This window comes from Ciconia boyciana, chromosome 1, assembly GCF_034638445.1.
Source record: "Ciconia boyciana chromosome 1, ASM3463844v1, whole genome shotgun sequence".
NCBI classification, from domain to species: domain Eukaryota; kingdom Metazoa; phylum Chordata; class Aves; order Ciconiiformes; family Ciconiidae; genus Ciconia; species Ciconia boyciana.
In genome coordinates this window covers 47,211,814-47,355,992 of record NC_132934.1, presented here as the reverse complement: position 1 = coordinate 47,355,992, position 144,179 = coordinate 47,211,814, and the positions used below count along the sequence as shown (strand labels likewise).

The following is a 144,179-nucleotide window of genomic DNA, read 5'->3' as shown; positions in this document are numbered from 1 at the left end:
CTTGTGGGACTACCCTGAGTTGTTATATCGCAAATTATATCTCATCAAAATATATTGTGTAGCATTTTGTGATACCCACTTGGAGATTTTTAACCTTCTGTACACCTTCTGAAATTCTTCTAGATATCTACTGGAATTAAGATGAAATTAATGGTTTTGTGTTTCTGGGATATGCCAGGAGCATGCCATTCTGTCAAGCTGCAGAAGTATGGCATGTACATAGTGGGCTAATGCAAATTTAATATCTGGATATATTGACTTGAAGCCTATGAGCACTATTTCTCAGCTTTGTTCTTTGTTTTATCATTATTTCAATTCGTGGGGATAAAAGGACTCTGAAAAATAAATAAAACTTACCTTTTCCTCTTAAAGATTTATACCTTCTACTTCATTCTTTATTTTCATTACTGAATACATGATAATTCCTCTGTTAATATCTTGGCCATTCTTTTTCCTTACATTATGATATAGTAGACATAAATAAAAAAACCCAAGACTGTTTTTAATTCTAAGATAAATGCATCTGCTTCATTTTTTTTGGTATAAATAATTATTGGAAATATATCTTAGAAAATTAATTGGCACTTCTGCCCACAGGTTTTTTTTGATACCTGTCCCCTTTCCCACCAGAATTATCAATCCGCATTATCACTGCAATGACTGGGAAACTCCAGCTGTCCGAATCAATATTTCCACCCTTCTCGTTTAAATCCGAGCTCTCGCTGTTGCTGGGTGGCTGAAACACATCAGAGCCATCACATGCCTCCCTGTTGCTACAGGCAACGGTGCGGAGGGCAGAGCTGGTCCCTCTACATCACATGGTGAGCTCCAACATACCATGGTTTTAGACGGCCTCTCCTTGAATTGCTTAAGCTGATGTTAAGACCACATGATCTTCCAAGAACTGTACTAGTGCCAGTCAAAAAAAAAATTATATTTTCTTTGTTGCTGTAATAGACGTGCGTAGCAACAGCATCAAAGCACATGCCTGACTTTTTATGCTAAAAGGAAGGGGCAACCAGCTAATCAAAATGTATTGTCCTACTTTGACTCTATTTATTTGTGCTGTGAAGGTATCTCAGATTTGCTTTCATCAGCAAATCATATTTTTGCAGTATTTACTTCAAAATTACAGCCAGCTGAACACCAGTTATTAGGCAATGGTGTTATAGGTTAGGGAACACTGGGTTACCTCTCTAAGCTATTTTATCTGGAGAATTACTACAGGTCACAAGTGGAAATTAATATCTCAGTGTTACTTTCCTGTTAACTGGCTACAGATCCACATTGCCATAGTTTGCATGACTGGCAGAGTTTGCTCAGGGGAGGCTTAGGACTGGAATAGCAAGGGCATTACAGGTCAAGCATGCTGTGCATTGGCAGAAATACAAGATACAGTTCTAAAATGAAGTTCTGTCACTACCATGAAAATTACAGTGAGTATCATTGGAAAAAATCTATTTTTCAGATTTGCATTCTTACTTTCCACACCAAGGCACAAGTATGTAACTGGATATATCAATAAATATATTTTTACTGTTTGAGCTGGTTAAAGGTTTTCTAAAAAAACATCTTTCATTTGTTAATAGTGGCTCACGGAAATGTTTTATTCAAAAATATCTTCAGGTTCACCAACTTTCAGCAAATCTAGTGCCACTCAAAGAGTTCCCAGCAGGTGACTTCTGGTATGGGGGTCCCAGGAGATGTGGCTCTCCTTACCTAGGGCAAAAAGAACTGGGTCTACCCCAGACTGGGGATGGTAGGGACTGCAGGTAGCTGGGTTTGTGGGGTTTCAATTAGGAGACTAAATGTAGGTTCCAGAATGCTGGAAACCTGCAGAAAAATGCAGGAACCAGAAGTATTTAATCTTTTTTGGGCAGCTGAATACTGAATGATTTTAAGTTCTACTCTAATTTCAAGAAATGTTAGCATCTTCTGAATGTGAAATCCTACTTTTCAAGAAATGTTGCTTATCAAATCAGCTGAACTACTCATCACAATTTATCACACCCAGTAATCATCATAAAATAGCCCCTTATACTCTAGATTATTAACCCCCATCTTTTCAAAATGCCTGGGTTGAAATGTCAGTATGGAGTGGAGTTTGTATGTAGCTACAGGTAAGAATGGGTATGCCCATGGCAGGAAGACTAGAGGACTTCTTATCCACACTGAAATGTTACAGTCATCTCGTTTCACACATTTTAAAAACGTCTCATCTATTCTTTCTCTAGTTGAACTGTACAGGATATGTATAGTTATCCAGGGGGAAGAAATGTAGAAAGAGGACTTTTCTTTCTTTCACTTCAAGACAAATGTGGGAAAATGTTAAATAGTTGCAGAGTCTCTGAATTAAGCCATAACCCCAGATTTGGAAAACAAACAAACAAACAAAAAGCACCATTTAAAATCATTGCTCTCTCCAAAACACAGAAACTTTGTGGGTTAAATTTGCGTCTTTTTAATCATTCCTGCTGCATGCTAGGGCACATGAAAGCCATGTCTCTCTATTATATTTACAATTCATTCAGCAAGCTTCCAATAAAAAAGAACAAAATGCATAAAGAAAATCCACTGTCCATAATTAACCACCCACAATGAACTTCACATTATCAGAAGTCCAGCTTTTTTTTTAGAGTTCTTTCATGTTTGATTTTATAGAAGTTATTCCATTTCCTTATCAAGATGCTCTGTTGATAAAGAAGTGAGTTTAATATCTTCCAAAGCCCTTGGAATGCAACTTTTATAACCCAGTTAAAGAAATTACTTAGGCTCCAGGTGAGGCAGGAGAGATGGCAGGTTCTAAATTGTATTTATTTAACTAGGATATTCACTTCTCATTCTACATCATTTTACTTATATTGCCAATATCAATTGTGGGGAAATGAGCAGTAAAATTCAGAGTAAGATGCATGGTGAAAGGCCTAAAATACTACAGGAGCTGAGACTTATCCTCTGACACTGTTGAATGTCTTGACAGAATCAAATCTCTAGGATTTTTGCTTAGGAAACTTACTTACCTTTTCCTTGTAGGGTTTTCTGTAGATCCTGTCACTATGGCATATAAGTAGTCATAGATAAATCCAATTAGCACAGCAAATATTAGGAGCTGGACTTCCTGAAGGAACCTGGATTTTGGCTCCCCAAGATTGCAAAAAGCTTGAATATGCAGTTAGCATTTTAAGGTAGAAATCTTTCAAGCATAGTCAAGAACCATAGTAGAAAAGACTTATTAAGGAATGAAGTTATTGGAATATGCTGTGGAAGTTCCACATCTTATGAGCAGTTATAGATGAAGAATTTGTCCAAGTTACAAGTATTCTGTGTTTACTGTAGTTAAGTGTACTTCCCTCTTGCCTTGATGGATCATAGGTACAGCCATTGATGTACCTAGGTCCTGTCTAGACCTGACTGAGAAATACTGATTACTCATAACCTACAGCTCATAGCCTTGTAGTAAAGGCATTTAACTATGAAATAGGAGTCCCAAGTTTTATGGTTTAATGATTTCAAACAAGGACAGGAACCTGTATTTCTTAGATCTCAGGGTCCTATGATCAGTATCCCTCTCAAAACAAATTAAGTATGTAGCCTGACAAACTGGGGAACTTTATAATCTGAATCAGAAATAACAGAATTTTAAGCCCTGTCCCCCATAGGCAAGACAAGTGTGATAATTGTAAAACTATTGCTTATTGTATGGAAAGGAAGGAAAGCACTCTCTTATTCATTATAATAGACACCTCCTCCCTACCCCCCCAAAAAAAAATCCCCCAAAACAGTAGCTCTCATTCCATTCTGGAATCCTGAAATGTGCTGCAGATCTGGAAATACTATTGCTGGAGCCAAAGTGTTGATACGTTCTTGAATTTGTTAGGAAGCTGAGCAATGCAACTTCTTGAACAGGGAATGGGAAGTGATTAGGAGCTGATGGATGAATTAGAGCTACAAGGAAAAGGTAGTGACTCACCTAATTGAGGAACTGGCTGTCCCATGCCACCCAGCTTGAAGGTCTGCCCTGCTCCCTGCTACAGCCAGAGATATAATAGCTTATAGTAATGTAGCCTGGAGATGACAAGCATGTGGAAGTGATGAAGATTTTCAAATTAATGTGTTATGTCTTTAATAAAAGTCCATCGGAAAAGCCAATCAAGAATTTTCTGCTCAGATTATAATCCTAATTTCGAGATCTCTGTTGGACATTTGGTCTGTTCCAGAGTAATAAGAGTTCACTGTTGCTATAAGAGTTTTTATGTTCAAAGTTGAAGCAATAAACATATATACCATCTTACAGTATAAGGATAAAGTAAAAGTATGAAAGTACTTTTTTTTGCAAAACCAGGTTCAAGAAAATAAACTACTAACAGTGGCAGACTGATAGCACTCGGGGAGACTGAACACGGACAAAACCTTAGTTAAATTAAAACTAATACTCTACCCTATCAGTACTACAAATACTTCTTGTTTCTTCCCAAACAACTTTCTGTTCTTGTAAGCTTGTAGAAAATTGTGTACAAGGAAAAAAAAAAAGAAAAGAAAAGAGAAAAAAGGCTGAGAAAACTATGGTCTTTGGTAAAGATGAAAATGAGTATGTATGACATACCCTACTTGAGATGGTGACTTCATGGAGCAGAAGTTATAGAAGAAAATAGCAATTGATTGCTCAGGTTATAGTCACCTATTGGAATTAATTGAATCTTTTCTTTTGTTCAGCTGTTCATTCCAAGAAAAATTATCTGCAATAAAATAAAAATATAACTTACAAAGGTACCAATTTATAAAATGTATTTTCACTCATGCTATTTTAATTAAAATTAATTAAATTTTAATTAATTTTAAAATTTAAAATTTAAAATTAATTTTAATTAAAATTTTCACTCAACTGTGAAATATCTAGATGTTTTGCTTTTGACGCTAGCAGAACTAAGATTTGACCCTAATTTTCTGTATATTCCTTTTATTTGTTGCTGTTGTATTCATTTTGATTTGTATCTGCTATGTTCTGTTTCATTTTATGGTGAATCTAAGATTCTGTATAAGCAAGGGAAAGGTAAAGCCTTGAGGCTTCTAATTTAAAACTGTGGTCATTATATAAACGGACCTGAAGCCAGAAATGTTTCATCCTGCCCCATAGCCTAAGAAAATCTCTTACAATTGTTGATAGAGACAGATTTAACCATGGCAGAGTTTCACAGAAGCCTGAGCATATGAACATAGAGTGGACGTGAAGTGTTGTCAAGGTCCATTTGGCAATGTTTCAACTGCCAAGGGCAAGACTGGAGATCAAAGGAAAGAGTCAAAACTCCTAATCGCTGTATGAAAGGCTCATGCAGTCCAGGCTTGCTGGTAGACCCTGATCAGATTATTATTCATTATTACTTTTGCTATTTCTACTTATAGAAGAAAAATGAAGCTTGCCTATGAATTTTTTAACAGGAAAGACAGAGCAATTCTCAAGAAAATCCTATAGCCAGGGGATGAAAGAACATTTTTTTTCCCCAAATTCTAACTCATTTGAACACTGAGAGTTTAAATTTTAGAGTAAAACTTAAGTCCCTTGTGAACATAAGATTCCATCAGATTTTGCTTGTTTGATCCAAGTTCTGATGGCCCCAGTGAAAAAAATTCCTTGTTGACTCAAGTGGATTCACTCGATAGTTGAGTTTTGGGGTAGAAAAATAGGTGTTTCCTTCAATTGTTGCTTTCAGCATAAACTAGCAACAACCTATAGGTATCAGTCTGCTGAGATATTTTTGTGTAAGCCTCTGCACTTTATTAGAAGGCATGCATTTCTTTAGGGACAGGGAAGACAAAAGAACTGCTTGCCTCAAGAGAAAGGGGAGAAAAAGAGCTGTCTCCTCGCCGCGCCTCGCCTCACCTCGCCTCACCTCTCCATAAGAAAAGGAAGAGGAAGAGGAATGTACTTACCCCCTACATTCCTCTCTCTTGAGGGTCAAAAAAGCCTTCAGAATAAGAAGATGAATACATGTATGTAATCTATTCTTCCTTTCCTCTGAATCAGAGAATCTTCGTCTTTGCTCGGCTGACATAAACACAGGTTTTTGGGCCCCTCAGTCTGCTTTTAAAAAGAATTGAATTTCCGAAAATTCAAAATAAGTTCTGAAAACTAAACCACACTCATGTTTTGGAATGTAATTACTCAGACACAGGTTTTGGTAGGGAAGTGCAAGATAAAATAAGCTTCAGCATTGCTGTTCTCATTTTTTGTACATACCTTTGATATTCAAAGGCCAAGGTCAGTAGCTTGGCTAAGGCTAGGCAAAGGCAGCTGTTTTGTCAGAAAATTGTTTCATAGAGAGCCTGCATATGTGAAGGTGATCTTTTCACCAGGTTCTGGGGAAAAAAAAAAAAATCAGTGAGACTCTAGTCTCTCCATATTGTATAAAGTCCAAATTACCTTTCGCTATTGCTAGAAAGTTCTCTGAAGGCATTCTTTGTTTCAGATATTAACTAATCATGTTACTGAGAGAAGAAAGATTAACATTTTATTGTACACTGGCTATACTAACAAGATGTATGTGATACTTCTTGTGTCTTTTAATAATTACAACACTGATGCATTTGTTTTCTCCTGAGCATATGAGTAAAATTACATGGTCATTATCTTGCTTTCCATATCCAAATCTTTTCAATAATGCCTTATTATCAACTTTCTGAATGTTTATATAACCTTAAAATCTGAAATAGCAGAACTAATTTTTGAACTCTATTTGAAAATAAATAATGAAATTTCAATACAACACACTATCTCAGAAAATAGGCTCTTGTTCTGTTTCCCATGAAGCCAGTGGGAATTTTGTCATTTGAGTTCAGTGGGAGTGAGACAGGACCAGAAGATATTCTGTTTCCCTGGGAATACTTCAAAATGTAGATTTCCTAACTTATTTTCTTATATAACCTTTGGGATTTGACTTTTTTTTCACGTGACCAACATTTACTGTAATTGGCATAAAACCATCTTTACTTTTACTTTACTGGTTCTCTCAGCTGTGAAAGGAGGAGGTGGGATGGGAAATTGCTGAGGAAACCTGCTGGAGCTGAGAAGGCGGATTCCCTGTAGTCATCCAGTCCAACTTTCCCATGCTTCCAAGGGCAGTATATCCATGCCTGGTCCTATTCTTCCCTTCCATGTTTCCTTTACTTCTCCTTACCATGGCATAAGCATCCTCATCCTGGTCCCTCATTCCTGAAGTGGTGAGATTCTATTTTGCCTACACTATTGAGAAGCCTTGAGACAACTGTTTCATAAATGGCTATGTGATTGTTCAGTTAGAGGATCTGTTGCTGCTGCCAAAGTAGTAATCACCTGATTTTTGATCACCTTCCTTTTAAATGTTAAAACAATATTTATGCCTTCCTTGGGTTTTTTTACTTCATAATTTACAAAGTTTCTAGCAAAATAATGTTGACATATAAATATATCTGTAGCTCAGACAGAACTGAAAACCTGACTCTTAGTCTGTAGTTGAAACCTGGTAATCAGGTGACAAATATCCTTTGACAGATGCATATGCACACACCAGACCAGATTATAAATTAGTCTCCAAAAGGGATTTTTTGTGGTTCTGTCTGAGCTGCTCAGGCTGTAAAAGGAGACCTGACAGAAATAGTTTATATTAGCTAAGTATTAAGAATAAATCTTGTGATACGATTGGATTTCATTTTCGCTAACTGAAAATCTCTTCTTAAAAGAGGCAGTTTAAAATATCCTAGAAGGTGTGAATTTTGATTACAAAAAAAAGACTGTCTGCAAATGTTTATCATGAGTTCTATTTTACTGTTTAGGGTATGTCTTTGTTATATTTTTTCATACGGCAACTAATCACTAGTTGCAGAAGCAGGCTATCTCCCATGTATAGTATGAAGCCTTCCCTTTGTCCAGGATACAACCCCAATGACTTTTCCTAAGCTGAGCAATTGTGTCCTGCGGTTGGGTCCCCCTCCCTGGGCCGTGTCACTGGATGATGAGTGCATCAGCAGAACTTAGATAGAAGAATGGTGTTCAACTATGAAGATTAGCAAGAATATAAAAACATTTCCACATTCACTTTACATACAAATAGTTACATTGCCATAGATTAAACAGTAAGATACTGATTGAAAAGTTTTAGTTCCGTATCTTCCAAATGCAGTTCTGCAGAGTATGAATTTTATGTTATTCATTCTCCTGAGATTACTAAAATATCACATATGTTCAACCTTCCTGTATGACTGTACAAGATAAATACTTCAAAAGGGCACGGAGGAACAAATGAGAGAGCTTAAATTGTGGTCTCTCAGAGGAATGTTGAACATCATGTGAATGTCCACACTGCAGATGAAGAATTATTAAGATGACCTTAGGAGAATACTTTAAAAAATCAGCTAAAGAATTATATTTTTCTGTGGACATACTGTCTGAGAATGATTAACTCATTGTGTTGCAGGGGAAATGAAGGAAAAAATATGAGGAGAGACCAGTATGACAGAAATACTCAGCTCAAAATACTCAGAAGGGAACAAACATTTTATGTTCATCTTATGACCCCAAATGATGGAAAGAGGTAATAGGCACCTTTGAATTGGAGATGTCCCATAAAAAGAGAGAGTTACTGTAAACATATTTGGTAGCATAATTCACAGCACATGCTGTAAATACATGCTCAGTTCATCATGTTATTTAAAGATGCACACACTTTTGGCATTAAATTACACTATTAAAACTTAAAAATGGAGTCTTTTAAATGACATTGTGTGCTTACTGAATCAAAACCATAGACAGAACCACCAAATTTGGGGAAGCCATCTCTAAAACAAAAGCTCTATAATTTCTACTGCAAATTGCTAGATGGGCCTGGTTTTACATGACTGCAACATCAGCTGAGGTATTTCAATCTAACCTTGAATAAAACAGCAGAGGACCGCTCGAAGTGTGGCTTGTCTCGAGTTGAAACTATCTGGCTGAGGGACTGCTGGCAGTGCACCCATGCTGCAGCTGAGCACAGTGTGGGTGGGATATTCATTCTGCTTCTCGGGAGATTTTCATCATGTGCTAGGTTTTTATTTCCCCAGTTAGTTAGCTAGCCATTCAGTACTGACTGAACAGCTTGGAATGACAAGACAGACTAATTAGAGGTATCTTGCCATTTCTTTTTATTGTGCAGATGATGACTGAAAGATCTGGGAATTAGGATTCCCAATTCCCCCAATCTGGGAATTGGGAATCTTAGTACAGAATTAGAAACTTGCTCTTGTTCTTGCTCAGTTGGGGAGCATCACCCTCGACTCCCCAGCTACGCAGTACATCAAGTTCAGGATGAGTGCCCCGGGACATCCATACCAAAGATACCTCATGGGGTACTGATTAGAAGAATTATCTGCCAGGTGGAAGATGTAGCTTGACTCACTTTTAGGTTGTGTGGGGTCTACAAGCCAGGTCTCACTTCCCAAGAAAGTGGTCTGACTTCTTGACTGCTGAGCTACAAGGTAGTTATAGTTACCATATACCTTCCATCATGCTTCTCTCCTGGCAAATGAGATCCCAAGTGGCTAAGGGTTCCTACCACCAACAGTGGTTTCCTCAGGGTAAAAAGGGAGCGTCCAGGTTAGCAAGACTTCTGCCTCCAGTGAACTTCACAGGGTTTATATTTCCTCATCTAGTATATATGACTTGTTCAGGCTACTAGTTCAATAGTAGGCCAGCCACCGAAACTGTGAGGGAAATAGTGCTTCACTGAAGCAACCTAACTGGGAGAGCACTCTAGGTGTATTTATCATTCTATACCTGCATAATTCATTAGAATACAGTGATGTGTGGAGCGGACATGAGAGCTATACTGTAACAGCAAAGATCTGCATACACTACAGAAAAAACCCCATGCTTTGTCTGCTATTGTTATAACAGTTCCCCAAATGAAATAAGCTGTGCAATTGAAAACCTGTTTAACCCATGACTGCCCATGGATCTATTCTAAGATTTTTGTAAAAGACATCCCTTCCCTGAAAAAAAAGTTGTAACAACTAACTTTTTTTCCTGCCACAGCTTGTGTCATAAACACAGCTTGAGACAATACAAGCCATTTGTATCATGTTTCTGAGCAAAGGAAGAAAGAAAGAGTATGATAGAATGGGCATTGCTGATGGATTGTCAGTGTAATAGAGAACTTTTCTATCCTTGAAAGTTGAGTATTCCTCCTAGAAAGCTCAACAAAATGAAGATTATTTTTTAAGTTTGCAATGAGAGGATTAGGTTATCTCCTGCATTTACTCGTTTTAGCGTTTGGGTAGATTTAATTTTTTTTAAGAGGAAGCGTGATGAAAGAGATTTATCTGTAAGATTTTTTTTTAAGCTAGTCAGAGTAGTTAGGGATGCAAAAAGCTCAACTTCTTACCATCTTGACTTCAAGGAATCAAACAATGGAATACAATTTCTGCCATAATGCTGAGCTAGTTTTAAAGTAGTATATTTTTCTATGTTATAAGTACAAATACAGCTGCAACTTGTCAAGAGCTGTAGACACGTGAAGATGCTGAAAATTATATTCAATTAGAAATGCATAACAGTAGAAGTATTTAATTATTTTGGCAGGCAAATTTTCCTGAACGTGTAGCTTCATGCACCAATAATGTATTGTAATTAATCCTAATTATCTTTTGTACCTTTAATCCACATGTTAGGCCGCAGATCTGTGTAAATGTTTTGGAGAAGTCACTTAGTAGACATTTGCTATGGAAAGTGAGTGACACATGGATATTGTAATTGTATTTAGGGCATTTCCTGAAAGGAAAGGATAACAAAGTCAGAGAAAATGCAGCTACAGTGACAAATGCTGGCACTGAACAACTGTTCTTACTGTAGAGTCAGTAATTAAACAATTCAACAAGTCCAGGATTATGAGGAAGAATTCAGACAGGTTAAGTTAGACCAAATTCTGAAATCACCGAACTGCCTGTTGCAACCTGCCTCTAGCATGCCATACTGTGTGTTGCTGTTCCCCACTATTCGGGAAAGTGGACTTTGTGGAGTACTGCTCCATGCCAGGACAACATTGCCCTGGCCTGGGCTTTTTAGTTTCAATACCTGAGTGGGCTAGAAAAACCTAATTCCTGTTATCTTGGTTCATACTCTTGCACCAAAAGACAAAAGAGAAAGAACCGAAACCCCTTGAAAAACTGGTGCTGAAGAAAAAAATGGCAAAGTGAAATACAATAGATATTTATCTTGAAGCAAAACAGATCCCTCTGCTGTACAACTTAGCCAACTGTGCCTGCATATGCAATTTTCTTGTAGATATGAAAATAGTTTGCTCTCAGAACTGTTTCACAATATAAATACTGCCCCCCAGCAGTATTGAAAAGGACTACAAACCAGCAATGGAAAATTAAAACAAAACCCAAAACACTAAACCAACAGCCATCAGCATACCTTTTCCAAACTTTAACTAAAACTGAATAAAATGCCTGTAGCAATTCAGTGGTGTTCTCTGTAATGACAGGTTTACTGAATAGGCTCATGCGTGTCAAGCATTCATTACAAATCTTAGTCCACCTACAAGAAAAGTTTCCTGATGGTTCTAAGAACTTCTGCAAGAAATATCTGGATGAGGTCTCATGAATCTCTGTTCAAAGGATCTCTTGAAACACTAATTAGATTTTCTGGATTCTTCAACACAAACCAAACTGACATGCATGTGAATTAATTCCAATTTGCTGAGTAGAGAAAAATCCAGGTGATCCTTAAACATTAAGAGGGAAAACAGAACAGCCTGGCGGTTTTTAAAATTATATGTACCTACTTGCATACATACATGCATGAACGAAGTCCTGGAAACACTAGAAGACCTATTAATAGAGCTAATTAAGAGCTAATTCTGGCCTATTCCTTGCAAGGCCACTCCACTTCATAGCTTGTAAACGACATCCATTTTGGTACAAACTTTAAGAAAATCAGAACTGCAGATATTTCAAAACATTTTATGTATCTTTAAATTGCTTCTTTCTACAAGTTGCCAAAGGGCTGCAATAGAACTCATTGAGGGGTAATATACAATTCAGCATGAGTCATGGAGACATAACAAAGGAATAAACATTTCACAGATGAATGATGACAATGTTTATTCTGTTCTCATTCAAAATACTCATACGCACTTTTATTTTATGTAAGATGAAATTAAAATGGCATCTACATATGAATATTGACAATAGTTAGCATATATATAAGAGTGTAAGGTAATTAAAATCTTATGGGTAAAACTGTTTGGGATTATGAGTTCACGTGTCCTAGTCAGGCTAAGGCACTCTTAAATTAGAAACAAATGTTGCCTTGGTACATAAGCACCTCTGTCTCAGAAGAACTGCAGCAAATGTGTGATGCAGGCACCACAAGCAAACCATTTGTATGAACTTATATACCGGTAACGTCTGCAAGAAATGGAGTAGGGTGAGGAATAAAGAAGTCATTTTTGTAACAGACAAAGGAGAAGTTAAAAGTCTAAAGGATCGTGCTGAGACAGCTAAAACAATCAGGAAAAGATCCTACTCATTTCCCTGTGTAGGCTCTGTACAGTGATCATTAAGTTTATTTCATTCCTTGAAAATGAACATTCTCATACAGGTTTTTAAAGATGAAATTACAGCATTTTTTTCCCTGAAGATACCAATTTCATATCTTCAGCTGCTTTTTTGTTGTTTTTTTTCCTCAATATTTTCAATATAATTGTTTTAAGTATTTTGCATTTTATATTTATATGGGATTCAGTGAATATCATTCTTGGCCTCTTTTTGGCATGGCAGCCATACAAAAAAGCTTGTGCAAATCCCAACATTTCTTAATTCTTTTTTGGTGACAGAAGGTGCCCTAAAGCCATCTTGTACAGGAAGTTGAAGTCTGGATGTTGGAAGCAAAATTAAGGAAACTGGAGTTGAAAAATAACGGATATATGGAATTTTTCCTCACTTGTATGTCAGTGTAGCATAGAGTGATGGCGCCTGGGGCAAATGTCTGAAGAAGTCTCCAATTAATACACTGATCCTTGTGGGCTATTACCAGTGCTGTAGTAGAGCTGTAGCACAGCAATCCTAAGGTGACCCTGTGATCTTTGAGGAATCAGGATGAGTTAAAGACACCTGCTAATGTACACCACTTGTGTTGGCAGTTAAGTGACCCATGCAGTGACCATTACTCATTGAGCAGTGACTGAAAAATAGTGTATTGTAATAGCTCTAATCAATGAACAGCTAAATGAATAGACACCAAGGGCGGGAATCACCTCACCAGATGTACGCAATACATCTCCTCTAGTCTTCCATACCCCCCTTATAATCAATGGAGAGAAACTGGGGCGTCTCAGGAACAGTTCACCTTGTCCTGAGGTCAAGGAACTTCTACTGCAAAATTGACTGTTTCTCTCATTTGGTTACAAATGAGCTATCATTTGTTCATCATTGATGAACAAATCAGCTATCAGTGTCTCTGCTGCAGTCAGCTAAATTCAGCTGTGAAGGATCCCATCAATGGTGTTTGCCTTTTGGGTAGCTGTCACCAAGCTCCATCATCATCCATTTTCAGGCATAAAAGCTCTATTTCAAGCTCATATATTATTTTAGCAGAAGGATGCACAAAAGGAGCTGCTTAGTTTTACAGTGGAGGAACATGCTCCTCAAAGCTCTGTTAGGGTCAGGTTTTTTACAATAGGGAGGTGGTGGAAACAAGTCACATCTTGAAATGTGCTTGTGTGGAAACTAAGAAAAAATTTCAAATTAAATACAACACAGTATTTATGTTAATGTTAAGTTAAATATGTTAAAAACATATGCAAGCATAATATACATTGTATATATACATAACTTTTCTGCATATCAATTCAAACAGGTACTGGGACTGTTTATACTCCCATATATAGAATTATTTTCACTACAAAAACAATAAAAACAACAAACATTTGAAAATCATGAACAAATACCCAGCCAAAAAAATGCAATTAATTTTAAAATATGTCTTCCGTTTTGTACTTTAATATCTGTGTTTCAGCATTTTTCATCCTTCCAGCACACAAAGGTCATCTTTTCAAGCTTTTCTGTAGCAGCGAAAGCTGGAAAAATTATACAGGACTTTAGGTAAGACTTACATTTTCTATAAACCCTAGTCTTTTATACACAAAACTGGGATAAAAATTGTTATTTGTTTATCATTTATGTAGTTATAATATATGCTACTTATGCCTGGGACTGTCTTCCTATGACATACATATTGATAGAGCCTAATTAAAGAGAGCTTGGATTTCAGCTGCGATTGTTAGGAATATTTATAATGCAAATACAAAATTAGAGTATTTTGAAAATTTGAAATATAATCTAAGTTCTTGAAAAATATGCACAGAAAATATTTAGTGGATTACTCAGTTAATTACATCACAGCTCTTGAACAAAAATAATATTTAAATACTTTTTCTGACATTTCATTTCTTTAAAAAAAAATCTGTATTATACCAAAGTAGTTCATAACTGAAATGCTTTATATGATTTACCTTCATTTAATAACTACAAGAAGAGAATGAAAAGGAGATCAAAGACCATATTCACTACTACATGCCATCTCCTTTGCATCATTTCCTGCAGTTGGAGCATTGTGATGAATCTGGGCCTCAAATCCTTTTCTGTGTATAATTTCAAATGATGTCTCCTATGTAATACAGAAAACTTAATGTCCACTTCAATATTTTGATATCATGAATGACCATAATTAGAAAACATTGTAAAACCATATTTAATATGCATGTGATTATTCTGGATTTTACAGAGAAGGGACTTGCTTTTTAAAGGACTGACAGATCATGAATTGATAGAAAAGATAAATAAAATGCTTAGAACATTTCTTCAGGAAATGGCAGCATGTCAATATAAATATAGTAAATCGAGATTTGATTTGCACATTGCTAACTTTTCCACAGGTGGGAACCACTTTTGATTCAATAAAAGGGTTTTGCTTTGTTTTATTTTATAAAAAAAGAGGATGGCTTTAAAATACCTTAGCTTCACTTTTCATTAGAAAGTGAGTGATGTAGTCCAAAATGAAATTATATGTGTACTAGCCATTCAGTATGGCTGAAATGCTGGCTTTCTGTGGAGGAGAGATATATCAGTACCAACTGATATAACTCTATAGGCATGGACAATTTTCTTTTTAGTTAGTTCAAGTTAAGAGCAAAGTCACATGCACATGGCATCATATGTAGGTTGTCAAGGGACATATTCTCTTCTGAATACTTAATGATTAATCCGAGAAATGAACTAGAAAAGAAAAGTAGCTGTGCCAGAATTAGTGCTTTTACAATAACCAAATATCGGGTACATCTCTACAAAAAACCCTATAGGTTCAGACTGTTTATTATAAAATAAGCAAGTATAGCCTTTAGAAGCATCTATCCAGCTATCTGCAACATAGTGATCGCTATAGTTATTGTGGGACTAAATGTGGAAGAAAGGCACATATAACAGATAGGAAATAGATAAATTATGCATGCCTAAGCTTCTGTTTGCCAAAAGGATGGTTACTTCACACAGCGCTTGCCAGGGACGCTTATTTTTCCCATGACTTCTCAAGATGTGAAGCTATTAAAAGAAAATAATACAGATGGATTTAAATTTTCAAAGGGACCTGATTTTCACAGGATAATTTCTCATCACTTTTTAATAATCAGAATCCTTTTAAATAAACTACTAAAAATACTAGGATTGGAGAAGCCTGGTCACTTTTAGAAAATGAGGCTGTCACAAGAATCATTCAAAAAACCCAGCAAGATACTACCTTAATCTGAAAGATATTTCATGATTGAGGAGGAGGTTAAAGATTCTTCAAAGATTCAGTTGTACTTGAATATATTTTCAGAGACCACCATGTGCACCATCTGCGTGGTTCACCGAACACAGCAGCCTTTCTTTGCTTTGGGCAGGTTGCAGGCTTGAGTAAAGTGAAAGATAACAGGATAAAATGATGTCTCCATTCAATAACTAATTTACTTAATCAGTGTATGAAAATCACTGGCACCACATAATTTAGCATGCAGAAATGACAGCATGCAGAGAAGCAGAATGGAGTTAGCAGAGACTGAGTATCAAATCTTAAAGAAACAGTGAATGATCAGGGAAGCATGTGACCCATGTTATGGTCAGAAGGAGAGCAATAATTAGACGGACTGTAATTAAAACATCAAGGTCTTCAGGTCACAGAAATACTCACTTCCTACATTTTTCAGTTCGTAAGAATCAAGCTTAATGTTAACCCTATGCCTGCAGTACTTAGTGGGAATACATGTATTGTTGCAGTGCCCAAGCTTTGCAGCTTCATTTGAATTCAGTCCCAGAGAAAGATAATCCCAAAATCTCAAATGCAAAGACACTCCTAAAATAAAATTAAAAAACCAAACAAGTAAAGAAAAAGAAGCAGAGTAAACACACACAAACTATCATTAGGTAGAAAAGTGTTCTGCAAAAAAAAGGTATTTCTATACCACACAATAAGTGAGGGTGCAAAGCAGCCCAGCATAGCTGAGACACCTTCTGAGAATCTGCAGGTTGTTTCGTTGTGTCAGCCTGACACTGCTAACAAACTTGGACTTTCAGTATGGGTAATTACACTGTGCTCCTCATCTTTTCAAAGCACTTTGGACATTCCTGAACTGTGATCGCTAGCATATTTGAAAGAGTAGGTAACAGAAACTTAAGAAGAGCCATATGGACCAAAGGGCCATCTATTTCAGTACCCTCCCTCCAATAGTAGCCAAAAGTGGGTATCTAGTGAAGGGTGAAAGGACCCAGGAAACGTGTACTTCCCCAGAAGAGTGTGGCAGTCCCAGCCATCCTCCCAGCTTCTGGTCTTCATCTCCTGTGTCAAAGGCTTTGGGCTTGACCTGCCTCTCCCTGCTTCTGTTGGTTCCCAGCCAGCTGCTGGGGCTGCTCAGTTGCTTCTGAAATAATGAACCACAGCAGTTTACAGCCTCTCATATTAAGGTCATCAATTTCAGTTTTCTGTAATGTGTTAGATTGTCTTTTATGTCAATTCAAAAGCAGCTGCCTGAGCAGCTTAATGGACTCTGCCCCACTGACCCCTGCAATGCACCCGTATCCATGGTTTAGGGTTAACTGGCAACGTGCTGTGGGTTGCCCGTGTCCTAGTGTGGAACTTGTCGGCTTCTTTAGGAAAAGCAAGTATGCTGCTAGCCAAGGGCAGTATTGACATGTAGGTATGTGATGACTAAAAAAATCCCACAACAACACATAATAGCACTGATTTGCTACATCATTTTTGATGAAATATTTAGTAGCTGATAATGCCTGGTAAGTGTGGTAGCTCAGCAATTGCAATTCTCTGTGACAGACGTAAGAATTAATATTTTATCAGCTATAAGCTGGCAAGAGGCTGAAATATTACTGCCAGTTACAGCCATTAACTTTGCTTCACAATAAGGTATTGTTGTTATTGGCTTTAGTATACATTGCAGTGAAAGGGACATTATTTACGGTATGCAATGGTGCCATATAATATAAAAAGGATTATGATTACTAGCAGGAATAAAGAGTCCATCAAGGTTTTATAAAACAATTTAATGTCAAATAAAATTCCACATTCCTTTGCCTTGAAAGAAAATGTAAAATATTTAAAACAACCCATCAGACTTCCCTTTACTTACAGTTTGGATAAACTGTATAACTTCCTTTTCTCCTTTTGTTGTCTTTAAAGTATGATGTGTTTTATAGACATAAATGACTTCTGAACTATCATGATAAACAAGTTCCATATAAGCATATAGCATAAAAAAGATACAGCAGAAGTATAAATGCAAATGTTGACAATTTCTCAATGAATTGTCCATTCAAATGTAGTTTTCTTTATTCCTCATTAAAATGTACATATGGAAAACTAATATATGGGTACTTACATATTTTACCAACGAAATAAAAGATATTTAGTAACACAATGAAATCTACTAAAAAATAAGAACAGAGTAGTAGCATACATAAAACAAAACAGGAACTGGAATTTAATTGTATGCTTAAATGTGAACCTCTACTTAAGATCTTTTAAGATTAGTGAACCGCTCAAAACTTTAAGGTCTATACTGAATTGGAAATGAGTATTTGATGTGTGAAACGGTATATGATAATGTTATTTTCTGTTGAGACCATTATATGAGATGTATAAATGATTATATTTTGAACAGTATATAAAATCAGTCTCTGTCTGCCTCAAAAATGTAAGCCAAGAGTGAGAAGAAATTACAGGCAAGTTTATTCTTGTATCATTATTTTCTTCTCTTAGTGTTTTAGCTCACTTTTATAGTTCCTATTTTATTTTCCTTCTATTCCTTTTACATCTATTTTTATGTCTTTTCTCATAAAATACTAACAAACATTTTTTGTTTTAGCTGTACTTTAGTAGAAAAGCAGAGGTTTTGTCTTTTAATTTCTATAGATTTTGAGTCTAAGAATGGTCTTGTGACACTTGAGTAAAACTGAAAAAGGAAGGAAGTACTAGTTTAAAATATCAAGTATAGTATAAATATTGAATGAATATATTTATGAGGTATAATGTTATACTGTGATAATATAGGCATCAGATTTATATTTTTGCTCCTACTACCAGTTTTTCTGGTAGTAGGAGCAAAATCTTGAAAAAAATTAGTCCCAAAGATTGTGATTATTTATGAACTGCATGTAATATCACAAATCTTTGTGTCTTCTCTATGCCTATATTCAAAAGCAAAAATAAACTAGATGAAGCGAAGAGCATAATTTCTTTATATCTCTTCTGTCGGTGTAGATTATGCTATTCAGTATGTTATTGGGTAAGCTAAGTCTCTAGGTTAAAGAATACTAAGGAAATATAAGACCTCAGAGTAATCTTTCAAAATGACTTTGTCTCAACAGCTTGAGTCTTAATCAGTTTCAGGGCTTCCAGAAAAAAAAAAAGAAAAAAGAAAAAAACCCAAATCAACCAACAAAAAGAAAGAAAGAAGGCCAGTCAAAATACTGCAGCCCACTTCCATCCTTTGAAAACAATTTTGAAAATAGCTACAAATTTTATTTTTTCTTGTGCTTAGAAAGAAACTATCTATCATGTTACCTGAGAAGTCACGCTTGGAATGGGTTAAATAGAAAACTGAAGGTGAAAAATTCTATTTCAGGAAGTTTCTAAATTAACAGCCAAGTAGGAGATGGCCTGACTGGCAAATAGAAGACTATTGATCATATCAGAGGAAAGAAAGAAAAGAAAAAGTGAAGACACTTCAAAATGCAGCCAGAAAGCTTATGTTAGCTTTTAAATTAATTACTAGAGGGGATTACATTTTTCCTGTTACTATGAAAGGACAACAAAAGCAACCTAGTCCTCTGAGATGTAGATAAATTCGTGTATCTAAATATAGTGCAATACACAATAACTATTATGTTATGGATTGCAGGGTAAGATAGAGGAGCTAAAACTACCTTTACGTGACCTCATTGAGGGAAGGGAAGAAGTTCAGCTGCAGCAACCTGGGGCACAGTGCAACTGGCCATGGACGCAGGCTCACCTAGCAAACAGCAGTTGCCCCAGATATGTGTGACTCTGCCTCTGCCAGAAGTTCTCACATCCATAACCCAGGATGAAGTGCTTGCTCCCTAATTATGTTTTTGAAAAGTCAGTTGGTCAAATTGAACAGCTGACAGACAATTTTCAGTAGAACAAATAAATCAATAATCTACATGGCAGAAGCAAAAATCAATGAAGAATCAGTTTGATAAATACAGCTGACCCTTTACATAGTGCTTATAAAGCTAAACAAGACACAAATAAAGTCCCCACATCCCACCCTTTATACTGTGATATAAACCTAAAATTTAAGATTTATCTTAGATAGAAAATTGTCTAGACTACCAAATTTTATCCTTACTTAAAATGCATTAACGAAAATGATGCCAGATGGTTAGGTTTTAAGGCAAAATGAACCTTGACAAATAATAGATGTAATATGCTTTAACCTTGAATCAAAGTGAACTATGTCTAGAAAAAAAAATATTTCAGAACACTACTTTTCTGTACATTAGATATTAAAGGCTGTTTTAATGTATGTTAATAATGATTTATAGTGACCATATTAAAATTCAACTTTTTTCTAGGGTGAATAAACACAGAAATTATTCCTTTAATTTTTCTGTTAGCTTGGTATCCCTTGAAAATTTTTACAAAATTCTTTAAGACAACACAATTATCATGAATCATAATTACAATGGACATAAGTCGCTGGCTTCCACCAATGAAAATATTATGGGAGTACAATAAAAGATTGATAAAAGTGTTGTGAATATAATATGCATTTAGTTATTTTAAGCAAAATTGCTTAGATTTACTTTTGCTGGGTAGTACCTTTTAATAGGAGATTTTTTTCCTCTCTCTTAAAAGTTAAATGAAAGAGAAACCTCTGTCTTCTCTATACTTTGGTTTGGTTTATTTACATTCCTTTCCTGAAATGAAACTTTAATTTGCAACATCTTATGGCTGAATCCAATCCTGTACAACTCTTGACTTTGGTGGGATTACACACAGAAAGGTTGAAGGACCGAGATGTACCTGGTTTCTTTGACTTGCCTGTTATTAGAACTACCAGTTTTATTGACAGTATAGGACAGCGAACAATCACTTTGATGCTTACTGCATTTATCTTGCTTTGAAGTAATTGGAAGGCCAAAACCTCTAAAGAGTTTTATTCACTCGTACTCATTCCACTCATGTCCCACAGAGAGGCAACATTTTTTTTTTAACGTAACATTTTACTAAATAAAGCAGTAACAGGGAAAGTGGTACCTCTCAGGCTGTTATCAGTCAGAAACAGATGGAAAAATTGTGACTGTGATGCAGAACATATTAAACTGTGGATTTATTTTTTTGAGCATGTTTTTCCCCAAGTTCATCCAGCTGATTTGATTGTTTCATCTAGTATTTATGTCTTATCCTTCAGACTAAAAGCTTTTAGGGACACAGACTTTCTCATCAATTATGTTCATGCCGTGTCTAGCACAATGAGACCCAGACTTGTTTTTGAGTGGTAACAAAATAAAAATTAATGGTAAATACAGATAATAATAATTTAGCAGTAGTGACTACAGGCTGTCCTAGCATGCATGCATGGATACAAGTGAAATGTGAGTGAGCTCTAAATTAGCCCTGTGTTCATTTTTTGATATGTCTGCTGGCATGCCCAGTGTTTATTTTCGAGTGCATCTCCATGATCTTTTGCAAACCGACATGAATGAGCATTGCCTGACTCTGAGCGAGTCAGGTGCAAGCCTGCACTGACATGGAAGCCACGTAGCTGGGGATCTGGCTCACAACCTGCCTGTTTGGACAGAGATCACTGTCATCTGCCTCCAAAAGAAGTGAGGGAAACTCTTGACCTGCTTTGAGGCAAAGTATTCACTGCTCTTTCTTGGTTTTGAGAGGGCTTACTTATTCTTGACAAGATGAGAACAGATGGGCTGTCTGGAGGGAAGTTGCATCTTTCCTATGGGAACTACAGAGGGGAAAAGGCAACAGCGAGAGCTGCTGAGTCTCACATAGAGACTAAAGGGACTGCAGTGGGCAGCAAGGAGCAGACAGACCTCAGCCTTGCCAGACAGTGCATCCAAGGACCACAGCAGAGGTTGTGTCCTCAGAAAGTCACTGAGGAACCGAGAGCAAGGACCGCCCTTCAAGAACACAGCTGGCAGAAGGAGAGGGGTGTAGAAACCTTGTAGCTTTTGTTTTCTTTCCTAATTTCAATTTTCTCTATTTTAAAGCTGCATGTCTAGTTTCAGAATGAAATTTCCATTCTCACTTTAGCCAAATAAAATCTTGATTTTAAAAGTTTTTAGGTCCTTGTGGAGAAATCTCAGCGCCTCTAAATCAAGCTTTATTAGCCTACTGGAAAATATATAAAAGAATATGAATCTGTTACTAGGACTATGTGAAAAGTATAAATAACAAGAGGTCAAATGTTGTAGGACAAATTTCTTACAGAGAAAGTTAGAACCTTCAAAAACACATAGAACTGGTCAAATCTGCACTCTGCCTTGTACCTTGAACATTGTCAAGACTGTGGCTTGCACTTGCTTGGCTGAAGAAATACAAGCTTGCTCATGTGCACTCTGGCAATGTGAAATGATCTAAGAATGATCAGAGAAACCATTGCTTTCCCCTTGACTTAGAACATAAGTAATTAGTAACAATACAAATATTTGAAAAGGACAAAAACCTGCATGAGACTGTTAGTAAAATAACCCATCTTCTCTTTGCTTGCCATGCACATTTTAAAAGACAGTGCCTTTTCTTCATCTCTGTGTAGAAAGTCCTATTAATTTGTAGTTTGATGTCACATTCTGATGATTAATATCAATTTTATACGGCTAGGGGAAAAAACTTTATGTCTCTGTAGTCAAGATAAACATCTGCTGCCATTTTATAAAACATCCTACAGTTTGTTCTCATGCTGTTTTGTGGAAGAGCACACTGCTTTACTACAGTCCTTTCATCACCACACATCTCTGAATTCCCATTCTCAATTTACGCACAGGCCACCTTTGCAGCACGTTTGCGAGGAAGCTGTGAACTGAAAAGCACTTTACTAAAAGGATAGCAAGTTTACTGAGCAAATGTATGGATTGTGTTGCTTGCCCCTTGGAGCGATGGCTATGAACAAAGACAGGGAAATAGGGCTTGGCCTTCCTCAGATGCTGATATGGATATTGGTCTGGAATTTGCAAGATTCAGTGCTTTTGACCCAGGAGCTCATCAGGTGAAAACAGAGCCAGAGAGAGGGAGGAGCTGGAAAAACACACTGAGCTAAGTGGTAAGGATGGGTAAATAGATTATGCACATGAAATAAATATAGCCATTCTCTCCTCTTTTCTTACAACACAGCTTTAGCAATACAAGTTTCAGTCTATGCCTTTTCTTTCTCTGATATAAAAGGTGAGAAATCAAGGTGTTCTCTGAATTTCAGAATGAACTTGACATAGTTATCTGATACAGGCACCAGGCATGGTTTTCCTGTAGATGGAAATGCGAAGAACTAAGTGGACTGAAAAAGTACTTCTCCAGGCTGTCTGTGTGATGCTGTGAATAGTATTTGCAAATTACTGTTAAAAACAGAGGGGCATTCTATAAATCAGGAAACTCTGAATGAGAATTGAAGATTATGTAGCTAGCGAACTCCTGCTGGATTTCTGTGAACTAAAATCTAATTTTGGAGGGTCAGGAGGTGATATTCTTGCATAAGAAGTGCAGCACAAATCTATTTCTTTTTGCTCTTAATGAGAAGCCAAGACCACCTATGTCTGTGCAACCTGGAAAACCTCTGTGGCAGTGTAGCACCGAAACACACCTAGCCCCTGCAGTTCTGGTTTGTCTGCTAAATAGAAAACATGAAAAAAAAAAGATCAATACAGAAGCTTCCAGAGCCACTATACCTCTCACATGTGTCTTTTTGTTCTAGCTTCCTCTACATAAAGGTTTGTTTCTCAAGCAGTCATAGCTCAGTTCCTCTGTACACATGCATTATGCTCCATGCTTCAGTCACAAGATCAACAGGAATTTAAATATTATTATTGTTAACTGCATTATTTTAGCTACTATAAATTTGGTTTGGAATATAGTGAATGTAACAATAAGAAACCATCTGTTTTGTTTTGTTTTGTTTTTTCCTTGAGGTCTTTCAATTTAAATAATCAGAACTTGCAAATAATGGGAAGGGAGTCAGTGAAAAATGGGTATTTTGCTGAAGCCCATGCAGTAGGACAGCGTGTGAGCCAAGAGCAGAACCAGATCTCTTTAAACCTTGTGCCCTCTTACAGGGAATCAGACTTCCTCTCAATATATTGTGAACTACTTAAAAGAAAGTTTCTTTTTATCCAAGTCTAGGGTCTTACACCCTGCTATTTATCAAGTATATGAGCACCATGAACTCTGTTGTTTTCCTTCCCACTCTTCCTCATCTTTTTTTTTTTCCCCCACCATTGCTAATCAACACCTAGTGCTGGAAAATTGATTTGCGATAATAGGCAAAGTGGCAATTTTTCTGGGGCCTTTTAAAAATTAGGTATCTGTAAGATTACTTACAGATTACTTACATAAACTGCTTTGAGTAGTAGAGAAATGAAGCTCTGTTCTTAGGTACATGTATTTTCTTCTAGCATTTGCACTTACAAAGCAGCCAAAAAGAAAAGGAATCTGTTGTATATCAGGCAATTTTCAAATATATGGCTGTGTTGCTACTTTCTCCATAGACTCCATCAGTTTTAAAACTTCCATTATTTCTATTCAAAAGATTCTCACAGCATTTTCTACAAGATGGCGTGTAATAAAAATTACATGATAATTACATTATTTATGGTTTCTTTTACATTCCTCTGACTCAGAAATGGCTTAGTGTTTCTTTACTTCACATCCTTTCTCCTGCTCCAAACACAATGAGTTTTGCACTCCTGTGATCCACTAGCTAGATGGACCTGATCCGTAGCATCCTGAAGGAGGGCAAGGAGGTGTTTGGTGCTATGTTGGTGGCTTCCCAGCTGCACATGGTCCCTTCACTAAGCGAAACAGCATATAGCAGAGTGTATAGTGCCTCATGATTTAGTAAAGAGGTGTCCTGGTTTTGGCTGGGATAGAGTTAATATTTTCTTCCTAGTAGATGGCATAATGCTGTGTTTTGGATTTAGTATGAGAATTATGTTGATAACACACTGATGTTTTAGTTGTTGCTAAGTAATGTTTACACTGGTCAAGGACTTCTCAGCTTCCCATGTTGTGCCGGGTGCACACGAAGCTGGGAGGGGGCACAGCCAGGATAGTTGATCCAAACTGGCCAAAGGGCTATTCCATACCATATGGCATCATGCTCAGTATATAAACTGGGGGGAGTTGGCTGGGGGGTAGCGATAGCTGCTCAGGGACCAGCTGGGCATCTGTTGGCAGGTGGTGAGCGGTTGTATCACTTGTTTTTTTCCTGGGTTTTGTTCCTCTCTCACTCTCTTGTTGTTTTCCTTCTCATTACATTTTCCCCCCCTCCCCAATTATTGAACTGTTCTTATCTCAGCCCACGAGTTTTCTTACTTTTGCTCTTCCAATTCTCTCCCCCATCCCACTGGTGGGGGGAAGGGTGAGCGAGTGGCTGTGTGGTGCTTAGTTGTCGACTGAGGCTAAACCACGACAAGAGGAAAGTCAAGGGGTATGGGCTATCATGAAGAAATCTGCATGAAAAAGCGCTGATTCATCACATCCTGATGTTTGCTTGGGATTTACATGTTGACATAATGTGGCGAGAGATGTTTCTGGTTTTTGTTATTTGGAATGGAAATTAACATGTAAAAAGAGATGTGCTAACCAGGGTTTTAGTCATATCAATGGAGAATGGATTATTTTTTCCTCAGTCTAATGTGTCTGCAGATTGTAATTAGAAGGCAAATATCTTCAAATAAAGTCTGAAAACTGTGGATTCTAAATTTTCTTTAAAAAGGAAAATACTCAAATAACAAAATACAAACTGAGGAAAAGTAAGTAAGTGTGATTGTCTTGTACTGATCAAAACAATACTCTTCCCTGACTCTAGGCTTATTCTAATGTTCAGGTCAGAGCAACTTTTGATGGTCACATAAGGAAGCTGAATGAGATGGGAGGAGTGAATGAAGAAGAGGATTACTTTAACTGTTGAACAGAGATAGCACCAGCATAATTATTGAACTTCACAGGGGAAAAAAATATTAAATAGTGATAGCTGAATTCAAATATAAAATAGTTTTAATAGTTCAAAAAATAGCCTGTAGTCATATATGCATGTTAAAATAGGCCTCTCTAACCTGTCAGCAAAATTCTGAAATCTCTGTCTAGCTGATCAGATAAAACACCGCTCTGTTGAGGGATTCCTCATTTCCTGTGAACTTGCCATTTTTTTCCCAACCACTTATGTTGTTCCACAAGCTCTGGTCCAAATTAAAAAGTTAATTTAAGATAGTGTGGCAATACCTGCCTCTTAAACAGGAAGCTGTAGCAAGCCGCTGCACTGAAAGAGAAATTTGCATGGTAGGGGATGAAGGTAAGTTCATGAGCAACAGACCGCAAAGGCATGAAGTTAAGTTAGTGTCATTGTTTCTGACAAAATCCCTGTCTCAGACCTAGGTTTTTCAACATGAAAACAAAATTATATTGAAGTGGTAATACAGTCTATAAACATAAGTTTGGGTTGTGTTCATTCCTTTCTCTTATGTATTCTTACCTTCCAGAGCACAGTTCCAAAAATGAGTTGATCTCAAATTAGTATTTCCCTCTGCTTTTCTTACCGTAGTTATTAGGGCATTCTGTCTCAGCTGCGGAAATGAAAAATAGATTCTCTGGAATGTGTCAGGCTATTCTCTGAAATCAGTGTAGACTTAAGCATTTCTGCACCCCTTCAAGTAACTATTTAGTAGTTTGGCTTTGTATTTTTTGGCATGCTCAATATCTGTTCAAGTTTCTTTGTTTTAGTAATGGGATGCTACTGGGACATTAAATGTTCTAGAAATTACATGGCAAAGCCATCTGTAATACCTGGAATACAGAAACTAAAATAAATTTGAGTTTCTAACCATGTACAGTGAAATATTCCCTTGTTTACATTTTCAGCAGAGGTATGTAGAATAGATTATGCTTTGGACAGTGAAACCTTTGGCTTTGATTCTCATACCTAGACTGAATTGCTCTGTGATTGTTGGCAACTCACACTTGCTTTGTGGGAACAATGAAATAAGACGTTCTGAATATTGTTGTGACTCAAAACCATAAAACCCTGTAGAAATGCTAAACAATACATTTCATGATTGTCAAAATTTTCTTTAAAATGCTTGACAGGCATATTTATAGCATAAATGAGAATGATTGACCTATTTAATATACAAGAAAGTGTGTCCCTTATTACTTATTTTACCTGCTCTTTGATCTTTCAGAGCCGTAACTGCTACTACATTTGACTGATTGCTTCACTTGTTTCTACTGTCTCTTGCACAGAAGTGTATGATGAGCAATAGTATAGGCTTTGTAATCCTACATTGAAAGGAAAGATTGGAAATGATAGTGCTCATATCAGAGATATATAAATGAATTTGAAGACAATATATTTCAGTGCAAAAGGGTGTTTTATTTGTTGTGGAATTTTATTCATCTTATTCAGGTATATGTTAAACCCCCCCAACCTACGGCTTATATTAATTTAAACTATTAAAGCTGGTGAAGCTTTCTGGGCCTAGTCCTTAATCACTTTGCAACATCTTACTAGTTTGAAGAGCTCTTAAATTGAGCATGAGTTACATTTGCTCACTTAAGACTTCTCTAACACCAAATATGAATGGAATAAGGCCCTATTAATTTGGTATTTCATGTGTATGTGAAACTCATAAAAAGATAATGAATTCAAAGACTTTTTTAGCCAGTATAAAACTCATAATCCTTTCATTCTACGATCTGCTGATTATAGCTCTGTGACTTCTTTTCTTTTTTTTTTTTATCTCCAAGGTAAAGTTTGTATTATGAGGAAAAAAAATCCACTGTTCCAGGTTCAGGAGCTCAACCCAAAACTTAATTAAAGTTGAATGGAGACTTGTAAAGAAAATATGTCAAGGAAAACTGAAGAAAAAGCCTATGTTATTTCTTAATTATCCTTTGAGGTTTCTCTTCAATTGTTTCCCTTCACTGCTAAGCAAAACTACTCAGAGTGAGTACTAGCATGTTGTAAATGGGCTAGAAGTGCATACATTAGGCTGTATATTGATGGTTTTTTTCATGTTTACTATCATCATCTTGGTAGAGAAATCTCTCCGAGTAAGAAAAGGGGTGCATGCATGTGTGTGTATATGAACACGTGTGTAAACAGAGGAACAGACCACAACAACAGGCTCACTGCTGGCGGTAGGTGAGTCACAACAATTGCTCCACTCGTTCTCGGCATGATTGCCTGCAGGTATCATGCCGTGGGTGACTGTGGGCACGCTGATGTTCACACAGACCGCTGCGCTGCCCTGAATCATGGTGCAATATGCAAATCAGTGTAAAGTCATGAGGAAGAAAAGTGTGCTCCTTCTCCAATCCAAGGATGTATGCTTTGTACATGTAAAAGGTAAGCATTTAGGTTATAAGTTCTCTACTGCAAGATTTACTTTATCTATATTTTTACATGATATATCCTTCTCCCTCCAATGAAGACCTTTACAATTCATGAAATTCTGCTAAGTAGCAGCAATAATAACAAGAAGAAGGAGGATAGCATATTCATAATTTGCTTTTGATTGCTCTTCAGTGCTTGAAATAGTTTGAAGTAGATGTCTAAAGAATACATTTCTTGATCCCAAAATTCTGTTACTAATGGAAAACTTTGGAGTACCCTATACCTGTGTGTATGTAATGACTATATAGCTGGTTGGTATCTTTAGTATCTTAATAAGTTTCTCAAACGGGAAAGTTAAAAAGCAGAATTTCTATACTGTTAAATCAGTGTCAAAACTTCAGGATGACATGGTATTTTTTTTCTAGACCTCAGATCTCTCCCTCTCTTTAACCCCCTTAAACTGGCAAATTTAATTCTAGTAACATTTTGGGCATCGTTTCTCAACACACATTTAGTATCCTGCAGTTAGCAGAAAATGCTGTAAGTAACCATTTTGATTTGAACTTTTACTAAATTTCACAGACCAAGTTAGAGAAGAGGTTGAACATCAGGATAGGTCTTTGAAAAACAAATTGTGTAATAAGCAGAGAAAAGAGAAAGAAGGAGAGGAGGATGAGATAGGAGGAATAAGCATCCATCTGGTTTTCTGACAGTACTAATGGAGCTGTATCAGAAACCAGTTTACTCTTGCTACCAAAATGCACAGCATCAGCCAAACATAAACAAACCTTCAGTTATGGAAAGGAGGAGCAAATGGCTAAACTGAATTAGTCAGTTGGGAGGGGAAAAAAATATAAAGACAAAAAGCTCTTTCATCCAGGCTAAGACATGCAGAGCAACATGTGATGTTGCCCTGAACTTTGAACATAATGAAATATTCCTAACAACATGTTAAAGCAAAAAAAAAAATAAAAATCCAAAGCTAAATGAAATCTCAACTTAGATGCACTCTGAGATTTTTCACAAATTTAAAATTGCTGGACTTGATGTGAAGTATTTCACTAAATTATAGCTTTAATGAAATACATGTTTTAGCTGACAAATTTCAGTGAATAAGTATTGAGTCTGCATTACTGCTTTTATCTTTTGCTGATATCTTTCTCCTCCCTCTTTAGAAGACGCTCTTTCTCTCCATGCTCATTAATATCTGAAAATGTCTTGTATTTTGCCACCTCCATTATAGCAGTGATCGTCTGGTAATGGATTCAATTTTCTCCACTTCTCATTGTTGTTATCTGCATGCACAGCCACGACATAGGGGCTTTTCTCTGCCTCTGCATGTGTTTGAGTATCAGTGGGTTTTGGAGGGAAAGAATATACATACTCTGACTTAAATTTTGACTACCTTTTGGACAACAAACACTTTCTGATCAATGTTTTTTATCCTGTTTTCAGGCTTAATTAGGCCTGATACAAAGCAATTTGTAATTGCTAATGAAGTGTAAGCTTCCCTGATCTTACAATGCACTTTGAAATTGATGGATTTCACTTTTCTGTTTGTGGATTGACATTATTTAAAGAAACACTGCTTTGTGAAACTTTCCGATTAGCTAGAATTATCAAAACAATTTTTTAGTGCGTATCTTTTGCCTGCAGGTGTCCTTGTCATGAGGAAATACAGCTGTATGTTTGAAAATACCTAAGCCAAGAATCAGTTCCTTTCTGGAGTGCACAGGAGAAAAATTCTTTTTCACAGTAATTTTCAACGTTTCAAACTTTGGTTTTGTTCTGTATTACCACAGCCCAAATTTTCTGAACTTTTAATATGAAAAAAGTTCCAGCATTCAAATTTATTTCCCATATTTTACAATGCAAGAGCATAAATCTAAAGCTAGGTTATATTTTAAAAGTCATTGTGTCACGTTTAGATGAGTTGGGAGCAGAAGTATAGAAGGTCCATTGTGTTCCACATTGCATAAGCAAATAGGTGCCCTTGTCCCAAATGATTTGAAGTCTGAAAAATTGAGTGAGGGATGAGTGACGGAGTTTTAGACTCAATACTTAAATATATGACAACATTCACACATATATATTGGCTTATGATTTACAGCAATAAAAAGAATTGCAGAATTCAAAAGTTTGTTAAATGGAAAGTTGATTTTCACTAAAGACTAATTTTAAAATTTTTTTTTAGATACCATTTTACCTCTTTTACTTTTGAGTGGGTTTATAGCCATATCCAGAGCAGAAGTAGCAGACTATTCTTGGAAAAGGAGGCAAAGGAAAAGAAGATCCTGAATAGCTGTCAGTCTGGTAATTACTTTGGGGTGCCAAAGATGTGAACTTTACAGAAGCACAGGAATTACCTATCTAGGCTATGACCAAAGCACTTGTGAATTTGCCCACCCTAAATTGATCACCGAACAACTGTTACAAGCCAGTGGTGAGCAGACTTAGGTGAGGAAGGTGAGTACCTTCCTTGGTACCAGGAAGGGGACCTTGTACTTGTTATCATGGCACTGCAGAATGGGCGTACCCTGCCAGAGCCCTTGTCCAGGATCTTAAACCTGGCAGCTGAAAATGAAATTCTGGACCGCCCTTCTGGTTATCTTATGTCTAAAGGATGAGGTATCCAATTCGTCGGTGCTTTTCTACTCCTCCAATATTGTCACTCAAAAAAAAGAGTAAGACTGGGATCTGAGTAGTGTCTGGTTCACTGGAGAGAAAATGTGGAATCATCAGGGAGACAACATCCTTTGCTCAGTGTCCATGTTTCCAAGGTCTGCCCATCCTGTTGTGGATTGCCTCACTCCTGTAGCCCTCTGGTCCATTTTTTCTGTAGTCCCTCATGGTCCATTTTTTCAGCATAGACAGTACTGGCAGTAGGTTTTTCCACTTCATAACTCAATGGTCAACTTACAAATAAGAGAGAAGAAAAAAAATGACTGAATTAGGTATTAGGAAAATACAGTATATTTAAGTTGACAAATAAAATGTGTGCTACTCCCACACCCTGAATGCTGAATTTTTCATTGAAATTAATCTTCATAATAAAAGCAAGTTCAGAAGTTTCTGTGGTCAGAAACCTGTGCCTGTTTTAAATAATAAATGCATCTGCTTTTTGCTTATTGGACAATTCAGTCATTTAAACAAGTGGTTGAATAATATTTTCATTTTACTGCCATCACTGTTTTATCTGAGATGTCACAAAAAGTATATTTTCCCCTATGGGATAAGAGTAGGAGTACTCTCTATGCTATCATCCTAAAATGATATATCAGCCAAAAAATTTGTTTCTCAGATAATAAAGCAAGGAAAGCATAGTATCAAAAAAAGGATATATTTTCTCATACATAGAAATGGTTCAAAGATAAAAAGCAATCTGTGTTCATATATTAGAGAATCTGAGTGTACTTTACTAAAGTGAAAGGAAAGCGATTTTAAAGTATCTCCATAATTCAGAGGCACGGCTCCATTTCAAACTGATAAAAATCACACTTTGAAGTAACTTATATGCTTTTGAAAATCATAGCCAGAAGCAAATACCTATTGTCAGGAGAACAGGATTGTTCCCTAAGGGAAACGATTATAATCTATATACCAAAACATGCCAGAGGAATGTACAACTTCGCTACTTGTTTCGGACAATTTTATTTCAGATTTCATTTGGCACTGATCCTCATCCCCAACAGCTTTCAGGAAGACTTTCTTCTACTCCACAGGAAAATAAATAAGTGAATAATAAAACAATAAATAGTAAAGTTTATACTCAGTCTAACAAGATGCAGAAAGTAAATCATTTCTGCATATTTGCAAGTTATGACAACATTTTAAATTTGAGTTTTGTGTAGCCAGAGGGCAACATTTATGGCTCACAACTGGCAAGCTGGCAGGATATCATTCTCTTGATTATATACAACAGACATAATGTCGTCCAATATATGCCCTAGAAACTGGCATTAGCTGCTCAATTAAGCCAGGCAAATAAACGCAAGCAAATATATCAATTAAGTAGATTTTCCTCATGCTGTTTTTACCATCACTCTACTTTATCCTGTTTTTAAGTCGTACAAGAACACACTCACACAGACACTGAAAGCGTATAGCATTTCTAGCATGCAGAATGAGTGAGGCATTTTGATGCCTTTTATTTGTCAGACCTTATTATGATGCCCTTTATTTATCTGACTTTATTCTGATGCTCTTTTTAGGAGGCACAGTCTCCGCAGGATCCTTGTAGTTATGGGTAGAAAGATGTTCGTCCAGAGGAAGACACAGAGTTCCAAATTCGATGCCACCCGTGGACTAACTCTCTCCATTGACCATGCTATTAGCTCTGACTGATCTCCTCCTGACCATCCAATGTCACCACGCGATTCCTGTGGCAAATCCATATTGTGCTTAGCAACAGCACCTTGTCAGTCCCAGTCTTCAGACAAGCAATTCAGTTGTGAGTGTTGGTGGACCTGACAGACAGATACGCACCCGTCTCTTCCTCTCTCTGTCTGTGATATATGATTTATCTATAGGTGAGTGTACATGTGTATACACACACACACAGAGATATTAATGTATATATATGCAAATATATATATACAGGGGTACGTACATATGAACAGTTTATGTATGTATGTGAGCTCCAGTAAAAAGATACATAATTTTCTAAGTATTATCTGATAAGAATACCTGCCAGCCAACAAGAGTTAACTTTTGAAGCTGTTTTCATGTTAGTCCATTGTTTGTAGGATGATTGATCTGATCACTGCCAGACTTGCAATTAAGAATAAGAAGCAAGTGGTATGATGATGAGTAATATAATCACTATCCATTTAAGTATCCCAAATGTACAGTCATACTCTTTCTTTTACCCATCATAAAACAAAGTCCGTTTGCTAAATTAAAACATTACATGCTAGATTACTAACCCATTTGTTTTCAATGAACTTGAATTTGAGCCACAGGTGGGTTTTTTTATACAGAAGCATTTCATAACAATATTTATTTATTCAAAGACTTAATTTCATCACATACAGTTCATAATTTTCAAAGATATTACATTTCTAAATGCATTTGTAGAACGATAACCTTTCTTTCGTGTGTACTCTCAGGATTTTTTTACCAGCCTCTCACATTATGAATTCATATCTATGAAGTTTCCTTTTATTTTTCCCTTTACGTGCTAATCTGTATAAAAACTATAGCTAAATCTTTCACATCAGGCATTCTGCACATAATAGCTATCATCCTTTGGCTGGTGTGAGGTAGTAAGAGCTCTCTCTTGTTTCTTCCTAGAACACAAGCTGTTTGAGTTTGGGTTTCACAGTGGTGCATCCAAATTCATTTACACAATTTTTCCAAGGGACTTAATAGATTCTGTTTGCAGGAATTCTGTGATGTATAATCCTTCTATTTTGCACATCAAAGGAGATGACATAGAAAAGATTATAGTGTTTTAGCTCAGATATAAGAGAAAATTCTAAAGAAGAAACCAAACATAAAATCTGCTAAACCACTGTAAAGAGAAAATATGAACATCTGTTTGTTTTTTTTTTTTCCCATAAACTTTCTATATAAGCAAAGTTAAAATGGCTGAAATCACCTTTTCCTCCTCTAACCCCATTTTCGTTTTTAACTGAAAAGGCCAAGCCCTCAAGTATGTACTGTACTGTAACTCTAGCCAAATTCAAACTGCATGAACTAAGGAGCTGGCCTAGTGAATTTATATAACAGACAATTTGCTTTTTTAAATACAAGGTTAAATTCTTAAAGACATAAATGTTGTACTGGTACAGAAAGTAATTAGGCTAAAATAATGCAAGAGATTCAAATTCTCTAAGATTTTTAAAGCTTTGTCTTTAAATTTTTGTTTTCAACAATTGCCTTTTTTATGTGTTAAATGTCTGTAATCTTGTTACTTAAAGCAGCATTATCATTATCAAAGCAGCTTGAGATAAGGAAAATAAAGAAATTCCAACGACTGGAAGATTCTCTCAGTTTGTGAAAATCCCTAAATGAGCACTTAATTTCTATTGATGAATAAAAACTGAAACATGGCACATTACACTTACACAAGAGTGCAAATATGTGTACATATATATTTGAAGAACTAGACTTGCTAAACTAAATCACCTTCTTCAGCATGGTCCACTCTTGGCTCTTCCACTAAATACTGAACTGAGCCCTGGGTGCTGCTGCTTCTCCATACTCATCATTTGTGCTGATCTTCCAGCGAGTGCTATACTCGCTGTTCATATACGTATCTGGCTGCCAAAATGACACAACACTCAAGCTGCCATCATGAAGCATGTAGCAAACCCCATCCTCCCACACCCTGGCATTTTAATGAGCTTATTTGTTTAGCGAGAATCTCTGTTCTCTATTCACTTTTTTCCAGCTTTTGACAAATTTATGAAAAGCTTTTGGAAATACATAATCCTCTGTAAAACAGCTGGAAAAAGACTGTTTAATTTAGTAGCATTTATCACTTCTATTGGATAAACATGGCTGTAATTCTCTGCCCCCAATCTGAATAAATATTTCCCATAATTAAAGACTGAAATTTGATTGTGTGTAATCTGTTTATTTTTACAGGTAAAAGAGAATAATATTATTTGCCTGTTTTTTCACTGGGATCCCTTAGGAAATCAATAATATATTTTCATTTTTTCTAAAAAACTCTATCCTTTTCATTAATTAAACAATGGTATCAGCACTACGAAGTAGACAAGGCTTGTTTTGCAGGGTCTTGTGGTCCCCATTTGTCATGTCCGCATAAGACCATTGCATTTTAAAGATAAGAGACCAGGAAAATCAGCTTTATAACTGGTGCTTTCATGCAAATCCAGCATTAATTGTCTCTTTGTACACATTCACAATAGATTCATTACTTTGGACATACTATTTTTGTGAACAAAATGTGTATTTGTAAAGAAGCTTTTTGTCTGTTTAATCATATACTTCACCTGAACAAAGATATCAAGCTTGCCAAACTTTCTCAACCTGTAACTGCAGCTTGAAATGTGGGTTCTGGGTACTGACTTCCTTAGAGATTTTAGCTTAAAGCAAGTCTGATGCACAAAGCAGCAGCGCTCACAGGTACCATGACTGTCTGCCCCGAGGCACACATCGCTGCTGCAGTGCACATTCCTGCCTACTTCTCTTTCTCTGGGGACTTATTTCTTGCTAGTTCATACCTGCAGCAAAGTAAAGCTTTTGTTCACACGTACTTACACATCGTCAAGGATGGGGAGACTCTAATTGTTACTTACCATAGAAATTTTGCTATTGACTTCACTAAGCACAGGATCAATCCCTCCGGTCATAGCCCTGAACCTTGTAAGATAGGCAAGATCATAAGAAAAGCAAATTTACAGAGAATTAAACTCACAGTCTACTCATTAGTTAGTGATTTCGGTTCCACAGTATAACACCCCATACTGCTCTCAGGTATACAGTAGCATCCAGGCTAAATCAACAGCTCTAGGAAAAAGAACCAACCAACAAGACCTCCCCAAATTGCAAACCCTGGTCTTGCATACCAGCACCTACAAATTGCACTAGCACCTCTGCAAATTGCATTTAAGGTTTGCTTTTGAGTCACAAGCCCTGTATAGCCAAATGTCTCGCCTTTTGAAACTTTAAACTGCATTGTTAGAATGACTCTTCAAAGTCTAGGTATAATTTCATAGAAAAGTCTCACCAAAGTAATATAAATTCCTTGATATATCATTTGTCTAGCAGTAAAGGGGAACCAAATTGGAGCGCTCTATAAAGAAATCATCCTACAAGAATATTAGTGTAAATATTGCATATTTTGATTTCTGTGTACAGAAAAGTGTTTATTGTATTTTCAAGAAAATACTAGTTAATGATTTCTAGCATTTGTAAACATATATTCAGAAAAATGTAATTTGAGGAAGTTTTATGACCAAATTGAATCATAGTAGTCTTTATATAATATTCATATTAATATAATACATAGAATGCAAAATAATATGTAGAATCCAAAGTAGTCTACACAGCTAATTTTTCTACAGCCTGTTATTTTTAAACCAGCATTTTTACATGCTCTAGCAGTAAATGATGTCATTCTAACCTCACCATTTTTTTAATCCTTGCTCTTCATAAATTCTCATAATACGATTTAGTCACAGTGAGATTCAGCTAGTTAGTTTGAATCTCAAGCTTATGTAAAAATATTTCTGTCATAATGAGACTAGTTTAAGGACTTGGGATCTCCAAGTTGTACCCATGTAAGGTGCGTGGGTGAGGGATGGAATTTTTTCAGCTGCCTCAAAGGTAGGTGTCTGGATTAAGCTAAGCTTTTGTCTTCTTTTCAGCTGCTGTAGAGAACAGGAATCCCCAGGGCAACTTATTCATCCTACCAGAGGAATGTAAGCAACAATAATGTTGGCATGGCTGACACTGTTAGATAAATCCTGCCTCTGAAGTTGATTGTGATACACCCATATATGATGCATTTCCTATAACAAAGAAAAAAAAACTGAAGAAAGCATCTGATTTTCAAGAGTGAGCTAGTGTTTGATGTTTGAAGGAATTGTTGATTTTTCTAGTCCAAACTAGATCTTAAAGGCACTATTGCAAACTGGAATTTGGTTTAAAATTCACAAATTATAATGAACACTAAGCAAGATATTTAATTAAAAAAAAATACTGTATATGATTCATTGTAATCCACAAAACTGAAAAAATAACTACTAAAATCAGCAGTTTTAAAAAATACAACCTATTTTCCAATGTTATAACTTGTACTCGCATGTTAGTAGTTAAAACAAATGCATCTATTCACTACGGAAAATAATTTTCCAATAAGTTTTCAATTCTGTTTTCCCTTGTGATGGCATGATGTTAACCTCTTTGTTAAAGAAATAAAGTACTAAAGCATAAAATAGGCTTTTAAAACTATGTGCAAGCAACCTTAGCTTGCATGTAGCTGTAGCAACTACCTTTCTTCATGGAAAAATGAGTGATTGAGTAGTTTTATGGTTTTCCCCACTAAAAATCACTTCTAAATTAATCACTGTTACTATTTAATAGTCTTTAGAGAGTAACTTCTTGCTAACAAAATAGTTAAAACAAATAGGTAAAATGTAAAATCCAGATCCTTTATGTGTGTATTTAACTCGAAGTTTTCCAGTAGTTTAGAGAAAAAAAGCGTTGTCTGAATCAAAACTTTATTTTCAGTATTGTTCTTGTAGGCCAATGGAAATAATGAAATAAAATTATCAAAACCAACTTTTGGATAAATGAACTTGTTTTGACATTGTTTACCCCAAAAGCTTTGATTAATTAGTATAATGTAAATCAGTACTTTATTAGTTGTGGTTTTACAACAGCCAGTGTGATTAATATTATGTGAAACACAGGGAGACTGAAAGACAAAAAAGTTAAAATGCTTGTTCAAAAGATACACAGACAAGTGATTAAGCCAATAGTAATACAGAAGGGGTAAAAGATTTATTTTTTTTTTAAGTAGCACCATTCAGGAGGTTAGAAGGACTGAGAATTTGCTGGAAACTGCAAAGTAGCTTTGCAGATCAGTAGCAGTAATGTATCCTCATTTCTACCAAAATAAGAGAGGGTGGCATAGATAGGAGGGGGGAAGCTCATCTCAGTAGTAAAATTTAAGGAAGAGGAGACACAACCAGGAACCAGATGAAAAGCAAAGACAGGACGATACATAGGAAAGATGAGAATGTCTACAAGGCAGAATGATCCTTAGACAGGAATAGAACAGATGGGAGAGAGTCTGATATTCACTACAACATCAAAAGAGTTGGGTCTCTGTGATTAGAAATTAAGAATAAAGAGGCTTGCCCATTGAGCAGATTCAGACACAATAAAGATTTAAGATACTGACTGTGGACCGAAAAGGATTCAAATGCAGAAAAACCATTGTCTGCTCTTCATGTCCGGCCAAACAACTTCCTGATTTCCACTGAAAACCATGAATAAATAGTAGACATGGGTAAAATTCATAAAAGTGGGAAGTCAGTGAACACAAGAGTGCTGCTAGTCCAGCAGTTCTCATAGCAGGAATCTGACCACAAATGGAGTTATAGGACTTTTGAGTGAGACAGCAAAGACTCACTTTGATTATTTAAATTGGTATTTGGGGTTATAAACCCTTCAGAAGTGGAGCCCACAGGCAGCAGTTTTTTTGAAATCCAGATCTAGATAACAAGGCTGAACAGAAGGTTTAAGGGAGATGTCCAAGTTCTGGGAGGTATTTGCAGGAAAAGGACTCCTCTCAACAGATGGAGTCGATTCTAAGCATGCAAGTAAGTCCAAGTATCTAAGATCAAAGCTGGTCCCTCAGCCTTTTTTTTTTTTTTTTTAATCTGATAGTCTCAGACAATCAGTCTACTTGCATTTAGTAAAGAAGAAGAGAAAAATTGATAAATGGAGTGGTTAAAGGATACAGAAAATGACGAATAGTATTTAGGAGAAAGAAAATATGAACAGTGATGAGAGTGACAAGAGCAGAGGTCAGGGATATAAGACTGAGGAAGATTGCCTAATTCAGCTAGGAAATTGGATGAACTCAAGAGAAAATAACTAATATACCTTTACATTAATGCAAAGACCTCTGAAAGTAAAATGAAAGACTTAGAACTGCTGGTGTAAGATACGGAAAAGAGACAAAGTTAAAGATGATGCGTAGTGTTCTGGAAGCTGCTGCTGAAAGCTTTAATTCAATCAGAATTGAGCATGAATAAAATACATTTTGGTCAGAATCATTTTTTGGAGTGGTGGTGGAAGGGTTTTTTTTGTTTTGTAATAATGGCATAGGTCTACTATAAACTCTCAGAACAGGACAGTAATATGAAGAAAATAATGTTATTGGCAAGATAAATACTACTGAAGCCTGTGTCATAGAGACAATAGACAGTTTGGAGAGGAAGTATTACTATCAACAGCAACTATTCCTGAGCAGGACATATGAGAGATTTCTTTTTACAAATAATTCATGAAGCAAAAATAGGTTAATATTAACTTGTTTTGGGGAACAGTGAAGTTGTAAAGGAAACAAATCAGTTAAAGGAAGACTTCAGCAATCACTAGCTAGTTGGACTGCATAAACAGAATGGTTAAGTAATTCTGTGGCTGACATTTTTGGTTTAGGGGAGCCAATAGTAAGAAGTTAGGAAACTTACTAGGGAAGTTTGCGGACTTACACAGTGACGAAGTACAGAATCTCCTTAAATAAAATATGCAAAAATTATGAGAGCTTGCTTGAGTCTTCAGCAAAACTGGTGGTGTAAATCTTGGTGGGAAAGGGAGCTTTGCTAATGAGAATGATTAAAATGCAGCAAACCTCAACAACAGAACTTCCGTTTCTGTATAGCTGGAGACAGTTGAGGGAGGAAAAACCCTCATTATTTCCATCCCAGAATACCAAAAGTGCTATGCATGATATGTTTTAATACATGTTTTTAAGAATTTTCTTAGCAATTTTTGAAAATTAATAAATTAAAGTCAAGGACAGCAAATATGTCCGGAAATAGATATATTTAAGGACAAACAGTGAGACTACTAATTTGATTTCAATTATATACAGATTTTTAAATCAAATTTGAAAGAAAAGGTAGTCAAAGAAAGAAATAAAAATCAGTAAGTTCTGTATGGGTTTACTAAGGATAATTAATGCATATTAGCTTCATATTTTTCTTTGATAAACAAGTATTTCTTTTAACTGTAGGAAATTTGGTCTGAAGTTTATTAAGCATTTGATATAATATGGGAAATCATACTTGCACTGTTCATAACACCCTTATGTAAACATCTACCATTTACCACTGCTGGAGACAGATACTGTTCAGGTGGGCCTTTGTTCTGATCCTATATATAACTGGAAACCACATGTGCTACATCGGCATTGTATTGTGCATGAGCTACTTAGTCTTTCACAGAGATGTAATAAATTACCTCAGGGACAAGACTTTACTATTACAATATTGTAGTAAACTATAACGTCTGCTCCTTTTAAGCCTCGAGCTAATATCTCTTAATGATGTGCATGGCTAATATGCATGAGGATAGTTTTATATTATCTTTCATTGCTCTAAAAGACCTCAGTTTTATACACTCCACCAAAACAAAGGGAGAAAGGGATAGCGTTACTCTCCACAAACACATGATGGTACATAAAATACAAAGACAGAAAACAGTGTAAGAATTTTTTGGCACAAGAACAAATGATGATGAACAGGCTGTGACTGGATCTTTGAAGAAGGTCTGTAATCATCACAGGAGAGAATTTCTGGAGAAACTTTTCAACAAGATGCAGTGGTAAAATCCAAGTAGTTTTAAGACTGAACATGATACATTTAGGGATGAGTTTATACAGGTAGGTTGACTAGGATATCACAGAACTGGATTTGCTAATGCGAGTTGTCCCCTCCAGTCTCTTACTCCTGCGAATGAAACACACATCTTGGTCCTCACTCCCTGACCTTAATTGACAGCCAACAACTAAATTCTAATGCTATGAGTATCCTATATGCTTACATTTCCTCAGATTTGCTTTATGATTGTAATGTATTAAAATGAAATTATTTCAAATGAATTGCTTGTGTCTTTTGACAGGAGAATCAAGTGGTGGTTGATTCATAAGGTATTCAGCTTGAGGCATATGGAATATACCAGTCCCTTACACTACAGATTTTTAAGAAAATTCCATGCAGGAGTAAAAAAGTAAATTCCACCCTTGCCCATCAATAACTAAGTATGAAACAGTATGTGTAAGACATGGGCAAAATCTAACATGGATTTCATATTATTATGAAATAACCCAGTTTTTACACTGCAAGTAGAGAAGGATAGCTTCTGTGGGCAGCGATGACCGATAGGATTACAGACATGAGTGGAGCCTTACATTTGCCCTTGCCAGTCCCAAGATTAAGAAATGTGTTTGGATTTTCTCAGCCCAGAAGCCTGTGATTTGAGGTCATGTTAAAACATATTGTCAAACCGGTTTGCTTTGAAATCTCACTGAGAAAACCAACACAGCCACAGACATTTTGCAACTTTTCTTTAAATCACAGTTTTCTTCATGCAATGTACAGATTAACACAGACTTAGCCCATGTTATCCTAGATCCATGAATTTTAGAATACATTTTAGTGAGGCTAGGATTTCGTTCTGGCTCATCTCATTATGAGATGATAAAAACCACCAAAACATAGCAAATGTATATATTTAAAATAGTCTACCTAGCTTAAATGTAAGGAGGAATTCTGAGTATCACGTGCAGTTTCAGGCAAGAATTGAACAAAAATACCATTCAGAACTGAGTCTTCAGTATAATACTCAAAATGTGGTATATAGTGTGGTTCTACAAGCAAAAATAATTTTCTTTAGAGGGCTATTCTGCAAGCTTTAAAAAACCAAACAAACCTCCTGCCATTTTATCATTTTATCACTTCATTCAAGACTTATAGTACATCCATGAACAGATCATTGTGCTCAGCTGTATATTGGACTATTATGTGATGCTTATGTGTGTGTGGCCTAAAATATAATAACGGTTTATATTAACTTAATTTTAAATGTGCTAACGCTTAGTATATGACAAGGTGAAAGCATTAGTCTTTTGTTTAAACATTTAATTTTTTGAATGCTGCGTTGCAACACAAATCTACACAGACTTCTCGTGTAAAGAAAACAACTCAATAAACTGCTGGCATCTTCATTTTCAAAGTAATTATTGTCTTAGCCCAGCCCTAGCAATGACACCCATGACTGTGACACCCTTCTTCTTCTGTTTTCTGGAGCAGAGGATTTGTTCTTTTCCCCATGTCCTGGATGGCCATGTAGAACACTCTGTACAAATGTGCATTTACTTGCCTAAATGCATTTAAAAATCTCTCATGGATGGCTTGCAAGTGAACACCCTATGCTATTTATTCCTTGCTGTCACAAAAATTAATTTATCATTGATTCAATCTGTAAAAGAGTCTTTTGGGGATTTCTGAAAATAAACCCTCTTCTTTTGTCTGAATATTACATTCAGTTATTTACATGGCTTTCTGAATTGTAGTAATTGAAATAATAGTCCCTACCTGTTACATTCTATCATAAAGTATTAACTTATTTAAAAAATACATCCCCAACAATTTTCTGGACAATGTGTCATCTCAGATACAACACATCATGCAAGGAAATTATTTTTAACTCATGCATAGTTTTGAGGTGCTAGAATCTTTTTCTTCTAGTCCCAGTGAGTTTTGGGAATCAGAAAGTACTTCCCCTGGGTATGATTTTATTGGTATGATTCTATGATTTTATGGTAAGCATATCGGTGTTCTGGATTTAAATGGAGAATATAATTTCTGAGATTCTCATAATGTCTTATAAAGATGAAGATAACACATGGAATCATTCCTTAGTAAGCAGCACGTTCTATATTATTTTCAAAAACAAAATTTATGTTTAAGGCTACACTTACACTTTATATGATACTTTGTATCTATCTGAACAATATTTTCAATGCTCGCTCTTTCTTCTCTGAATAAAATAAGGTACTTATTTAATTTATTTTGCTGAAGAAATGATGGTCAATATACCGTTCCATTAATTATACCTAAACCTTCAATTTGGTGAAAATTAAATTTTAAATACACATTTCAAAACCTAACTAGCCAAACCCTCAACTCACAGTGTTCCTGGAACTGGATATTTTAATCTCTATACATGCCCAAGTCTTGCAATGCACTTTGATTTGCCCCAGACTGGGGAGAATAAGGTGCCTTCCTAAATGTATTCAGAACACAAAAACAGGTGTGCAATCAGCAAATCCACGCTCACTATGTCCAAAGGGATAATTCATGTCCCAAGGGACAAGGAAAAATCTCCTTCAGAATCCTGACCAGATGCCATCTCCTAGAGAACTAAGGGCAGCCGGCACGATGCTGCAATAAGAAGTCATGGTGACTTGTCAGTGGTTCTGTGCCATTCAGCTGAACTTCAACATGTTCATTATCACAAAATCAGTGAAAATAGACAACTTAACTTACACAAAACATTTTTACTTTTTTTTTTTTAATCCTTCTGCTACTGTTGGAGACAAAGTGTATTTTTAATTCCATGAATAGATCACTAAAGTTGTTAACCAAACAGGCTACATTTAAAATAAAAAATTTAAGTTGAAAATGGTCGTAAGTGATTTAGAATTACTGGATCATGAAGCTTTTTGAAAAATCTGGAAAAAATAGGAATGATAGCTTCTCAAAAACTGTAGTTAAGACTCCAATGTATAATATGTTAAAGACTTCACATTTTAGCTTTGTCCAGGATATCTTTCAGTGTTTTGCAGTTGTGGCTAATGTTTGCACAGCCTATTTTATTTTTCTAGTTGCTGTGCATTTGCTGGGGGATTTCTTAGCTCCTTAGCCTTAGCCTCATTCTCAACCCACTCAACCATATTATTTTTAAAAGTTTGGTGTCTTGAAATTTCCTTTGTATAGACATAAATTATTGTAGTTATTATATCTATTGTTTTATATTCAAGAAACGAAGATGTAGCTGGGTTGCTGCTAGCTTTCTACACTGCTGTCATAAACCTAATTTTGGTGATTTCTAAATTGTCAAAGATACAGAGAATGGCTCCATTATCAGAATTATACCTTCATTTTCCACATTTTCACAAGTAGCATAATCATCTATGTTAGATATTAACTGCTAAAATATTACTTTATATAGAGTCTTCTGCTTGGTTTGGATGCTAACTTAATATATGTTTTAGCTGTAATGAACCATGTGGTGCTCTGAGCATCCCTGATTTGAATACCCTTCCAATGTTCTGTTTTATCACTCAATACAATGCTATTGTTTCACATTTGGAAGTATCTATGATAGTTTTTTTTCTTCAATAGGTGACAGAAGGGCACATTTATTCTGTCCAGATTTCTACAATAGCTCACAACTTCCAGGACTTCATTTCTCATGTTATTCCCTACTAGAATGAGGTACGCTGCAACTTCCTAAATTAGCTGCCAGAGTTGCCTAATTATATATGAGACAAAGCCTGATGGCAAGATTTAACCTTTAGGATGTTCCTCTCTTGGCATGATACACACAGTAATGATGGTAGGAATCACATCAGCCACTGTCTTGCTCTTATATTCATGTGGCAAGGCCACACAAGACCACGGCTGAGAGATTATTAACATACTGTAATTCTAAGCAACAGACAACTGCTACGACCACTTCTTCCTGCAGTGCCCTTGTAGAGTTACAGAAATCCTATGCACTGAAATCTTCATGCACCTTCCACCCAAAACCAGTGAAAGTGAGGGTAAGAATATGAGTTTAGTAGCTAATCCTAGATACCCCCTTCCCCTGCCACTATGGTTGAATGTGCCACTGGTATACTCAAGAGGATTTTTCAACTGATTTTTCATCTTATGTCACCTAGTTGTTAGTAATTTCTGTGTGCAATTGTAAAAATGTTTCAGTCATCTTCTCAACAGACTCTTAAACAGTGCAATGAAGTTATACACAGAGTAACAGACAATCCACATTTTTGACAACATGGAAACAGATGTGTCCTTTGATAAAGCCAGCAAAAAGTAGCAAATCTCTCATATCTGTTGTTTTAGAAAATATTTAGAGGTGAAAACGTAAAAAACTGAAGTATAGCCAGACTTTAAGGACTCCATCATTACTGCAACATGTAGGAGCAACGACTGTGGCTTACAACTGCTCACAGTAGTTGGCAATTTCTCAACAGATCACTTGCTATATAACCATAGCCTGGTATTTCTTAAATCACAGTGGCTTCTCACCTGATCCAAGATATGCTGACATGTTGTTTGTAGCTCATCATTCATGAAAGAACCACATCGAAGTCTACAATATTTTTTGTAGATTTGGTAAGAACACTTAGAAATACAACTATTATGCTTGTTTGCTTGTCCAAGGAAGTCTGCTTGTGTCATCAGGTTGTTCTACAGTGAGAAGCATTGTAGGGTCAGACTGAAATGTCATCCTACCTGAAATGTTCTCATTTTTGAAAGATAGGTTAAGTTAGATAAAAATCCAAGATTGTTCTCTCTCTTCTATGTAGCAGTTCCCACTAATGCACTCAGAAATGTGATCACAATCATTTGGACATATTTTAGTAAGCTGCAAAGCTATTCCGTTGTCCAGAACTGGAGTTTCAAAACTAGTTGAGAGTTTCTGTCTGATGATAATTGCAAACCTGAACCACACATACAGACAAAATTATGAGCAGGTTTGAAGAGTGAGTGGAGGAGTGCTAAAAACTTAGGTTGGGGGTTAATTTGCACTAAGTTAAATGCTGAACTGAAAAGTATAAATGGCAACCCAAGGTGGAAAATCTAAAATTTTTCTATTTTGACAGCACGCTACCAAGTGACGCTGTCTAAAACTGAGGTTGGCATTGACAATAAGCATTGACAAATTATATTAACAAAGTCAAGCCTATTTTCTTGTGCAACATCTAACGGAGTTTGAAGCTAACACAGGATCAAAATTCAGGCTGAACATGATCCTTAGAACAATCATCTTGCTGAGTAAGCACAAAATTCTGGACTTGCTATTGACAACGTACCTGGCTTTTTGAGGGGTTTTGCATGTAGCATCTGCATGCTTACTGTGCCTCAAATCATAGTTTAAAATCTGTAAAAATAAAGTATTGGTGTAAAGTCTTCCAGAGACGTAGGTCATCATTCTACAGCTGTAGCAGACTGGTTAAATAGCTAGTATAGTTGATAATTACTGATGTAACTCAGCTTACAATCCACAATATTCTGAATTGCAATAGCTTAAGCTAAAATTCAGTGCTGAGCTAATACCGAGACAAAGAGAGAACATTAAGAATAGTGACAGATTCAAAAGGTGCAAGATGCAATATTATCTAATTCCACATTTAGCCAGCATGTGAAAAAGTGTAATTTATATGCACTGAGAATATTAACGATACTTGGATACAAAAGGCCCATTTAACAAGAAACTGTCATTTGTTATTGAAGCACTATGCAACAGATTTTATGGAGAAGTCCGAAACACTAAACGGTTCTGTCCTGGAAGTTCAAGCCCTGGACTATGAACCTGAGGTATGATTTTTAACCAGTAATAATGACAATCACTACCATCGTTTCCATTCAAATTTACTGGTGTATACTGACTCACATTTATTCCTGTTTTGGTATGTGCTTGTCTACTTCATTCTAGTTGCAAGAATGTTATTCCTAACTTTCACCTATTACTGAATGGCACACCACCAATCTAAGGAATACAAACAGTTCAGGGCAGAAGAGATTTTTAAACAACTCAATACATTATTAATTAAGATTGTAGCTATTCAATAGTTAGAAGAGGTGTAAAAATATTTTTTATTAAGTGGCTTATTTCATATAAGTTTACTTCCAACAAAACCATAAAATGTGTTATATTTAAAATCTCTATGCAAGTGACAAGATAGTAAAACCTATGGCATAACTTGGCACAAAATTGGCATAACTGCTACCTAAAACATTTTCTTCCAAACAGCACTCATCTTCTCTGCTTATGCATTTTTTTTATGTAAAGTTTTGACAAGGTAGAGGTTTTGTACATCAGCATCTCAGCTTTGCTTTAGGATAATGTTTTTTCTCATGCTGGCATTTCTTGCTTTCCACTTAGATTGTTTCTCTCTGTCCTCAAACCTCCTGAGTCACAAGCACAGATACACTGAGGTCTGACCAGCAAATGAGGCTTTCTCCGTGTGTGTGTGGGCCTATCACTCAGCTTAGAGAATGATAAGCTCCCCTCCAACGTAGCTCAATCTTATAATGGCTAAATTACAAACTTTGTGTCCATCAGTGGTTTCTTGTGTTTAAAAAAAATGGCAGAAATTAGTAAGCTATTTTTGTATCATATTTTTGTCATTTGCACCCAGAAACAAAAGTGGAAATCCTTCTACACTGGAAGTGGAATTGCGTCTGCAGTTTTGAAGCCAGAAATATCTGCACTTTGAAGATTAAACCAATGTGGAATATAAAGACGGCTGTTTTAAGTTCCAGTAAACCTAATAAAAAAGATTACAAAGGTGATTGCAAGCACTGGAGTAAAAAATACCCCGTTTACAAGAGCTGCAGTAAAAATACCCTAGTCCATCTATTCTGAATGTAGATTGTTAGTTTGCAGAAAGTCTGAAGAAGAGGAAAAGATTGCTACTGAATGGTTACCAATGCGGTATTTTACATGGTATTTGAGGAATTGCAAATTCCTCAAGGAATTGCAAAAAGCTGTAAATATCTGATATGTTTAGTGGACACTGAAAGTTGAATGATACCTTTCCTATGGTAAAATTAGAGGCATCAAATAATTGAGAACATGATTACAGATCTAAGCTCATCATTAACTGTACACAGAATTCAAAGGGATCCAGGAATGACCTTTTCCTGTGTCAATTAACTATGCAGTCATGTGATAACATTATTAGTTAATTTACTAAATAAAAGTATCACTCATGATCTGGCAATAGAAAGCATAAATTGTTCCTCTCATTAGTACTTAGTATAAAAGAAGTTTAGTTCACAATTAGAAACTTACCCAAGGCGAGTTCATTTTTACTGAGTTCCAAATAATATTCAATCACTAGGTGCAAAATCTATTGTTTACAGGTCCATTTTTACACATAACTGAAATACATTGTGGAAGTTATTCGTTAAGTGTACCAGCAACAATAATGAGAAATGCACAATACCATGACAAATTGCTTTTGATAATGAAGTAGAAATACGAAAATAAGTTTGCATCACAGCTTTCTCAGCAAAATATGAAGGAAATGCAGATCAGCTACGTAGACTAACTTCATAACTCTTTAAAGAAAAATCTCTCCTTGACTCATGCGGTGTAAGGAAGTTACATATTTTTATTCATCATATGTTAAGATTGAAGTCGTTGCAATAATTACTCACAGAGTGAACATTAAAACAGTTCACTCTCCATTCCATCATGCCTATCTTACCAAAGTCAACATGCCTTTCCTGTCTGACTGCCGCGCCTTTGAACAGCTTACTTTCTCATCTTTACTACAAGGCTTCCTTTCTAGTCAGAATCGATCTGCTTTTTTTTTTTTTTAAAGGAAAAGGCAAGCAAAGAAAAAAACTGGTAGAAGGGCAGTGGACAGACTTAATGACAGAAAGTTTAGGGAGGGGTGCTAAAGTGAAACATCATCTTCATACGGTTGCGGCAGCAGTACTGGGCGACAAGACTTGTGCACCATCACCACGGGTTCTGGTTGTTGCCTTCCATCCTCCTCACGGTCTCCCTTCATCCCTTCCGTCTCCAGGCTCGCCCCTGCCAGGTCTCCATCCCTCGTCCCCCCAGCTGCCTCCCGGCCTCCAGCATGCAGGTGTACCCGCTGCAGCCGCCCCGCCGCCACCCTGCTCCTGACCGACCCCTCTTCCTTCCTCAGGCCCACACCCCTCACTCCCACTCACCCCCTTCTTTTGGAAAACCTCCATATTCTCCAAGGAAGCTCACAACCGTGCGCCTGCTTCCCGCCTCCAGGCCACCCCGGAGGCCACCTCCCCGCCTGTGCCCGCTACTCCGCCAACACGAGGCCACGGGCGGGCCACGGGCGGCGCCGCCGGCCGCTCGCAGCCCCTGCGTGCGGCACACGGGACCGGGGGACACGGTGACCGCCACGCGTCCGGGCGGGCGGCGGCAGACGACGGGGCATCCGCGCTGCCGGAGCGCGGCCGCAGGGCTTTTGGCGCGGCGGCGGGGCCGGCGGGCCTCTCTCCTTCTCCTCCTCCTCCTCCTCCTCCCGCTGCCGCCTCTGCCTCCTCCCCGCCCGCCTCCGGCGACGGAGATGCTGCTGCAGGCGGGGGGCGCTCCTCCCTGCGTCAGGAGGTGCGGCTCCCCCGGCCCGGCGCTGCCCTCCCCCTTCCTCTCCCCCCGCCGCTTTTATGTCTGTCTTTAAACGCCGTCGCAGCGAGGGCTGGGCACATGTGCCTGCCGCTGCCGCCGCCGCCGCCTGCCCGCCGCTGAGCCCCGCGCCCGCACGGCCCCGTTCGCCACCCCGCGCCCGCGGGGGCACCTGGCCCCCCCCTTCCCGCAGCTGGCGCCCAGCGAGCCCCGCGGGCGGAGGTAAGGCGAGGCGAGACGAGGGAAGGCAAGGCAAGGCGCCCGCCGCGGGGAGCGCTGCGCGGGGCGGCGGCTGCGGCGGGCGGGCGGGCGGGCTGGGCGCCGCCGCGACCCGCGCTTTGCCAGCCCGGCCGTCCGGCGGGGGGAGCGCGGCCGGCCCGCCGCCTGGCTTGTGTCGCTGGGCGGGAAGGGGCTGGATGTGATGGGGGGGGGATCCCTTTCCGCCCGGTGTCCGCTTTCCTGCGGGGCGTGGGGGGGTTCCCCCAGCTCCCCCCGCCCGGGGAGGCTGCCTTCGCCCCGGCGCCAGCCTCTCGCTGGCAGGGAGAGAGCCGGCCCCTCGGGAGACAATAGCGAGCGCCCGCTGGAAGCCGCCCATGTGGTTTAACTCAGCGGTAGGTTATAAGGATGTACGGGGCTGTTTTTATAATTATAATTATTATTATTATGGGAGGGCGGGGAATTTACATCCTTTTCCTACCATGAGTGAGAGAAATTTCATTCATCTCCCGCGTGTTGCGTAAAACACCTTAAATGTATGTGTAGCGCGTGTTCCAGGAGGAGAGGGGGCGAGGGCTGTCCCCATCACGGGAGCACCGTGTTTATGCCTCGCTGCGCGGATGGCTCCGGCCTCGCAGGGAGCGGGACGAGCCTCGCCGCTCCGGCAGATGAGGGAGCAGGAATATCGCCAGTCACGCCGGCAGCGGCCCGCGGGCGGGCGTCCATCCCTCCCCGCCTTGTGCCGGCGGCAGCGTGCGAGGCAGCGGAACGAGCGGCAGCGGGGCGAGGGCTGCGGTCGCCGTGTTTGAGGGCTGGGTGGAGGCGCGGGAGGGAGGTGGGGGAGGCCCGCGGCGCGGGGCTGCCCGGGCGCTGCATTGTTGCCGCGGAGCGTGGGCGTCGCCCGGCGGGGGCCGCCACAGGTTCCTCCCCCCGCCGCCACCCGCATCCCTCGCCCCGCGCAGGCTGGAGCGGGCCCGGCGGGCTGGGGGCTGGTGCACCCTGGTGTCAGCCATGTTTGGGTGGGTATGGTAATTAGGACCTTTCCTCAACCTTTATGCGTCTTGGATTTATTTTCTGTTAGGGATTTTAATGGTTGCAGCCCTCTGTATTACGGCATATCCACAGGGTAGATTCATGCCTACGGTTTTCTCCCAGTGATTTTTTTTTCCCCTCTTCCATTTTCTTATTAATTCTTCTCATTTCCCATGCCCATATTGGCTGGTTTTGTTCCGATTTTGCTAGTGTTAGAGCGAACTGGAATTTGTTTGCAAGGCTTTGCTTTTGTTGTGGAAGTAAACGAGATGATTGAAATATGTCTGTACTGTCACACTGACCTGCCACATGCGAGGTTGTTCCATTTAAGTAAACTGCACTTTGTTTTATTTGTAAAAGATGTAGTCAAGACCTCATCCTCATCAGCCATTTTAGTTTCTGTGTGGTGTTGCTAAATAACAAGCTCACTGCCGTAGTATTAATTTCTAAGAGAATCCTAATTATTTTTAAATAGTATGTCACCATGAATATGTCATTATGACAGACTGTAGGACAGGGATCCAAATCTCTGTTTGCCCCTCCAAAGAAAAGTATAAATGCCATAAAGATTTTGTTATCCGATGTTATGTACATGTGCACTGGATGTATTATGCAGACAGCTTACTCCATTTGATTAAAAAATGATGACAACATACTTAGTTTTTTTCTATTTATTAGTGTGTTTCCCATTATCAACATGTCATTAAAAAAGAAACTTTAAAAAAAAGTTAGGAAAGATTGCTGAATTTTGTCTTGGCTAATATACAAAATTTTGGTGTACACATAGACCATATTAAGATAACGTTAGAATCACAGCCTGCATTTGGTGCATATCAAACACTCCATTTGGGCTCAGCTCTGCACTTCAGATTCAAGAACAAAAAATCCCATTGATTTTGATCTGTGGGTGAAAAACCAAGCCATTTCATAGCTGTTCAGATGTGCCACCAATAGTGAAACTGAGTAAGTGAAGCTGCTAAGGCATCTTGAAACTAGTTTTGCAGTGTAAGCTGATTCCTCTTGACATTTAGTGTCTTGTCATTCTTACAGTTTTCCTTTTTCTTACAGGCAAGCAAGCAAAAAAGTAGTAGTGCAGATGAGGACCATATAGATTGAACAACTCTGTCAACTGTCTTTTCTCTGCAGTATATTGCAAAAGCCTGTGTGCACAAAACTTTTAAAATGTTGAATTTATCAGAAAAGAAAAAGAAAATCACAGGTTATTCAGAAACACAATCTACTAATTACAGCTATTCCTTTTGGTATAAATTGCATTGTTAAGATATATCGGAGTAGTTGCTGCTCAAGTAGTATGGAATTACATCACTTGGGAAGTATTTGTGGTAGGATTCTTTTTGGGAAGACAGATTTTTTTCTGAAATTCTCTAGCGTACAACCAAAAGTGTCCACAACATTAAGGACACGTTCACCTTTGTCCCCAGCTACTTTCCATTGCACTGTTTCACTTACATCAAGGAATAATGTTGCTCCAAAAGACAAAATATCTGTTGATTTTGGAAGAACAGTTTTGGGTCCTTCGCTCATAAAGTTTATAGATCGGCATGGCAATGGGTTGTAAAAAGTGATAATACCAGTAGCAGCTTTTCCATGTGACTTTAAAGATCTCTGAATTCTCAGTTGGTTGCAGAATAACTTTGACATATCAGCAGGTGGCATCTTAAAACTTAAGCAACTCTCTTCTTCCTTGAAATTTGATTCAAAGTAACCTTGCCATTACTCAGGGAATGTTCTTGAATAATTTAGGGAAAAAAGTATCATCGACAAATGATACCTGAGCACTATTCTACTGAAGAGCTGGATGCACAAAACCTGACAAGCCCATACAAAGTAGTGTGAAAGAGCAATGGTAACTGCCAGAATGGTTGCTTTAGCCAATGGTAATAACTGGGTTGAGCTTCCCAGAAGCCTACACTGAGATAGAGTTCTTCATTCTTACCTTTCACTCTTAAGAGTAGGGGTTCATTGCTTTCTGTATGGGAGAAAGAAAAGAAGAAGGTTGTGTAACGCTGTATACAACAACGCCTTGAATCAAACTCACGGTGCTGGTAGTCTGTTTCCCACATTGGGAAAACAGTTTTTTGCTGCTGGCAAACGATAGTATTTTTGCATTTCAAGTGTCAGAAATGTGTACTGCAGTGCTAATGATTCAGCATGCTCTTCGTAAGCCAAAATGGAGAAGGGATTGGAAACTGAAATAGGACTACAGTGTTGGATTTTTCTATAGTGGAATCTGTATTAATGATTTTCTTTTTAAAGACATAGGGATTTACTGTAACATAACTCGAAAGCATGATTTATATCATGAAATTAAATAATCAGAATTGAGGAGAAGCAAGATTTCTGCTAACCTATCTATGAACAGTTGAGCTTCTTTGCTTATGTATAAAAAACAGACAAAGAAGTAGTCACATAAATTCTTCCCAAGGACACCTTGATTTACTTAGTGATCCATTCCGAAGCACAGAGGGCAGAGAATTAAGGCCTCAGGGCAACTATATATTTGGTAATGTCTAACTTTTTGTACTTGATTTTGCAACTTAAATAACTTCAGTACTTTAATGAAATATTTGATATATTTTTATATCCTCTGACTTCTCAGAAGTGTGATGAGATTTTATAATAAAGTCGTGGTCCTCTTGTAGCTTATATGGTGAACTTAGAAAATGGAGATTTTGTTTCAAGATGCCAGCGGTTATGCCTTTTGAGTTTGACCAGTCAGGGGTGGAGTATTGTCAGAATTGCTGAGATTACATCACTCAGCTTCAGCTGGAGGAGTGGTAACTACTGAATTTGTTCCTTCAATAAAGTACATATAAGAAAAGATTGCAGAATAAGTGATATGTTTTCTCCATCCGAATAGGAAATTACAGTTAGCACATCATGTAAATCTGTGAAGTATTTCAGTGAAGTTGATTTGTGAAAAGAAAACACTGAGAAATCTGTGAAAGCAGGTGAGAAACTGCAGTAAGGCCAATAAAGTCTTTAGAGATTACATGCAATTAAAAGAAAAAATTGACATTCAAGAGCTCTAGGTTGTAACATTCTCTCTCAGATATTTCTGTTGCACCAGTGATTTGGAAGAAGTCATACAAGCTGTTAAGATCAAATCTATTAACAATTAACAATTCCGAGAAAGAAATCGTACTGTTTTTGTCAAATCATTGTGTTTGTCTTGTAATAGAAAGAAAGTGTTCTCCTGTAACTAAAATTTAAGGAGACTAATCTGGGAGAGAAATTGTCTGCATTTGAGACTGTGCACTGTCTTGATGTAAGACAAAGCCAGGAAGAACATTTTGTAGGAACTGAGAACAAATTTCCCAGCAATAAGAAACAGATGCAGCGTCACTGAAGTCTTTATAACTACCCGTATTTGCAGCAGGTGTGAATTTAGTCTTGCATCTTTAAATAGTTTTGCTATAGTCTAAATGATTTAACTGTACAGAGACACCAGAATCAAAAACATTCACGTTTTCTAATGCTTTCAAGTCTCCCGTGGCCCAAAGAGCTCTTATTTTTTTACAATGTAATGTAGTATGTGTAACATGCATTAGCATGTCTCACATAACATCACTGAAGAATGCAGAGAAATGTAAGTTTCATTGTATAGAATATAATTATCTTCCATTATGACTGAGTTAAGTACCTATTGAATCTATATCTGTTACTGACAGGCTGTATTAAACTAGCTAGGGCAAAATGCTAGATCATGTAGTTCACGCTGAAGAGCAGCATAATGGCTGCTTCAGTAGATAAAAATGGACTTGACTAGGCAAAAAGGCTATGGTGCATATTCTTATTTCCGCCAAAGAACACAATGCTGCATTGCAGCAATAATTCAGTCTGTGCAATGAGTACTGTAACACAGTGTAACTCATGCTGAAATAATTATCTGTACACAGATTCCCCCAGCGATAGCCATTCTTCACAATCACAGTACTCCCACGAAACCTGGTTTGCTCCCGCAGTCGTCTTTCTCTCTTTCTCACGCAAATATGATGGTCATTAGCTATTCCCACCATCCTGTCTGCACCAGTGGCCTGATTCCTTTTTGCAGACTCACAGCAGTGCTTTGCTCCTAAAACTTTGGTTTTCCATTTTCTATACTGGTTGTTCCCATCATGCTTTCTTCTTCCTAGCTCATAGACTCAGATTTGAGATGCATTTTATAGGTTTCCTTCAAGGTGCAAAAGCTCCTCTTCTTCACTTTTGCATATAATTCTCATCCAGTGATTTCATACAGACTGAAACCTTTGGCATGAATATCAGTCAAGATCTTTTATGAACATCTGCCATGGTGAGAATCCTGACCTTTAGTTCTGCGTCCTCTGCTGAATCATACTGGTTTCTTCACTGGGAGTCAAAGTGGAGGTTTTGTGAACAGGAGCGTAAGATGTAAGCTTGTGGGACTGGACTGGTACACTGTGCTATCACAATCTACCTTCAAAGCTGAGATTATAGTAATGTGAACTGGTTGAAGCTTTATATCGCATTTTGCTACCCCCACAGCAACATGCTGGTATGTTGACTGCTTCATCGGAGAAGAACGCAGAGCTCTGAAGAACAGAACGTTAATCTTTTTCTCCCTTTAATGGCAAACTTTGAACTTAAAAAGGTATCCATTCTTTCCTTTTTCTATTTTTTATGATGTTACAGTAGCCTTCTAGAAAGTTATTTTCTGTCTGGACTTTCTTGATAGTCTTTTATGAAAGTATGAACACACTATTTTAATTTCTTTCCCCTTTCCTTTCCTTCCAGTTCACATGATTGATTGAAACCATTTTCAGTCAAAGAAGATTTGGGGATTATTTGTAATGTGTTAAAATCTGAACGTAGATAATTTTGCTGAATTGCTGTGTTTTCATCAGATGTAAAAATAAGATAATAAAAGAAATGAAGTACACAGTGTTAGAAAAGAATGGAGGGTTTATTGGGCTTTCCTTTTCAGAGAGGAGTGCTGGTTTTAAAAAGGAACACAATGTAAAAATAATCATGTTTTAATTTATGTCAGAAAAGCATTGCTAAAAGTTCTTTAATATTTAGTAATATTAATTGTTGCAATAGTATTGTGGGATGTTTTAAACATGAAATTGCTTTACAAATGGCTTTTTATAGAGACTTGTGCTGTAATTGCAAGAACGTGGGGCAGTTGTACTCATTATACTTTCAAATTTGTAAGCAAGTGAGATTTTTTTGTGCCTATTTTTCCATACACGTTGTGAAAATCTCCAGCCTCATAACTTTTAATTGTTTACTGGTACTACGCAGTTGAGAGAACTAGAGGTACAGTGGTGGTCTAATAGTGTCTGTATATTGGCATGCAGATCTGTCTAATAGAGATGCGTTGAAAGGGAGCCCGACGTAAAATTCATTACCAGTGTAAGGGTGAAGAGGAGCAGGCAGTGTTGGACAGAACTAGTAAAACTCCCTTACGAGGCATTATGTATAAGAAAGATTGGGAGAAAAGGGTACGCAGTGAAATTTTTCAATGTGTCTTTTGGTGCTTTGACTAATGAAGTTCCTTTGAGTCTTACTGCAAACGCATGCAGTTTGGTCAGCGGAGGCTTTACAGGTCTTATCTCCCTGTGCCAGCATTTCTGAATGTGGGCCTGAAGCTGAAGTAAAGTTCTATAGCAAGCCCAGATCTCCCAGGGAGCTAATTTGGGTCTGAATTCCCTGTCGCAAGGGATTATTATTGCTTAATCTGCTAATAATGTGGCAGTCTAATCAGGTTACTTTACTTCTGCATGCTGATGCATTAAGGCTTGATTCTTCTTCCGTAGAAGAAAATAACAAAATTCCCACTGTGTTCTGAGAAGGAAACTTTGGGTCTGCAGTTTGCTTGATATGTCAAAAAAGACACTGTTTTGTCTTTCAGTATGAGAAAGAAATAGAGATTTTAAGATATCAAGGACAATGTTAGTAATACATCATAACAATCTAGCTGATTTGTTTGATTTAGAAAGTTGTTTCCAAAAGTTTGTTTATGCTAACTCAGATTATTGATAACTGTTAATTCAGTGACAGAATAATTTTCTAAATGTTCTTCTAACTGAACCATGTACTGTTCAGCGATTTCCATTCTGTTAAATTCCCTCAAACAATACAGACTTGTGAGGTCAGTTTAAGATTAATTTTAGTTTTTTTTAAAGGGGATTTTATATAAGAAAAGGGATACCATCTTTATTTGTTCATTGCAGTTGTGGAAAAGTCCAGAGAAGTATTATATTCTCTAGTAAATGTGATAATAAAAATTTCCCTTCAGTGTTTTCATCTGACACTTGACATCATTTTAGTTACGAAAAGGATGAGTGAAACTGCCTGGAAACCAGAATTAAATCAGTTGATCAAATTCCATGACCTAGATCTAAGATAGGGGGAAGAAAAACCCCACCAACCCCCAAACAAACAGCATTAATAAGGCTAAGTTATATTTTAGACGTTTTACTTTTAGTCCAAGGTGTTGGTAATAGTATAGTATAGTAATATTTTAAAATATGTGACAAGATTTAGGACTTCGAGTTTAAAATGATCCCAGTAATGGCTAAGTTTATGATACTGAATTCTGTAGTTCATTAGTAAACATGGTGGTTTGTTGTGTAGATTTTTTTAGTGATACTTAGGAGAAACAGTTCTATCACATAATGCTGTATTACTGCACAAGGCTGTGTAGAAGGTAGCTGGTAGTGGAACTAACTGGAAGAGCAGTTTAACAGAATTTGGCATGATATTTCCTAATTACTATTTGATGCTAATGAAGAACTTAAATACTGGACTAGACCCAAATGATGTGGGAACCTAAAATACCATTTTATAGGTAGGAGTGCTAAAGTTCAATACTGTGATATAAAAAAAGAACTTGTTCAGTGGTTTATGTTTAGCCAAACTGTGCTGGTGAGTAACTTCACTAGGTATCTCCCTATTTAGTCTTCACTAGGAAGCACTCATATCTAGACCTAGCTTGGGCCGAGTAGTTTGGTGCCTGCCTTCTGTGCGGTTGTGATTTGGATCAAAGAGTGAGGCTTCTGTGTGTGTCTTAGAGCGTGTTCTGGGAGTGCCGAGCACAGAACGGCAGGCTCCTTGCACAAACCAGTTGGGACCATGTTTTGAACATTTGCACCTAATGTCCGGTGAGGTAGGACTCCTCGTGTGGTTTAGTGCTGACCCCTTTAGTATAGAGAACAAGCTGTTAAATCTGGCAGTCGGAGACCACCTGTGGATTTGTGATGTATCCTGAAGGACTATCCTGCATCCTTGATGCAGGCTGGCCAATGATACATATTCAATTAGAAAACCAGTACTGTTAGACCAAGCACCAGACTGCTGAGCATGTGTCCCACATTTTCTCAAGCCCTGCAAGTATTGCAAGTCTGTACAGTGATAGCACTATTGATAACATCCTGCTTAATGGAAGGTTAATGAAAGGGAAATTAATATGATACTGTGCTAGGAATAAAAGTATCAAGCCCAGTTTATTCTGAAGTGTAGTAATGGAATGTTTAATGCATGACAGGACAGAATGATGCAATTTCTGTTGGAATTGACTCATCTGTGAGAGCTCCAGATAAATCATATTGGTGCCCTGCAAGTTACTATATCGAAAATAATTAATACAGATATGACCTTTTAAAACATTTAAATAAATACTTATAGATGGCTTGTGCCTTTTTGACTGAAAATATCTTTTGCTTAGTACGGTTAGAGAAGGATTTCAGACCTACAGACAAATACTAATGTAGTTTCACTTGTGCAGCCGTTATATTAAATACAGAGAGAAAATTGTTTCATTTTAACGCACTCCCTGAACTTATTACTAATTACTGGAACTGAGAACCTGCTCTAATTTACATCAGTGGAACAAAAGGAAAAGAAAAGTTTGAAATGTGACTAAAAGTATTGGTTGAAGTACCAGGTGCTGTGGCTTATAGTCCAAAAGCTCCATTAGGACTGCTTAAATGCTTCAACTTAATGTATTATTGGTGTTTGCATTCTGGTTCTGCCTAGATATCTCAGCCATAGGTAAGAGCTACTGAACCATACATGGAGTAGAAGACGATGTAGTCCTCTGAAGAGTTTACAACCTAAAAGACAAAACAGATAAAAAGAGGCCTGAGCAGACATTCATTTAGCCCAGATGTACAGCATACAGTATTAGGATTTCTCTGTTGTCTTAACAACTCTCCCCATTATACTGTTCTGTGTATAGCTCATATACTTAATTTTTTTATAAGAACCGCTATCAGACAAAACAAAGCCTGGTACTAGTTCCACCACATGCCAGAAGGAAGGTTTATAGGACCCTGAACCCTTCCAGTGTCAGTGGTGAGCATGAAGCAGATCACAAGCCAGTAGGCTCTACTGTGCTTAAAAAATTTGGGCTGACTGCCAGGGCTGGAGTTGCTGAGAGGAGGCAGTAACAGGAGGGAGAGGGAAAGTGAGAAGGCAGCGATGGGAGTCTAGGGAATGAATGGAAGGAGGTTAGAATGGAGTTTAGTAGGCAACTGGAGTGAAGTTCAACTTTGAAATCCTTGGAAACTATTGAAAAAGGTAATTGTCCTGTCGGCCACAAAGCTGGTGATAGTACTTGTGACAGAGGTTTTAGTTCTGTTGTTGTGAAGTCTCATCTTGATAAGCTGTGGGCTGGCTTCCAGTGGCTTAACGTCTTTCCTTCTGGTCTGTCACTGAAGCAGCCATGAGGTGCTTGATCTCTCAGTTATTGTGCTAACAGTCCAGTAATACCTTGTAGTTTTCGTCTACGTGCGAGTTCATCAGAACATGATACAGCCTTTGTCCTATGGACCAGATGTTGCAGCAGGTCCATAAGCAAAAGCTGAAAGGTCTTGTGTATCCTGCAGTAATTTCTGATTCTCATCAGTTAGCAGTTCTTGATTAGACTCCTTGTGTATTCCCTCTTTAAGGTTTTCATGAAGCTTAACACATAATCTAAATCCCTTTTAAGACTACTAATTGTGCAGATGGCTTTGCATGTACTAGTTTTGTCCCATGCGATTAGTGAAGAATTTCTCAAAAAACATTCCTCCCCAAAATCTTACAGTTACCTTCAGTATGGCAGCTGCAAGCAAGTTGATCTGGCTTTTTAAATGATTCATTGTCTTAAAAGAAAAACACGTATGCAAATGGAGGCATTTTTGTGTCTGTACATACATGTTTAAACAGCAGGCTTTTAAAACGTATTTGATTACAGCTTTTCAGATGTTTCAGGTATGTTTAATTATTTCCTGTTTCTAAGAAACTATCTAAAGCATCAAAGTTCATAAAAGATTAGCATCTCTCCTTTGAAAAAATGATTGTGGTTATATATTCCTTGATGAAGAATACAGGAAAGTAAGTAACCCTTGCTTTTGAAGCACTAGGTGCATTGTATATATCAAAATCTTAATTGCTCTATGACTTTCAGAAATGGTCTGAAAAAATCTACCTTGCTTAAAATATATTTTTAATAAATTCAAGTACAGCTGTTAAGTCAGGAAGTAATGGAATTGGGCTCCTAAATTTTATGTAAAGTGCATACCCCATTATGCCTGCTAAGAAGAGTCGTCTTATGCTGTCAAAATATGAGCAATTAGCCTATCAGTCTTTAGGAAATAAAAAAACAAAACAAAAAAACCCCCTCAGCAAGTGAAAGAAATATATTCTACGTAAATATTTAAGACCAAAAAGTGGACTTAATTCCTATAATTTGGAAGTCATTTAACCTTTCTTCTCTTTTTCTCCTTTTGTCAAATCATTGAGATAAGCAGAAACGGGTAAACCAAAGCATACGATTTCTGAATTAAGTTTCTCCTGCATAATAGTATAATATCCTTTTTTATTGTTTTCACAGATACTTTCAGTAGAACAAAAGTTCAGAAACAGAAGTTCTTACTCTTGATTTCCTGGTATCAAGGACTCATCAGGCACCATCTTCAGTCTATTTCTTCAGTATTTTTGGCCAAGCAGAGGGAGAGCTTTCTTCAGCGCTTGTCCATCTGTCTTGGCTGACCTTGACTTCCTTACTGTTTTTCTCACATTACAAATGCCTAAGAACAGCAAGGTAGTGAAAAGAGAACTAGATGATGAGGTCATTGAGTCAGTTAAGGACCTTCTCTCTAATGAAGACTCTTCAGATGATGCCTTTAAGAAGAGTGAACTTATGGTTGATGATCAAGAAGAAAAAGATGTAGATGTTGAAGAAGGCTCAGATGTAGAAGATGAAAGACCTGCTTGGAACAGCAAACTTCAATATATTCTGGCACAAGTTGGATTTTCTGTGGGATTGGGCAATGTGTGGCGATTCCCATATCTGTGTCAGAAAAATGGTGGAGGTAAGTCTTGTGATAGCTAGTCGTAGCTAAATGATGAAGCTAACCTTTCAGATTTCAAGGTTAGCAGAGATATCCACAGTAAAACCTCCTCCACTATGTCAGGTTTTTCTTTTAATTTCTGCCAGAGCCTATGAGGAAAACCCCATATTCTCTTTATTTAGAGACACACATCTGTTAAAGTAAGTAGCAGATTCTTCTAAGATTCAATTTCCTCGTTTTGGGAGAGAAAGTTCTTGATATGACCTTAACTAGTGGTCAAACTAGTGGTGAAGCAAAACACATCTTCATGGAGGGGTTACATTATTTAGGACCTGATTATTGTTGTGCTAAAGTGTTCTTTATAGTACTTAGACAATAAATCAAGGTATTAAATCTGCATCCACTTTAAAGACTGAAGCAATATTCGGTCTTTAGTATTTAGCGGTACTAAGCTTCACACCTTTACTTTTTAATTGCCTTTGGCTCCTAAGCCATTTGATCATAATTTACTTTCTGCAAGAACAACAAAATACTGTAGGAGTGAAAAGGATTTTTTTACTGATAATGAATAATTTAAATCATAACAAGTACATTAAGGGAATACATCTATTTTGTGCTGTTATATGGCTAACTATGTTCCTAAATAACAAGTTACCTTTCACTTAGAGCAGTAGCATCAAGCTGTTTATTTATTAGCTGCCCATCTATGGTCTTGAATGTAGTATGAAGTATGAGGCTGGAAACTTTCCTTTTTGAATGCAGGATTAGTGTTTTATCCTATGCTATACTGTACCCTACTATACTACATTAATGCACATCCTATTGTAGCTAATTACTTAGCTGAATTCAAAACAAACCGGTCACTTTTTATGATACAAAAAGTGAATCTACACTACAGAATAGAAAATAAAGAACAACATTTTATTCATGCTGGATTTTAAAAGTTGAATGGTAAAACTGATGTAATTGGGGAGTGAACTGATGAAATGAGCCTAGAATATAATCAGAATACGATTTTGTACTTTATTTGTTTTCTCTCATGCAGTTCAAGCTGTAAAAATGGAGCTTATACTTTCAAATATTCCATCTCCACAATAAAGTCTAAATTCTTTTATATCTAGTTACAAGATTTTTTTCACTCTCATTTATCTTCCTTTTTTTTCCCTCCTTTATTCTGGAGAGAAAGTCATTAAATGTTTGATTTAATGATTTGTGTGGAATCTAAAGTTTTCTTCATGTGTAACTGTGATACTAACTGAGAAAACACATTGAAGGTAGTTCTTCAAAAACCATAGCTTTTCAGTGGATGGCAATCTTGTCTAGTCTGCTAAACACAGTATAGAATTGATCACATATCACTACTAGTTGAAAAAATTAATATATTTGTTAATGAACAATTTTTAAAACAAACTGATTTGTAGTTAAAGATGTTGCTATTAAAATGTTTATATTCTGTATCATTTCATCGTAAGTATGGTGTCAAGATATAGTCTCAAGGATAATGCATTACAGTGGTTTGTTTTGTGTAGTTGTGCCCCTTTTGAAAGTCTGTGTTTAACATAATTAGTGACTAATTTTGCAAGCCCATTGGATTCTCCTTCAAACCAACAGAAAAGATCTGTTGGTATGTTCCTTAGACTGGTGGATTCATACCGTCAGGCACTTTTAAAGTTACTCTGCCAGTGAGTGTAAATTTAATTCAGATAAAATATAAATGTATTAAAGTAATTAATAATTTCACATTTTAGAAAAAAGCCCTACCAACCTTCAGAGATTATGGCACTTCATTAATCAAACCTGAAAAAATAAATACGGAGTCATTTCAGGTTGAAATTAAATGTTTTCCCCTGTGCTGTGCTTGCAGGAACTTGGATTTATAACATAGTCTGTGGAGACATAATGTTTTCTGCATGTGGCTGAGGCAAGGATGTATTTGGCTTTTAACAATAATTTTGCACCATTTTAGCGAATTGCAACGTTCAGAACAACAGAGAAAAGCAAGTGATCTTTAGAGCTAAAGCTTTCTTGGTTTTCAAGTTAACCATAATGCAAGATAGAGAAGATGACACAAAACATTGAAATATGTAAAGTACATTGGTGCCTGTATACGTGTGTGCAGATGGACAGATAATTCTCACATGTGTGTAAAATAATAGGAGAAGGGAGGGAAAAGTTCAAAGGCATGGTAAAAAAACCGTACACACATTTTATATGAGGTTCCAGTTTTCTGCTACACATACTATTTCATATATGTTTCATTCTATGTAAAATTAGAGTGTTTTTATGCAATCCATTCTAAATATCAGTGTCAGAACTGTTCTGTAGTCTTTTGCTGAGAAAGCTTTACTATAAAAGTCTCTGAGTATAAGGTAAACAGCCTTTCTGTGGATTTTCATTGGAACTGTTTCAGTGGAGCATATGGCTAGGTCTCCACCTTCAGTCTTGTCCAAACTTTTTTCATTTTCTTCCCTATGTTTAAGCAACTTATATCTGGCAAATACCATCAGGCAAGGGGAGTATATTGAAAAATGGTAAGCCAATATATCTACTCCAAGTCTAAAACAAAAAGAAGTAAAAAACCAGTTACTCATTAGTTTTCTTCACAGGTTTCTTCCAACATTAGGTGTTCCAAAACCAACAGTAAAAGAGAAGGCAAATCCTAACCACGTAGTAATCTTCAATTTTGTCTTTTTTTTTTAAACTTCTGTGACATAAACAACAAAAGCAGCAAAAGAAACATAGAAAAGATGCAGAACAGTTAGCCCAAATAGATGTATATTATTAGAGGGTTCTGTGGAGAAAAAATTGGGTGTTTACCGCCCTGTTTTCTAGAGAGATTGGGTTTGGTTATGGCTATGGCCTGTGGTATGCCAACACTCCTGACTTCAGAGCTCTGTACTGCTTCAGTGAGGGATCTGCGGTGCCATCTTTAAAGGTAACTTGTGTATCGCTACACTGCACTGATACTTGGACGCCCATAGGTATCTTTCCAATCTCTATTTCCAGGTCTGGTCTGTACTGCCAAAACAACTGCCTTTGCTTTCTTTCTTGTGGTCCTTTAACAGTTCTTCCTGTTGCTTTAATTCATATAAACTCATAAATGTTTAGAGTAATATATTGTATTTTTTATGCTCATTTAAGTTACAGCTAGACTGGGTAGCTCTTTGCTGGCTTTCACACTTGGCTCTTTCCCACAAAAAAGTTTGTCGTGAGAGGTGAGAGAAGAGGCTAGTACGCAGCTGGGATGAACCTCGATCCACATTTGGGATGTAGCTGTAATGCAGGAAATAACAAGAGAAAGAAAAAGGCTGGGAGGAGACTGAGAGCACTGCAGGGTGCTCATTTTGTTGACTTTAAAGGTTTTTTTATATTTATCATTTTTACACTATACAGTTTATTATTCCTTTACTATATGAAGACAAATATGTGTGTTTGTTCAGATGGGCACAGTTCCTATATAACAATTTCATAACCTATGTTACCATGCAGTAGGTTCAAAGCTGCCTCAGTTTCCTATGATTGATAGTGAGCCTTAAAAATAAACCACTCATGTCTACCCAGTCTTGCCATGAGGCTAATAAATAGTGACAAACTAGACCTATGTTTTCCTGCTGATGCTAATTGCTGTCATCTGGTGAATAGCTTGCACACCTTTCAGTTTTTTAAACAAAGGAAATATTTATAGTTTATTCTGTTTGGTTGCCGTTTGCCTTTAGGATTAGCAGAAGCCAAATGGTACTTTCACATATTAGAAGTAACAAAAGCAAACTAAATTAGTTGTTCTGCCAGACTAAGTGATATTTGAGTGAGTTTTATCATGAAGTCAAGTGAACATAGTTATCTAAGAGGTGCTTCTAGTGTTGCAGGTGTTACTGGGAGTCTACAAAGTACTGCACTCCCAAAGATTTGTGCTGCATTTTCATGAGCATTAACTTAATTTTCCAGATTTTTTTATTTTTAAGATCAGTCTTTAATATCTCTGTGACGTAAAAAGTCAAAAGAACTAGTAAACAATGATAAACAGATAAAACCTGTGAGCAGCATAGGGAAATCTGTAGCAGATTATCTTGCCATTATGTTTTGAAAAGATTGACATGGGTGGAGTCACATGAGTTTTTACAGTTAAGTAGTCTGGATTTTATACTGAAATACTAGCAGATGGATCAGTTAAGTTCTGTGGTCTTATAAAAGGCAAAGCAGCTATTGTTGAGAAGTGCTGAGGAAATAATATGTAAAGTGTTAAAGACTGAGTAGTCATTAGAAGCAACAGTCTGATTGTCTAATACAAGTGGAATGGGAGCAAAGCAAGTATTCCTTTGTATTCCAAAACTGAGTATGGATTCAGTGGCTTTGTTATTTTGCTTTTGATCAATAATTTATAATCAGTGCCTTGAATTCACTGATGACTTCAATATAATTTTGTGAGTTCTGATTTAAACTATATTGTCAGACTCGAAATTTAGTTGTACTTCAGTGTGCTGAAAATGTCTTTTTATTTTGCAAGTGTAATTCTTCATTAAAGATTATTGGCTAAGGGGATTTTCATCCTTTAAGGACAGTTTTGTAAATAGGCACACTTGAACATATTTAAATTGTGAAAGACTAGTGACAGGAAGACTATCCTGTCAGTAGGATAGACTACAACCCTACAGATAAAACCTTTTATCAGAGTTTTCCTGATAAAAGCAGTTTGTATTTTGTAATGGTAAATAATTTCACTTATAGGACCTTAGTAGACTGTAAACCTATAGTGTTTTGTTGCCCACTTGTCATACTTAGAAATTATTAACATTCGACATTGAAAATCATTGCTCTTCATCTGAATATCAGCTTCTCGCTAGCTTTCTATTAGTAAGTGTCCAGTAAGCTATAAGAACTGGGATGTCTCCTCAAGACAGTGGTAAAGCTCACCTTCATTGAATAAGAATTAAATCAGGCACTAGACACTTGATTAAAAACTAGCACAGCAGCAGTTGAAACAAATCTGGAAAGTTGTTAGATTTTTCAGGTTACATCAAGAATGGCTAGGAGAAGAAAAGTTCTTCTGTAATATCAAGATGGTAATAGTTATGTTGTCTTGCATTATTGCTTCTGAAATTATTTTCCAGCTCTCTAATCACTATGAATCATGTCATTTTTTGTTATTTGCCCCCTGAGCATTTATAAGAACTTAAATCAAAACCAATGTTAATATTCCATTCCTATCAGTAATGTTGCCAAATGTAGTACATATCGTAATATCGAGAGGCAATTTACCACTTATTCCACTTCAGTGCTTAGTTAAATAAAAAAATTAAGAAATCAGAGCAGTGCTGTGCACAGTATTAACATTCACCAGTTTGTGAAATCTTTTGTATCTTTGTCATTCATTCTAGTGAAGAAGGATGAGGTATATTTTTTTAGATTTTTTTTTTTCTTATGAAGTTGAGATGAGTTTTTTAATATGAAAGCTAGTGTTTAAGGCCAAAATATGAAAAAAGTGACTTTACAGTAGAATAATTTTGAAAAAATAGAAGGGAGACCTGGGAATCCTGAACCACACAGAATTGTAATATTCAGAAGGCTGCTTAGCTGGCAGATTTAGCAGACAATATAACTAATTGTAGGATACTGTTCCAGGCCAGCATGTATAGTTTATTGTTCTAATTAAAACAAAAATTATCCTTATTCAATATTGTAACTCCAAGGACCCATGTTTTCGTGCACTGGCAAGTAAGAGACATGCTGAGCTGTTTCCATAGTGATTCTGTTTTATGATGAAGTGAAGATGTCTTACAGTTCTTTGAAGTATGTCTAGCTTCAAGGGAAGGCTGAAACAAAATACTAGTCCAGAGATGCTGTGGTTTCATGTTGACTATAGGGCACAGAAGCCCTTTGCAGGTGTGATATACAGTTGTATAATCCAGCTATGTCCAAACTATATCACACTGAAACTCGTTATGTGCACTATTTTCCATTGTGTCCTTCTTTTGGGGAGGGGCACAAGATCAGAAGGGAGCTCAGCAGGTTTGAATGATGAGAAGACCAGCGCTTCAGTTGCTCTGCACAAGCCCTGCAGTATAGAGATGAAGTCTGCTGGCTACCCATGCTGAATTACAGGGTTGTGTCATGTATAATGTAATGTGGATTTAACACCACATTTATTTAAGTCATTTAGTTGAATCTAACTGATAAATCTTGCAACTTACATTGATACTGCACCATAAAACACCCACGTCAGCCCAGTCTTTAAACATGTGCTTAACTTTGCAGCCTTGTGATTAAGGTTGTGGACTGGGACACTGAAGAGCTGGGTTCAGTTCCTGCTCTAGTACAGTCATCCAGTGGGATACAGGGTAAGTCACTTAGGCCCCAATTTTTTTGAGCTGTTTAGGCTTGTCTCTGCTCAGCTATGCAACACCTGTCTAATTAAGACCTCAGGTATCATTTACAGTAGTGTTATACTATTTAAAAAACTATGTACTGTTGGCTTTCAATTAATTGTATGACCAAATTTTTGAAGATAGTGATGCCAAAGCTTCTCATTTGTGGTATGAATTAACAATATGCTTCTGTCTCGCAGAAATTTTGAGAGAATATTGATGATAAATCAAGGATATTTAACGGTATTATTTGTCTTCTCTATTCTTAAGACAGATAGTCCCCCTCATTTTGGAATGTGGTTGTTACTCTCTTCCTCAGTTTTCCTCATGTTTATTTCCTTCTGTCTCTGTTGTCTCTCTTTTCATAGTAGAAAGTAAGTCCTTTGCATTCTTTCTGTTATGTGCACGTACAAGATGAACCACAAGAGACACCAAAGTACTGATTGGGAATGTAGCTGCTACCTCAGTAGAAATAATCTATACTGTGTTAGAACTGTATAGAATTAAGTCTATACTGTGCTGAAATGGGTAGATAGTCCATGATGTTTGGCTCTGTGAGGGAATATTGTAACCTCAAAACCAGTACATTGTTCAGAGCGTGGCATAGGCTTTGACCAAATGCTGCTCAAACAATATCATTGCATATCATATTATCATGTCATAAAAATAAAACACAAGGAGCTGTTTCATTGCTAACAGTAGCCTATAGACTGTGAGGTAAATAAGATCAATATTCTTTGTCTGGTCCACCAGTAGTTTTTCTCAGATTTTCTTTCTTCTGTCTTTTTTCTTACTCTTCTTAGACTCCAGACTGTAGTTACTCCATGCTTAGTATCTTTGTAAGATCTTTGTAATAGAAGGTGATGTCCAATTTGTGCGTATTTCATAAAGAGCAAAATAGCAAGTGGACCTAAATAGGAGTGGATGGTACCAGAAAATCTGAGGCCTCCTGCACAGCTTAGGAAAGTTTAACTTTTCTAAAATGAACTGTATTCCATGAGATAAACTGCCTACTAAGGATACGCAAATGACAGTGCATTTTGATAGACTCCTAAAAAAGCCCTAGAAAGTTGATACTGGATGAAGAAACTTGAAGTAGGAGTTAGCTGGAGCTGAGGATAAATCCCAAATTGGTTTCTGAACTTTGCTCAGCTTCTCTCTCATCACACAGATGAATAGACTGATTAGAGCATTTAGAAACTCTTAGTCTAAGCTTCTGAGGTCTTTAGATCTTTGCTTTGTAGCTTGTTCCAACATGCAGTCTGCATCTCTCAAGTGCTTTTCTTTAGCCTTACAGTGGTTGCAATCAAAAGTCCTAGGCCCTCTGAATTAGATGGCCGGCACAGTACACTATATTGCAGCGTAGAGCCACGCATTTGCAAATTAGGTGCCACGTTGCTAATTGCTGATGCCTAAATGTTTTGTTAGCTCTAGTACTAAATACTCCTCAACAGCAAGGAGGAAGTTAGGTCTGAACTTGTCAGTGCACTTAGTGTATGAATGTATTTGCTTGCAATTAGTTTCACGGAAATAAATGGAGATACATCCTGAAGTTAGAATTGTATATGACCACTTCCTGGGAACAAGACCTTGAAAAAAGGAATTGTTTTACACACATATATATATATGTCTCTAAAGGTGAAGTAACGGTTGCATTTTCAAATATGTCTTTAATGAGAATTTGTGAATACTGCAAGATCTGGATCTAAAATACTCCATTTCATTTCCACCTCATGTCTCTAGTCTCTGTCTGGAGCCTGGTAGAAATGGGCTGACACAGTTTTCTTACTTAGCTGGACAGAATCATTATTCTGTACATTGTGAAATCCCCTTTCAGAGCATCTGAGGTGCACATGGAGAAATCAACAGTATGGTCTTCTGAAGCTGCTTAAGATTGGATGAAATTCAGAATGTTTTACGTGCAGTATTTCTGCATTTCCTTTATAAATTCAGTCATGCTGCTCTGTTAAAAGTCCAGATGTAGAGTTTTTTAAGAAATGTTGGTTCAGCTCCTGATTGCATCACTATATTTCTAAAAAGTTTGATCAAATGCCCAAAATTTTGCACAAGCGAACAACTAGATTAGATAATAACTCACTTTCAGTAAGTTTTCCCTCAAAATGTTACAGTGATTTAGAAATTTGATGTCTCTGGGCTTTTCATATCGTACAAGATGTATGGTCAAGATTCAGGTAAAATTACTCTTTGCATGTGATCAAAAAAGCTTTGCAGTGAATGACACTAATTCAAACTTGAAGCTATTAGGTTTCACGTTTGTTGTGGTAAGTTCTGACTCTTCTCCCTCTCACTCAGATTTATACTTTGTTCCTTTCCTAGGTGCCTATCTTGTGCCATACTTAATCTTGCTACTGATAATAGGGATTCCACTCTTTTTCTTGGAGCTTGCCGTGGGGCAGAGGATCCGCCGAGGGAGTATTGGTGTGTGGAATTATATCAGCCCTAAACTTGGAGGAATTGGATTTGCAAGCTGCGTAGTAAGTTTTTAATATTAATTGTGTGATTTGCTTTCGGTCTGTATGATTTAGACTTTCTATTTTGCTACAGGAAAAGGCCACTGATTTGTAGCTGGGCTTCAAGGTCAGTTTACACTGTTTTGGAAGATAGTAAATTAGTACATTAAAAAACGTTTATATAGAAGTGTCTGTAAAACCAGTCAACTTGTATTTTGTGTTCTTTTGAAATTAGGAACTAGAGAACAGAGTAGTCTTCTGGAGAAAAAAAGCCTGTAAAAATATAGGTGTTACATGATAAATACAGAGAAAAGTGAAAATTTAGAAAATGCCAGGTACTTTAATGGGGTGAGCCATTCAGTTCTTATTCTGACTTATTTTAGTTAAAATTAGGTTCAATGGCTGATATGCAGAACTATGCAGAAGTTCAGTAGGGGTTTTTATTTTTTAATTTACAAATGTAGTTAATAAATGTAACTTTTAAAATATTTTTTATTTTTTCTAGGTATGTTTCTTTGTGGCCCTGTACTACAATGTCATTATTGGATGGAGTCTGTTTTACTTTTCCCAATCTTTTCAGCATCCATTACCATGGGACCAGTGTCCTTTAGTTAAAAATATATCTCATACCTGTAAGTCTACATTAAGGTTCTTAAAAATCATATACAATATATAAAATTTGAGATTTTCAAACAAAAAGGAGAAAAAATACAATTCAAGGAGACATTTGTGGGAAAAAGTGTTGTATGCAAAATCTGGTTTTGTATCTTAATAAGATGTCACATTACTTGGAAAAAATACAATAAAGAAACCTAATCTAAGATAGATATACTGTATTTGGAAAGGAACATCACTGCCAACAGCATTTTAAAGATTAATGAAATTAGGAGAGTGCTATTTAGTGTGTTGCAGAAAAAAAAAATTCTGATTACTTTTTTTCTGCTCTTTATGCTTATTTGGTGAAAAACAAAGATAGAAGAAAGATTTCTACATTTCAATTAGTAGGATACTTCCTGGTGACAAAGCAAAAAGTGTTGCATTACTAACAAAGCAGAAGATGGAAAACTGTAAGCATCAATGAAATGCGTGTGATAAAAGCATTGTTTGCTTTGTAAACTAATGGAAATTAGATAATTGGTCATTGGTTTGTTGCTATAATGAGATGGTCTCAAATTGGACATATTATACAACAACATTAAAAGTTCCTTATCCCTTGGTTTTGGTTATCTCATAATAGTTAGGCACTTTGCATTATCCTTGCTCTTGAAATATGAAATATTTCTTTTAATTTATTTTTATTTAAGATCTTACATTTTCTTTAATTACCTTTTGTTGTTTTTTACCCCTTTAATAAGGAACATAACCAGGGACATTTGAAAAGTTTTACAATGTTTTTATAGTGTGTTTGCCAGAGTTGCTTGCTGCAGTTGTTTAAAATAATCAGTATTTGTGAATGTTGGCACACAGTCAAATTGACTGTATTCCACAAGCTATTGTCCATTAATCAAGCCACAGTGTTTTTCTGTTTACATACTCTTATCCTGCCTAAATATTAAGATATAGTGTGTCAGCCTAACTTCAGCAGAGGTCATCTGAACTAAGCTTAAACACAGAAAAGTATTGTATTTGATAATATCCTATCATTTTTGACAGTTTATTTCAGTGAAGATCTGACACATGTGTTAGGTTTCTTAAAATCAGTATATTTTTCCCTTCTTTTAATTAACCTTCACTCAGGACCTAGCTTAGAGATACTCAGATATAAATAGAGAATGTCAGATATAAATAATTTATAAAAAAGTTAAGTACATATTTTATTTGAAGAATTCTATTTATTTGTGTTATATGTCTAGATACACACAATTTCTTAAACTGTTTGGTAATGTGAGTAAAGCCGAATTACAGTATAATAAAAGAATTACTTCTGGAATACACATAGTGATTTTCATTTAACATAGCTGTGTAGGAGCCATTTTTTCCTTTTCTCATCACTTTGGTATCATTATGTTATTTTATCTTTTCTAATAGTAATTAAGTGCCTGTTGATTTGAGTGGCATATCAAAGCAGACACAATTGAGAATTTGTTTTCCATATATTTTCAAAATTAATATAATTCAGTGTTCAATTTCAGAGAGATACTTTTCATAGTATGTAAGTCACAGTATCACATGTAGGTAATCTAATCTTATGTGTGATAAATGAAATAAATGTATGTCTTCATCTAGACCTGCCTACTATTTAGTATTTAAGTGAAAATTAAATTTTGCCTAGGACTCGGATTGACCATATGCAGAGGAATACATTATCCGAAAAGGTTGTTTTACAAAGATTTTTCCAGAACCTTTCACTCATAGCAGTGACTTCTTTTAGCGAATGTCTTAAGAAAGACTCTTTGTGAGTTTAGTTTCTCAGTAAATGATGATAACTCAATTGCAAATATTGGGAATTGGTAGAACATTGTTACGAAATGTTGGGAAAATACTTCTGTCCTGAACCCATTCTTTACTCGCTAACATCTCTTGACAGTTGTGGAGCCAGAGTGTGAAAAAAGTTCTGCAACCACTTATTACTGGTACAGAGAAGCCCTGAATATTTCCAGCTCTCTGTCAGAGAGCGGGGGTTTAAATTGGAAGATGACTATCTGCTTGCTGGCTGCCTGGGTCATGGTATGCCTAGCCATGATCAAAGGCATTCAGTCTTCAGGCAAAGTGAGTATACTGTTTACCTAAATGACAGTGTTTTACTTTGAAACATTTCAGGACATTTTTGTTCACCGCACCCTCTCATGAAATCTGTAGGAGCAGGTTAGAAGCTGTGACTCACCCCAGTATTTGCATAATCTCAAGCAGAGGAATGTTCGTAGTTAAGCATTAAAATTGTAGTAATTTTAGTGGGAATGGTAGTAATTTAGTGGGAATGGAGATCTGAAGAAGAATCATTGCTGTTCTCATGAACGTAACTGTTGCAAGTAACTGTACCTCAGCTTTGTTGAATTGTTAATGCAGCAGAAGTCTGCATGTTTCTGAATGTCTAAGGAATTAGGTTTCCATATATACTCACAGTATGATTGCAGTGCACTTAGGTCCTCAAAATTCCTTGGCATTTTGCTTTTTATTGTTACTGTCATTGGTATCCATGCTTCTGTCATTAACACAGATGCTTTTCAGGATTCTGGATTGTTTCTTCTGACTAATGATGAACCATCCCTTTGCATCTGAGTCTGTCACCTTGTGTTCTTTCCTTTCCATGCAGCCAGCTGGATTGGCTAGTGAATGATTTACTAGCTCTGTTGATCTCAATGGAACTTTCAGATTAAAAAGAATCTGTTCTAATAGCAAAATTCTTTGTGATTAAAAAGTTTGGCACTGAGGTGGAAATTTCTGTGACCTCTTTAGTGTATTTCAGTTAAAGAAACAACTAGTAAGTTGAGCGAGAGAATTGTTCTACTAAACTTTAAAGCACAGAATAGATTTGTTTTCATTCATGAGGGAGAACAAAAGATTGTATTTGACTAATTTTTTATTTACTATTTGTATTAGATAAATGAGTCAGAGTGTCAGAAAGGTACTCTGTTACACAAGTGTTTAAGTGATACAGAAGCCCAAAAGTGTTGGGCTTCTCAAATGCAGTAGCAAAAGCATGCTGCTTCAGCGTGGAAAGCTGTGCAGCGTTGCACTTCAGGATTCTGACAACTCCGTGGAATTTTGTTTGTCCAGTAGTCAGTGCAATATTGCTTTCTAGTTTTTACAACTCAAACCTACTAGATCTTAAATAATTTCTGTGGATCAGAGAATATCCCCAGCTTTTCTTCTGTTTTGGCGGTAAGAATTACTTGGTGGTTTGAATCCATTGGTTATATACTTTCCACTGACTCTGTCTTCTGTCCTTCTAAAGACAGAATGAGTTTCTGTTCATGCTGCATATCTTAACCATACTATGTACTTGAATCAAAGGGCATTTGTGAAGTATTTCTAAAACAGTCTACTTCTGTCCTTATCATCATAATCTCATTGAATTCATAATGAATTTCCCTGGAAGCTCAGCAGTTTGTTATCAGTTAGTCGACACAATGGCAACCGTATTGTTTTAATACAGTACAGAATTTATTTTACAGTCATGTGATTTTGCTTTCTTCTGCAGAGGCAAGGGGAATGGGAAGTGTTCTGCATATTTCTTAGAGCGTATGATTATCAATTCAGTCATATACTGAGTAACAAAGAAGCTATTGAAAATAAAGTCCGTGGATTTCATGTTAAATTTCTTTTTAATGTTTTTCAGATCATGTATTTTAGTTCCCTTTTTCCTTATGTGGTACTTTTATGCTTTCTGATCAGAGGACTGCTCCTTAATGGGTCAGTGGATGGAATTCGTCACATGTTCACACCTAAGGTATGTGCTTAATTTCTGTTTGCAGTGTATTAAAGTTTCAGTGGCAATTTGACCATTTATGAATGCTCTCATTTAAGCTTATTGTCTTCATAGAACATATGACCATTTTCCTGTTTGGTTAAATTGCAAACCTGTTGTTGACCTCAGTGATACAATATCAAAGCCCTAAGGTCCAAAGGCTGTAAGTGTTCCAAGGGTCTGTGTAGAGTTACGTCCCTTAGGTGACAAGTTCACAGAGTTAGATGCCTTTACAAAGCTAAGCAACTGAAAGTGCTGTTTCCAAGATTTAGAATGTTTAGAAATCTCCAAATACTGAAAAGAGAAGTGAATCTGAAATCTTGCCATTCTCTAGGATTGAAATACCTACTTCTGGGTTGTCATAGTGAAATGCCTTACCTTGAATGCTGTCATGGATTTACATAATGAACTTGTCCCTTTTGAAAGGGGATAGATTTGTCCCTTTTTAGAAATAAATTAGTGCTGTCTCCATAGTAGCCCAAAAGTACAGGAGACCTGTCTTTAATGCTCTGCTCATCTTGTAAAAGTAGTGTAAGTACTCACCACTCAGCTTTCCTTACCATGTTCTGTATGGTTGTCATGCCAAGATAGCACCAGGTCTAAGCATACATTTTTTACCTCAGCATTTTTACTGGGAATGTGTCTTGCAGAACTTTAAATTTTATAACTCTGGAGGTGAGAAGGGATGTTACAAATCACTGTTTAGCCTAAAGATCTAAATTCTACCCACACCCATCTCAAATACTTGCAACTATACTACAGGAACAGCATGTTTGAGTTAGTCAGAGCCATACTTGCTCAGGAATGCATAATGCTGGGCTTCATGTTGTATTACTGTATTATGAAATGAGCTTTCCAACAAGTGCATTTCATAATACAGTTGAGCAGAACATGACTGATGTTTCAAAAATGAAAGCTAAATAATAAGATCATTAAAATCAATGCACATAGTGGCTAATTGCAGATGACAGGAGTGTTGTCAGTTATTTTGATTCCAGGTGTTTTGAGTCTGTGGAGAACTGTCATCCTATAAAAATGACCTTTGTTAGCTATCACGTTGTTATTTCTTGCATTGCGATACGCAGTCATGCTCCGCTTCACTCACTGTTGCCGCTTTAGTTGTGGTTCTGCAGGAACTTGCAGGCTGTTCAGGCAAATTTGGGAGATCTGAGGAACAGAGAAGTGCGATGCTTATTGATGAAGAGGAAGTCTATGGCAGAGATGGAATACAGGCCCCTTGAAGTTATAGTGTGGTTTCTCAACCACAGTATTAATGCTTTCTTTAACTAGATAAGTACCACTAGATACTGGGGGAAAGTAAACACTGAAACTCCCCTTGAATACCAGCACCTCTTCAGTCTTCACTATTTCATCTTTCATGAGTTAGACCTCAAATAAGTCGCAGCTGGTGCTTACTTTATAGTTATGTTATAACTTAATGATACAGTTGTTTCAAGTGTTCAGATAAACAATCTTGAAAGAAAAATTGTTTTTAATTTCTTCTACTGGTTTCCAGTTCTATATCGCAAAATTTAAGTTGTGGCTTAAATTTGAGGTTAGGAGGCCTATATGTCACATACAGCATATGTCAATATAAACCTTCAAAAGTACTTTCATTATAATCTCTGATTGTTTCTGTACTTGAGCACTAATTTGGACTGTAGGTTTGTATGAAACTACCTGCAGGAGGAATTCAGACTTGCCCATCTGTTGTTGTTTCCATTTGCTCCATTGTGCTAACAGTTTATTTGGGCAGGCAGACTGTAAAAATAATTGCTAAACTGATCTAGGTTGAAAATAATCCAGGTAGATAGAGGTGAGGGGGGAGGGAGAAACATCTTTTCAGCCTGGATTAGTTCAGCAAACGACCACATTGTGACCACAGATGATCACAACACACTCCCACAGAAGAGTTGTGTCAGCACAGCAGAGGACTGCGCACATTGGTGCAGGTGTGAGAGCACAGGGCTAATGAAGAAGGGGAGAATTTCTTTCTTTGGCATGGCTGATGAACAAAGCAGAAATTCTAAATAATAACCTTAATGAGAAGCCTAAAGAAAGGTATATGAAAAGCCCACTGAGGTCAACTACTACAGTGAAACTGTAGGACTGTATGAAGCTTAAATACAGACCCCCCAAAATTTCACAGAAAAGATCTTATAATAGCAAATCAATTACAAGTTTATTTTGAAATGCTAGGCAATGTGTATCTGAGAACGTACTGCCTTTGATGATACCAAATGATATATTGCAGAAAGCAAGAAGTGTTTCGATACTTAAACCAGTTACAGATTTGGTAAAATTAAGATTATTCCTCGAGCTCCCTCTAGTGGAAAAGCTCTAGCATGACTGTGTGATACAGGCAGATTGAACTATGTGCAATAGCTACTTGTGCATTGTAATGATAACAAAAATTGTAAGTCAGGAACAAGTTTATTCTCATAAACACCTTTTTTTCCAATATGCTTTATTTTAGCTATATGCAAAAGAATAAAGAAGGTGTCTTCTAGCTATCTATAATAAATGCTATACTTCTCTGGGAAACTGAAAAAGTTTTCAAAATGTTATCATAACAATAGCAGACTTTTTTTCCCTCAGAGTAAGACAGTCAGTCTTCTGATGCTGGCATCTATGCTGATGCTTTTTAGTTTTACTATTTTCAATAAGTCTAGGGTTTAAAAAAAACAGCAAAAAACCCCAAAACATTCACAGAAGTAAGGTCTTTCACTGTTAAATGAATGGAGGCCCTGAATCAACTTGAGAAAATCTAGTGTTTAAATTTCACATGTACTCTTTTATGATTCAGTATCTAGAAGGATCTGAGACAGATGATGACTCATAACTTTAACAAAGATATTTCTTGAAGTATGGTCATCTGAAAGAGCAATACAGTTCAATTTTTTGATAAAAGGCTTAGTTGTCCCTCAGATACATGACCCATTTAACTTAGGGTAAGCTTGAGGCATCTAGCTTAAGGGAGATTTGACTCGTGGACTATACAGGTTGTGGTGGCCAGCATTTATTTCATATGTTGCATTTTGGTTTACATATTTGCGTGTAATAGAATTCCATATAAGCGTGTGTGTCTCATGGTCACTTTTTTTTTTTTTGAAAAGTAACAACAAAACAGCTTTCAACATACTTACTGCATTTATAAGAGGGTTGATTGCCCCAAAATAAATTTTAATTCTAACAACTGGTAGTACATGTACTGTAAAAAAAAAGACAGTAAATATTGTAAAAAAAAAAAAGATGGATGTTCTCTCTTATTTCACGGTATAACTGCCTGCTAGTTCAATAATCATACAGCTCCAGTAGTGTCTCGTTGTTTGCAACATACTCTGTTTCTCTTTAAGGATTATATCATATAAAATCAATAGAAATTCTGGCCATCCACCAGAATAAGTTAGCTCAACTTTAGGTGTCACATTCAGCTTTCATTGTATCATAATGAAAATACAGTTGTAGTGGAGTATTAGCATTTTGTGATGTAGGTTGTCTTCCTGTTTTTTTCTGTTGTCTTTTCATATAATAGAAATGCATTTTATAGCTGACATATATTATATCTAATTTCAAACAGCTTGAAATAATGCTGGAGCCCAAGGTCTGGAGAGAAGCTGCTACTCAGGTGTTCTTTGCCTTAGGGCTTGGATTTGGTGGAGTCATTGCCTTTTCAAGCTACAACAAGAGAGACAACAACTGCCATTTTGATGCTGTACTGGTGTCCTTCATCAATTTTTTCACTTCTGTGCTGGCAACTTTGGTGGTGTTTGCAGTTCTGGGTTTCAAAGCCAATATCATAAATGAAAAATGTGTTATCCAGTATGAATATCCATTTATTTTTTAAATTATTTTTATGGTATATTTCATTTATGAATTAACACAGATCATCGAGTTTGATTTCTCTGTTTCATTGTGTTTTACAGAAATTCAGAGAAGATTTTAAAACTGTTGAAAATAGGCAATCTGAGCCAGGATATGATCCCACATCATATCAATTTTTCAAGCATTACAGCAGAAGATTACAATTTAGTTTATGACATTATTCAGAAAGTTAAAGAAGAAGAGTTTGATTCTCTTGGTCTGAAATCTTGTCAAATTGAAGATGAACTTAACAAGGTGAGAGTAATAAGTAAATCTTAAATACAGAGATTATGAATGAATGAGTATTTGTAAGCCTGAAATAAACGGTCAAGTATACATACACAGAGTATCAGTACAGTGTACCTATGAGCAGTGCACCTCTAGAGATCCATATGAAAACATGGTTCTGTGCAGGGTCACATTCCAGCTCACCTGAGGATTTTTGGGTCTGATATCTTAATATAGTCTTCACTCTTTTATAATGCATTCTGATCATTATATTGCTCTCCTCAGGAGGTTTTAAAGTTCTGTTTTTTAGAACAGTTGAACGTGAGGATTTTTCCAAAGACTAAACACTGGTGTACCTATTAAATATCTCAAATTGATGTCTTCTCATGTTAAGATTATTATTAAATATTAAGATTATTATTTGCATTATTAAATACAAACATTACTTCACTAGAAAGTAAAAAAGTTATTCTTTACTTATTATATAATTGCGTAATGAATGTCATTCTGTTTTGAAATCTTTAGAGTAAGCCAGATCTGTAAAAGAGAAATTTTTCTAGCTTTTTCAGAGGGACTTCCAGTTTTAAACACTGACCTCTATAGTTGCACCAGTATCTGAAACTAAAATGTCAAATCGGTGACTTAGACTTCAAAAGTTTCTATACTATTCCTGCCATTTAAATTTGAAACAAATAGGTATAGAAATGAAGTCCTTTATATATTTACTGGAGAGAACAGAGTGTATTTTGTAGCAGTCCTGTATAATAGCTCTCATGCAAAATTATCAATGAAAGAGAGTAAGAAGTGTGTTGTTAATATCAATCAACATAACAGATTCTCAGCCAAATCCAGTATTTCAGTAAATAGTATTAAGTTTGCAGATTTGGAAGGATCACATATTAGATAGCAGCTTCCCACTTTAACTTCAAGATTTAATCAATGGCATTGCATGAACATGAAGTCAGACTGTCACACTAGAAAAAAACCACTGTCCATGAATAATAATGTGGGTTTTTTCTCACTGACAGGCGGTTCAAGGAACTGGTTTAGCTTTTATTGCCTTTACAGAAGCAATGACCCACTTCCCTGCTTCTCCCTTCTGGTCAGTCATGTTCTTCCTCATGTTGGTAAATTTGGGACTTGGAAGTATGTTTGGAACCATTGAAGGCATAATCACACCCATTGTTGATACCTTCAAAGTCAGGAAGGAAATTCTTACTGGTGAGTTGCACAACTTTTCTTTTTTTAACTAGAACAATAAGCCAGAATTTTTTTTGAGAGTATGAAGTCTTGTTTTCTGACATGAAAATTTTCAGTGCTGACATTTTACAGTGAAGTAAATCACTGTATTCCAGAGTGTACTTCCATGCATAGACACATTAATATCTGCAAGTAAAACCTTTTCTTGAATGCCACGAGCAGGAAGATCCTAGAACTTAAATTTTAATGGAGCATTTCTGTTACAAGTTTCTATACGGTTAGTCCTTCTGAGCTCTTCCAGAATGCCTTCCATTCCAGCCTATCTCACAGATCAGGGAAACAAAGCAAAAGGAGAGAATGAAGATACATTGCAAATTACTACAAATTATTCCTAAGTAGGCCAATGAAATCTTAATTTATGATGAAAAGTTTATTATGTTAAAAATCAGTACAGTTACCCTCTAGAGGAACATATTTTTCCCTGTTGAATGTGGAAAGGGTCTTAAACAAGATGTCTGTTTGGTTTGGGTTTTTTTTTTTTTAATGGCTAAAATTATGTGAGGTGTAGCCTGTTCATGTAGCTCTGATTGTCTTGTAGCAATTCCTCTTTTTGAGATAGAACATCGGCATAAAATATGAAAGTTAGGTGTCTGAAAATCTTCAGGACAGCTGCAAGGGATGCAAATTCGGATTTCATATCCTGTGATACACCTGTGACAGGAAGGGTAGAAATTAAAAAATATAATAAGCCGCTTTAACATTATGTAACTCTATGAAGGAAATAATAATATATTTTCTAAGAGTTAACCCCTGATGCAGCAGAGCACTGCTCTTTCCTGACTGCTGAGTACTTAGATAATAAGTAATATTTAACAGAATACATGTATTTTTTTACTTGATCTAGATCTAAGAATAAAATTCTTCATAAAGATTAATCAACTGATTTTTCAGAAGTCCTAACCTATTGAGCACTTGGGGTCTTTTGTTTTTTGTTTCTGTTTTTTAAATGAGCTCTTAAATTCTTATTGAATAACCAGTGTGACATTTAGGAATTAGCTGTTTTCCCTAAGTATATATGCAAGTACCATGATACGTAGTCATTATTCTGGAGTAATGGAGCATTTTACAGTAATTCTTTGTTATTGCATTTGACCAAAAAAAAAAAAAAAAGAATATTCAAGATCTGCCTTTCTCTGGTAATTTTTTTGAGTGTTATGCATGTATGATTTTTGCTAAACTCAATTGTACTCAAAGGATTACAACTTATAATTAACGTGTAAAATTGAAATGCCTGGGTTATACTTCATGCAGTATCAGTGGGATTTAAGAAGGATTATGCCTGCACTAGAGTTCGTGCTTAGAAACCACAAATCTTCAATTTTTGCAGAAGTGTAAACACATTTGCAACTTTTTGCACCATGGTTCTAGTTCCGTCTCTGTTGAGTTCAGGGAAACCAACTTAGATGCTTAAACTTATTTTGTGTTCAGTTATTTCCAAATTGGAGTCTGCATGTGTTTGTGCTGAGTTATGATTAGCATAGCTACCAGAGCCTTAGTTTACAACTAAAGATGCATATTTTGGGGGTGTAATGGTAAGACACAAGGGGAGAACATAAGAATGGCAAGGATTTCTAAATTCACATACACACGGTTCTGATGTTCTAATTCTTTTCTCAGGGTCAGTAATAAAACTCGGTGTGATTAATGAGACTCAGTTTGGGGAGATTTTATCTGTATTCTTCTGATTTTGTTACCTTGCTTTAGAAGTTCACTTCGATTTGTAATGATCTCTTTAATTCTAAATTTCTATTCTCTGAAAGTCATGATAACAATAGTTACTGCAAGGTTGAAAGTGATTGGTCTTACATCACAGTATTTAAAAAAGCGTCATTGTCTTCCTTTCACTACTTTAATCAATACTAATTGATTATCTGGGATTTATGCAATGAGTATATTCCGTAAGGATATTTTATACTTTGGCCCAGATTCATTTCACTTAATTTTAGACTGCTTAGGTGTATCCTTAGCCTAAGTTCGCAGTGGGGGGAAAAAAAAAGGGCACTTCAAGTGGGAGAATCAGTCTTGCTGGTGCTCAACGTTTGATTGATTTCACAATTTACAATTGATTTCAATTGATTTACAATTGATTTCACAATTTATTGAAATTTGACTTTTTTATGGCTACTTAAGCATTCAGTCCTATTCTCGATGAATTTAGTAGGAAAAAAATTATATTGAGATTCATTATGCAGGATCAAGCATTTGAGAAATATATTTCACATTGTCCCTTAACAAAAGAAGGGGCAGAAATTTTGTTGCTTAGTGCACAAATACATTTAGACAGATTCTAATGGAAGTTCATGCTGTGAGTGATCCAGGGGAAGCCTATTCAGCCTTTTCATTTTTTTAGAATCATAGCCTGAAACTTTGGTTCTTTTCACTTCTAAATTCCAAAAAGTGATCTAGTGACCAAGTAACATCATGTATGATGTTTAGTGTACCAGTTCTGTTTATTTTAGCCTTGTATTCACATTAAGTTAAATGTTTAATGAGAAATAGTCACTTGATTAATCTCTGCTGTTTAATCAGGACTGCTGTAATATGGCAATTCCAGTAATTCTAATTTCATAACTTTTCTGTTATGCAGGGAATAGGTAGGATTCCTAATATTCTTAAATTGGAGACCCCTCAAAAAGGAAAATGTTATCAATTTTGATTATATGAAATAATGCGTTTTATATCTTTGCTGTTTCGAACTCTCATTATTTCCTCTTTGTCTATGGAACTTTGTTATACTTACAGCTCACATTTCTGTCCTTTATTCCAGTCATCTGCTGCTTGGTAGCATTTTTTATTGGCCTCATTTTTGTGCAGCGCTCTGGAAATTACTTTGTGACGATGTTTGATGACTACTCAGCTACTCTGCCCCTGCTTATTGTCGTCATTTTAGAGAATATTGCAGTCACCCGAATTTATGGAATAGACAAGTAAGTGAAGGAAATGTATCTGCCTGTCCATATAAACAGTATTCATTACAATAACTATTACTATTTTAATTATATTGCGTGAAGTATTTGCTATGTACACATAAATACAAGTACGTAGAAAGTGGGTCAATCTGGGGGTGAATCTAGCTTGTTTTTAAGAACAGGTTTGGAGCAAGATATACTGCATCAGGACAGCGTAGTGAAACCCAAAGAGCAATTGCAACAAATCCAAAGAGAGGAGAATGCAGTAAAAGAGGCAAAATTAGAGAGTTAGAAAGGAAGAAAGGAGGCTGGATATGCAAGTTTGAGGAATGTATATAGAAATAAGACAGCAGAAGAAAGATTTCAAGAAGTAATAACCATGGCCTAAGCAGCAGATGAGGATGTGTATTCTGACCAGATTGGCAGTATTCCAGGCAGCCTGAGAAAGGAACAAAGCAAACTCTAATGGCAGCAACAGTAAGAAAGTTTCAGTTTATGAACTAGATTTAATTTGGGGCGTTGCAATTAATTGTTCTTTGCATTAGTTGTGAGAGAGGAAATAAATAGAGGAAATTATGGCAAAGAGCAGGGTCAAAACTTACTTGGAAGCAGCATAGTTGACAACGTGACCTTCTATCAGTGATGGCTGAAGAGAAAAGACCATCAAGTCCCTCTAATTTTTTTATGTCTTATGACTGAAATCACCAGAATGTGTTCACCAAGTGAGATCAATGTGTGCCACACTTAAGGCATAGAAGAGTTCGTATCAAAAATAACTCATGCTATCCACAGATAAAACAGAGTATGCTATAATAGCATGTTGAAGTAATTTAAACATCTGTGATTTCTTTGCATGTACAAAGGGTGACATAGAATGGGTGGTTTTTCATTTGAATTTTCACTTGTTCGATCCGAGTAATCAGCCAGTCCCTCACCATAATGAAATAAAACTATAATAAGAAAATTTAATGTTATGGTTTCCAGACATTGTTTCTGGTCTACACAAGTAGTGCCTGGTCTGCTTACTCATTACTTGGGCCTCACTACTTGGGCCACATGTATAATTCTATAATTGATCACATAGACATGAAAACACCATGTAGATGTTTTTACATGTGCAAACAAAAGATGAAACAGATGACCTGGGTATCAGCTTAGTAACGTCCAGGCAGGTTGAGTTCCACTGTGAAGGGAGGTAGACATGCCAAAACTCAGCAACTTCACCTGTGAGGAAGTTGGTGTTTAGGAGTAGCTAAAATATGGTAATACTTTGCTTCTGAATCAGAGTGCAGTTGATTCATGTTTTCAGAAGCGTTTCTGACAGGACATAGTGAAAAGTTGACAGCCAAATTTCTCATTCAAATGGCCACCTGGACCTCCCTCTGGAGTATTCCTAATATTTTTTCTGATGTATATTTTTCCAGAATATCCTTCTTCGGGAACCTAGCATTCTTGTTTGCAAAAACTGCCAGAATCAACAACTTCAGGTTGTCATAGGCTGTGATAGCACCAAGGGGTCCTGTTGTAGATGAGGATCCATATTTATGTCTTATTAGACACATTGTCTTTGATCAGATAGAAAAAAAAAACCCATTGCATCCAAAGGGATTGCAGCTGAAGGATAGAAAAAAGACATGTGAATCCCTGTAGCCAAGAAGGAAAATCTGCTATGCTGGAATCCGTGCTAAAGGAGCTTGGTAGCTTTTAAAAGAGGATAAGTAGGGTGGAGATGATGAAAGACTTTAAAGTGAAGAAAATAGATTTATGTTTACCTGGATGAAGAATTGGAGATCCCAGAAAAGAAAAGGCTATCTATAGAGGGCACAATCCATTTGTAAATTCAGCTTCTTTTTAACGATGTGTTTCATTGTAGTGTAAACAAAGGATAGAATACCCCAGAGTATGCAGTTCAAAAAAATTTTTGAGAGTTTATATGACAGTAGTTTCACATGTGTAACTGCTTTGAAAACATATTTATTGCTATAAGAGCTTTTTTGACACGCACATTTCAAAAGGGAGTGGGACCACGAGAGTTAAAACAGAATCAGTGCTTATGCACACTCCAAAAGAATTAATTCTAAAAATATTTTCTCTTTTTCTACTGGCTCTGGAACCATGTACTCCTCCGTCAAGAGTACAAAAATAGGAGTTTTGTTCATATATAACTTGCAATTTTGAGGCACAAGGAGGCAGATTTAAAACTTTACAAAGTTTTATTTCAGCAACTTATATGATGCAAACCATAGCTTATGCATGAAGTTATTTTTTACACTGCAGCACACATGTGGGTTTGAAATTAATTTTGCAGAATCTGTAAGATGTGCTGGTTATATATGTCCTCAAAAGTAATGACATATGCCTTAATAAACAACCCAGTAGACAATATAAGGAGATGTAAAAAAAAAGAATCTTATAAAAGAAAGGTGAGTTTAAATATCTTTCCAGCGTGGTCCAGCGAGCTGTTCACTAAGTCACTGCACTGCGTAGTGATTCCTTCTGTTCATCTGTTCTGAACTAGTAATATAAGCTCTATTTTTCAGCCCATCAAGTAGTCTAAACTGCAGCCATTTCTATACATGCATTTTTTCAGGGTGCCTGTTCACTCAAATTAGGTGCTATGTATCAATTATAGTACTTGGAATCTCAGTGTACACTCTAACAATAACCTTTTATTCCCTTCACAGATTTATGGAGGATCTGAAGGATATGCTTGGGTTTTCTCCAAGCCAGTATTATTACTACATGTGGAAGTATGTTTCACCCTTAGTATTGTTATGTTTGCTGGTAGCTAGCATTGTCCAAATGGGATTAAGTCCTCCTGGCTACAATGCTTGGATTGAAGATACGGTATGTATATAACAGATGCCATCACCATCATAATGATCATATCTGAAGTATTTCACAAGTACGTGAAAAGACAAAAAATTTGCAATTAGAAATTCAAAATCAGTATAAATATTTACATAGTTGATTTTATCTCAAGTAACATTAATGTAAAACCAACAATTTTTAAATTTTAGAGTAGTTCTGCTTTAAAATGTAACTGCTTGACACAAACCTTCATGCTTTTTGTGACTTGTAGTTTGTTGATGTATGTTGAAGAAATTCTTAAGGGTGGGAGAGGTTGTTCACTTTCATTAAATCTTATGTTACTGCAGAAAGTAGTTGGGTGATAACACTGAATAAATAATTTCAGATATCACATCATTTTTTTAAGTGGAATTAAGTATTGAGATTTAGCCACGTCATAAATGTTCCCCTTTGGGAACACATACCACATTGTAGGTAGCAGCTGCATTAAAACCTGTCTCTGATAAGAATGTTTGATCTGTAAAAAACTTGTCTGTGTGAACTGTAGAGTCAGTGCTGCGTGTTGCTCCAAAAAGAGATTCAGTCAAGGTAACTCCTAAGAGTTCTGCTAGTTTGTAGGCTCATCAGCCCTCAAGTTTGTCATGCAAAATACAGGGAGCATAAAAAGTCAGAGAAATGAATCTCAGGGACCCTTCTGAATGGAAAATTGTCTGAATTAGCCAGGAGGGAGAAATCGCAGCAAAGACAGGTAAGGTGTAAATAGAAGGTTGGCTTTACTGTAGGTAGACCAGACAACCACTACTACTTTCTCGGGATTCTCAGAAAAACGCTCTTGTTATGTTTAATTCTTGCCTTCAAAAATCAGAAAGAGAAATACCTTAGAATACCAAACATACCGTTCCTTTCCATGTGTAAAATTAATTGTTAATTGAGCTACTAGGCAAACAGTCTGTTGGCTGGTGATTCATGGTTACAGTAGAGGTGTGGGGTGCAGTCACTGCCCTAGTAAATGTTATAGTTTGCATGAGGTTTATACAAAGTGGAACAATTACACAGGGTGATCTGAGACAGCCCCTGTCTAGACCAGCTATTAGCCTACAGAACAAGGGCTTATTTTCCAGGCACAGTTACAGACACCACTGCACACTTGTCTGTTCTGAACATCCTTTAAAGGATCAGCGAACAACTACAGACAAATATGGAAGAAGGCTTAATGTGAAAATCTTGATTTGGGCTCTACTAGAGTGCTCTGAGCGTCTCGGAAACTGTGGGACAGTGTTTTGGTCCTACTCACTGGCAGAAACATAGCAATCCTACATCTCCATATCTATTCAAATTTGACATCTGTAGTGGTGCCCACATTGTGGGTGCAAGGTGACAAAAAGATGAGTATGTGTTTGAAAACTGCACACCTTGGTGAGGATCGCAGATGTGCTCTAAGTAAATACGTATTAATAGTTTTTCTCTTGGGTTGCTCAGGCTACAGAAGAGTTCCACAGCTATCCAACATGGGGAATGATTGTGTGTATATTGCTGATGGTATTGGCCATACTGCCGGTCCCAATAGTCTTCATGGTGCGCCGTTGCAACCTTATCGATGACAGCTCTGGTAGTTTGGCATCTGTATCCTACAAAAGAGGCCGGATAATAAAGGAACCTGTTAATCTGGAGGGAGATAATACAAGTCTGATTCATGGGAAGAGTCCAAGTGAAGTGCCATCTCCAAATTTTGGCAAAAACATATATCGAAAACAGACTGGATCACCAACTCTGGATACTGCTCCAAATGGACGTTATGGTATTGGGTACCTAATGGCAGATATGCCTGATATGCCGGAGTCTGATTTGTAACTGCAGAAAAAAAATGCTGTTTGTTTCTCCTCTCTCACCGATCATGGCTCGCCTATGAGAAGTGGTCAGCTTCATTTACTAGAGTGCGATCTCAGGTGCTCCACAGTGACAGTCTTTAAAATGTCATGACTGTATGTACAGGTTGAGAAAACTCCCTTTGGATTAGTTCTCTGGGTTTTCATTTGCACTGAAGGGAACACATTCAAAATCAATGGCAGCCTATATCTGCCAGCATAGCCAAGAATTTGATTTTTTAATTAATATCTAAATTTAAAGCTTTCTATTGCTGAAGCCCAGGTCTCACTCAAACAATAAAATATTTCTGAGGTAATATCACTGAAAATCCTTTTTTTCTGCTTTCAGGTTAACTCCCCAGTATTAAAAGTGAGCTCAGAAGTAGTTCACCAAACCTGTGTTTGTGCAAACACTTGTATATACCTTATGTAGATATGGTGTACTTATTTTGTTAGCACTGATAATGACTTAGGCTATTAGCTGAGTAAAAAACAAACCTGCAAACTATTTTCTTATGTAATAGCTGTATAGAGCAATAGTATTAGAAAATCAAGGAGTAGACTTACAGGAAGGCGAGGAAAGATTCCCTGTTCACTGGGGACTGCATAAACTGTGGCTGTATATTTTGTGTAAAATATTTGCTTTTTCAGTGTGAAAACAATGTAAGAGTGAGTCACTCCAAGAATCTTAAGGATTGTGCAGATTCTGCATTTTTTTCTATGCTGTGTGCCTAAAAAAGACCTTCTTGATATTTATTGTGGTTACAAGATTACATATATATTATATTTATATAATATACTTGTAATGTAAATATGTATATTATTCTGTATGTAATCGTTTCAAAAGTTGAAGCAAGATGGCTTTTTTAATTAGTCTCCTTCAGTTTTGCTTCTGTTTTATGCAGATAATTTTTTTCAGTCAGTAATTGTTAAGAACTGTATGGCATTACATTTTAACCTATGAATAAAGAGATTGACAAGGTATTTCTCTGTGATTTCTTAATAAGCTTATAACACAGCCTGCTTTTCTCTCAGCTGGACTATCCTAAAGAATAACATTTAACAGCTGAATAGAGATGCTAAAAGAACCTGAAAACAAAAAATGCTAAATCAGTCATCTTCATAAACTATTGGACAAGGACTTTTACTGTGAATACAGTAGCTGATGCAGCACTGTAAACTGGCATGATACTCTGGAATCTAGTACATGATTTATTCCTTAAAGAGCTTTAAAGTTAGGCGTAAATACTGAATTCACTACCTGTAATAAGCAAAGAGCAGAACCTACTTACATTGTCCCAGCATCAGACAAAGAACCAGATTAATTCCTTTGAGGTAAAAGCAAGTCTCAGAATCATAACCAGGTATGGGTGTCTCACTATCCTACTCTCCATCACTCCAGTTCAACCCTGTTTCAGAGACCAAAAACTGAAACAGGTCTCTTTCTTACATAGCTCTGACTATTCTCTATCATTCATTGCCCACCTCTTACCCTTTGATGTGGGAAGAAAAATTGTGAAGGCTGATTTGGGATCCTGGTGGCCCAAGAGGTAAGTGCCTTCTGCTTGTCCACATGGGGAATAACAGTGTTCTAACACATACACTAGCTGTGTGTTTCGAGAGTACAGCTTTGAGCACGTCAGCGTGGAAAACGTGTGCCAAAGGAATGAAAAGGAGCAAAATTTTAAAATAGCAACCCAATAAAATTCCTTAGGGATAACTCTTTTGTCTTTGGGAGGATAATGCCAGATCATTTTACATTTCTAACTTGGGAGCTTTTGAAGTTATTTTCAATCATCAGAAAGTTGAACTAGTAGCATTAGTTGAGAAAAAGTTGTATTTAATTACCAGGCTTATCTTATATTTGTTAGAATTTGTGCACATAAAATAAGAGTTTAAAGTAGTCGTGTAAAATGCATGTATTAAAACATATGGGGGAGAGCTGGTGTAATTTAAGCAGGTTGTGAATTCATAACAATTTGCAATAATATTATGTGTATAATGGATCAGCATTAGAGATGCAAAGGAAGCATGTGCAAAATATTCTGGCTGTGGCACAGCAGCAGCAGATTCCCACCATCGTATCACATCAGGCTTCTAAAGTAAGTCACTGCTCAGGGTAGTTGTCATGCATCCCCTCTGTGCCCAGTCCACAGAGTGCAGAACTCTGTTGTTCCAGACTTGCCTGTAGTAACATGTTCTTTTAGTTACATAGACCCTAGTTTTAAATATGAAGTGATGGCCAAATGTCTGCTGCTACGCAAGACCTGTTAAAAAGAATGTGAGCAAGATCTTACTATCAAAGTGCAGTAGCTACTTCTGTTTAAAGCATCACAAAGGGGACTAGTGCTACTTAAGCAGATTGCTGAAGATTATTCTGCTGGGGAATATGTCTTTTTTCTGCTCTTTTGCCTCTCTCCTTGAACACTTCTAATGATTATTTAGATTTTCCACTGCTTCTCAATCAGTTGCTTCCTAATAGCTCCAAGTAGCATGTCTCACCTCAGCTTCATTAAATTTTTCAGGCTTGAGAAAGCTCAGAATCTATGTCCTGTCTACTGCTGTATGTTTGATTCATAGTTTGATCGCAACTGGGAGTGAACACCCTGAAGTGCAGAAGTTTCTTTAACCTCATTTAGTCAAATGGGCTAAAAATGAAGGCACTGTCTGTCCTGCCTGAAGAAGCAGGACTGGTCCAAAGAAATTGCTAGGTGTGGAGGTTTAAAAACATTAGAAATAACTACTATAAAGTGTAACATCCAAGTCCTTGGATATTAATGAAAGAACTGCTGAAGCAAGGTAGGAAATTGTATGTACAGTTGCTGTTAAAACCAAAGGAATTCACACTGCTTTCATACTGAGAGCAAGTTGCTACTTGCTGTCCTTATGGGTAAAAAGAAGTGAAAGAAGAGTAGAGGGCAGGAGAGAGGTTTCAGATATTTATCTACTTAAAAGCCAGAAAGTCTGGGTGTCATGTCAGTCATAACCACAATTAATTTGCCTTTTTTTAAAAGAAAAGATCATTGCAAAAGGCAGTCATGCTTAAAATTAAAGAAAATCCTATTTGTGTCCTACACAATCTGAAATAGCCTAAGAACAAAATCATCCATGTGGAAAGTCAAAATACATTTCCAATATAATTTCTTGCAGAAGGCCTAAGGTTTCTGAAACCAATATGCTTTGCGGGATCTGATTTCCCCAAAGAAAGATAACAGAATCGGTCAGCATCAGTATGGCACAAACGAAGGCCACATCATTACCTGCATACTCTTCAATAGAGGTTCTCATAGTCAGTGAATTGCAGGACAGAGATTATACAGTCTTGTTGCCTATTTTTAGTCTTTTCTGATGTATCAAAATTTTATCGATACCTTACAGAGTATCATGCAGAGAAGAAAAAAGAGAACAGAGAGAAAAAAAAAAAAAAACAAAAACCAAAAAGGAATGAAAAAAAAGCTGAACAATCATAACCCTATTCTCAGGGAGCAGCAGATACATGTTAGGAGATGAATGCTCATTCTGGTGTAAGAGGAACAGTTATCTGTCATGCTATGGAGGAATAGTTATGTTTGTGATAGCAGTGGCTGAGAAAAGAAGGATATGTTTGCAAAAGATTTTTGTATTTTTAGTGAAAAAACTTAACTGTACTGACCACCGTTAAAGAGTAACATGCACTGTTCAGCTGAGATGCAATGTACTCCAAAAAAAGCTTCCTACTGCTACAACATCTTTGAGAAATTAGCAGAAATGTAGTTATGCAGGTTTTAAAAAACGCAGGAAATTTAATATAAACATTTAAATGCCTAGTTAGATTCTGTGGTTTGAGGAAAAAGAGGAGGAAATTGAAAATATAAGATGTGATTTACTTCATTTGCCACTGGATGGTGCTCATATTTCATGTGTATTGGTAAAATGGCATGTTCGGGAGTTTTTAAAAGGGAAGAATGCTGTATTTTTATTCTCTACCAAGACAGAGAACTCTTCAGGATGATCATGGTCTTGCTAAAAGTCAGAATGTTACTAATCTTTTGTACCTTCAGCTGCTTTCATAGTTATTTGATTTTTTTATATCCAAGAAAGACAGACACAACAAATCTTTAATGCTAGTGAAAGCAACAACACACTGTCAGTATCCCAGTGCCATGTAGTACACTTTTAGGTCTTGAAAGCAAGCAGCTCCTTGATTCGATATTTTCAAATCAGTAATTTTCTAACATGTCTTTTTCAAATATCCTATTACTTGCCATGCTTATTTCTGAGAATAGCGAATTAATTAGTTGGCAAATTAATTAGTGGAATAAGAGAATCTCAGACTATAATATTACTACTACCACTAATAAGAATAATGTTAAAGACTTCAATACTTCTTACTGCTATCATCATTAAATGCTGAAAGTTGCAATGAGGTAGATGAGAGCTGAGGGAGCAAGGAGGCCCGAGAAGGGACAGCAGCTGAAGGAGTGACTCAAGCCTGTAACTTTGCTTCTGAAGAAAGCAACTACTGTGGTATCTGGTAGAGTTTTAAAAGTAGTACGGCTACTAAAAGATGCCTTGGGCAGCTATTTAACCCCTTTGGTAAAGAGGGTGTAAAGCATTGCTCACTCAGTCTGACAGAACCACCATGTCTTTCATGTGTACTGTATTCATCATTACTTAGTACTAAATGAATGAAAATACTAAGACACTCGTGTCTCAAATCAGCATCAATACATGTCTTTGTTTTTGATTTTTTTCCCAACGAAGTACACAGAATGGCAGTGTGAGCTCCCGTGCCGTAGTCTTTAAATTATGGTGTTAATACAAAGAATTTGTTCAGTGAAAAAACAGATGTAGACATTTTCCCTTTTTATTGAGTCCCGTATCTTTTTCTGCTTTTGAGATGTCCTCTGGATGTCTCATGTCTGATCCAAACTCAACAGGCGGAAGAAGAATATGTTTTCCATCACTAGAAGTTCAAGGATAAGAGATGCTCTCTTAACTAAAAGAAGTAGAACTGATTAGGAAAAAGAAAAATGATATGGCAAGAAAAAAGAAATTTGCTTCAAAGCAAGTCTAGCTGATTTTCAGATTTTTGATTCAACCAAAAAGGAAGAGCAATGCATGCAAAGGAAGACTCAGGTTTGCAATCCAAAGAATAAGGAATTAAGAAGAAGTGTTAAAAGAGTGGTGAAAGGGGGTGGAACTGAAATGGAGCTCATTAGAAGGAAGGAGGAAAAAGATACTGTGGAAATAAGACTCACTCAGTGAATGACAAAGCGTAAATTGAATAGGTAGTAGGTGACCAGAAAGGTAAAGAAGTATGGAAAAAAAAAGAAGGACTTCCAAAAGAAAACAGGATTTGATGGCTATGTGAAGTATGGTGTAATCAAGCCTTTAGAAGAAATAGTCTACAGTTAGATATAGCTGTTAAAGAGAGGTATGAATCAAAGGTAGTTGAAGTTTTGTTAGCATAGGAGGAGAGAGAGAGAGGAGGAATGAATCTGGACAAGAGAATGCTGGGCTGGGAAGAAAGACTTGGGCTGTGTCAGAATCAATTTCTCCTTAAGTACTCAAGTGCCTTTAACAAACTGAAAAGCTTCGTTATTTTTCATAAAGCATTTTGAGATGGTCTGGGGAAAGATGTTAAAGAAATGCAGCCTTCCAAATTTATTTTATTTTAGCTGTCTGAATTGAAGACAAAACTATCAGGGTAAAATGGCAGGTAAGTTGTGCCATGAATTTAAGGTTTAAGGAGAAAAATATTTACTTAAAAGCACAGAAAACTCAATGTATGAGGATATGAGGTGAAGAAAAATGAGTTTGTGACTAAAACCTCTGAGTTGGAGACCACTGTGTTACTGTGATTTAACATTGTAGTAAATCTCCTGAGCATTTGCCTAGCATCAAGGATATGAATAGTCTCAGCCATTACTCACAGACTTAAAATTAGCCAAAAACTCAAAGCACCTAAGTGATACGCATTTTACTGCCTGGTCCCTGGAATGGAAACCAGATACCCAGCCTCCCATATGCAATGCATCTGGACAGTGAAGTGTTCCAAAATTATAGATCTATAAATGGGCAACATTTGGTGTGGGACTTAAGTGTGACAGAACCCCTTGTTCTCAAAAAAGGAGAAACTGAGGCACTCTGGAGAAACTGCCAAATCAGACAGGTGAGACATTAATGTCTGTGGTTCTTTACAGAAACTGAGTGTTACATTAATGTCTGTGGGTCTTTACAGAAACTGAGTGTTCAGCTCTGTTCAAGTATAAAATATTTTGAATAAAAAAGTGCTTAATAACATGGATGTTGTATTTAATGAAGATGTCATGAATGTTCTGCTCTCTCCTAGGCAGCAAAAACATAAAAGACAAACTGCTTACCTGACATAAAAAATAGAGTGTCTTGCAAAACTCTTGTAAGCCATATATGTACACATTTCCTATACCTGTATGTACACATATACACAAACACATATCTAGCTACAATTCAACTGGCTTCCTGAGAGAAAGCAAAAGAGGGATGGAACAGTTGGCACTTAGGGGTCTGTCTTTACTCCTCAAGAAGATTCATTTTCAAATAAGTTTAAGATTATTCCATAAAGAGTCTTACAAGCGGCAAATGGCTAAAAGTAAGGTCCCTAGATAAAGAAAGAGCTTTTGAATTAGAGAAATAGGAGAGTTCTTGAGACATATTTTGAAATTTCATAAGAAACCATAAAATCTTCCCCAGATCTCAGATCCTCTAGGGTCAATTTAACAAGGCCTCCATATACCTCATAGATGTCCCAGTGCAAGGTCAGTCTCTCATACATCTTAATTCACACATTGTTATAAGCTTCCTTTTGATTTTGATTCCTCTCTGCTGCCCCAGGATTTCTCAGATGGTTCCCATTTTCACCACAGGATGCACAAACAGCTGTGCTGGCACAATGGATGTGGTGGTGTGGAGACAGGAAGGAAGGGCTCAGAGTGGAAATTACTTAAACCTGCACTGCCACTGAAGAAAGAAACATGGAATTTCGCTTTCAGCCTTAGAAATGTTCAGTTCTCTCTATGAAAACTGTGATACGAACAACTAAACAATGTCCACAGTCTCTTAAGGGTTTTACATAATTTACTGTTGGCAGGTAGCTGAAAGTTAGCCAACACATGGTGTACACATATATGGCCATATATCTGTATAAAAAGAGCTGGTGACACTAAATCATGAGTTCATCACAATCATTAAAAACCAACTGAACAGACTGAATTGCAATTCTTAAACTTTTTTTCCACAGCCTTTTCCTTCTGTTATTGGGGATAACTTTTTCTAGCCTTCCATACTTGTCTTTTCCCATTACACAATCACCACCCTTCAGGACTCACTTAACAGTTTGGTGAAGTACCTGGAATTTGCAGAAGCAGCCTAACAGCATTTATCACACACGTACAAATTACATTCTAACTATCTGCATTGGATTTCTTAATTGCCTTTGCAGTTTGAATGCAGAGAAGCTGAGTGTATTGCTATGCTGGACAGAAAACACTTATGCCAATACTGCACAGGTCAGAAGGATTCTGGTCCAGATCACATTCTGACTGTGTACACATGCTGCATCTCTCTGTATCGGCTATGTAAAGGACCCAGGGATCTAATTCTCATTCTCTGAAACACTTCAAACCATTCTTAGGTGAAGCACCTGTTGTGGGATTTTTGTGATATCAAAAAGCAACCGAACAAATCAAGCAATTTGGTGAGGAAGAGAGGGAGGAGGAGGAGGAGGAGGGTGTTTTTATCTTTCTACTCTCACTCCTGCCCACTTTGGCATTCATCAGACCTTCACGGAACAGATCCAATTCATTAGCCCAGCAAAACGCTTCAATTTTTATTCCACTTTATTTTTTGTTAGGTGGTGAATTAAACTCAGTCGTCACAGGATGAAATGAGTGCCAGCACAGATGCAGAAAGGAGGAGGTGATTGTACAGTCAGGAAAGGAATAGACAGTTGGAGTGGGATGGGGCATGGACCTCCCTCTTTGGTTGTAATGAAATTATTATATCTGCTCAACCATGTAATATTAGCCCAAGATGGAGATGTATGACTGGATGACCTGAATGTTGGCGTAGTAGGAACAATTCCCAGATCCCCTATATCATTAAGAAGCCTGTATTATGTGTACATGAACTTTCATGGTATGTATTACTAATTGAATTCATAATGCATTCTTATTAAAGCAGGTTAATAATCTTCTAGAACAAATTGTGAGGGAAATGTTAGTGCCTTATAATGTCTTTAATGTGAATATAATAGTTTGCCACTCCTTTAGTTTTTAACTCTGCTTGCTTGCTGCTGCTGAATTGACTCAGTAGGTTTCCCTGTCTTGATGTGTGCTTGAATGTGCTGCTGACCTCTCATCATCACAGTCATATTACTGAATGGCTAATTTTATTGTAGAGCATTTCATTATTTAGCTATGGGAACCCATTTCTTCAGAGACAATGCAAATGTGTCTAAATCAGTCAGATCTTAGATTTGACTCCTAGCACATTTACAGGCATATATGAAGTTTTGAGTAGGCAAAACACTTGAGAAACTCAGCATGTGGTGTAACAGATTTTAAGATTGTGTCTGGAAATGAAGAAAAATGCATAATGAAAATGTAACACTTCAGTGTCTTTGCTGGCTCTATGCATAATTATTTATATGCTATACAACCTGCAGAAGATCTCACTTGAAGACACAACATCAGGAATAAAAACAGAAGGGTTTGCAGCTATGTTAGAAAGTTGAGTTTCTTCAGATAGATTTGAAGAAAAATAGCAACAAGTATCACATCATTCTCAGAGGCATAAGCATACCCTGTCTCAGCAGCTTCAGGAGCAGATATTGGGCAGAGGTTAACCCTTTTATCATCATAGAGTGAATCAGCTCCTCAGGAATATGTTGCTTGGGGAAAGTATGCAAATAGCCAGAAACTCACTGAGATCACTTTATGGTGATCACTTTAGACAACAGGACATCCTATACCAGTGAAGTTAAAAAGTACTCAGGTAAACATTCAGGTGACTGGAAAATGTCAACTAATAAAAGGGGAGCTATGGAGTAAAGTTGTGGGAAAAAAATGCAGAGGAAAAATGGTGTTCAAATATTAATATCTCAATGTTATAGACCTGAAAATAATTTGCTTTAATTCGATTAATAAAGAGAAAAAAATTTCCAATGTTTCTAACTTTTGTGAGCATCAGGAAAGAAGGGTATTTTATAAGTATTGCTTGCTTTGAACAGGAAAATAGTTAGCAACAGAGAGGGCAAAACTTGTCATTGTGCTCTGCCTTTGTACACCCTCACATATACTACATGCACGATGCACAGTGCATGCTTCTGGACCCTCTTTCATCAAAGTGCAGCCTCACAGGGGACAAACAGATCCAGACAGCTATTTATTCATTCTGCCAGCATGTCCCAGGAGCCTGACTAGGGTATAAACTCTACTGTGGAAAGCAGTATAAAGCCAGAAATACCTCCCACCACACATACGCACAAAGAGATCAGTCCCTTCTCTCGAACAATTTACTAATAAAGGATTGTAGCTTACTGTTCACAATCTGGCCTAGCAGACAGTGGTATAGGTAAACAGATACAGTGGGAGATACCTACTGTTCCTTCAAGATAGTGTTTCACTGAGCAAGGAGAAATGAGTACTCAGCCTTAGTGAGACTTGGATGTAATTCTTTAACGAAAATAGAACAAAAGCCAAGGAAATCTCATCCGGTCTCAGAGCTTTTGAATGTTCTTACAATTGCCTTTTATGACAGAAGTAACATGTGGGGTAGCACCACTCTGTCCTCCCAGCCTGCATCTCCCTAATGCCAGAAGATTTATGACAAAGGATTTATGATTTATGTTGAAAAAGGGAGAGGAATGCAACAGCAACAAAATGAGATACTAGATGGGATGCTCAGTTATATTCCTCTCCACTTTCCTTTTTTAACAGACAAAGTAGAGCAGTAAACCCTTCCAAAATTGAGAAAATAAGTCCTCTATTCACTTTTTTATTGCTTGTATGATGTTAAGAAGGTGAGTCAGGTGGTGCATTCTAAACCAAATCAATTAACCTCTCATTTTGTTAACTGCAGGTCTTAAAGGGAAAATGTGATATTTCAATCTCTGTATATGCTACAATGAGGAAAGTATTGAAAGTGTGATGGAAGATTTAAGCTTTAAACTTCTGTTTACTTTAATGGGTGTCATGCAGCTTAACCCTGTGAAAATGTGTCCCTATGCAACCATTAAGGATGAAGATTTTCATTTTTGAATCTTTCATGTACTATGCATCCTGGCTTGCATGTCACATATTTGAGCCAAACTGTGCAGTATGTGCCAGTATCTTTTTCATTTTCAGTGCTCTGGCCCCTAATTTAGGTTGACAGTCTAGTCTTGAACTAATATAGCTGCATCATCAACAGCATTAGAAAGAATTCATCTGTGCTGGCAAATGCTTCCTTTCTACATGGAGGAGTCAATTCTGCTCATTGGTAGGTGCTATTAAGACTAAATTATTCTATTTGTAAAACAAAACTTTTGCCAAGACTACATGTTATATGGGAGGCAAGAAGAGTATGACTTGTATGTGGCTGTATATATGGTATTTCCCCACCTTTAACTTCTCATTCTATCTTTTTTAAAAAAAGATAGGAATAAAAACAGATTTGGGAACTGATTCCAATGAGACCAGATTTGTTACCAAAGATGTGAGATTATCATCTTTGTTATGAGTCCTTCGTGCTTGGTAGTGTTGTAAAAACCAACAAACCATCATGGGTGAGGATTCTTCTGGTGCAGATAGAGCTGTCCAATTTCCATGAGATACACGTCCTTCCCAGCAATTACACTAGCCTTGGAAAGGGTCTGATACCAGCCTACGGGAGGCAGGGCACTGTCAGCAATTGGGAACGAAGGAATAAGGTTTGTGAGAGCTGCTGGAAACAACAGTGCAGTGCAAAGGGTGTTGCACAACCTACACGGGGCTTCCCTGTTTGCTAGAGTTATGACAATACGGAGTCTCCAACAGTTTAAGCCTGTGAGAATGCAAGAATAGTTTAGATCATTTTAGCCCCTTCCCGGAACTGTGAGGCCCGTGTTGACCATTTTGTTGTGGTTTTTCTTTCCTTATTTTTTACTTTAAATCTGTACTTGCACAAAGCTCTCATGAAATAGGATGTGTGATCTCCATTTTGCAGGGAAGACAAAGACTAGAAAGATCACAAATGAAGTTTGTGACAGATCTAGATACAAAGATCAAATCACACTCATTGGAAAGGAGAGGAAGGAGCTGACACTTTCCTTATGAAGCCAAAGAAAGAAATGTGTCCTTACTTTAAAACATATTTTGCTGGGATTAGGAGATGCTGGATACCAGTGCAATGTCACATGGCTAGTGCAGAGCTGGCTAACACTGAGCCCTTAGCCAATGTGTTTACCTTAGGTTTTCTTCTGTGCTTGTTTTCCAGCTTTTTTGAACTAACAGCAAGAGCAGGCAGTTACCTTGTTTAATTGAGGACTTTAACTATCCTTTCTTCCATTGCTTCTGCTTTTAAGGTGGAAAAAAATTAATTAGGGCTTTTTGCTTTAAAAGTAGAAAATTCAAATGCATGTTGACATTTTCTGATGGTGTGTAGGTATGTATAGCACCTGACTGTCCTTTGGGAGAATGGGATCATGTGGCAGCAGATGCTGTACAGATGATGTACATGTGAAGCTGTGACATAAGGTGAATGAACATCCAAACAGCTGAGCACCAAGAATGTCATGACAGGCATACAATGCAAACTTGAAGCTTGTTTCGCATATGCAACAAGTATATGCAAAAAATTACTATAAATAACTGACAGGAGAGACTTTCTTAAAGCTTAGGTACAGAATTATGCATCAGGGAACACCAATTCTAAACCTAACTTTGACACAGATTTCTTGTGTGACATCATTTAGTTCATCTCTCTTCATATCTGTTATTTTCTCCATAAAGTATGAATATGTTGCAACCCATATCTTAATGTTCCCATACCAATAAATTTTTCACTGATACATTGAAGACAGTCAAAAGAGGATAGTAAGTATTCTTTTTCTAGTTCATAAAAGTTTTCTATTTTTAATATTAAGTTTCTTCTCAAGAAGGCATAAGGCACTCTAGCTGCACTTGAGTGAAGGAGAGTTATACCAGATTAGCAGTGATAAAGTGCTAGGTCTCCTATAGTCAGTATTAGACTCAGGCAGCTGTGCAGGCAGTAGAGATTCCCTTGACTTTTCCTCTCCACAGAAAACATTCACCACTATCTAACTTAGCCAAAACATAGACTTTTCATAGCCTGGAACCTCAGGTAATGCTCAGGTTGCTTATATCTGATGGGTCATTGTCATAGGAGACTCCCTTCTGAAGGGAACAGAAGGCCCAATATGCAGACCAGACCCACTTCTTAGGGAAGTCTGCTGCCTCCCTGGGGCCTGGGTAAAAGATGTGAAGAGAAAACTTCCTACCCTGGTACGGCTCTCAGGTTATTATCCATTATTGATTTTTCAGGTAGGCAGTGATGAAGTTGCAACTAGAAGTCCAAAGGCAATCAAGAGAGACTTCAGGGCCTTGGGACAACTGGCTAAGGGATCAGGAGCACAAGTAGTGTTCTCCTCTATCCTTCCAGTTGCAGGGAACGATGAGGAAAGACCTGGCTCTGAGCCTGGTGTCACCAGCAGAATTTGGGGTTTTTTGATCATGACACACGACACCAGGCCTGCTGGCGACAGATGGGGAACAAAGAGGGGAACACGGTCTTTGCACAGCAGTTAGCAGGACTCATTGAAAGAGTTTTAAACTAGATTTGAAGGGGAAAGGGATAAAACCAGGCTTGCTAGAGATAAGCCTGAGGGCGGCATGCCAATGTTTGAGGGACGGTGTGCTAGCGAGGTCCTTTGGTCTGCTGTCTCAGTGGAGGTAGGGGATGGAGATCCATGCGGCAGTGAAGATGCAAGGGTTATGGATTTGTTAGAAACCACAGAAATGCCTGAGAATGGTCATGTAGGAATTAGGGCTTCTCCTCCCAAAAAGGTGGTGGGATCAGTAGCCCAGCTGAAGTGCCTCTACACCAATGCACGCAGCATGGGCAACAAACAGGAGGAGCTGGAAGCCATTGTGCAGCAGGAAAATTATGACATAGTTGCCATCATGGAAACATGGTGGGATGACTCACACAACTGGAGTGCTGCAATGGATGGCTATAAACTCTCCAGAATGGATAGGCAAGGAAGGAGAGGCGGTGGGGTAGCCCTGTATGTTAGGGGGTGTTTTGATTTTCTGGAGCTTAATGATGGTGACAACATGGTTGAGTGTTTATGGGTAAGAATCAGGGGCAGATATCATGGTGGGAGTCTGTTATAGACCACCCAACCAGGAGGAAGAGGCAGATGAAGTATTCCATAAGCAGCTGAGAGAAGTCTCATAATCGTTAGCCCTTGTTCTTGTGGGGGACTTCAATTTACCAGAAGTCTGCTGGAAATACAATACAGCAGCAAGGAAACAGTCTAGGAGGTTCCTGGAGTGTGTGGCAGATAACTTCCTGACACAGCTGGTGAGTGAGCCAACTAGGGAAGGTGCCCCGCTGGACCTGTTTTTTGTGACAGAGAAGGACTTGTGAGCAATGTGATGGTTGGAGGCTGTCTTGGGCATAGTGGTCACAAAATGATAGAGTTTTCAATTCTTGGAAAAGTAAGGAGGGGGGTCAGCAGAACTGCTACCTTGGACTTCCAGAGGGCAGACTTTGGCCTATTTAGGAGACTGGTTGACAGAGTCCCTTGGGAGACAGTCCTGAAGGCAAAGGAGTCCTGGAAGGCTGGACATTCTTCAAGAAGGAAATCTTAAAGGCACAGGAGCAGGCCATCCCCATGTGCCAAAAGACGAGCCGGCAGCGAAGACCGGCCTGGCTGAACAGAGAGCTTTGGCTGGAACTCAGGAAAAAAAAGAGAGTTTATGACCTTTGGAAGAAGGGGGAGGACTACAAGGATGTCATGAGGTTATGCAGGGAGAAAATTAGAAGGGCTAAAGCCCACCTAGAACTTAATCTGGCTACTGCCATAAAAGACAACAAAAAATACCTCTTCAAATACATTAGCAACAAAAAGAGGGCTAAGGAGAATCTCCATCCTTTATTGGATGCAGGGGGAAACATAGTGACAAAGGATGAGGAAAAGGCTGAGGTGCCTCAGTCTTTAATAGTAAGACCAGTTGTTCTCCAGGTACCCAGCCCGCTGACCTGGAAGACAGGGACAAGGAGCAGAATGAAGCCCTCATAATCCAAGGGGAAATGGTTATCGACCTGCTATACCACTTAAACACACACAGGTCTATGGGGCCAGATGGGATGCACCCAAGGGTACTGAGGGAGCTGGCAGAAGTGCTCACCAAGCTGCTTTCAATCGTTTATCAGCAGTCCTGGCTAACCACGGAGGTCCCAGCTGACTGGAGGATCCGGGGAACTACAGACCTGTCAGTCTGACCTTGGTGCCGGAGAAGGTTATGGAACAGATCATCTTGAGTGCCATCACATGGCACGTACAGGACAACCAGGTGATCAGGCCCAGTCAACATGGGTTTATGAGAGGCAGGTCCTGCTTGACCAACCTGATCTCCTTCTATGACAAGGTGACCCGCCTAGTGGATGAGGGGAAGGCTGTGGATGTTGTCTATCTAGACTTCAGTAAAGCCTTTGACACTGTTTCCCACAGCATTCTCCTGGAGAAACTGGCTGCTAATGGCTTGGATGGGCATACTCTTCACTGGGTAAAAATCTGGCTGGCTGGCCGGGCCCAAAGAGTGGTGGTGAATGGAGTTAAATCCAGTTGGTAGCCAGTCACAAATGGTGTCCCCCAGGGCTCAGTTTTGGGGCCAGTTCTGTTTCATATCTTTATCAATGATCTGGAAGAGTGAATCAAGTGTACCCTCAGTAAGTTTGCAGATGACACCAAGGTGGGCGAGAGCATTGGTCTGCTTGAGGGTAAGAAGGCTCTGCCGGGATCTGCCAGATCCAGAGGGATCTGGACAGGCTGGATCGATGGGCCGAGGCCAATTGTATGAGGCTCAACAAGGCCAAGTGCCAGGTCCTGCACTTGGGTCACAACAACCCCATGCAATGCAACAGGCTTGGGGAAGAGTGGCTGGAAAGCTGCCCAGTGGAAAAGGACCTTGGGTTGTTGGTCAACAGCCGGCTGAATATGAGCCAGCAGTGTGCCCAGGTGGCCAAGAAGGCCAATAACATCCTGGCTTGTATCAGAAATAGTGTGGCCAGCAGGAGTAGGAAGTGATCGTCCCCTTGTACTTAGCACTGGTGAGGCTGCACTTTGAATACTGTGTTCAGTTTTGGGCCTCTCACTACAAGAAGGACATTGAAGTGCTGGAGCATGTCCAAAGAAGGGCAACAAAGCTGGTGAAGAGTCTAGAGCACAAGTCTTATGAGGAGCGGCTGAGGGAACTGGGGTTGTTTAGTCTGGAGGCTGAGGGGAGATCTTATTGCTCTCTACAACTACCTGAAAGGAGGTTGTAGCGGGGTGGGTGTTGGTCTCTTTTCCCAAGTAACAAGCAATGGGACAAGAGAAAACGGCCTCAAATTGCACCAGGGGAGGTTTAGATTGGATATTAGGAAAAATTTCTCACCAGAAGCATTGTCAAGCACTAGAACAGGCTGTCCAGAGAAGTGGTTGAGTCACCATCCCTGGAGGTATTTAAAAGACGTGTAGATGTGGTGCTTAGGGACAGGGTTTAGTAGTGGACTTGGCAGTGCTAGGTTAACGGTTGGACTTGATGATCTTAAAGGTGTTTTCCAACCTAAACGATTCTATGATTCTATCTTAAGCCAGATATGCTGAGGGCCACTTGGAGAGATAAATATATGCTCTTTCTTTCTCTGAAGGAAACTGGCTTTGTACTTTTGTAATTAGGTGTATAATTCATTTCACTTTCCTTTTTAATTAGGCTGTGGCTGGTCAGGACAGAAATCCTCTTTGTAAGGGCAGGAGTCATTGATGTACTGTTCAATTTTCTACCAATATTACTGCACTGGGAGTGGAATAGTACAACCATGAATCTGATCACTGTAATAACAATAATAATGACCTGATCTGACCAGAAGGAAATTCAGGGAAATTTTAACATTTCAGTCAAAAGTTTGCTCATGAATTCATAACAAAATAGTAAAATACTAGCTGAGATTTACAGATTTGTTAACAAAAGTATATTTTCAATTCTTGTAAGTCCTTCATTATATACTGTTAAAGTGTTTCTGGTCCAAAGATTTGCTGATAAGAGCACTGATTCAAATCTGTGCAACAAGTCTGGTGAAACACTGCATAGCTCTTGGGAAATAGATTAATGGAGACAGAAATAGATAGGTACAGAGACAGGTAGATCAGTCAATCCCCATGAAAACCATTTCTCTCAATAACAGAAATGCCTCAGAGTTGTCTATGACACTGATCTGTTTTCTCCATTATGGTAGTATAGAGCACTATATTCTGGGCAGAGTGTCTACCCATTTCATTCTCTGAAGTGTAGTCATAAGTGTGCTTCCAGCCCATTCAATACAGTGTGGTGCATAATATTTCAGTTTTATGGAAACAGGCTTGAGGTAATCAAGTATAAAGTGGGTTAGACAGAATGATGCATAATGTTGCCCCATACAGAATGGGAACTTGAAAAAACATCCATCAGGGACATTAGCTGGAGCTCTTCTCAAGCGGTTTAGCACCATAATTTGGCACTCTTACTCCAGGTTTGATTCAGTCAACATCACATACAGTGAGGGGAATGCAGGCAAGGCTGCTTTAATTCAGGGGACTAAAGAACAAGAAGAAAGGTTTATGTGCAGGTTTTAAGGAGGGTTTGGGATTTTGTAATCATTTTGCAAAGATGACAAGCTGAAGTTGGTAGTTGCTTGGAAATTCTTTGTGGAAGAAAAATGCTCATTTGGTACTAAAATTTTCTTAAAAATATCCCATTTTTTCCAGCTGTTTCTGGTAGAAAACATTCAATTCAAAGAAACAGGGTGAGAACATCATGTTTTGCAACCTTGTACTAAGACCTGATTTTATTCATAATGGATAAATTTCTTTTTTTTTTTTTAGAAAAACTCTACCATGTGTAGACTGATGCAAACAGTTTTGGTGGTTTTTGTATTCAGTGAAATAGTACCCCTATAGTTAATGTACATATAGTTAATGTACATGTACAGTTGAGACTTCGGTTGGAGCAGCTCTTAGACAACCGCAGGCCATATCAGGCCTGATTTTCTTATTAGGACTGTTATATCATGGGGAACTGTAAGTATTCAGCTCCTCACAAAATCAAAGCAGTTGTTTTCTCCACAGTGTTGTGGCTAATAGTCATATTTAGACTCTGGCAGGTTATACAGTCATAAAAATGAGACTATTTTTGGCAGCTGGGATGTTTTGATGCTCGTGGGAATGAGGTGTTTTGTTGATAGTTTTCCTCAACCCGCTACAGAAACTGCCGGTGATGGGTAGGTCAGCCAATCGGAGACACTTGCCAGAGCTGTGGATTTCATGAGGCTAAATTTCATTTGAAAGTAAGTTTTCCCTGTCCTCATAAAATGTGTTTGTTCTTCAGAATGATTTCATTCTAACTGATAGGCTTGGACTTCAAATAAAAGTATCAGTGTATTAGTAATATCCCTGCAGATAACTTGTCAAATGACCACCCACACAAAGTAATAGGAGTCAGAAGTCATGGCTCAAATTCATCGCGAACCACAGAAGATATTGCAGGTTGCCATTTCTGCTGCCTGTGCATTTTAATAGTTTCTTTGAATCAGACTTCTGAGCTTTGGAAAGATCCAACTCATGGACACAAAAAGACACAGTACAGCATAGTCATATAGCTGCTGAAAAGGTACAGTGCTGCTAGCCAAATAATTTAAGCAGAAAAAAAATTACATGTAGTGCTGTGGTGTATCATTCTGTCTAGTAACAAGGGACTAGAGAAACCCCTCAAAATGCAGAAAAAGCCAGTTATCAATGGATCCTCAATTTGTTTTCTCCATGTACAGAAAATGAATTTAATTTTAAGATATGAAAGGAGACATATTTCCAAAGGTGAACAACAGCCTCACCTTGAGAACTTTGCAGATATTTATTTCAATCCACAACCATAAAGCAGAAAGAGATATCATTCCCTCTGCTGCTGCAAAGAAATGCATACTTACCAGCTGGTCAGAATTTGCTATGAGCAAAACTCAGTTTTCCTGAATTGACTCTATGGTCTGTTTTGCAACTTTTCTAGGGAAATAGCTTTTTGTTTTTGTGGAGGGAGATGAATGATTTGATATAAAAATGGTCTGTTCTGTTTTTGTACTTGGAAAGTACTTTTTATCCTCATGTACAACAGAGTCCAAATAATAAATAATTTGAAGCAAACCAATTCACTGCTTCATATTTTCATAAAACCACCCAATGAGAACCCTAGCGTATCTTTCTAAATTTCACAAGTAGTGGTGTACTTTCCCCCAGTGAATCCCACATAGTCAACACCCAGCAATCAGGGTAAACGCATACGTAAGAGATTTTTTTTTATTTATTGGGAAAAGATATTGGAAATCAGCTGCTATAGAATATGAATGCTAAAAGATTTCATGATGATGTAGGATTCTGCTTGGCGAATGTGCTTTACAGGGTAAACATTGTCTAGAATTAGGATTTAATATTGGAATGTGACAGCGGGTGCTGCTCCACCTATTGCACAAGGGAAACATCAGCTCCACTTGTTCAAAGTAATCCCTGTATTCTAAGGGATGCAGGGATGGGGATTTGGTGCCAGGTTAGTTAAGCGGCAGAACCAGCGGGCCCTGCAAGAAGTGGGAGAATCAAGTGATGCTTAAACCAAATTACACCAGACTCTGCCTGTATTTGAATCTATATTGCTGTGGTTTAACACAATGTCTTTTCCCTGCAGCCAAGGTGAAAATGAAAAAAGGGTTAAGGTTGCTGCACCCATGCATCTTAGTTTAGTAGAGCACGACATCCTGATCAGCATCCAGCTCTGTCTATTCTTAAGAGACCATCCAAAATCCATTTAACAAAGGCTCTAGGAACATTTGAGCTGTCATCCTCAATTCTGAGACAGGAGAATGGTTCCAGGAAACCTCTGTTCCAGTGTGGAGGTGAAAAATGAACTGTCTGTAAATGCCATCCAGAAAAGGAGAGATCACCGTTGGCTAGACCAGGTAGGCTGCTAATGCCCTGGGGGAAGACAGAGAGGGGAAGAATCAAACCAGAACTGGTTGAAAAGGGACTTGACACCAACTAACTTGCACTACAAGTGACTCCCAAATCTGAACAGCCCTGATACGAACTGGCAAAAACTCTCATTTCTGTTTGTCAGACTAGGAACTGCATAGCAGAAGGTCAAAACAGATTCAGTAAAACTTGAGACACTACTTTTCCACAGGACACAGTGTCCTTAAAAGAAAGGGGAACTGTACTGATCAACTTGGTTGGCCCTGTGACAGACTAGTGGTGTGCAGCTCTTGTGTGCACAGGTGCTATGTGAAAAGTTCGGCCTTCCCCTGGCAGCTTTCCTTGCTATTCCAACTGTGCAAAAGCAAGCTTTGAGGGAAGTGGAACAAAGCTGTTGGCAATAAAGCCTGCATTTAAATTGAAGCTGAGTAAGAACGACATGGTAGCATATGGAACAATGGCTAATCAATTGTTAATCACTCTTATTTTCTGGACCAGAGCATTATTGTTAATATAATAACAGCATATGGTTATTCTGACGGAAGATGTAGACCGGAAGGCAAGAAACCATTTGCATGGTGCCAGCCATAACAGTCTACTAGGGTTATTTGCTTAATTCTAAATTTGTTTCAGGTTTAGTGGTAGACACCTTATTTTTGCTGGTTTCTGCTGCTGCTGTTGGCAACTGCAACAAGCTTCTTGTTGTCTAAAAGGTCAGGGAGAAATACTGTGCTAGTTTGTCAGAACTGGACACATTTATCAGCAATTTCTTCTGTAGCTACCCAAAGCATTCTGTAAACAGCTCCAAAAATCAGTGAAAGTTTCAGCCTGAATGGAGGTACATGGCTATCTACAGTCATAACAACCTGGAACTATACATGCAATATGATTGGTGAGAAGCATGTGGCTTCACCCTTTTTTAGAGCTGTTTCCCCAGTAAATCTCACCTGAATTATGAAAATTGAAGATACCAGGAATCTGGACATGCTGAAATACTAGTGATCCTACTTTTAAAGCAGGTTTGTGTGAGGGTAATGATATAGCAAGAATGGGTTGATGAGTATCTGAACAATCTCATCTTTAATTTCCTTTCCATTTGTACCTATTTACTAAAATGTTCCTTTACCTCATAATTACCATTCAGACATGCAATGTACATAATTAAATTCAAATGCCTCAATAAAAAGGAATCTCTGCCCTATGGAATTGTTGATTTTCTCCAAAATCTTTCCAGTTTCTTACAAGATCATGCTCAGAATAAGATGCATTAAAAGGAAATTACTAGTCATGCACAGAATCCGTACGTTTTGTTTGAATGCAGACCTCTGTGTTTATAAAACAAATCTGTGTTTGCTTTTGTCAGCTCTGCAAGCATCTCACTGTAAATTTGTGCCTAACTTTCCTCGGTCTTCTTGGCAATTGCTTTTCCAACCTATCACTCACATTTACTATCCCTCATAAGAATTAGCATAGATTTCAAGTCTACAAGGAATCATCATAGTTTGACCTGCTTGCAGAAGCTGTAGACTTTAAACTGGTAAGTGATGTATCCAGTCTACAACTTCTGAGGTAGCGAATTTTTTAGAAAATTGTCTAGCCTTTATTTAAAGACTGTAGATGATATAGAATTCATTGCCTCACTAGGAAAGCTATTTCAATGGTTAGCTACTCTGTGTTAAAAAATGTATTCCTCAATGTTTGTCTGAATGTCTTACATTAGCCTCCAGCCATTGCATACTGTGAAGTTTCTGCCTGTTAGATTAAAGATGCTCGTACTTTAAGAAATTTATTCCACACTTACCTACAGAATGTAATAAAATCATCTTTATTTTTCTCTTGAATAAACACCAGATGTGGACATCATCATCAAATAATGATTTCACAAATTCCATGCAGAGAAAGGCAGTAGTAAATCACAGTATCTACACTTGCACCTTCCAATCCTTATGTTCTGCTTACACATAAGAGATTTACCGTGACATTCCCAAAAATTGCATTTGTCAGAAGGCAATTTCAACCTATTATCCTTCAGCTGGTTATCTCAGTATCTTTTTCTTAGTCGCTACTTTTTAAAAATCACCCTCCAGATTGTGTAGCTTATTGACTTTGTTTTTATCTGCACAGGCTTTGCATAGATATGTATTAACGTGGATATCAATAAGAACTCAACTTTCATTATTCAATACTGCAGTGGGTTGACCTTGGCTGACTGCCAGGTGCCCACCCAGCCACTCTCTCCCTCCTGCTCCTCAGCAGGGCAAGGGGACAATATAAGATGAAAAAGCACATGGGTTGAGTGAGGGAGATCTCTGACCAATTACCATCACAGGCAAAACAGACTCAACTTGAGGAAAATTAATTTAGTTTATTGCCAATTAAAAATAGAGTAGGATAGTGAGAAACAAAACCAAAACTAAACACACCTTCCCACCACCTCCCTTCTTTCCAGGCTCAACTTCTCTCCTGACTCCTCTATCTCTTCCCCCACGAGCAGTGCAGGGGGATGGGGAACACGGTTGCAGTCAGTTCATAACACTTCAGGTCTGCTGCTCCTTCCTCCTCATGCTCTTCCCCTGCTCCACTGTTGGGGTGCCTCCCATGGGATATAGTCTTTCATGAACTTCTCTGCTCAGGCACCTGGAGCACCTCCTCCCCCCACTCCTTCTTCACTGACCTTGGTGTCTGCAAGGCTGTTTCTCTCACTCCTCTCTCCCAGTTGCCATGTAGTGTCTTTTGCCCTTTCTTAAATCTGTTTTCCTGGAGGTGCCACCGTCTTGCCTGAGGGGCTCAGCTGTGCCCTGCAGGGGGTCAGTTGGAGCCGGCCACTGCAGCCCCCGCTGCCAGCACTTGGGCACCTGCACCCCATACATCCACCCCTCACATCTGTGAAACACATATTTAAGAATTATCATTAAAATATACATTCATCACACAATCTGCACAAACTTCACTTACCTCAATAAAAAGACTTCCCCACACCAAAGTCAAACTAGTATCATCACTGCACTGACCAAGGTGGACAATATACACACACTCTACCCCTCATCCCTTCACCACATTTCAACAACAAAAGATTCCCCACAAATATTCCACTTCCTGGTGATGTCCGGACCGCGTTTTGCCCATTACCTCTCCCAGCTACTGTCCTTATCTGGAATTCCTCCAGAGCCCATGTTGGGCACCAGAAAGGACTGTGGTGGGTTAACCTGATCTCTTCTCACAGCAGCCACCCCTGCAGCCCGCCTGCTGCCAAAACCCTGCCATGTAGATCCAATACAAATACCCTTTCTCTTTTTGTGTCATCTACAAATTTAATGAAGAACAATTTCGTGTTTTCTCTCATTTCACTGATAAACATACCGAAAATCATTAGCCACATATGTATTAACTAGATTCCTTTGTATCCTTTATTCTCATTCTTTATTTTTCATCTTTCTTTCAGCTTAATGACAAATGCATGTTGTATTCATATCTGCTTATTTTTCCTAGATAACTAATAAATGTATTTAAAACTTCCAAATCACACACCAGTTTTGTGACAAGCAGCAGTTAATCATCTTTCTAGAACTTCAATACCTTTTTTCATAAACCTTTGATAGTGTTCCCTCAGACAGTTTTCGTCCTACATAATAACATTTGATACAGATGATTTAACTTACTGTGGATAAGAAAACACAGTATCAAAAGTTATGCAAAAGCATAGGGCCGTATTTTAACTGGCAGACTTATTAAGAATTTGAAACTGTGTGCAGAAATCCTCTCTGGCCCAATAAGTATAGACAGAAGAGCAAATAATGTTTTTTTGCCTTTTTTTCCCCCCTCCTGTGCTTAGGAAAATTTCATTTTCACAAAAGTTTTTCAGAAACTGTGTTTGAGGCAGTGGAGGCTGCATAGGGTCCACAACAAACACTCCCTCCCTTCTACAATGAAGGATCTAACTTTGGGACACAGAATCCTTGTCTGAATAGGTCAACACCCAGCAACACGGGCACTGTTAAAATAATAAGTGTATGGCAAAAGGAAACCAAGAAAAAGTTGAATGTTCCTGACACCTAGTCTGATATCGTGTGGAATATAGTCTGGAAGATTTTGTCCAGGAATCTGCAGCAATGCAGCCTTTGGCTGCACTAACAGATGTCCATCCTTCCTTTCCCTCATTGTAAGAATCTTCTTCTCTTAGCCTGTTACTATGTCAATGCTTTTATAACTGTGACAACCCTATGACCCTCTACATCAGCCCTATGATTCATGAAGGATTTGCAATCCCAGTGTAGGGTCTCCTTGAAGTTTAGCTTTTTCAACAAAATGAAAGTACCATTTTTCTCCACCATGAGTCTTTGTGCCAGCTGAATTGCTGAGAATAGGAAAGAAATTGTCTCTTAGTATGAAAATGTCAGCCAAATCATCAGGCAACATTCATTTCTCTAATTCTGTTGCTTAGTGCTAGCCTAGAATATGGTACTGTACATTTAAGGATACAATCATAAAGAACAGTGTCCTTTCCATTTTGTTTATATGAAGTTAGAAAATGTTTCCACAGTATGGAGAGTAGCTATCATCTGCTCCATGTTGGATTAGGTAATCTTTCCTATTTAAGGATATCTACTCAAGTAACTGCTTGTTCCATACATTTCAGAGTTTTCAAAGGAAACACATGTTCACTGTTAGTGTCGTCAGAACGAGTTTTAAAAGGGTCTTTAAAACCTTTGGGGTTGCTTCTATAATCATAACCAAAGTTAATACTCTTTGAAATAAAATATTTAAAAAGAGAATGGTATATTATTATTTCAATAGTAGGACATACAATACTCATTAATAAGATTTTATGTCTTGAAAGTCTCTTTCTCACACGCATACTTACTATAAATGTGGATCAGAATAACTTCACACTGTATTCTTGAAGTATTTTAAGAAAATGAAGGTGGCATGGTATTTTAATTTTGGAAGTGTTGCTTTTCCTTAGTTCTGATGTGATATTATAACCTGAAAATGACACTGAAAGAAGAAGTAAAGCTATTTATTGTAGAGATACTTAATATAGGCAGTGGATTCAAGGCAATACCATGAATAAAAAAAGTCGTTGGTAGATCTAAAGCTTTAAGAACAGAATAAGTAAAAAATATCTGAAACACACTCTGGCAGCCTCATTTCGCCAGACTCATGCTGCAGTTTCTTATTTTTCACTGATTTCAAATTGAAGTTAATAGGCAGTTTAAGTGAAAAGAAAGGGCACTTAAGCTCAGATGCATACCTCTAAGTCTTTGATGATCTAATCAAAAGTCTAATCTTCCTCCACAGGAAGCTTCAGAAAGATACGCAATCTTCAGAGCTCTCTGTGAATTACTGAGTACAGAAGAACAGGCTCCTACCTCAGGTAGCCTATAAAAGTACATAAAATAAAAACGAACTTGATCCTGCCAGTTTTGGTCAGTTAAGGAACGGTCTAACTTAAATAGTAGCTTTCATGGGTCTTCAGGAAAGTTGCTAAAACTTTCTCACTTACCCTTCCACTTAATGAGCAGAATAATAATGTTGTCCTTTGGTATAAAAATACATGCAAACGAAACATCAGCTCCTATATGAACAAACTCTTGTGCCCAGGTGTAGCCACTTGACAGCCAAGAGGGCTCTGTGCAGGTGGCTGCCCTGAAAAGGTGAAAATTAAAGACATAGGGCCTGATATTACAAGAGATTAGGGAAGAGGATACTCTCTTATCTTAAATTAGTTTTGCAAGAGTATTATCTTGGTCTGTTTTAGGGTATGTATTTGCCAATGTAAAGCCAGTAACAATAAAAAAATAAATTGTGTTTTTAGCATTACTTTCTTCAAATTGTATGTTGAGAAACTGTAAGAAAAAAAAACTTAACTGTCCTGCAAATAAAAAAATGACAGATTTGCTTTTTGCCTATGAAAAAGAATAGTTTCCCATTTTGATTTGTATATTTATAATGAAGGTCAGAACTCTTCCACTGGGGCAGGTCTTAGAAATGAACTCAAGTCTCTTGCAGCTTTTCGTGCCATATTATTTTTGCACTCTGAATCAAATTCTAATTTTATTTACTTGGGGTTTTATATTTCAGTCACCAGTATTAATTTTTATTCTTTAGTTCTTTTCAATTTTTAAGTCTTCAGATTTTTGTTTGTAATAATATTTCCAACCACTTTTAATTATATTTCCAGTTTTAACTACACATCATTTCACTTAGGTCAACTTTCTTTTACATTTCAGATTCCTTTGAAGAGCCTTTAGTTCTGAAGTAAATCTGCCTCTTTTTATTTCCTCCTTCCCTTGTAAATTCTGCTCAATTTATTCTAGCCAGTCTGGTTCTGATTTATGTTTCATTTATTTACATTTCATTATTTTCACCTTTTAAACTTTTTTTGCCCTGTGATTTCTCATTTTCCAATTCTTTTCAACTACTTGGAAGTACCTCCCCCACACCTATTAAAAAACCTTGTTTTTTATTGTATTAGCTTTTTTCCCCCATGCTGGAAGAAGTCTTCCTTCAAATATTTTTTTCTTATTTTTGAACATTGTTTTATTCAGCTTCTTTGCCTAGTGCTTTTGAAAACAGTCAAAAACTGATGTTCTTTAAAACATGGCTTGTGATTTTCCTGTTATGTTTAGCACCTAAGATAGCTAGGTTTTCTGTAACTAACACTTTGAAATAGTTCAGGATTTTATTGACATCTCATTTTAAAAAAGAAAAAAGAGAGAGTGGGAACATATCAGTCTCAGTCTGGCATGTTTCTTCTCACCATTTGACTGTGTTAAAAATGAAAAAGGAAATGAGGATCTGTTTTGCTTTGTATTAAGATTGGCCCCAACATGGAAAGAGAAAAAAGGCCTTGTTACGAAGGGAGAGGACTGATAAAAATCATGATGGAATATTGAAAATAACATTAAAGGCAACATTTTGGCTCTAGTACTTTTTTTTCAAGCTGTTAAAAATGAGACAAAGAAGTAACCTTGTTCTCTGTTACATTTCACACTTTTTGGAAAAGTCCTCTTGACTGAGACAAAAGTCTTATCTCATATTTCTGTTTTCTAAATCTATTTTCTATTTCAAGACTGCATTTTATTAACCATTTCTGAAGTCTAATAAGCTTTTCTTCTACACATACTACAATACTATATTTCCTTTTAGATTTCAGTTTCACACCATTTGGAAAGGGAAGGGCTTCTAAAACTGAACCTGAAAATGCAATGGTGAATACCCATTGTGCAGCATGGGACAGGGGGCAATGTTCAAAGGAAAGATTCCAATTTATTTTACAGGACATTAAACTGATCCCTGCTTTTGTTAGATTATAATTACACAATGACATCTGGAGTATTCAATGACTTTCACAGGAAATTCCTGTTGTCCTCTATGTTCTGTTTATTTCAGCTTGTTTTGTAGTGTCAGAATCTCTCTCTCTGGTGAAAAACAGGTAAATTATTTAAGCGTTTTGAACTTTAATCTTTATTGGCATGACGAGGTTGGTGCACAGGTGTTCCCAAAGCTACAGAATAAATTAAAGTTATATTGGCTGGGTATGGCAACATGGTTTATCTAGCCCTCGTGCCATGAGACAGAATGGGTGAATGCGTCTTGTTAACAACTCATTACATTAATTCATATCCTTTGCAGCCTCCTGTAATACAGTACAATGCTTTATACAGGATTAATCCCAATTTGATTCCACATTGTCTTCCCTATTCACACCACAAAGCAGGGATGAAATCTGCCTCACATTATTACAATTTAATCAGAAGGACCTGTCTAGACCACACAGTGAAATGTTTCTCAAGGTCAAAACTGGAAAGATTCTTTTTGTATTGTGGGATTTAATATTTGTACTGCTATAAACTGAGAAACTGTTGCTTTTTAAAAGTTTAAGAAAAAACTAAATTAAATTATTACTTCTTTTATAGTGGCCAAATACAAGCTTAAGTCAAGTTCTTGTACAGACTTTAGATAACTACCTAACTAAAACCTCAGAAATCTCTTTGCTTTCTAAAGTTGTAGTATTTACTTTAAAACAAAATGAAACATCAAATTGCTGTTTGTGTGAAATAAAAAATTTCATTATAATGGCTTGCTTTTTCTTTTTTCCTTCTTTTTGAAGCCAGATTTTCCCTGAAGTGTTTCAGCTGCAGGGAAATAAGGAGAAAGGTTCCAAGGCTCTTTAATAATTCAGAATAGAATTGCAGAACATGAAAACTTATTATCCTGGCTACCACTATCATTAAATACTTTCAAAACTATGTTTGATGGCAGATAAATTAATAAGTGGTTGCTCCTTTGAGTTGACAACCTGAACCACACATTATTTGGCTTATTATTGGTGCTAAGAAATATTTTCTATCAACATTTTTCAATAACAAAATTAGTTTTCAATCAAGTGAAAAGAGTGCATAGTTTCCTCAAACACTCTTTTGACCAACATCTGAGTTTGGCAAGAATGCTGACTCTTTAGCCAACACATACACAAATTTTTGAAGTTTATGGACAAAAATGTCTAGGTTTCAGTTTCCTACAGTAGAAAAATCATCACAGTTCGGGTTTTTAGGTTTGACAAAAAAAAAGTAGATTTCCCATTAAAAGATGTAGAGGAAAAGGGAAAATATGCTTATGAGGAACCTTCTCCATCTTTAATTTCCAATTAACTCTAGTACTTTGCAAGAGGTTGAGTTTATAAAGGTCTGTGTGTACATGAAATTATACCCTGTAGACTCTGCCATTTGAATGTGTTCAATTTCTCAGTTAACTGAAATCCTGAGACTTGCATGTTTTTATTACTGATTCACATTATTAGTGTTAACAAACATATAATTTTTATTAACCTGCCTAAATTTAGTTCCTATACCCTTACTAACAATTATGAAAAATGTACATTATTCTATTGATATACATGATTTCTATATTAAGAGAATAGGTCACCACATGGGCAATTCCTTTCCTTTAGTATTATCAGACTTACAGTAATTTCAGAAGGGCAAGTCCTTCAAGAATGAGGACTTGCATAGGTCTGAGCTCATGTGTCAACATAGATGCTAAATAAATCAATATTTGTTTTCAGACTAAGAAATACAGTTCAGAAAGTTATTTAATAGCCATTCTTTGTAAAACTTGCAACATAATAAAAAATACAAGTTAATCAATTTGCCCCCATAGTTGTTCTTACAGAAGATGTGCAATTTTGTGGATAACACAGAGGAATTCTATTTTTACTCCTGAGGGCATCTATGTGAGATTAGGGTATAAAATAGTACTAAGTTCAGTTTTCCATGGCTTTGGTCAGTTCTCATTCATGTACTTTTCAGAAGTAGTTGTGTACTAAACAGAAAAAATCATAACAGGCATGTAAACAGCTGTCCTCACTGTCAACACCTTCAAATATAAAGGCATCCCAAAAATTTCTTCAAGATGAAGAAGGTACAAAAGACACTGAGGAAAAAATAATAAAGTGAAATGTCTATAGTTGATCAGACTAAATATTCTACCTGTAACCACTCAGTTCCTTCATGCTAGTGTAAGGTAATGAAATCCACGCAACAAAATGTATAAATTCAATATATTACACAAGAACTTGAGATGAAAACTCCTTGGTTTATTATTTCTATAGATTACATACTCACACATGTATAGCTAGATGGACAGAAAGATAAACAGAAACATAAGCCAGAGACACTCAGTGAGGGACTACTCTACCATCACAGAAACAGAGAGCTCAATGGAAAAAGGCAGTAAAAATATTAGAGAAAAAATATGATCTGGATAACATGAAAACTTGAGTTTGAAGTTTGGTAAGGAGTTCCAGGAGAGATGGGAAACTAACTATAATACGTTCCTGCAGGACAGTATTGCCTGTTCCTTTTGCTGGGTGCTCTGGATTTCATCTGCACTAAAAATTTGGAAAAAATCAGTTTTTGCTCAAGGGCAGATTCCCGAGACACAACGTGATATAGGAAGTATTGTTAATTTTCTGCTTTGAACAGCATCCTGTTGTGCCAGAAATGCAATATTACAGTTTCATATAAAAAAGGAAAAATACTATTTTGTTTTTCAGAGGGAGTTTTCTTTTTTGCTGCTCCCTGGTGATGTAACATTTATTAAAGAGGGCATAACTATCTGCTCTGTTCTGAGGAAAGCATAGCTGGTTTGTTTGTGTTATTAAATGAATTTCCTAATTCAAAGAGTCAAATTCTTAAACACTTCAAGATGCAAGTAAGTCACCATGAAGGAATTCAGCAGTGTTCTACCTCCACTGATTTCAAGGGGGTAAAGCACCAGTGCTATGAGAACATTGTCTTTGAACAGCTGTCTAAAAGCTGTCTTCAAATCACTGTACCTGACTGTGCCCCACACAGGGTACAGAGGACATACTGCTAGGGTACACAGGAAAGCCCAGTCTTTACAGTGGTTGCAAGCTTTTGTCAGGACTACACAACAGGTCACCCTTACAAGTCTAATTTCTAGCTAGGCAAGCCATTCCCCAGTATCAAACCATCCACACTCAATGTGCTACAAGATGATCAACAGCAAAGAAAAAACAGGCTCTCAAAATTACTATTTTCTAAAAGTTGGTTTAGTATAAACGTCAGTTGAAAAGGTGGTTAGCCATATGATTAGGAAAGCAAGGTACTAATGTGTTTGTGGATAGAGGATGGATGCCATCACAGCTCTAGCATCAGATGTCTTGGCAAGTTTATGAAAGGAGATTATGTAACATCTGGATTTGATATGAAACATTCACACATAGGAATAATACCATGCATGGATTACAAAAGTGAGACATGAATGCTGTTGCTGAGGGTGCAAGAGCACACTATAATAAATGCTTTGTGGACTGGCTTTTTACAGTGAACTCCTTGAATCCAAGCAGATGAAACAACTTACACAGCATCCATCCATGACTTTTTTGTAGTGTCAACAAAAAGAAATAAAAGCAGAAAGATGTTGGTTCTGCTGAGTCAATCAGTTCCAGGGGATTCTTATACCCCTTTCCCTCTGAGGCCTAGATACAACATATCCAGGAAAACATCTGTGGGACTACCTTGGGATCCCTCCAAAATCAGCCTAAAAGACTGTTATTTATGAGTAATGATCTATTGGAGGCTTAGTGGCAAGGGAACACAGGAGTGTCACAGCTGGACTTTGGCCCTGGTAAGGGTTCAGCTGACAGAGCCAGAAAGTATCATCTGTACCACTCACAGCAAACAGGTCTATAATAGTCCCTGTGTCTGCCTTTGACCCCTAGACTTGCCCCTTAGCCAGTTCCCAGTGTTTGAAACAAGCTGATTTAAGTCCTTGATTTAAATAAGTGTTCACTATTTCTTCAGCCACATACAAACAGCTTTGTGTACAAGGGAAAACCATCACTATTAGAATTTATGCAAAGCAACCTCATCTCAATTGCCATGTTCAAGTTAGCACTATCAGAGTCTCACATGGTTTCTACTAGGATCAATAGAGTTTGCCCTGCCTTGAGTTTAAGCTTCTTAAGGCCTTCAACTGGGAGAAATTTACATAAAAAAAATAGATGCTCTTTTCCACTTTCAAAGGAGACTACACATTTTCACCATTCCCCATATCTCATATAAAAGTTAAAAGTAGACTCAGAGCATTAACATACCTTGCAGTTACCTGCTTCTTGCAAGAAGGGCACTAGTTCTAGGCTTACGAGAGGAAGATTCTTATTCAAACTTGACATTTTACACCCCCAGACTCCTTACTCTCAGCTTCACCTGCCTGCTCTTCCTACTTAGTTACCTAGTTGTAATTGAAAAATACTTACATATGCCACTTCATATAGATCTGCCAAGCCCACCCATATAGAGCACTGAAGTTTGCATTACTCCAATTCATCCTGGGCTGTCCTCCCTCCTAAGTTAATAAAAAAAACCCCACCACAGCAAGGAGCCAAGGCTAAAATCCTTGACAGAAACAGTAAAAACAAAAATAACTGCAAATTTAACTGAGCTGCACTACCTAATTAATAGTCATCTGCCTTTTAGATGTTTATATACATGGGAGCATCCCTGCAAGAACCTATCAAGCTGGCTTCTTTGATTACAATTTCCAGCAACTGTGCAAGGCTTAGCCTCTGAATCACCTGGTGCTGACTCATAGTGATTCATCGCATCAGACAAACTTAATAGTAAAACAAAGAAAAGATTTATTTAGGAAGATAAGTCTTTAGGTACAACATCAGAGGCAAAAGATTACAAGTAAAACAAATATGAAATGCAGGTCTTGCTTAAATGTAACAACAAGATGCCTCGTCAGTATTTTTGAGCTAGCCTCCCTGAGACACTTCAGGAAACCCCACCTGCCTAAAGACCTCCATCAATTCTGAAGACAAAACTTGCTAGGAGCTGCAAGGTTGTAGGACTGATAACTGGGCCTTATCTTCTAAGTTCTCCATAATCTTCTTTTTCATCCTTAACCTGGTTTCATGTCTAATACATGCATGCTTGAAGATTTACATCTTTATCTCTTGGTTACCTTCTAGATTTTAAGTTTTGGATATAAATTCAGATTCCTTTGATGACTCAGCTCTGGTGAAGAATGGTTATATTTTAACTAGCTGTAGAGTCTATACAACTACAAGTATTTTTTTCTTTTTCCTGAGAGAGGGTTATTGGTTTTTGTTTGAACTGCTGGCTGACTACTTCCTGCCAAGCCTGAGTAGTTTAATTATACCTCTAAGCCCTGTTAGAGCTGCTATTAACATATATTAAATATTTTACGTAAATCATTTAAATATTCAAGAATTTAGCCAAAGTTATGATGTCTGGTTTTGACTTTCTTCTGTAAAAGCTTTACTACAGAAGATTTTAATGTTATTAAGAGACGTGGTAACTAAACACTCAGTGAGGCTACCTCACTGAACTGACATCTCCAGGATTCTCTTTCTGTTTAGCCTCATGAAGTTCAACAAGGCCAAGTGCAAGGTCCTGCACCTGGGTTGAGGCAATACCCAATATCATTAGAGTCTGGGGAACAAATTGATTGAGAGAAGCTCTGCAGAGAAGGACTTGGGGATACTGGTGGATGAAAAATTGGACACGAGCCGGCAATGTGCACTTGCAGCCCAGAAAGTCACTTGTGTCCTGGGCTGCATAAAAAGAAGTGTGGCCAGCAGACTGAGGGAGGTGATTGTCCCCCTCTACTCTGCTCTTGTGAGAACCCACCTGGAGTACTGCATCCAGGTCTGAGGTCCCCAGTACAAGAAAGACACGGACCTGTTAGAGCGGGTCCAGAGGAGGGCCACAAAAATGGTCAGAGGGCTGGAACACCTCTCCTATGAAGAAAGGGTGAGAGGGTTGAGGTTGTTCAGCCTGGAGAGGAGAAGGCTCCGGGGAAACCTTATTGCGGCCTTTCAATACTTAAAGAGGCTTATAAGAAAGATGGAGAGAGACTTTTTACCAAGGCCTGGAGTGACAGGACAAGAGGCAATGGTTTTAAACTGAAAGAGAGTAGGTCTAGATTAGATATAAAGATGAAATTTTTTACGATGAGGGTGGTGAGACATTGCCCAGGCAACAGGTTGCCCAGCGAAGTTGTGGATGCCCCATCATTGGAAGGTCAGGTTGGATGGGTCTTTGAGCAACCCGATCTAGTGAAGGATATCCTTGCCCATGGCAGGGGGGTTGGACTAGATGGTCTTTAAAGGTCCCTTCCAACCCAAATCATTCTGTGATTCTGTGATTCTATTTGCCACATACGATTCTCCACAATTGTTTCAAAGACATGGAAAGTTTGCTCCCAAAAAAGGAGTGAGCAGGCACAAAGTCTGGAGGAGTCTTTGGGAGATTTTCACCACCCCATAAGGGACTGGTAGCTGTCCCACTAACAGTAGAGCTGATAGAGTCAGGTACAAATACTCATCACAGCTTGTTTTTCTACAAATTTCTACAGGATGTGCTTTGCCAGAATCACTGAGTCAAAATCACAACAGCTTACTAGTGACAATAATTGTCTCTTTTCTAGTCTTCTGTTTCAGTCCCTCAGACTCATGGCTTCTAATGAAATAGGCTGTTTATCAGCAGGTAGACACCCAGAGGCTATTGGTCTTGGCTGTAAGGGTTATGCAGAAGTATTCCAGCCACAGTACTGTTGGCATTTGCTACTGCTTATTTCTCCCTTGATAGAGTTATAGGAGGGATCTAGATACTTCATAAGCTTCAGCACAGCCAGACATGGACTTACCTAAAAGGGCATATGCCGGTTAAGACACTTCCATTAACAGAATGGAAATGTCCTCTTTTGGCCTGCATGGTCTAAAACAGGGCCAGTGTGAGACTTGAGATATGTATGAACAGACTTTGCTCTGTAGAGCTCCCAGAAGATAGGAATGAGTGACATATATACAATCCTTTTCCTTCTGAGAGAGAAGATCCAGCAGTCTGTCCAATAGGTACAGATATTGCCAGTATGATATGCATGTTTTGTGTCTTGCCTTTTGGCAATACCCTAGCTTCCACATGTCTCTCAAAGCTATAAGTCTAATTAATCAGGCTGCAAGGAAATAAATATCTTCAGTTTATTCACCGTACTCTGCCCACACCCTTGGGCACTGAGAGGCCACTTGAGACTCAGATCTTCTGATACGTGGAGCCATAGCAAACTCCATCATTCTTTGGGGAACAGCTTCATATTTTGCCATCATATCCACGTACATTATTTGCAAAGTAGCCTCATGGCAGAGGATAACAACATCAGAGTGAAGACTAGTTTCTGGCAAAACCTTGCTCCCTTCTCTCATTATGGGGGCTTCAAGGACGGGACCATGAAAAGGAAAGGGTGAAGAAAGGATGGAAACCAGGCAGCCTTATCAGAGGGAAAGCCTCATAGTGATAAAAAAGACAGTCTGTTGTTGTCCAGAGACTGGGTTTCCTTACAGTATGAGAATCTAGTCCCAACAAAAGAGGACCCCAGCTTGACCCTTTTTTTCCATTTTTCTTTCCTTTGTTGTTGACTTCTCAGTTAAAGGCTGGGATAGAAGAAAGACCGAATCAGTGCTGACCACCAATAAGACAGTCTGGAGAAGATCTCTGGACAGATCAGCAACAGACATATGTGGCTCATGGATGTTAAGCCCATATTCATTGCAACTGCAAAGCAGCACTGATGCAGTGAGCTTAATTCAGAGGCAGACTAAGGTCTGTAATGTTGGTTTTCAGGAAACAAGTATAAAAAATTTAATATCACTCCACCTGCTCTCAGGCCTAGACTATCTCTGGCAGATGTGCACATAGGCCAGGAGCCTCTGAGAGAACTGATTTGGCACATAATTAGCTGCCTGCTTATCTTTGAGAATCTAACTCTGAATGCCATTTAAACTTGATCCTGATGGCCAGGAGCTGCAGAAAACAAGCTACTTGCTATACCTGAAAATAAATGGTTTTGGACCTATAAAAGCAGAAACTTATTCCTTAATACTGTCCATTTAGCGATTTAACTACCAGCATCTCACTTTAAAGACTTTTGTTTTCATGTATTTATTTATTTACTTTACAGGTTTTAAAGATTTTTATTCCAGTTCCCTGTTACACTTAAACAATCTTGTTATGAGGAACAAGGAATGCACCAGATATTTGGAGATAAGTATTTATTGTTACTACTATTAATATTTTAGTAACTTAATAGAATAAATAAATACAAAACAGCCTTCAGTAATAGTAGGGTTAGAACTATCATACAAAAAAGGCCCTTTCTGGTTTGTACCCCTTTTTTCTGGTGCTTTGCTCACCTGTCCAATGCTCCTCTGGATCCTAAGCCAGAATTCACTCCTCCTGTAACAGAAATGGAGGGGACAATGCAATGAAGATGTGTTGGCATCCTGAGATCGTTGCTTAGGAGGAGTAGGATGTGGAGTTTTATTTATTTATTTATTTATGTTTTTAAACACAGTTTGATGCTTTCTCATTGGTTTACAGATAACGTTTGAAAGGTGCACGATAGCCTTATCCAGCATCATTTGACAAAAAGGGCTACTGTCTGTTACACAGGGACTGTCAATGTTTGTCAGACCTTTACCCTATTGCTTAAAACAGGCTAGGAAATGGTGACCTGGCAGCTTGACAGTTGTTAAAATGAGATAAAACCAGGTCAGGCCAAGGCAAGCATGGGTGAGTCCTGAGATCCTGCACTGTTAGGCTAGATAACATTTTTGGCCTTTTATTAGTAGGGACAAAATCATATTTACTGGGCTGCATCTACACTGCCATGCCCTTGTAGCCTTGGTTGCTCAGTTCCTACAAATACCATGTCTATATTTTTTTCCTAATTTTTAGTACTGCATGTTATCACTAAGAGAAGCCCTCTTCTGTGTCAGTCATTTGTCTAGCAGCAACCATTAAATGCCCGTTGCAACAAAAAAAATCAATGATTTCTTCACTCTTTCACAATGACTCTCATTAGGGTGGCTTATAAGATACCTCGTTTCCTATTGGAGTTAAAGGCATTTTAGATAGCTTATCTCTTGCTTTCCAAAGCTCCCATTGTTTCTCACAGAGAAAACAGGTGTCTGGAAGGTGCATATGACTGACTTGGTTAGCCCTTGTCTGGAAGATGTGAATAGCAAAGGTGATCAATGATGCATCTAGGCTATGTTGTGTGAGCTGTCAAGCATGTGTGGTGCCCCAAAGGGTGACAACAGGGAATCTGCAACTTTGTAAGCTTCTTTCCTCTTTTTTTTCTTATCCACAAAGACAGACAACACATTCTTCACCAGGCTGAATTAAACGAAACTTTACTTTGCTGTTCTTGAACAGTTATTCTCCCAGCAGAGTACAACCTCTGTTTTGCTTGGTTTCAATTTTAGTACAAAGATAAAACATACACATCCTTTTTCAGTGAGCTGGTGTACTGAAATAATAAAAGAAGAAAGGAAATGGTACGATCAGCTCAGAACAGGATGTTTATCAAAGTCAAGTCAGAATAAAAACATATAGTTGTAAAAGCAATTAAATTATATTCAACCAAACCACTATCTGAAGACACACAGTCTCCTTGATAGTGAAAAATGTAAGTATTCCTTTGAAATATTAGGGTAAAACACATTAAAAAAGTTAGTTCTTGGAAAACGTCTTATTCAAGACCAGTGTCACCAGGTTGGTGACTGCAAACATCCTTAATTCTTACTCACCTGATGAAAGATAAAAGCTAATTATTGTAACAGTCTGAACAATACTTTGGAAAAAGTGTCTGTGCTATGTATTTGGGAATGTATTTATAGCCAAATATACATTGGGGTTTTTTTTCCCCCTTTGATGAACCAAAAAGTCTTGTTATAACTCAAGTGGTGTTACTTCTTTATTGATCTATATTGTTTTTTTCACATCTTAAGGAGGACTGTACTTATGAGAATCTGCATATTTCCTTGCTATACTCAAAATCTGGTATGGGCAAAAGACAAACCACCTTACATATGGAGCCAAGAACTTAATGGTTGCCAAATAATAAAGTAACAGTTGAATCCAAATTAAAACAACAACAACAATTATTACTATAGTGCAGTTGCAATGGGATACACTTACAGTTATTAATACAGTTAAGGCTGAGGTCCATAAATATCTGAGCATCTGCTATGGAGGTTACAGTGATTTGTCCATGTCTTTTGTTCTTTGGTCGAAGGACTATGATGTTGGTGGAGATTTCTTCTTTCTTGGTCTTGGATCTTCTTGGGTGTATTTTTATGTTTCCTAACACAGTCTGATTACATGCTCTTTCTTTACTGATTCGTAGGTAAAGTTTGACTATCTTCACCCTTTAGTTATTAGTTTAAGTTGCATAATAGCCTCCCTCAACCCCAAGTAGCATAAAGACCTGTTGTCTCTTATTTAATTACTGCCTAGGTTTATTACACTTTTATCATGATATTTGCAGGGCTAAGCTAAAACAAGATAAGCAATAGCAATTTATCACTAGACAGTTGCCAAAATTAGCTCAGGCCAAGACAAGTTCAGACAAGTTCAGAGACCCCAGAGACCTGTAAGGTCAATTGGCCTTTTACTATTTGAGGGAGAAATCATATTTCCTTGGATACAACCTTTTTGAAAACTCTCTATAACCATGAGATGACCAAAAATCTATGTGCTTGCTCCAAAGGAAAAAAAGGTTTATCAAAAGGTGCAATCTCTTTTCTCATATGCTGAAAAGTTAAGCCAGTCCTGATGACAAACAAACCATTAAAAAAAGCATGTAAAAAAAGCATGTGAGCCGTAGTGTAATACTTAGGTACAAATCCAATTTAGGAGCTACTGCCAGTCATATATATATATATCCAATCCCATTGACTGCTGCTATGCAATATCTGTGTGGGTGTAAGAGCCTGAAGAGCTTCCTTTATTAATCTCAGTATCTCTTTGGGTATTTTTTAAACTTAAATTTCACTTTGTTGATCTGTGGGCTTGTTGATAGAAATTTAGTCAGTTAATGCACTAAATGACTCGGTAAATTCTGCTCTTGAAATAAAAAAAGAATGACTGAATGAAGACAAAGCATGCTGCTGTCCATTTATCACATTTGTACTAGGAACCTGTAATTTTCTCGAAATTAAGATGCAGGCAACCTTGGCCTGGTCTGTACTGCAACTAGTCTGCAGATATATCTCTCAGTGTCCCTGAGAGATGATTTGAGAAAATTATTCTTGAAGTGTTTTTCACATTATTTTATGGGAAGATTACAGCAATTAATGTTCCTGGTTTGGAGTCTCCATAGTTTTGGAAGATGGTGGTTTTAGCAACATAGGAGTTCATATTTGCTAGTTTGTTTTTTACTGTTGCTGCCGATCTAAGGAGGGGAAGCAAGTTAAGTCCTGTTTTCTTCACAGTTGTTTCCAGCAATGTCTTAATGTATCATTTGGTTTGTATAAACAACTGGTGATAATGCCTTCAAGAGCAGTAAAAAACATTTTCCAGAACAAAACTGAGTGGTTGCGCAATGAGATGGGACTTATTAGCACTCTGTAGCTAGTAAGCAACTATTCTGTGTGAAGAATGGACTAAGGAAAAAAGTAACATGGTCCTCAGCAGTGATTTTGCATGGGTGACATTAAAGTCTTTATTAGATTTTCTGTGGAGATTGTGCATGGTATAGAGAATTACACCAGTAAAACTGAGGAAGCACTAAAAGTGTGTAGGCACAGAATACTATTGCTCTATTCTCTGTGTGCATAGAGAAGGGCCAATATAGAGGAACCGATAAAGAAATGTGGGATCAGACAGGCTTATAAATGATTCTGAATTTTAATAGGTAGGCTCATAATTAAAGCAACCTGTGGTGGAGGGAAGACAACATCCTGGATAAATATAAGTACAGATTTATACATAGATTAACAATTATGAACAAAAAAGCTGTGATATCCTTAAAAGTTTTCATGCAGCTTTAAGGCAACTACTTTGTATGCCATTCTACAATTGATGACTTGATTTGGGTCCAAAAACCAACGAGGCAAAATTTATGAAAGATAAACCAATCAAAGGTTATTAAACCCAAAAAGCTACATCTTGCTAAAAGAAATCATGAGCTACAAATCACCAGAGGCTAGGACATTATCAGGAAAGTGTCAGTATATCCTTTCTTGTCCTTCTTTAGGCCTGACCTCTGCAGAAGGACACTAGATGCATGGTCTGAACCATTACAGATGTTTTTATATTATGGTTACTAATATGACATAAAAAAAAAAGAAAGTCAGAGGAGACACAGGTAACCACTATCCAGTTATGATCTGTGAATCTGGTGAGAGATACTTTTCCTGAGTAGATTTCAGAATATAAGACATTTGCAAAGATGTTAGCAAAGAAGAAATCTCTTCTACAAAGGACTGCAAACAGCTTATTTTATTGTTCCAGTGTGGAAAGAGATGTCAATTCCTGAAATTTTTCTGAGACATTGTGGAAGTGAACCTGGAGTAAAGCCTCATCCCCAAATTCTGGATGATATAAAGGACTTAAAATTTCCTATGAACTTGAGATGTTACATAAATATGTAGATTCAGTTAGTAAGGTAAATCAGAGATTGTGCAACAAAGGTACAGCAGAGGGGTTTAAGTGAATATATCAAGCAGAAGGTGACAATAAAAAATGGCACAGTATGTTCATTTGGAGAAAAGAGCAGTTTTGGATCCAGAAGTGGATGATGCTGGCAGGAAAAATATAACTTTTTTTTTTTTTCCTTTTTGCTGGAAGTACCTTTCATATAAACTTAAAAATTCAACAATTTTATTCAGAAACTTAACTATATTAGGAACTTTCTCTTATGTAATACACCAGGAAGTGACGCAGACATAAGTGAAGAAAGATAAAAATAAACTAACTGCCTTTGATTGATGGAAGGGATATTCACTAGAAATTCTTCCTTTGCAGCTGCTCTTTTTAGGCCATAATGGGAGAGCAGTTGCAAAGGAAGAATTTCTAGTGTGTTCTGAGAAGCCCACTATATTGCAGTTCTAAATCAGCAGTCTGCTCCAATGGATTGCCCTCAAAAACAAACACAACCCAGAAAATATGATGTATGACAGTTAAAACTGCATTATTAATCTTTTATCTATTAATTTTTACTATAACTTCAGCTATTAGAATTTTCAAATCTTAATCGTAAAATAAAGTCTTATCTCCATTTTAAATTTTTTTTCCATTCTGTCCATTACAAGATGTTGAATGAAACACATATGTTGTTTATATCAATCTGGATATCTCTGTATTGTGCCTTTCCAGTCAAATACAGTACTTGATGAGCCAGATCAACACAGAATCTTTAGTTCCCAAGACCAATGGAAGTCACATAGCCTTTTTTTACTCTTTTCAAATTATTTTAAAAATAATCTGTGGGAAGAAAGTTAGAATTGTGATGAAGCAGGTTGGAAAGGAATTTAATTGCAGTCTGTATGGGTTGGAGCTGTTATGTTTAATATTCCAATAAATAATATGTATTTCTTTAAGCATACATTATAATATACAAAGACATAGGTTGGACTTTATATAAGCTAAAGGCTCTGCATTATCTTAATCAGTTTTTGTAAAGGAAGCATTTAAAGCAATGATAGGCTGGACTATAATGCTTCCTCATTTCAAATATTATATTTGATCAGGAGTTTATTAACAACTAGAAAGTAAATACACAGAAAAAGGCTCAAAAGACCCACTTGCAACTTGCTATTTGGATGGGGTTTTCCCTTTTTGAACTTGTTTGCTTGCTTTGCTGCTTGAGCTGTGTGAAAGAATCATTTTTTCCTGCTAAGCAGCTCTCTGTCCTTTTTAAGACCTAACTCTCCTACTCCCATGAACTTTCACATAAAGTAAATATTTCTCATGTGTCATGAGAAGGCATAAGGATCACTTCCACACTAAATTTCTAACAGTGGAATACTTTGATGACTTTCATTTGGAAGCAGAAGAGTAAACTCACATTTCTTTCTCTGTTTCTAATGACAGAGGGAGAAAAGAAGGGGAACATATGGATATTGTCACTGATTATCCAAAACTTTGCTTATATCTTATAATCATATCCTGTCTCTTGGAGTGACTTTTCGTCATGCATAAGGAAAGGTCAATCTTTTATTGGCAAAGGGTGCTGGAAAGATTTGTGTTTGACAACTCAGGCCTAGATGTATAGAGAGATTTTAGTGTCATTACACAGAGCATTTCAGTGCTTAACTCTGAGAGACTTAGATCCTATCCAATATGTAAGAGGGTTAAGAAACCTAAAAATTCAATGCAAAAGTCTGCAAACCTCAGTAGGCAGCCCCAAGCCAAGCATTGGTAACTCTATGGAGAGTGTTTTAATTCTTACCTCTCAGTTGTCTTAAAGTGCTGTGTACTACTAAAGGAAAAGATGTTCAGATTTACAATCCTCATCCCTCTTCTATAGTTATGTAATGAGGGTCCTACTCTGAAAAGAGAAGCAATGGTCAATCTCTTCTAAAAAAGGGGGAAAAAAATTGCTAGACTTTTTACTCATTGTAATAGTTAGATGAGGAGCTGGAAAATGGTTCAAATTCTTCATCACTTGGGATGGGGTGGGGGGAGAAAAGTGCTCTTTTGTAATTAGAAAGTTTTCTACCCATTAATCTGAAGATTAGTTTTGAATGGGTGCTCTTACAGCTCCTGAATAAAATGTTACATTTTGAATGAATAATCAAATAATTTAGTCATAACGAAAATTCAAAATAAACATGTCTCTCTGTTCTCAAGATTAGGTCCTGTAAGTAAAAGGAAGAGACCTGAATTCCTGTTCTTGCTATAAAGATTGACTTTGTAGACTATGTCAAATATCCAATGAATTCAATGGGAGTGTCATAATAACTCTTTTAATGCTTTGCTCACACCTTCTCTATCACAAAACCATTAAGTTTTTTCCAATTAAAGTGGAACAGCTTTAATAAAAAGGATTAAGACCATCTTCACAAAAAAAAAGAGGACTGCTGTACTCTCATGGTTAAATCACTCAAAGGCAGTGAAAGCTAGACCTTCAAAATACCCTTTGGCTCTTCTATTTTCCTTTAATAGTCAGACCAATAGTCTGACCAACAGTTTGAATAGCCAATATTCAAACATGGTATGGACTGACACTTCTTCCTTCTTCTTAAGCATGTTTTGAAGAAAAGCTATAGTCACCACTGCATTTTGTTTTTTCTACCCCATACTTAAATTCTGAAACCCTCACATATTTGGTAGTTAAGATGAAGAAATACCTAACAGAATTTTGAGTGAGATAAACAACGAACTACTTGGCTTTGTCAAGACAGTGGCATCTCATCATTTACTGAAGCTGAAGTTTTTAGTGCTTTCAAAAAAAATGTAGCTACTGGAAAAATCATATGCATAGTACCTGTGCATCAGTTTTAAAGACTGCAGTCCTGCTGGGAATTGGACTTAAGTGGGATTTATCTACAAACTTTGTGGGCCAGGAATGGTATCTGTCACTGGTCCTTGTTCTCTTCTGTTTTAGAAAAGCTGCCCTTCAGCTTTGCACAGTTCATTGGACAAGGGCTGGTATTATGCCCTAGAGATAAGAGAGTTAAACCTATACTAAAAGCCATGACAGGTTATACTTCATGTTTTTGTAACAAATGGGGTTGGGTCTTTAAAATTAATCGTAATGAAGATGAACTGTTTATCAAACATTTGCAAAGAAAGGTCCAGATTCACAACTACTGCTATGATTCTAAGGAGAAGTAAAAATCTCCTAAAACTTTAAATCATTGCAGCAGAAATTTTGCAAGATATTAAAAAGTTAAACAGTATTGGCAAGGAAGAAAGAAACACTAAGTATTGATTGAAAATACAAACTATTTCATATTTTCCTCTGTGGAGATCACTGAGGAGTAGTTGTAAATCTCCACATTTATTTCAGTCTTCTCTGGAATATGCTATATCAAATAGCCAAAAAAAAAGGAAAATTGACTTTGAAGAAATAATAGTAATAATTTCTCTGGTTTTCTGTCACTTTATTTCAATGAGAAACATAAATCTCACATATTTAAGAAAGTGTATGATGTTTCAAAACCTGCAGTTTTAAAGCTATCATGTGTGTAAAACCAATGGCACTGTTCAAAAATGAAAATTTAAGTAGTGATTTAAGTGTTTGCTAGTGATTAAAAAGGAAGATAAATCAAACTGATGAATGTCTACTGTACAATAATATCAACTTGCTTGGTGATGAGTATTCCCATGCTATCTCTGCCAGATCTAATAAACCCCAAACACTTTTAGAGTAGGAAATTATTTTGAACTAAGTCGATTTACCTGTTCACATAGTTTTCATGAAAGTTAAACAGCTAATGAGTGGGGAGTGTTGATTTCTTGATACAGACAACTATGTTGAGAAAATATAAAATCCAGAACATTATACTCAAAGGAAAACACATAACCAGTGCAGCCCAGCAGCTCAGTCCTAAGTGAACAGTATTTCTCTGCATGCAGTTAGATAGATCCAATTACTCGAGGGCTACATATGTATCAACCTGTTCGGCAGTTATAGTGTAGGCAGAAGTAGATGGAGACATCTGAGATACAGAATGATCACTGAATGCTAGTACCTCAAGAAGTAGCAGTTCCTGCAATTGCAGTGCTACACTTCACATCTATAAATAACTTGTCCTTAAGTAGGGTAATTTTCCACAAAATAAGGTTAGTAATTTACAATTAAATATCAGAAACTTTGTGAAACTGATTATGACCGTTTTGGAAATACTCAGGGAAGACACTATTATAGTTTAAGCCATTCCAGGTTGATTTTTTTTTTTTTTTAATGACAGAGATTTCATACATCCTTTTTTTTTTGTGGATAAACAACATCCATCATACTGTAGCAAAGGAGTTACTCTATTGACCAGATACTTCTTAATCCCTTTATTTAATTGTCCTGGGAGCTGTATACATCATCTGTGACTAATGCACCTTCATGACTAGCAGAATTAGAACACTTAGTGAAAGCTAAATTACCGTGTCTTGGTGTGCTTATGTGCAATTTTCAGTAAAGATAATACAAATGTGACATTACTTGTGACATTTTAGAACATGTAAGAAACCAGGATTTAGAATTACAGAAGCAGTGGGAAATATTTAAATTGTTTCTAATCCTATATGTCAGATGAGAGAGAATGAATTTAAATGTTTCTTCTGCTGAACATTTCAAATATTTCAGGATGTGTTCTTGTCCTATATTGGGACAAGAGACATTTTTGTACACAATGAAAAAAAAGAATTTTGAAAGGTCAATATATTCCATTTCTGTTTACTAAAATTATCTAAAAAAACATAGGCAGGTTAATGAATGTTAAATCTTAGGGGCTCATAGCATTTAAATTTTGGAGCTTTATTCCCTGTTGTCTGTGAACTAGGATATCTTCCCAGACTGTATCTTCCATACTAAATAATGCGAGCTAATCTCAATCAAGAGAGCTAATACAGCAGAGAGATAAAAAGTCAAAATCCAGACACTATAATGTAATAAGAAAATATGAACTACTATGATTAAATAAATATTTTTTGTTCATTCAGCAAAAAGTCAGACCAATATAGGCAGGAAAGGTCTAAAACAACACCACCATAAAATCATGTTAGCTTTTCTGACATAAAAGGTTTTTTTTTTACAAAAACAAGATGAATCATAGAATCATGGAATAACAGAATGCTTTGGATTGGAAGGGACCTTTACAGGTCATCTAGTCCAACCCCCCTGCAAGAGCAGGGACATCTTTAACTAGAGCAGGTTGCTCAGAGCGCCATCCAACCTGACCTTGAATGTTTCCAGGGATGGGGCTTCCACTACCTCTCTGGGCAACCTGTTCCAGTGCCTCACCACCCTCATTGTAAAAAATGTATTTCTTAAATCCAGTCTAAATCTGCCTTCCCTTAGTTTAAAAGATGCTTGCACATTAAAAATGTTCCATTTAGATAAACTACATTTCAGTCAGAAGAATGGTTCAATGGGTTTCCAACCAGTTCCAAGCGCAGCAGCAGCTTCCCTTGCATCTGGGAAGCCTCAACTTCTGGAGGCAGCTCATGTCCTGGGAGCAGCCCAGTTACGCCCAGTACCTTTGCTTGGGTGAAAAGTACATGTCCAATACCTGAGCTGGCTCACTTAGGGGTTTGCTATCTGTGTGTAGTGTTTCACTATGCTGTGCAGGCATACCATTGCCTAGTAAATTTTTGTAATTAATCTGATCCTTTTTCTTTGGGACCAACCTGAAAGCATACTATGTTCCAAGATCCTTTTGATTAGTTTTCCATATGAGAGTTTATGACAAAATTACACTTGCAAAATTCAAGCCTTAAAAATATTTATCTTTTTGGAACAGATTCTATTCAAAGCACATTCTACTTTTGCTTCACTGCTATGTAAAGATATTCATGATCAAAGCGAAGAATCCTGGTATAGGTTTTTGAATTGTAAGGCATCTACTAGTAGAAGACAACTGAGCTAAAAATGTACTCAAATGTGTAAATCCATCCTCTGATGTCATATGCCTAGGTCCTGAACCAAAACCAGAAAATCAATATAAAGATTCCAATTGAATTTGGTGAGCTTGGAGGTCCAGTTGTAACTGAAGTGTGTGTTCTGAGTCACATTAAAGTGAGACATGCTTTTACTGCATCTTGACTTTTGCCCAATAAAAAATGCTTGCCAGGATGAATTTTTTTATCTTAGAAAACACGGACATTGATATGCATTCTGACATTCTAAGGCAGAAGTTTAGACACCTAGCTTCAATCTAAGTAAAAGATGGATTATGGATTACCACTCTAATATTTGAAATAAGTGGATTTGACTCATTTTATGCTCAGCTGGCTAAGTCTCTATCAGTTTCTGAATATTCAATAACAAACACAATATTAAAGATACTACTGATAGTCCTAGTCTCTTTAAACTTTCAGAACATTTTATAGGAAAGCTGGGAAACGTATCAATCTTGGGATCAAAGGAGGATAATTAAAACTAAAGAGTATTTAATTGAAACTATAGAATAGGTTTCCCTGAGACACTAGATTAAAAAAAAAAACCATGAATGGCAAAAAATGAAAAAAAAAAAAGAAGGCAAAATTATTTCACTGCTATCCTTTCTACCATCAGTATAGGTCACATGTGTGGGATTTGTATATTTTATATAACTGACTTGAAACAGTTGTGTACTTTTAATATTCCTACTCATAAACAGATTCATGACTATAAAGAAACTGCATTACTTTTCAGTAATACAGTAAAACAGCCCAAGCCCCGTGTATGTCTTTTAGAACTCAGTTCATAGTTTTAATACACTGGGAAATTATTCTCATTGTGTGTCCTAATTGCAGCATAGAAAATCCTTTCAAGTTTTAAAAATGTGCGGCATCTGGATGAAAGACTTTCAATTAATGATGTGTGGATTCTCCTGTTTTACAATTTAGTGTGAATGCAAAAATCCCTTGCATTCATGTGGGAATTAAGTTTTGTTGGGAAAGCAAAATCAAAAGTGGTGTTCACTTGAGATACACTTAGACAGCCCTACCTGCCTTAGAAACAAACAGCCCCTTTCCTGTTGTAGGCTAACAGGCATATCTGTTCTCTCTAGATAATTATCTTTCTAGAACATTTGTGCTAAAACATCAAATACATATAATGGGACAAAAGGTCACCTAGGATAAACCAACAGGATAAATGTATATTTATTAAGTACTGGTCCAGGAAGTCCTATTCTCACAAAGGAGATGAACATATTCACTTTTGTGACTAAATTGAAACATCCTTCCTCAAATGACCATGACACAATTTCTTGGGAACGCATGTCATTGGCAGTGCAGAATCATCTTGGAATTAGTAAAATGTTATGCACTCCTTCCTTCCTTATCCTGTTATCATAAGATATGTATACATGTTATCATGCTACGCTTTAGATTTTCAGGGCTTGGTCCCCTTTAAATTCTCCAGTATTCCAGGAAGAAAAATCCTTAGATATGTACATATGGTTGTATACATAGCTTTACATATGTACATGCAACAAATACAGAATCTCTGAGTCTCATTCTGTCTTTCTGCTGGGTGATTGTCATGGTTTAGTCCCAGCTGGGAACTTAGCACCACGCAGCCGCTCGCTCACTCCCCACTGGTGGGATGGGGGAAGAGAATTGGAAGAGCAAAAGTAAGAAAACTCGAGGGTTGAGATAAAGACAGTTTAATAGGTAAAGCAAAAGCCGCGCACGCAAGCAAAGCAAAGCAAGGAATTCATTCACCACTTCCCATGGGCAAGCAGGTGTTCAGCCATCTCCAGGAAAGCAGGGCTCCATCACGCGTAACGGTTACTTGGGAAGACAAACGCCATCACTCTGAATGTCCCCCCCTTCCTTCTTCTTCCCCAGCTTTATATACTGAGCATGACACCATATGGTATGGAATAGCCCTTTGGTCAGTTTGGACCAACTATCCTGGCTGCCTCCCCTCCCAGCTTCTTCTGCACCTGGCAGAGCATGGGAAGCTGAAAAGTCCTTGACCAGTGCAGCAACAACTAAAACATCTCTGTATTATCAACACTGTTTTCAGCACAAATCCAAAACATAGCCCCACAACAGCCACTATAAAGAAAATTAACTCTATCTCAGCTGAAACCAGGACAGTGATATAAGATGTCTGAGGCCACGCAGGTCAGATAAGATCCTGGACTAGAACCTACATTTAACTTATCATACTTTTTAACAGAGACAAAGCCAAGCCTGTCTCCACTCAGAAAAACATGCAGGACTTCTCTCCTTTTAGTAATGTCAGCATAAGAACTATGCCATGATATGTTATGTCTTTGCCTCCAGTCAGGGTTCTAATTATAGTCTGAGACAAGAAGATCTCCAGAGAATTGCACAACTACTTCAGAAATTTGTCTATTTACAAAAATTTTGTATGGCCAACTAGTATTGGCACATGTGTCTCTAGCAATCAAAACTTGATTATAGGCTTAAGCAAAAGAAGCCTTTCACGGCTTTGATTGCTGGAAATGCACTATAGCAATGTCATTTTTCAGAACGAGATCACGTAATTAGTGTTATTACTTTCCTGTTTCACAAGGAATTGTATTTTTTAATGGGATCTTTAAGGAATGGTCTAGTCTTGCCTCTCATACCTCTTGTAATGGGGTCTACTAGAAAAGTACAAGAACTGAGATTCTTTCGACCTGACTATTGCAATTCCTAGGAGATCAGTCATGGCTGACAACTAGACTAAGCGTTCTGCAAAAACAGAGCAAATAGGTTGCTTAGTGCTACAGCGGTTGTAATTGAAGTGCACGTGTGTTTGTGTGTGTGTGTGTGTATGAAAAGTCTTGGAAGGGGACAAGAGACATTAAATATGTATAAAAAGATAAGCAAGGAGACAGTAAGAAAGCATTGGTTGGCCTGGCCAATGACCGAGTATGAGGAGCATGAACTTATATTAAGTTAATCATTTTCATGTGTCTTTTATTCCTAAAAGAAAAGGATTTTGAAGAGGAATTTGAAGGGGAAATCAGGACAGTTTTATGCATGTTTACAGGAAATTACTCCCAAGAGTAACAAACAGCACATATATGTTTAAAAAATCCACCAACAGTGAAACACTGAAGCATGTTCTTATGATGTATGCAGTTTTTTTCAGAATGATGTATTATAGCCTAAAAGCAAGGAGGCTCACTTGAGATTTGTGCATGTAGTACATTGGCTGTGCCATCTGCTCACCTTCTGTACTGTGCTATATCCCACAAAGCTCAATTTTCAATGAAGTATAAGTGTCACTGTTGGAATGCACACAAGCACCAGAGTATAGCACAATTTCATATCTGGAATTATGTGCAAAACCTGCTCCAAAAGCCCAGTCTCTGTTCCAGTAAATATTTAATACATTTAAGCAGGGACATTTAAGAAGGGACTGGAACCAGGTCTTTTTTCTTAATCTCTTTTTTTTTTCCACAAGTCTCATTTCAAAACACCTCCCTCACACATATGAACACTGCCCAAACCCTCTGGGAGGATCTGAATCTAAGCCAGAAACCTGAGCCAATGCTTCTGAAGTTAGAGGGAGATTCGCCCGGTAACACAGGAGCTGCAGGCCCCTTCGTACCTTCTCAGATCCTTGATTTTGTAAACAGAAGGGCAACAGAGAGGCTGGTTTGCAAGGACAGTTTCATTGGAAGGTGAGACACTAGAAAACAGCAGCATTACATTAGGAAGATGTTAGGGGGGATGATAAGAAGAGGATTATGGACTTCCAAGGAATATAAATACTGTGTGAAAATTTAAGACATTTGGCTGCCGGCATGATCAGTAACTAAGAAAGGACAGCATCTGGCTAATCAGGGATGAGAGAGAACCAGCCTGGGAACTGCTTGTACAATTAGTCGTAATATTGTCCTGAATCATGTCACAATCAGGAGGTGATGAAAGACAGCCTGAAAAATGCTGCCAGGCCACCAAAGCTAGATGCCTTTTGTCTGGGCTCCAGTTTCTTCAGTCTCCTGGATGAGCCTGATGTCTCACGGATGGGTCAGAGAGAGTAAAGAAACCCCAGGTAGTTCCCTTACTGAAGTTAGGGCTGTAGCATGAAGTCAGAAATATTAAAGATGCCAAAAGGGTCATATGGAGAGATCTCCTAGAGAAGGAAGCCACAACCAACTAGTACAAAATGTAAAAGGATGAAATGTAAAAATCTTGTTTAAGTAATTTCAAACTGAAAAATGTAAATACAGTGAACTTTAATATTATTGCCTTCTGTGCACATGACTGTACTTTGCACATTTTGACTGATTTATTTTAATCCTAGATGGGGTAAAGATACAGAAGCCTTTGCTCCTAGAGCTATTTTCTCATGTTTAAATTTTATAAGAAAATATTAAAGTTCTAAAATATAAAATAAGCTGCTTTAATGGGTTTATTTCAAAAAGCTATGTGTTAAATCCACACTATCTCTTATTCTATATTTTCTGAGACTTTTACTGAAACACGTACTATCTTATTTGTTTTACATTACAGTTTAAGATACTACTATTTATGAATGGAATAAATCCAGTCATTCAGATTTTTTGTTTTCAGGGAGAGTATCATTACTAGACTACTATTACTAGCATCATTACTAGAAGGAGTTAGCCTGCAGTTGCTCATTTCCAGTCCAGAAATTTACGAGAGCCTGTACATTTTAGTTGAAGCCTAGTAAGTGTGTAGCCCTGGTGCATCACTAAGTTTGAAATTTTACTTGATAAGAACTTCCCTTTTTTACATTGTCAAAGGCACGCAGAAATCATACCACCGTTTTCTATGAATCTAAAGGTGAACAGTAGTGACAATCAGCCACAAAGATTAAGAAATATGCATTATGTTTAACAGGCTAATTGAATTTCTTTGGGTCACGCACAATTAGAGAAAGTTTTATGGGAAAATACATAATTTGCTGCTAATTGTTGGAATTTTCCAACATTTTATCTGCAGTCAAATTTATTGCACTTTTTTCCTTTCCGAGATTACTCTTAATTTTTTTTCCTCTTTTTATTTTCTTCTGATTTTACAGAAAGCAGGAAATGTAAGCTGGTGCATAGAGTCACAAAATTATAATATTTATATATTAAAAGATACTCAAGTAGATTGGTACTTCAACAAAGACACCCAAAACAAAACAATAGGAATTCTTGATGCTACTGTTACTACTTTCTTCTCTTTTCCTACAAAATAATTCATTTTTCCCCCTATTTCAAATAGGAATACAATGTTGTAGACTAAATTCAAAAGACAACAGGGGAAACTTAAATCCTAACTATTTCTGAGCTTACTACTAGCTAGTAGGATACTTTCAGGGGTGACTCAGAAGCAAGGTGATTCCTATCTAGTGGCCACTGTTTTGTCACTATCTGAGAGCAACACGTACTAGTGTGTACTGTTGCAGACAAAAGTACTAGGTCCTATGAATCGAGACCAAAGGTAAAGTTTGTAGTTCTTTGTTAACTATGGTGAAGCCCATGGTTTTCACGTGGATCTACAGTGTAGAGCTTCAAATCTTTATTCTTCAACTTTGCATGTAACAGCTACCCTTTAGAGCTGCAGTTGCCGCTTTGGAGCCAACTATTTGCTAAAATGCCCAGAACTTGGAGGAGGTTAACTGCAGCTTGACCAAACTATTGACAGTCGAATGAGAGTTACAATAATATCTTTATTTACTGGAAATACTATATTAGAGATGACACACAACCTGTTTTGCTTTAGCTTTGTTTATCATTCCACATTTGTCTTATCTCAGGAAGATGACAGATATGTATTTGAAGCATGAAACAACTAACAGTTTTACTTTCTGCTAATTACCCTAAACAGCTTCCTTTTATTGGCATTAACAAGACAGAAGTCAAGTTTCAAGTAATTTTCTCCTCAATGTTTACTGTAATAGGAGATGAGAATTTCAGTAACCCAATTGATGGACTTGCCATTATCAAACTCATGTATAAAACACAAGTATTCATGTATAAAATGCACGTATACCAATTCTTTCGTAGTTACACCTTTTCCTTTGTACAGAAATTGTATTGGATGTGACCAGTTTTTTTCAAAAATACTTTAACTTGTTTCAGATGCATCATGTTTACGTGCCCCAAAATATCTTATGTTGGGTATGTGTCATTAGTAGATTTTTGAAATGAGTGGACATCTAAAATTATGAACTTCCTCCAATAGCTACTGCTTAAATAGAACTCTTATGTTTCTTCACTGTAGCTAAAATAATATGGGTTAAATATATGTACATTAGATAAATATATGATATTGAAAATATTAAATGACACAGCAACTGGTTCTTCTCTACCAGTCCCAGGTGTATAACCTTCACTAAATTCCAAGGTATGTATTAAACCCAAAGCATATTTGCCATTTTTGATGGTTTCAGAGTTAGAATTTATGAGGCAGACAAAAATTTCATTTCAATGAAGCTAAACATAACACTTTAGTATTTGGATTATGAGCAACGCTAAATACATGAAGTGTATTTCAAGGTTTTCTCTTGAAATGATTTTTATTTCCATTGAAACATGGAATTAAGTAATTAAGAGTCCAAAATTTAGTGAGTAAAGTTGTGATGTTTTTTCCTTTGTTCATCATCTGGAAAAGTCTTGGGACATGTCTTTTAAATCTTTTTTTTATTTTTTCAGAAATGCCCTCTTACATCCTGCTGTCAACAGGATGAATACGCTCACTTTTGCATCTGAATTGCTCTCAGCCAACTGCGAGTTTATGAGTTAGGATTAAAGAGAGAACAGGTAAAGGTGACATTATACTGGGTGTCTGCTACAGGTTGCCTGACCAGGAAGAACAAGTGGATGAGGTGCTCTGCAGACCTAGGAGCAGCCTCATCTTCACAGGCCCTGGTCCTCATAGGGGACTTCAACCACCCCAATGTTGCTGAAGGGGCAACACAGCAGGGCATAAGAAATTCAGGAAGTTCCTGGAGTGTATTGATGATAGCTTCCTCCCCCAGGTGGTAGAGGAGCCAATGAGGCTCCTCTGGATCTCTGGTGCTCTGCTGGATCTCATACCCACCAACAATGGTGGGCTTGTTGGGAATGTGAAGTTCAAAGGCAGCCTTGGCTGCAGTGGCCATGAGATGGTGGAGTTCAGGATCCTGAGGGCAGGGAGGAGGGTAAAAAGCAAATTTACAACCCTGGACTTCAGGAGAGTGGACTTTGGCCTCTTCAAAGATCTGCTCAGAAGAGTCCACTGGCATAAAGCCATGGAGGGAAGAGAGTCCTAAGAAATTTAATTAATATTCAAGGATCACCTCCTTCAAGCTCAAGAGTTCCATTCCAACAAATAAGAAGTCAGGTAAAAATGCTAGGAGGCCTGCTTGGATGAACAAGGAGCTCCTGGACAAACTCATACACAAAAAGGAAGCATACAGAGGGTGGAAACAATGACAGGTAACTGCGTAGGAATACAGAGACATTGTCCAAGCATCCAGGGATGAAACTAGGAAAGCTAAAGCTGAAATGAAATTGAATCTGACCAGGGATGTCAAAGACAATAAGGTCTTCTATAAGTACATAGGAGACAAAAGGAGTCACAGAGACCAGGGGGATAGGAAGATGTAGCCTTGGTGGAAGATCAGGTAATGGAATACTTATTAACTGGACATACCTAAGTCCATGGGCCCTGATAGGCTGCACCCATGAGTGCTGAGGGGTTGAACCAGATGCCCTCCAGAGGTCTCTTCCAACCTCAACCATTTTGCGATACAGTTTATGCAAGTTTACACAGCAACAGCCACTGCATGAGTCTGTTGCAACAACCAATGCCAAAACGTCACTTCTTTTTTTGGGTTACAGTTGGCATTTACAATGAAGCCAAGTCAGTCTGTTCAGAGTTTTTTGAACATTTGAGAACAAAACAAATCCAACCTAGACCCATCAAGCTAGTGATTTTATTCTAGAAGGGTTTATGAATATATTAAAAAGGTCAGACATAACTTCATTACAGGACCAAAGCAGGAGGACAAGAGGCATAAGATGAAACAAGAGAGGTTTTGACTCGATACATGAAAAAACTTTTCCATGTTGAGAACAGTTAGGCATTGGAAGAAGCTGCCAGAAGGGCTGTGCTTTCCCCCCTGTACTCAGCACTAGTGAAGCTGCACCTCAAATACTGTGTTCAGTTTTGGGCCCCTCACTACAAGAGAGACATTGAGGTGCTGGAGTGTGTGCAGAGAAGAGCAACGAAGCTGGTGAAGGGTCTGGAGAACAAGTCTTCTGAGGAGCAGATGACGGAACTGGGGTTGTTTAGCCTGGAGAAAAGGAGGCTGAGGGGAGACGTTATCGCTCTCTACAACTACCTGCAAGGAGGTTGTAGAGAGGTGGGGGTCGGTCTCTTCTCCCAGGTAACAAGTGACAGGACGAGAGGAAATGGCCTCAAGTTGTGCCAGGGGAGGTTTAGACTGGATATTAGGAAATTTTACTTCACTGAAAGGGTGGTCCAGCATTGGAACGGGCTGCCCAGGGAAGTGGTTGAGTCACCATCCCTGGAGGTATTCAAAAGACGTGTAGATGTGGTGCTTATGGACATGGTGTAGTGGTGGACTTGTTAGTGTTAGGTTTACGGTTGGACTCGATGATCTTAAAGGTCTTTTCCAACCTATACGATTCTGTGATTCTGTGATTCTGTCCAGTTATGAAAACTTCCTGGGAAATTTTCAAAACTCAATTGGATAAAGCCCTGAGCAGCTTAGTTTGACATCAGAGCTTTGAACAGGAGGTTGGATTAGAGACCTCCTGAGATCCTTCCCAGCCTGAATTACCCTATGATTCTATGATCAAAGAAAAATTTAAATGATAGTACTGTGGACATTTTTATCCATTATCATGTAAGGGTCTTAAAAAAAGAGAGAACAGTAGATATAGTCCATAAAAGACATTATGAGAATGTGGGACACACACAAAAAAATGCTGTTCACATCAGCAAGACCAAGGAAAAACAAGAGTGAAAAAAAATCTTTATAATTGCTTACTGTGTGTATTTTTTTAACCTGTTATGCACAGTTCTCTGCTAACTCAGAAAATCATTGAGCAGTATTAAAAGTGTTAATTTTATCAACAGGATATGTTTTACCTCTATTTTATTGTCCTAAGAAATGTACAATAAAAGAAGAAAAGTACAAGAAGAAAACACTCTGAAAATATTACATTTTAAAATGGTAATAACCTTAAATTCACTTTGGGAATTTAAAACCCATTTTATCATCTGCAAGATTAATATGCACTAGAGTACCATCATGGAAAGTGAATGTCTTACCCTGCTGGTTTTTTGCTAGATCACTGGAACATGCTGGTTTTGCTTTTTTTACCTGGCTCCTCTTTCTCCACTCCAATAAACAGAAATTATTTTTCCTGATTTTTAATACCTAGCACAGCAGGGCATCCTGCCAAGGAGAAGCTGTCTATCAGTAAGGCTAGTCTCCCCAGATTTTCCCAAAATCTTTAATGTCTAATCCCATTGTTCATGAGGCATATGTGATGAAAAATTGAAAGTTTCATGATCGTCATCTCCCTTCTTAAAAATGATGTCAGCACCGATGCCTATTAAAAACACTTGATGATGGTTAGTTCTGTGACATTCTGTGATTGTTCTTGCAACATTAATCATATTATTAATTATTTATCATTTTCACCCTTATGTTTTCATCTCCACCTGTTGTTTTCTATCACTTCTTTCAAATGTCTCAGCTGCAATGGATGTATTTGTTTGATCAGAGAGACAAAGCTGTCCTAAATCTGTCCAACGATTAAATGAGAGACCCTGAAAAATGGTCCAGGCACCAAAGACCTCAGGCAAGGAGTTGTGGTTGAATACAGTATCTTAGAAGCAGAATGGACTTTGTAAGGTCCTGTTGCAGTCCTGTTCTGAGATGCCAGATAACAAATGGAAAAAGAAGATGCAAGTGAGCAAACAGAGATGCAGTGATTTTTGCAGAAGTTTCCTGGCTTCTTTTCCATTAGAGAAATTCAGGAAACTTCTGGAAGCTTGTTTAGTGATCAGTTTCTGGTAACTTCTGGTGGCTTGTTACTCCTGGAGTGAGCTCCTGGGGGGGGGTTTCTTCTTGTAAGATTGCAATGCATAGTCCTCTATAGCATCCATAGCCAAAATGGTGAGATATGGACTGGATAAGGACAAGATAAACCAGGTAAAAATTGGCTGAATTCCTGGGCTCAGAAGGTTGTGAACAGTTTACAAAGTCCAGCTGTGGTCTGATTACCAGTGGTATCTCTCGGGGGTTGATATTGGAGCAATATTGCTAAATGCATGTGTTAACAAACTAAATTATGAGACACAACATATTCTCAGCAAGTTCATGGATGGTAACAAACTGAGAGGAGCAGCCAATACCCTGGAGGGCACCACTGCTGTCACAGGGACCTCAGCAAGTTGGTAAATGGGCTGACAGACACTTCATGTCATTCAATGAGAGACATATGAAGTCCTACACGTGGGATGGAGTAACCCCATGCAGCAGTGCAGGCTGCGACCTGGCTGAGATAGTGAGGCTGCTTAGAGTGAGGCTGCTTAGATGAGCAACCTCATCTAAGTGGATCTGCTTTGAGCTGATGATCTCTCTTTTTCAATATAAATTATTTCATCATTCTAAAATGTAAGCACTCTCCTTTCCTTTCCTTTCCTTTCCTTTCCTTTCCTTTCCTTTCCTTTCCTTTCCTTTCCTTTCCTTTCCTTTCCTTTCCTTTCCTTTCCTTTCCTTTCCTTTCCTTTCCTTTCCTTTCCTTTCCTTTCCTTTCCTTTCCTTTCCTTTCCCTTTCCTTTCCTTTCCTTTCCTTTCCTTTCCTTTCCTTTCCTTTCCTTTCCTTTCCTTTCCTTTCCTTTCCTTTCCTTTCCTTTCCTTTCCTTTCCTTTCCTTTCCTTTCCTTTCCTTTCCTTTCCTTTCCTTTCCTTTCCTTTCCTTTCCTTTCCTTTCCTTTCCTTTCCTTTCCTTTCCTTTCCTTTCCTTTCCTTTCCTTTCCTTTCCTTTCCTTTCCTTTCCTTTCCTTTCCTTTCCTTTCCTTTCCTTTCCTTTCCTTTCCCTTCCCTTCCCTTCCCTTCCCTTCCCTTCCCTTCCCTTCCCTTCCCTTCCCTTCCCTTCCCTTCCCTTCCCTTCCCTTCCTTTCCCTTTCCCTTTCCCTTTCCCTTTCCCTTTCCCTTTCCCTTTCCCTTTCCCTTTCCCTTTCCCTTTCCCTTTCCCTTTCCCTTTCCCTTTCCCTTTCCCTTTCCCTTTCCCTTTCCCTTTCCCTTTTTAGTGTATGCAGCATCTAACATTGTGGGATTCTGGTCCAAGATCTGAGCTTTCTAACTGTTCAGTAACATAAATAATAATGAATTCTTATGACTAGTTCTATCCAAAATAAACAATGTTTAACACACACTAACTGCAACTTCTGTCAGCTTCTTGGATTGTCACAGCAGCTAAATGGTAAAATGAAAATGCACTAATAACAAACAAATGGCTATGGATTATCTAGGATCTCCTAGTTATGGCAGAAAAAGATTTTAAAACAGATTCATGTAATTAATGCCTTACCACATGGCCTAGTTTCATTAACTCTGCTGAAAAGAATGCAGCAGTTCAGAGTAGTTGTGGTCAGATTTCAAATTCCCTTTTACATGTACTGAACCCTGTAATCAGCATTGAAGTAATGGTGTTTCAAATGGAATATAATGTGAGTTGCATTTTGAACTTGTGGATGGTTGTCTAAATATAATCTCTGTAATTATTGCAATGAGCATGAATTTTGTTTTCAAAAGAGAGGAAAGTATTTTGTTGGGAGAAGCTGCAAAGTTATATGATAAACAACTGAAAAATAAAGTGATTTTTTTTACCATTGCTAAAGGGTTAAAAATATATATACATTCCAAAAAGTGAAACCTGTAGGAAGGAATTTATTAATTTTGCAAGAAATCTTAGAACTGACCTGATCAGCTTGAAACCATTTGGTAGAGCCAAGGTATCTGATGGTAAGTGAATAACCCATCCCTCTAGGTAGTCAGAGAAGTTATAATTGGTTGTACCATGAGGATATTTCTTGGAGAAGGAATGCTTGTGGTTGCATCAAATTTTGTCTCATCAGCATTCATTGCCATAGAAAAAATATAGATTGTTTTTTGTGGTTTCTTGCAGAAGACTTGCAGAATG

At 37.4% G+C, this 144,179-nt stretch overlaps 1 protein-coding gene across 4 annotated transcripts; it reads left to right on the top strand.

Moving 5' to 3' along the window:
* Positions 1 to 48,821: 48,821 nt before the first annotated feature.
* SLC6A15 (solute carrier family 6 member 15) lies at positions 48,822 to 87,767 on the top strand. 4 transcript variants are annotated; one of them, XM_072864607.1, is made up of 13 exons: positions 49,125 to 49,265; positions 54,819 to 54,924; positions 60,154 to 60,634; positions 69,313 to 69,470; positions 69,952 to 70,078; positions 71,974 to 72,155; positions 73,726 to 73,836; positions 77,435 to 77,676; positions 77,781 to 77,973; positions 78,975 to 79,167; positions 81,974 to 82,133; positions 84,800 to 84,962; positions 86,406 to 87,767. In XM_072864607.1, exons 3-13 carry the CDS (start codon positions 60,346 to 60,348, stop codon positions 86,775 to 86,777), a joined length of 2,190 nt encoding a protein of 729 aa, XP_072720708.1. In that variant the 5' UTR covers positions 49,125 to 49,265; positions 54,819 to 54,924; positions 60,154 to 60,345; the 3' UTR covers positions 86,778 to 87,767. The 4 variants fall into 4 exon arrangements, with proteins under 4 accessions (XP_072720725.1, XP_072720708.1, XP_072720699.1 ...); XM_072864598.1 differs by lacking the exon at positions 54,819 to 54,924; XM_072864614.1 differs by lacking the exons at positions 49,125 to 49,265; positions 54,819 to 54,924 and adding an exon at positions 49,520 to 49,654.
* Positions 87,768 to 144,179: the final 56,412 nt, after the last annotated feature.

Excerpts from the sequence above, each read along its gene's own strand:
- SLC6A15 (XM_072864598.1), top strand. The coding sequence starts at position 60,346 with ATGCCTAAGAACAGCAAGGTAGTGAAAAGAGAACTAGATGATGAGGTC. Across the intron at positions 69,471-69,951 it reads TTGGATTTGCAAGCTGCGTA|GTATGTTTCTTTGTGGCCCT; the intron begins GTAAGTTTTTAA and ends TATTTTTTCTAG. Across the intron at positions 84,963-86,405 it reads ATGCTTGGATTGAAGATACG|GCTACAGAAGAGTTCCACAG; the intron begins GTATGTATATAA and ends TGGGTTGCTCAG.